The sequence below is a fragment of the Mesoplodon mirus genome, assembly GCF_964341445.2.
Source record: "Mesoplodon mirus genome assembly, chromosome: 6".
NCBI lineage: Eukaryota > Metazoa > Chordata > Mammalia > Artiodactyla > Ziphiidae > Mesoplodon > Mesoplodon mirus.
Genome location: NC_138982.1, coordinates 44695660 through 44839838, shown reverse-complemented (window position 1 = coordinate 44839838; position 144179 = coordinate 44695660). Strand labels below are relative to the sequence as shown.

Below are 144179 nucleotides of genomic sequence, written 5' to 3'. Positions count from 1 at the left end.
CCTGTGCTCTGCAACGGGAGAGGCCACAACAGTGAGAGGCCCGTGTACTGTAAAAAACCACCACCACCACCAACAACAAAAAAACTACAGTGAGGTATCACCTCACACCAGTTAGAACGGGCATCATCAGAAAATATACAAACAACAAATGCTGGAGAGGCTGTGGAGAAAAGGGAACACTCTTGCACTGTTGGTGGGAAAGTAGATTGATACAGCCACTATGGAGAACAGTATGGAGGTTCCTTAAAAAACTAAAAATAGAGCTATCATATGACCAAGCAATCCCACTTCTGGGCATATACACTGAGAAAACCATAATTCAAAAAGTGTCATGTACCAAAATGTTCATTGCAGCTCTATTTACAATAGCCAGGTCATGGAAGCAACATAAATGCCCATCGACAGACGAATGGATAAAGAAGAAGTGGTACATATATACAATGGAATATTACTCAGCCATTAAAAGGAACAAAGTTGGGTCATTTGTTGAGATGTGGATGGATCTAGAGACTGTCATATAGAGTGAAGTAAGTCAGAAAGAGGAAAACAAATGTCGTATATTAACGCATATATGTGGAACCTAGAAAAATGGTATAGATGAACCGGTTTGCAGGGCAGAAATTGAGACACAGATGTAGAGAACAAATGTATGGACACCAAGGGTGGAAAGCGGCGGGGGCAGGGGTGGTGGTGGTGTGATGAATTAGGTGATTGGGATTGACATGTATACACTGATGTGTATAAAATTGATGACTAATAAGAACCTGCTGTATAAAAAAGTAAATAAAATAAAATTTTAAAAAAAGAAGATGAGATATAAAAGAAAGTGCTACTACTTTCTAAATATGGTATTACACTAATATGTATAAAATGGATAACTAATAAGAACCTGCTGTATAAAAAATAAATAAAATAAAATTTAAAACAAAAAATACTAGATGCCTAATTAAATTTGACAGGGGATGTGTTAACCCTTACCTGTATGTGTGTTTGCACGTCAAACTCTTGAACAGTATCTCCAGTGCCTGCCATTCTTACCTGTAGGGGAACTGGGTCCAAGAGGACACAATCCAGAAAAAGCAAGGAGGGTCTAGGACAGTTAAGTACAACAAAAATGGATGCTTTGGGGGTTGCTTTCTCAAGCTGATAGGTTTATTGGTGTGTCCTGCTAGTTTAAAGGAACAGGGCCAAGATGGATGAATTCCTCTCCTGGTTTCGGTCTTAATGAAATATTAACGTGGGAGTGGTTAGGAGAGCCAGTCCTGGTTTTGGTATAACTCCTCTTATTTTTTCATACTGGTCCATATCATTTGGTTCTCCATCTCCATCTCCTGGCGGGTCCAGGCAGGACTATCCACCCCCAAAGCTGAGAATGGACAGCACAGAGATTTCATTTTTTCTACTTCATTCATTCATTCAATAAATAGATATTGGAAACTTGCAATGTGCCAGGCACTAGTCTCAGAACATGGTTGGTAAACAGGGATGAAGAGTTTCTCTCTTCAAGGAGAATGTTATTTAGGTTATAGTACAGTTATGAGGAAATAATTACAACAGTCAATGTTGTGGGTTGAATTGTGTCCCCTCCCAAATTCATATGTTGAAGCCCTAAGCCCCAGTACCTCTGAATTGACAGTATTTACAGACAGGGCCTTTAAAGAGTCAATTAGGGACTTCCCTGGTGGTGCAGTGGTTAAGAATCCGCCTGCCAATGCAGGGCACAAGGGTTTGAGTCCTGGTCTGGGAAGATCCCACATGCCGTGGAGCAGCTAAGCCCGTGCACCACAACTACTGAGCCTGTGAGCCACAACTACGGAGTCTGTGTGCCACAACTACTGAAGCCCACGTGCCTACAGCCCATGCTCTGCAACAAGAGAAGCCACCGCAATGAGAAGCCTGCGGGCTGCAACAAAGAGTAGCTCCAGCTCACTGCAGCTAGAGAAAACCTGCGCGCAGCAATGAAGACCCAATGCAGCCAAAAATAAATAAATAAATTAATTTTTTTAAAAAAGAGTTGATTAAGTTAAAGCAAGGCCATGAGAGTAGGCCATAATCTAATTTGACTGGTGTCCTCATAAGAAGAAGGAATTCTGACACAGAGAGAGATACGTGGAGGGGTCACTGCTCCTTTAACCCTTGGGTCCCCTTCTGATGCCTTCCTCTGGCCAGACCCAAACTGAGGGCAAGAGGGTCCACTGATAGAGTTCATACAGGTCGGCCTCTCAGGGCACTAGGTAGGACAGAGATGGTGAAGGTGGATTTCGAGGCACACACACAAAAAAATTTCAGGACGGGTATCCAAACAATTTGATGGAGGATCCCAAATGTCAGTAACCCTGCACAGTACCTGGCATACATCACAGGGCATTCAGTAAATACTTGTACAGTGGATAAATTGGGCAAGTAATGATCATATCATGAATGGCCTTGAACTCCATAAAAAGAAACTTCTGCAAGTTTTCAACCTTTTAAAAAATATATAGAATAGGAACCTGTCTTGAAAGTAAAATTGTATGAAGGACCTAAAAATGAAGTCTACAACCATATAAAAGTAGAATTGCTTAGTCTGGGGTGGGGAGTCTGGTGCCCTGCTCACTTGACATCCCTGTTGCCTCCAGCCTCCCCCATTCTCTGCACCCCCCCACCCCCGCCTCCATGGCTTCTGCTAAGCTACCACTGAGGAGGCTGTGAGAAACCTAGCTTGAAAACCACTCTTGCGAGGCCATGCGGATGCCTCCCAAAGTAGTTACAACAGCAGCTTTACTCTGAGTAACGGGACTCCCTGACCAACTTCTTTTAGTGAACATTCTTCCTGACCCTTCCTGTATTTCTTCTTCCCCAATCCTGCAGGGTGGCTCTGTGGCCAGGGCCATTTTGGAGAGCAAAAAGTATGAGGTGAGAGCACTGGCCAGGGATGTGACTCAACCAAATGCGCAGGTGCTCCGGGACTTTGGGGCCGAGGTGGTAAAAGGCGACCTGAATGACAAACATCAGTGGAGGCCTCCTTGAAAGGAGCCTTCATGGTGACCAACTTCTGGGACCATTTCAGCAAAGAGAAAGAAGTGTGTCAGGTGGGAACCACCTTTGAGGCCTCTCTTTTTCTCCTCCCTGGCTACTCTGCCCTCCTTGGAAGGCAGTAGGCCTTCGGCCTGGGCAAAAATGTAAGCCTCATCCCAGAACATCTCTCTGGCATTTATGAAATATATGTACTTCAGGTACTTGTTAGAGGTGGATTGTTACGTGATTGTAAAGTCAGTGTTATGTGACACCTGTCCAAATGTGACCTTGAGGATCTGACAGTGACCGTGTAGTGGAGCCAGCCATTAGAGCCTCTGATTCTCACCATTTGTTTGTAGATGGCACATGAGGGATGGCAGCAAGAACACCCCACAAATCAAGGTTACTCTGAGAGTGAGATGGGAAGAACAAAAATGTAATGAATATGTTCACTTCTGGCAGAGAATTAGGGATGAATTAGTAATGGGTACATAGGAAAAGAAGTAAGCAAATAAGCAAATAAGCCCACAGTGATTAACTCCAGGGAAAATGAACATTTGTAGAAAAAGTAAATGTAACCATAGAATATCACATGGCTCAGATTCAGCTGTGTAAGCACTGATGAATGATGTAGTCCCAAACTGTGATATTCTGAGGATGAAAAAAAGGGAATCATGTTTGTGTATGTGTGTGATGGTCATGGTGGGCTGTGTGTGTGTGTGTGTGTGTGTGTGTGTGAGAGAGAGAGAGAGAGAGAGAGAGAGAAACTGAGAGAGCGAGCCGAAGATGAGGACTCATCTGTCATAGTAGAAATTTGGTAGACAATATCTTAAACTGAGAAAAATCAAGGATTAGCAGTATAAACATATTATTTAGAAATAAAGAAGCAGCTGAAAGAGATGAAAATGGTTATTTCTGGAGAGTAGTTATCAGCATGAAGGTGCAGGGAACTTCTTTGTCATTATGAGATCTACTTTTTCCCCCAAAACAGTACTATTTGAAAATTATACATATGTATAAACTAGAAAAATATGAAGATCAGATTTTAAAAATTTAATGGATGGGATCAGACTCTTTCAGAAATGGTACAATTCAAAAAGTTAAGAGCAGGGTTGAACCATTTTAGGTTCATTTGGCGTTCCCATGACCAGTGTCCTTGTGGCAGCTTACTTTGAAAACTTTCTTGGCCCATGGAAGCCAGTGAAAGCCTCTGATGGAGAGTACTACACCCTGGTAAGTGGAAGGTTGCCGTGAAAGCTAACCAGACACCTGCTGTCCTCCCCTCATTCCTCTCTTCAGTGGACGCATGCCATCTGAGTGCCTACCATGTGCTCAGCTCTGTGTGAAGTGCTGAGAGGGATCCCACATTGTCCTAGACTTACCAGAGAGCTGAATCTTGGGCTGGAAACACTGAGGATTACACTTGCAGTCTTATCGTGCTGATGCCCCTCATATAAGCAGTGAGCCACGTGGCCTCAAGCCTCAGTTTCCTCATGTCTAATGGGGAAGCTGGACGAGATGATTTCTCCTACTAGCTCATCTCTCTGCCCTTCTGTGGCAACAGGGAAAACATTCTCCTCTTGACCTGGGTCCCAGGGTCAGAAATCCCTAGGGGGACCCTGACTCCCGGGGATGGGTTTCCAGCCCTGCCTGCAGAGTCTGATTCCATAAGTCTGGGCTGGGGCCTGGAAGACTGTAGTTTTGACAAGGACTCCTGGTAATTCCAATGCTGCCAAGTCTCCTGGCTGGCACTCCCCTGCCCTTTGGGGACATTTTCTTTGCCCATAGTCCAAGGGTGGCTCTGTGGAGTGGAAGGAATATGGGAGAATCAGTTTCAGCAAGTCAGTCTTTCTTCCTTGGCACATAATTAAGACTCGTCAGGGGCATAACTAGTGGCAAAGTAGACCTGAGCTAGAACAAGGAGCACATGCCACACATCACAGACGACTTGGGTAACAGTTCAACAAGTGACGAGATAAATGTATAAAGGTGACATATCTCTTCACCTGCCCTTCTTCCTATGCCCTTACCAGGTTTCAGAAGCCAGCTCACCTGACGTTTCCCAGGTCCTGAACTAGGACATTGTAATCTATGGATTAGATTGGCCCTAGGTGAAGAGGTGATGCCTTAAACTTCTGGTGGTACCCAGTCCCATGTGGGGTCTTCACATCTGTAAAACCCAGCCTCAGGTATCCCGGAGCCTCATCCCCTCCACCCGCGCCCCCGCCCCCAGAGGAATAGCTAACATTTACTAAGCACTTACTGGGTGTTTGGTGTCTGTTTTACAGATGGGGAAACTGAGGCACAGATAGATTAACTTTGCCAAGGTCACTAATAAGGCAGAAACAGAACTTGAACTCAGGCAGTGTGGCTCCAGAACCATATTCTTTTTATTTTTTATTTTAATTTTCTTGGCTGCGCTGCAAGGCATGCAGGATCTTAGTTCCCCGACCAGGGATGGAATCTGTGCCCCCCCTGCAGTGGAAGCACAGAGTCCTAACTACTGAACTGCAAGGGAATTCCAGAACCACATTCTTTACCGCTGTCCCTTAGCTGCTTTTAAACTCAGCCCAAGAATCTCAACCTTCAAGTAAAAACAAACCTCAAAGTCAGAATAGACTTGACTCTGAGTGCCTCAAAAAACTCAGACTGCTTTTTTATAAATATAAGTTACAATTATAATTTAAGCAGAGGAATGAGCAGACATTTTGCCTACCAAGAAATTCAGGCAGGAAATTAATTTTGCTACAAAAGACAAGCTATGATATTTAGTCCCTGGTTGCTAAGCCTGAAGTCACTTTTATACTGGACTGAAATTCAGAGACCTTGATTCTTGTCCTAGGTTGCTGTTTTCTAACTGGGAGGCACTGGGTGAGTCAATAGACTTAGATTCTTCCATTCAAAAAATAAGAGTGCTGGGGCTAGATTACATCCACATTGGGTTCCAGCCTCAGGAGTCTGGGAATCTATGAGAGGCTATATCACACTGCAGGAAGGACACAGGCTTTGGAGTGACGGATGAGGGTTTGAACCCCCTTCTGCTGCTTACTGGCTGAGTAACCTCAGGCAAGTAACTGATATTCCTATATTTCAAGGTTGTTTTGAGGATTAAACAAGCCAATATGTTTGCTCATTCATTCATTCAATAAATATTTGAGGGCCTACTATGTGCCAGTCACTTACTGGGGAATCACTAATAAACAGCTCAAAACGGACAAAGCTGAGCCCTCATTAAGCTCATATTCTGGTGGAGGAGTTAGATAATAAACATAATAGATAAGTAAAGTATATTATATGTTAGAAGGTGATAAGCACAGTAAAAAAAATAAGGCAGAGTAAGGTATTTGTGGAGTGCTAGCAGTAAGGGAGTTGTGTGTGAAATTTAAATAAGGTGATTGGTGGGCTTCTTTGAGAAGGTGACATCTGAGCAATGTCTGATGGAGGTAAGTAATGGGCTTTGTGAATATTCAGGGGAAGAGCTTTTCAGGCAGAGAGAACAGCCAGTGTGGCTGGAACAGAGCAAGTTTCGGGGTTGGGGAGAGGGTAGTAGGAGGTGAGGCCAGAGGTAATAGAAGGTCTGGTCCTGTAAGCCATTGGTTTTTCCTCTGAGAGACACGGAGAGCCATTGGAGGGTTCTGGGCAGACATGACATGAGCCGACTTTAGTTTTTACAGAATCACTCTGACTTTTGTGTTGAAAAGAGACTGTGGAAGGGCAAGAGTGGAAACAAGGAGCCCAAATTTGCAATAATCCAAGTCAGAGTTGATGGTGGCTTAGACCAGGGTGATAGCAGTGAGGATGGCGAGAAGTGGTCAGATTCTGGACATACTATAAATAGGACTTCAAAAAAAAAAATAGAAAGAATATGGGGTAGGAGAGACACCTCAAGGTTGACTTGAAGATTTTTGACTTGAGAAACTGGAATGATAGAGTTGCCATTAACTGAGATGGGGAAGTCCGTAGGGGGAGCAGGTTGTGCAGGAACTCACTTTGGAGCACCTTGAGTTTCAAATGTCTCTTAAACAGTCAAGTAAGGCTGTTGAGTAGGAAGTTGGACATATGAGCCTGGAGTTGAGCAGAGATGCCTGGGTTAGAGATAGCAATCATACTTCGCACACAGGATATGCTTAGTAAATGGTCACTCTCTTTTTTTCTTTAAATCAACACCCAGGCAGTACGGTGTTTTTCTCCAGCAAACCTTATAACTGTGCATAGATTGTGGCTACTCAGTGTTCCCATACCTCCTGTTTAAGTGGTGGGACCTACCAAGAATGTGAAGTAATTAGCTATTTTTACCTTTTTTTTTTTTCCTTTTTAAAACTAGCACTGCCCGTGGGGGATGTACCAATGGATGGCATCCCTGTTGCTGATGTTGGAGAGGTCATCTGCAGCATTTTTTAATTTGCCAGAGAAGTCTGTAGGCAAGGCCGTGGGTCTCAGTGCAGAAGCACTAACAGTACAGCAATATGCTGATGTTTTGTCCAAGGGTTTGGGGAAAGAAGTCCGAGATGCAGAGGTGAGTTCTTAAGAGATATAAACGTGATCGCAAATGGTCACAGCCCACTAACTTACAAATTCTGGGAGACTTTCGACAGATTTGGGCAGGGTTGAGCTTAGGCTGTTGGAAAAAATTGAAGAGGATTCCTGTTCCACGAATCTGTCTTCAGCTGTTGGTGTATCTGAATTCTACCCTTAGGACTTTATCGCTTTGGCTTCAGGTTAATCAGTTTATTAAAGTAAAATTCCTTTTGGGTGGAAAGAACTTAGACTCTGAAGACTGAGGTACAATGTTTCCGTATATGCTGTACCAACCCTCTCCTCCCAGGAGCTCATCACTGATCAGGCCAGTCTGCCAGAGCTGGTCTGCGTGGGGCATGGCACTTAGCCTCTCTGAGCTGCTGCTTCCTCATTCATAAAGTGGAACGAAAGCATCTACCTTGGGACGTTTTTGGAAAATTAGAGAGGATATATTTAAGGGGGTTAGCTTAGTGTTTGGCACGTAGTAAGTATACCTCAAGGACCTATTATGTACCTGGTGCTATCTTTAAAGCGTTTACAACAGAGTTGGGGTGAAAATGGTAATGCACATGAAGTCACAGTGATCAGTCCAAAGCAGAACACTGTGGGTGCTTAATTGTGTTACCCACACTCTCTGCGCTATAGGTGGTCAGAGAGGGTAGGAGAAGGCTTCATGGAAGAAGTAGCCTTGAGGTGGTCCTTGAGGGTGGGCAAGACTGTGTATGGGTGGAGGGAGCGATAGAGCTGGCCTGGCTAAATTCTAGAAACAACAGGAATGAACCAGAGGCAGTCTGAGGAAGTAAGCAAATCCTGGCTCTGCCCTTATCTATGTGGGGAATCTTGGCATTTACATAACCTCTCCAGCCTCCCTTTATTCAGATGTTAAAAAGGTTATTATGGGCCTTCCCTGGCAGTCCAGTGATTAGGGGTCCTCGCTTCCACTGCAGGGGGCACAGGTTCGATCCCTGGTCAGGGAACTAAGAGCCCACAAGCCACGCTGTGTGGCCAAAATTTTTAATAAATAAATAAAAGGCTATTACACCTGCCATAGGTTTGTTGTGAGGGTGCAGTGAGACCCACATGGGAGGGACCTGGCCCTGGGTCTGGCACTTAGTAAGCCTGCAATAACCGATCAGGCTGGAATGGCTACAAGAGACCTTTTATAGAGAAGTGAGGGAAATGGATGATCCTGAGCACTCCCAGCCATTTCTCCAAGCAGGTGTTGATAAGAGGAAGGAGAGAGAACAGGGTTTCTAAGAAGGAAGTATGTGTTTGTGTCTGCCAGGCAGAGACACCGTAGCAGCTGAAAGGAAGACCCATACCTTCCCTCAAGCTAGCAGGCATTAACTAACACGGCTCTTTGCCTCTCTCGGCTGCTGTTGTCCCATCTGTGGAAGGGGAGGGTGGTTTGGATGACTACTAAGGCTCTACCCAGCACTAACATCTCTCCAGAGTAGAGAGAGTCCCTTTTTCCTTACAGGGTTCCAGCCTGCTTTTGTAAATTAAGATTTATTGGATCACAGCCATACCTTTGTTTATGTATGTCTCTGGCTGGTTTCAGGATACTGTGGTAGATCTGAGTAGTTGTGACAGAGACCATATGGCCGGAAGGCCTAAAATATTTATATCTAGCTCTTCAAGAAAAAGGTTGTTGACCCTTGCTCTAGAATGTTTCCTAGGGTTAGGGATAGAGGGTTGGTTTTTGTTTTCTTCTGCAACTCTTGGGCCCTGAGTCTTGAGGGGGTATCTATATTCTCAGTTCACCTCAGGGACGGGAGCTGTGAGGAGGCTGAGAGATCTTTTGGGGGGAAAACTATTGTAGGTGTTAATCCAGCCATAAAAACACATCTGGGTAGCTCCTAAGAAGGCACCACCCACTCAAAAGATGGACTTGATGAGAAGGTCTGCAAAGTCTCTTATACCCGGGTGCAAATTTACTTTTCAGTGATTGACCCTTCCCCCAGTGCCTTTGAATTCGGGTCTTCTATTCATTTTTGTCTGTGGAGTCTGAACTCTGTAAAGAAGAAGGGGAGGAAGGTGAAGAGTGTGGGCATATGGTGTGTATGCGTTCATTCTCAGAGGACCCGGTAGACTGTTTGGGAAGGCTCAGGACTGTCCAAGCATCTCTCAGTCACATACCTGGTTTCTGACTGATTTTGGTACATCAAGCTATTTCACAATGCAGCAGAAACTTCTCTGGCACCTAAAGTTTTAGGGGATTAGAGGCTGGAAGTTCTACAGAATGGTTAATGCTGTTCTTAGTAACTAGTTTGACTTGAAGCCGCTGCCCACTGGTCTGGAGTAGGAAAATGCTTACAGGCTATGCTACTCTGGCGGAGGATGCATGTGGCCACAAGGTGGCGCCCCAGCCTTGGCAGTCTGACTTTTCCCCAGTCCGATCAGAAGGCTGTTTGCCTAATTATTTCAGTGACTACTCCCCTCTCCCCCAGAACAAACTCCCACCAGAAACTCTGATCTGGCTGAAACTGCCTGTCTAGCCCCAAAAGGAACACGGTTCTCTCAGAAAGTGAGACACAACAGAACACATCTGTTTCCTTCAAAAATCTGCAGAAAAGAAGCCCTTATTTTACTGAGGGATATTAGTTACCAAAGTTACAGGATGAGAGAGTAACTCAAGGAGACAGACATTTTAGAGGTCATCTTCCATGCTTTGCTTATAGCCTTCTATTTCCAAACTCACTAAAACTTAAGTTTTTTTTTCTGATTTCAAAAATTACAAATGCTTATTGAAGAAAATACATAAAATTATAAAAAAGAATATAAAAATCATATTGTTTAATCTATCAGAGATAGTAACTGTTAAGATTTACACATTTTCTTCTAGTCTTTTTCCAGTATATATGTAATAAAATTAAAACAACATGATATGTACAATTTTGTAACCAGCTTTTTCACTTGACATTATATTATGAGCACTTTTCTATTTTGTTCAACTTCTTCAAAAATATTAATTTTAGTAACTGTATAATATTTTTAGAGTAGATGTACCATAACTTATTTTACCATTCCTCTGTTTTTGGACCTGCAGTTTGGTCTTGGTTTTTCATTATTATAAATGGCATATGACGATCATTGTTTTATATGAGTTTGCCTCTGTCACATTTTTCTAAGGCCAGGTGGAATAACGAGATTAGAGTTTATCTCTGGGGGCTAAAGACAGGTTATACTGGATCCAATAGTTAGAAAAGGTCTTAGCAGGAATTCCCTGGCTGTCCAGTGGTTAGGGCTCTGCACTTCCACTGCAGGGGGCATGGGTTCGATCCCTTTGGGGAACTAAAATCCTGCATGCCACATGGTACAGCCAAAAAAAAAAAAAAAAGGAATGGTCTTAGCTGATTGATTCAGGCAGCAGAACTATTGATCTATTGATCTATTTAGTGTCAGAAGGGACTCAAGGGGTGGGTTTTGTGGAGAGTGATAGAAGGTGGGTGTGTGATGGGCAGCGTTTGTTGTGTCCGGCCCTGGCCGAGGCTGGGATGGCTGAAGTCGAGATGCTCATTTCCAATCTAGGCCGGGAGTGGTGATGGAAGGGACGTGGGTCAGGAGGGAAGGATGGAGAGCCCGGTGCTTTGATGCTGCATGCAGGGCTGGATGGGTAGAAGATCTCAGAGGGCTGCTGAGGGAATCCCAGGAGAAAATGTATATGAAAGCTGGTCAGATGAAGAGGCTACAGATCCACAATACCTTATCCCAAGTGCTTGGGGTCAGAAACAATTCCACTTTCAGAATCTTTCAGCTTTTAGATAGGTTATATCTATGTATATTATGTAACATCAACATCAGGGGCTGGGGCAGGACCCTATAATCAAACACATCACTACCTCTGCAGACAAAGACATGACTATTTCCACTAAATGGGATCATTAAAGACCATAAATAACTTCCCATAAGTTCAGATCAGGTTTTGCCACCAAATCAGTTCAGAAAAGTCAGTATGTTGCCAAATTGCTTATGAAGAAACTTCCGTGTTTCTTGGGTTTTGGAGTTAGGCTAAAGAATTGTGGACCTGTATCATCATGAAAGTGAATACTTTCTTCTCAAACTATTTTAAATGAGGGCAATGACATTTCCTGGGTTTTTTTCTTCTTTTTTTTTACTTGTTCTTAAAAGATCACCCTGGAAGCTTACGAGAAGCTAGAATTTCCTGCAGCGAAGGAAATGGCCAATATGTGTCATTTCTATCAAATGAAGCCAGATCGTGATATCAAGCTCACCCACCGACTGAACCCCAAAGTCAAAAGCTTCAGCCAGTTCATCTCAAAGAACCAGTCAGCCTTGAAGGGCATTTAAGCTGTTCACACAGGCCCCTGAACAAACAATGTCCTTCCTCCCAGATCCTGGTCCTCTTTATAGCACAACATCTATGTTTACAGAACAGATAGGTTAGAATACAATGGTTTACACCCCCAAAGGCTTCCCTGGCAGGGAACACTACAGAGCTGATCTGACACAGTAATTTGACCCACATATAGCTTTCCAGCTACTGATAAGCATGGTACACCTGTTAGGTTAAATGAGAAGCCCGCAGCCTGTCACCTTTTGTAGCTCTCTCCCCAACAGCCCATTGCCTCAGAAGGCTCTGGCCTGAGGAAGTTGGAGCTTCTTCCCTAACATGAATCAGTGGGGATGGGGGCACTCAGCTTTCTCCTGCATAAGTGATCCTGAGGCCTGTCTCTGGAACTCTCCTAAGCAACTCCTAGGACTTTTTCAAATGCATTGTCACATTCTCAGTGAAGTTTTAAGTGATCTTAATTTCTTAAAATAAAAATCTTTGTAGAGTTTTCTGGGGAACATGGTGTTCAATGAACTGCACGAGTGTTGGAAACTGAAATTCAGTTTTGCTTCAAAGTTAGAAGCTCATTTCTGATTCATTCATTAAATCACCATTCAATTGCTCATCTTTTCATTCACTTACCCCTCATTTATCCAGTCCACAAACTTTCTTTTTAGCACCTCTGCTTCCGTGTGTTTTCTTATTGGAGTGGCCCACTCTCCAAAGGCCGCCATGGCTCCTTTTCAGTTTGTGGTCGGCTTTGTGTCATGCCAGGGCAAGAGGGGCTAATGTGCTACTTAGCTACAAGTGAAGCCCAGAGGCTCTGCAGTGGGTAAAGGCCAGGAGCTTGAGGCAGTGTTTGGGGAAAGGTAGGGAAGTGGAAAGAGAAGGTGATGGAAGGGCTCCCATAGTATCTTTGTATATCTCTGGCTTAGCATTTTCTACCCCATATTGTAATTGCCTTGTTTACTTATTTTCCTCTTGGCTGTGAGAGACTTGCCCCCCTCTTTATCCCAGTGCCTGGCATATGATAGGCGATCAATAAATGTTGATTGACTAAATGAGTGAATAAAGTTATTGATCATACCGTTTCAAGAAAAGGGAAATAAACAGGTTCATGGGTTGGAGAGTGGTGAGAACCACCAACTGATACTGAAAGGGCAAGAGGCTGTCCACTTCCGGGAGAGGGGGTGAATCCCTACTACTCTGGGGCAGGCAGCGGATGGGGCTGGCTGTGGCTGAGCAAGGACAGGGTGGCAGAGCCTGTATGAGAGGACACAGTGGCCTGGGACCTGGCTCAGAGGGGAGGCTCAGCAATGCCAAACATCAGCCTTTTTGTCTCTTAAGGCATCAAGTGGTATTTGTTGAATGAATGATGTTGAGGTTATTGCAGACAAGGTCCTTGAGGGGAAATTACTGTCAATTTGAGGACCACACTCCTTTCCAAAAGGCACTCTCCTTATCCCCCGACTAATCAACTCTATCTGGCTCAAGCTCTCAACCCTGGGAAACGGGTCTGGATAAATTTCTAAAACGGGAAAAGAAAAACAAAACCCTAAACTAAAAATAGGTGGTTTATTACTCTTCTGGGTGGGCCAGGCAGGAAGAATGGCTGCTGTTTCCTAAATAAACCTCAGCATCCCCTAAATGGGACTGCCTGTAGGCCTGCGCATCCCCTGGCCCCCTTGTATGTTCACTGGGTGGCAGGTTGGTTCTTTCAGCCTTTGGGACAAGGCTGGGGTAGCCCTGGGACAGCCCCACTATTGTTCCTGGAAAGCACAAGAAACCCTTCCTGGGTTTAGAAGCAAACTTTACAGCAGCCGATCTGAAATGAGAGTGCATTTTAGGGGCCTAGTTTGCATCTCCAACTCACACAACCAATAAGGGGAAAAGAGCTGTTAAAGTTGGTCTAAAACATTTTAACATTTTAAAATAAAAGACGAGGGACTCCACCACTGCCCTCTCTTTTCTTTCCCTACAATCTCCAGGCCTAGGGAGAGAAAAGCTTCCCTTCCGAGTTGCTCAGAGTAGAGACTTGGGGACCCACAAGAAGCACAGCAGGTGGAAATGGGCTGTGTGCCACAGGGAATGCAATCACCCTCTGTGGTCCAGGAAATGGGTTGGGTGGCGGTGAGGGTGGAGGTGATGGAACAGAAGGGATGCAGAAGGAGGTATCTCTCTCTGATTCTAGAAATGTTCCTAGAAATATTAGCTATGAAGTCAGAGGATGCTGAATTTGATTCTTGTCTGTGCCACTGACTAGTTGTGTGAATTTGGGCAAGTGTCTTGACTTCTCTGGATTTTAGTTTCCCCATCCTCACGAGGTGTGCTGGGAGGGCTACAAGAGTAAAAGTGTAAAAAGCACTTTGGACAGTCTTTAGCAGATAGAAAGTGCTCAATAAACAGTAGCTATAATTATTATTGAGAATAACTCCTGCCTTCGCCTCCTTCGTATAGCACCCTGAGTTCTGAGGTGCTCACAAGATGCTCTGGGTCTCCCCCTGACCTGCCACCCACCCGTGGCTTCCTGGACCGCAGGTTCATCTCGCCCTCTGCCGGGGGTCTGGTCCCTGCCATCTCCCTTTACCTACCACTAGATGGCAGGACGAGCCTAGCATCTAGCATGAGAAAGGGTCGCTGCAACCTCATCCACCGGGATTTCTCCAGAGGTCTTCTTTTTTTTTTTTTGAGGCAAGGAATAACAACTTTATTCAGAAAGCCGGCAGACCGAGAAGATGGCAGACTAAAGTCTCAAAAAAACCATCTTTCCAGGGGCCTTCTTTGAGAACAAGTCTCCAGGAGACAGTTATATGGTGCATCTTACAGCCCTTCAGCCTTTCTCAGGCTCTCTCAGTCAACCTCCATGGTCATTTCTACAAACAAGTGCTGGGCACCTTTCCTGAGCCTGGCATTGTGGGATTAAGGGCCTTCTCTGTGCCTGATGTGGGATTAACAAAAGGAAAGGAAGAGCCAACATATTATCCAAAGGCTCCAGCACTGGGACCACAAAGAGTCCCCTCAGGCCGAGGGTGAGTCTTCTATGGAAAGGGGGCCCCAGGCCCCCAGCCCAGGAGCACAGAGCTCCGCTTCGGACTGGTAGCGAGGGGGCGGAGCCTGGGGACGGCGCTCCTGCCGCCGGCTTCTCCACCCGCCCGGGGGACCCTTCCGACTCTGATGTCCCACCAAACTGCACAAAGAGCAGAGACAATTCCCCAAAAGGAATTCAGGGCCTGCTGGGCCAAACACTGTGCACTCTCCAAAGTAGCTGTTCCCCGGCAACCGAGCCAACTCCTGGGCTCGTCGCAGAAGTGAACAGGAAGGCAAGAGCATAAACTTTAAAACACCCCAGAGTATAAGCTGTCAGAGTATTTCTGAAGGGCTACTCAGCTAACTGTTGCAAGAGGACTAAAAACGTGCACACCCTTTAACTTGGCAGTACTTCTAGGAAGCTATTTTAAGTAAATAAACACAAATATTGATAAAAATAAAATTTCCAGGATTTTATATGGAAGTGTTGCTACTCATGAGAGTAAAAAAAATGGAAATAACCTAAATGTTCAGCATTAAAGGAATGGATAACTAAATTACTGAATCGTTTTAAAGTTCCCTTAAATTTTAAATTCTTTAAAACTAGAATTTGTAAGTAATTTTACTGAAAAAAAGCTTATTATGTTTCAAGTGAAAAATGTTGGACGTAAAATAACGTCGTATCTAGGTTAATTAAAATTATGTAAAGTACACAAGTACATAGGAAAATATTGAGAAGAAAACCACCAAGATGTTAAAAGTGGTTTTCATTGAATGGTGAGATTTTGTTTGGTTTCTACTTTCTCCTTTTATGTTTCCCCTTTCCTCCAGGTTTCCATAATAAAAATATGTTAATTCGATATTGAAATTTTATGTAAAGGAGTTACTTTTAAAGTTTAACAAATACCATAGATGACCTTAACTCTTCCTCATGTTTTGGCAACTATAATAATTGTTATTTACTATGTTCCAGCTACTATGATAGCTGTATGCACATACTTTCACTAAATCTTTGTACCAACACTCTAAACAAGATTATCTTCTTATTTGACAGATAAAGGAACATACTTCAGAGGGTTTAGGTAATTTGCCCAAAGTCACACTATTACTAGGTGGCATAGTCAGGATTTAAATTCAAGTCTGTGTGTCTGCAAAGTCTGTGAGCTTTCCACTATATCAGAACTTGGATCAATGCAATTCTCAACTTATGAAAGGACTGGGTCATCAAATTCATTCAGAGTTCAGTTGTTTGGAATTTGGGACATATTTTTCTCTTAGAAACACTGTAGAAATGCTAACCTGCAACACTGTGTAAAGATCAACCCTCCAACACTGGTGAAACTACATCTACTCTTATGCTGTGAAGCCACAACTTTCAATAAGGTGTTTCTTGCTAACCCTTTCTCCCAGATGTACACCCGAGAGAATATCGAAACTAATATCGGAGTGAGGACAAGGCAGTACTTGGGGAAGTCATGGAAAGGGTATCTCAAAAGTGGGCTTCCGCCTGCCGATGCAGGGGACATGGGTTCGTGCCCCGGTCTGGGAAGATCCCACATGCTGCGGGGCGGTGAGGCCCATGAGCCATGGCTGCTGAGCCTGCGCGTCCGGAGCCTGTGCTCTGCAACGGGAGAGGCCACAACAGTGAGAGGCCCGCGTACCCTAAAAAAAAAAAAAAAAAAAAAGTGTATGTGTGCAGGGGATTCCCTGGCAGTCCAGTGGTTAGGACTCTGTGCTTCCACTGCAGGGGCACAGATTTGATCCCCGGTCAGGGAACTATATGATCCTGCATGGCACACGGCATGGCCAAAAAAAAAAAAAAAAAAAAGTGTGTGTGTGCAGAAAGAGAAAGCAGAGTCAAGGTATTACCTGGGGTACAGGCAAAAGCCATGAGGTCTGAATGGCTGACTGTGTGAAGGCATCCAGGATAGGTTTGGTGGGTTTGAGTATGGAAGCCCAGCATGGAAACCTAGGGCGCCCCCAGGAGGTCTTGTGGGCATTAAATCCAAATGTTTCCAAGAGCCAGGCAGGTAAATTTATGAAACAGCCGATGTACCACAATACAGGATGGTGGAAACCATGGCAGTGAGAGCCTGCATGACTCAAGTACAGGCACTAAGAATAGAATTTAGCAGAAACACAGTGTCACCGAACATCAGTTGCCTCAGCTGTTCCTAACATGATGGTTTTCTGACTTTAGGGTTTAACAGTTGAATCTTCCCATTTTGTGGAAGGAGAGGTACCTGGTGAGGCTGTAAGGACAGCGGGTAGAGGGCTTGATCATGAGAGGAAGGGGCAAGAACAAGACTCCGGGGTCCCCTGCTTTGGCAATGGGGAAAATGTCAGGCGAGGGCTGCGGGGGTCAGGGAGCTTCTTGGCAGCAGCTGGTCCTATTTGTGTGTCATTACAAATGAATCATTCCCTTATTGCTTCCAGCAAAAGTTTGGCCGTGGGGGGAAGAGAAAGAAGAAAGGAATCAACGTTTGTTGAGAGCCACACTGTTTCATAATCATCATCTCATTTAAGCCTTATTATCTCCCTGAAAAGTTGGTGTACTTGGCAAAGACTTGCTAGATGTTTATCAAACCTGTCTCCTCATCTTCCTGGGCACATAGATGGACCTCATTTCTAAGTGTTCTTTGTAATTCATTGCAGCCATGTGATATAGACTGTGATATAGACTATGATATAGACACTAGCCTGGGAGTGGAAGTGATGTGGGACATTTCTAGGCCCAGCAGAAAACTCTTCCACTTGCCACTGTCCTACATCATCTCCCTCCTACCTTTGGATTGACATCTACAAGTCTGGTGACCTTAAAAGCCATGTTTAGAAAATGGTGAAGTCGGACAAAGAAAGGACCCAGTCACCTGTCTCCCCTCTTGGAGGAGAGCAGCCCACAGATCAGGAACATCTGTTCTAGACTTTATGCACATCAGAAATAAACTTCCATAACGTTAGAGCCAATTAACTCTGTGTGTGTGTTTATCACAGCTGCTAGCATTGCCTTAACCAATATGGCATTTTTAATGCCCGTTTTATAGAGAAGCAAACCTAAGCTCAGAGGAGTAATTAGCCCAAGGTCACACAACTGAAAATGAAAGGAATTGAACCCAGGTTTATCCAGTTCCCAAGCTCAGGCTCTTTTTATAACAACATATTGCTTCCAAGGGAACCAATAAACAGTGTAGTCCTAATTTGTGATTTCATATCTTATTTTAACCAGGCCGCCCACCCCCAAATCTGATGGGTGCCTCCAAAATGAAAGCAAGTGGGATGAAAGAGAGTAATGAATGACTCACCAAGATCTTGTTCTAACATCAAGTTGCAGGCAGGGGAAAGGCACAGGCAGCTCCCAGGTCTTTCTCCCGAGAGCCAGGTGGGGCTGCTGGCAGAGCAGCGCGGGGCCTGACAATCCTGGGGAAGTTTTTCCATTCCCAGTAGCACTCTTGCTTGGTCCCCTTGTTCATTAACATCTGTGTCCCTCCAATTTGGGCTCTGGCTTGAACTCTGTGAACTGCTCAAAGAGGCTCTTGCTACCTCTTTGTTCAAACAGACAATGGTTTCAGTGACAAAGAGGAAAATCAGATGCAGGTGAAAGTTTATTTTTAACATTTCCAAGGCCAAATGGGGATTTAACATGAAAATCAGAGCCCTCACTTCCGCCAGCTCTCTCTCAAAGTGGCTTGGGTGCTTTTGGCTGGCCGGGACTCCAACATGCTTGGATATTTTCCAAGCAAGTGCACCATTGATGAGTTAGACAGTTCAGTCTTTTCTGGGGCCTTCGTTTGGCCAGAAATGGACATTTGTTTGGAGATGGTGTTCAACTTGGGCTGACAGAATGTGATAAGCCTAGGAAGGAAGGCATGCTGCTCTGGCCACCCAAATATGTGAGGTTTCTTTACATTTTAGTCAAGTCAGGCTGAAGCCTGAAAAAATGTGTAATAAAGTGCAAATTCTTGGAAATCACTAGGTGAAAAGCTCCCTTGGGGACTTCCCTGGTGGTGCAGTGGTTAAGAATCCACCTGCCAATGCAGAGGACATAGGTTCGAGCCCTGGTCTGGGAAGATCCCACATGCTGCGGAGCAACTAAGCCCGTGCGCCACAACTACTGAGCCTGTGCTCTAGAGCCCATGAGCCACAACTACTGAAGCCCGGGAGCCACAACTACTGAGCCCTCAAGCCACAACTACTGAAGCCTGTACTTCTAGAGCCTGTGCTCCGCAACAAGAGAAGCCACCGCAATGAGAAGCCCGCACACCACAATGAAGTGTAGCCCCCGCTCGCCGCAACTAGAGAAAGCCCATGTGCAGCAACAAAGACCCAACGCAGCCATAAATAAATAAATAAATAAATAAATAAATAAATTTATTGAAAAAAAAGTCAGACCTTTGCCCTTCAGAGCCCCTCAAGAATGAGGAGCAGTAAAAAGGAAAGGGGGTCTTTGCTCAAAAAAAAAAAAAAAGAAAAGCTCCCTTGGGAGTGGGCCCCTAGTTCATCCCTCCTCTGTGGATCCCCTAGAGGCTGGGAGGTTCCTGTGAGAAACATCGAGGACCACCAGGGGTAGGTCTTCAGGGAGCACCTACATGGAGCAAAGTACTTGACTATGTTACCTCCTCATCATATCATCTTGGGAGGTTAGAGTCATTGTCAGCTGTGTTTGATCAATGAGGGGACCAGCTCTGTGAGGTAATGAGTCGGCCAGTAGTTACAGAGCACACCTAAGATTATTTGACTCCAGACTCACTCACCTTTGGTCAATTAAGGAAGGAGGCAAGAACATACAATGACTGAAAAGACAGCCTCTTCAGCAAGTGGTGTTGGGAAAGCTAGACAGCTATGTGTAAATCAATGAAATTAGAACACACCCTCATATGATATACAAAAATAAACTCAAGATGGTTTAAAGACCAAAATACAAGACATGACGCCATAAAACTCCTAGGAGAGAATATAGGTAAAACATTCTCTGACATAAATCTTAGCAATATTATCTTAGATGGGTCTCCCAAGGCAAAAGAAATAAAAGTAAAAATAAACAAATGGGACCCACTCAAACTTAAAAGCTTTTGCATGGCAAAGGAAATCATTAACAAAACAAAAAGACAATGTACAGAATGGGAGAAAATATTTGTAAATGATGCAACCAACAAGAGGTTAATATCTAAAATACACAAATAGGGCTTCCCTGGTGGCACAGTGGTTGGGAGTCCGCCTGCCGATGCAGGGGACACGGGTTCGTGCCCCGGTCTGGGAAGATCCCACATGCCGCGGAGCGGCTGGGCCCGTGAGCCAAGGCCGCTGAGCCTGTGTGTCCGGAGCCTGTGCTCCGCAACGGGAGAGGCCACAGCAGTGGAAGGCCCAAGTAATGCCAAAAAAATAAATAAATAAAATAAAATAAAATAAAATAAAATACACAAATAGCTCATACACCTCAATATCAAAAAACAAACAAACAACCCAATCAAAAAATGGGCAGAAGATTTAAATAGACATTTCTCCAAAGAAGACATACAGATGACCAACAGGCACATGAAAAGCTACTCAACATTGCTAATTATTAGAGAAATGCAAATCAAAACTACAATGAGCTATCACCTCACACCAATCAGAATGGCTATCATCAAAAAGTGTACAAATAATAAATGCTGGAGAGGGTGTGGAGGAAAGGGAACCCTCCTACATTACTGGTGGGAATGTAAATTGGTGCAGCCACTGTGGAGAACAGTGTGGAGGTTCCTTAAAAAAATAAAAAAAGAATTACCATATGATCCAGCAATCCCACTCCTGGGTATATAGCCAGAAAAAATGAAAACACTAATTCAAAAAGATACATGCATCCCCATGTTTATAACAGCACTATTTACAATAGCCAAGACATGAAAACAACCCAAGTGCATATCAACAGCTGATTGGCTTAAGAAGATATGGCATATGTATACAATGGAATATTACTCAGCCATTAAAAAAAGAATGAAATATTTCCATTTGCAGCAACATGGATAGACTTAGAGGATATCACACTAAGTGAAGTAAGTCAGACAGAGAAAGACAAATATTATTTGATATCACTCATGTGGAATCTAAAAAATAATACAAATGAATCTATACACAAAACAGAAACAGACTCACAGCCATAGGAAAAAAAGTTATGGTTACCAAAGGGGAAACGGAGGGAGTGGAGGGATAAGTTAGGAGTATGGGATTAACATGTACAAACTACTATGCATAAAATAGGTAAGCAATGAGAATTTATTGTATAGCACAGGGAACTATAATCAATATATTATAATAACCTATAATGGAAAGTAATCTGAAAAAAAAATTATAACTGAATCTCTTTGCTGTATACCTGAAACTAACACAATATTGTAAATCAACTACACTTCAATAAAAAATGATTATTTGACTCCAAAGTAGATTTTCCCCATTGTCCCATAGTGAGACGAGCATTAGTTTTCTTTTCCCTGATTTTCTACCTACCGGGGGGAGGCAGAAACATGCAGAAATGGCTCTGTGCTTTCGCTCTCTTGAGCCCCAGCAGCTGCAGTTTTCCTGCAAAAGTGAAGAAATGAGAAGTTGTGGGTTCACAGTAGCCATGACTGTAATAAAATGTTTCAAGAAAACAAAACAAAAATGAAATAGTTGTTCTTTTTGTGCTTCACTTTAAGCTAAGATGGCTTTCTGATATGAAATGGCCTTCCTTTCTGATGTAATTCTTCCATTGGCAGGTCTTGGGCGAAGTACGGATTGAGGAAGAAAGGGAGAGGGGACTAAGTGCTCCCCAAGAGCTAAGAGCTGCCTTTCTGTTCTTAGGACACTTGGTGAATGTGCCTTCTTCTTGCTTGTATTTTGTTTATGTTTTCCTTTGTGAAGCAGGGAAAAGGTGGAGTGACCACCCAAGGGAAGGGAAGAGCAAGGATGGGCAGTGTGAGGAGGCAGGGTGGAGGTCAGTGTTGGAGCAGGGCCACCCGTTGGCTGGAAAGCCAGCTCCATCAGGTGGATGGGGCTGCCTGAGGCAAAACTGATAGGCTGGGAATGACGTTACATCCAAGCGCCTTATTGCCATCTACCTGTTTCCTCTCTGCTCTAAGCCTCCTCTGACTGTCCATCCTGCCTGCCTCCTGGTGCTCACTCCTTTCCCAGGGAATAGGCACTCATTGAGGGTTACCAAACGGGTTCTTCCCAAATTCCCATCTCTAGCCAGTCCCTCTCACAATAGTACTGTGTTACTCCATTTTCCTCACCAGCAACTTTTTTTTTTTTTTTGGCTGCGTTGGGTCTTCGTTGCTGCTTGTGGGCTTTCTCTAGTTGCGGTGAGCGGGGGCTACTCTTCATTGTGGTGCGTGGGCTTCTCACTGCGGTGGCTTCTCCTGTTGCAGAGCACAGGCTCTAGGCACGCGGGCTTCAATAGTTGTGGTGCACGGGCTCAGTAGTTGTGACTTGAGGGCTCTAGAGCGCAGGCTCAGTAGTTGTGATGCAGGGGCTTAGCTGCTCCGCAGCATGTGGAATCTTCCCGGACCAGGGCTCGAACCAGCGTCTCCTGCATTGGCAGGTGGATTCTTAACCACTGCACCATCAGAGAAGTCCTCACCAGCAACTTTTATGAAGTTCAGCAAGGGCAAAGTCACTGCCAAATCTTCTCTTACAAGCCAGTTTCTCCTTCTTTCTTCCCATTTCTAAAGGGCCATTGCCAGGAGTCCAGGATTGGGGTCAACATTGACCCTTCTTTTCCCATAAACTCCCATAGTCTGTCATTCACAAAGTCCTATCTGTCCTTTTTCCCGCTTGCCTCTTGCATTTCTTACTCCCTTTGCCTCCATCCTAAGACAGCATCTTGCATCTGATTCTTGCATCTGCCATTGGCTGGTCTCACCTAGACTCTTTCCTCTTCAAACTATCATCCCATATTCATTTATTATTCACTCACCAGAAAAGTATTTATTGAGCACCCACTAAGTGCCAGACAATGTATTGGACACAAGATCTACCAGTGAGTAAGACAGATGTGGTCCCTTTGGGGAGGTAAGTAATTGTCAGGCAATTACAGTGCCTTGGGGTGAGTGTGGTGATGGACAAGGCACAGGTTGCTAGAGAAGTCCTCAGAGGGGCTCCTAGTCCAGATGTGGAAAGGTGTCAGGGAGGCCTGCGCACTCCTGCCAGACTCATCCTCCTAAAACAATGCTTTTTACCCTGTTTTAACTACAATTGGCCTCCTATTACTTTTGCTCCTTCAGGAGCATTTTACATTGGGCTGAATATGTCCCCCCAAAGTTCATATGTGGAAACTCTAACCCTCAATGTGATATTATTAGGAGGTGGGGCCTTTGGGAGGTGATTAGGTCATGAGGGTGGAGCCCTCAGGAATGGGATTAGTGCCTTTGTAAAAGAGACCCCAGAAAGCTCTCTTGCCCTATTTCTGTTATGTGAGGACACAACGAGAAGAGAGCAGTCTGCAACCCAGAAGAGGGCTCTCACCAAAGCCTGACCCTGCTGGCACCCTGATCTCAGACGTCTAGCCTCCGGAACTGTGAGAAATAAATTTCTGTTGTTTATAAGCCATCCAGGCTACAGTACTTTGTTGTAGCAGCCTGAAAAAACAAGGTTCAAACTCTGCACCTTGAGATCCTAAGCCCTCCTTCTTCAGCCCAGCCTTATCCCCAGGACTCTCTGATGGCAGAAGTAGTAACGGCAGTATTCATAACAATAGCACAATAGCAAAACTTCATTATGATTATATATGCCTCAGGCCCTCTTCTGAGTGCTTCTCCCATGTCCACTTTCACAGCGTTTTCCATGAGGGAGGCACTATTACTATCACCTCTTACAGATAAGAGGCAAGGGTGGCCTAAATGGCAGAATCTGGGTTCAGATCCCAGGGGTGTGGCTCCAGGCCTGACACATGACCACAACACCACTGCATGTCAGTGTAACTCTGTGGATCTTGGACTTTCTGCCTCACGCCCTAAATTCTCCCTTGGGGCTTTCCCCCTGGTCCTCTCTCTCCTGGGAATGCCCTTCCCTTTCTTATCAAACCCCTTATCTTTTAGAGAGCCTCCCTCTACGGAAAAAGAGCTGAGTCTCTACTCAGTTCTGTGTTCAAGTCCCAGCTCCCAGCTGTGAACCCCCTTCTCCCTGACACTTGGTTCCCTCTTCTCTACAATGGGAATATTACCCAGACCCAGCTGGTCTGCCCTTTGGACCAATTCTGTTCCCAGGGGCATGATATAGTCTGATATGATATAGTCTGGGCCTTTCTGAGTATGACGTGAGAATACTGTATATGAGTGTGCTTTTCAAACTCTAGAATCCTATGCAAATGTAAGGGAACTGACATCATTTTTTCCTCGTGTTTCCCAAAGTAAGAATATTTCTATACAGCCTGTACTTCATTATAACAACATTTGCTTTTATATTCCCTTGGGCACATGACTTCATCTTTCTAAACCTCAGCTCTCTCATCTGTGAATGGGCATAATACCATCAGCCTTATTGGACGACTGTGGGGATTAAATGCAATAGTGCTTTAAAAGGATTAGACACACAAGAATGTGCATTGCCTGTCTCCCAAACCTTGACTTTTCTCCAGCTGCTGGGGCTAAATGGTTTTTGTCTCTCACTAGAGGAAGGCCGTCCAAAATCGTGCCTTCTCTCTCCCTCTACTTTTTAATAAATGAAAGGCAGCTGTCTTCTTGGAGCTTCGGATTTAATCAGCATCAACAGTGGAATATTTATTTACCAAAGAAAAATACTTTTCATGCTCCTTTTGACCATGTCGCCCCCATGCACCGCCACCAGCTGCCCAAAGCCCGTTCTGAAGCAGCAGAGCGTTTTGCGAGCACAGCAGCACTCTGTGACCCTCCGAGTGCTTGTTCAGCTGAAATTACTTGTGCCTGGCACAGACCTTCTCTTTTGATTTTGGCAGAACTTCAGGGAGTGAAAAAGCTGGGTTAGTGTTAGGGCTGGGTTTAGAATATGAGACTCAACAGATCATACTGTTAACACTTCTCCTCTTTGCTAACTTTACGAAGTTCGAGAAAAGCTTTCTGGGGAACGACACCAGTTTATTTGCCAAAAGCTGAGGTGGGCCAAGGAAGATGTAGTCAGCATTTGGAATCTCCTTGCCTTAGAATCTCACAGCCAAGGAGGGAAGAAGGATGCCGGGGAGCTGGGGGTGGGGGGCTGAGGGGGTAGGTGTGTAGAAAGGATTTGGAAGGATTCAGGATGCTGAACGGGCTTGGCTCCCTGTGATTCCACCCCCATGACATCTCTTAAACCATCCCTTCCTCTCCTTCTCTAGCACAGGCCCTGTCCTCGTCCTCATCATCCTTACCAACAACAGCGATACTTTCTGATACGCCTCCTTGTCCCTCTTGTTCACTCTAAACACGGCTGCCAGTTTCTATTCCTCTGCTTAAAAACAGTCAAGCCCCCCCCCCAGTGCTTATCAAACAAAAGCCTCACCTTTAGGTGAGTGCTCAAGGCCCCCCTCCTTCCCCCAAGCAGGCCCCAAACTACCCCCTGTCCTCATCTCATCCCTCATCCTCCACGGAGCCTCTACCTACACCAGCCAGGTAGATATGTGCTACCCCACCAACTTGCCAGTACCGTACCTTCCAGCTTTCCAGCCTTTGCCTGGGCTGGCACCTCTGCCTGGATGGCTCTACCCTAGTTCCCACCTTTGCCTGGATTCCCCCCTCAGCCTCCAGGACCCAGTTCAAAGACGCCTCCTTCTGCAAAGCCTTTCTCAGCTCCTCCAGGCAGAGCTGACACCACCTCATCTCTGCTCCGTGGACCTGTGTACTGCACTTGTTCGTGTGTGCCACTAGGTGACCTTGGGACTGGACTAAGCCTTGTTTATGTCTCCCGCACCCCCACCTAGTGCCTTGTTCAGCGTATGCTACTTTATTTGAATTTTTGAAAGCTGATGGGACAAACTCCCATGATGCCAGGGAGGAGCCAGAGCAGTAGACTGAGTTTTTGGCTGTGTCAGGCTCACAGATTCTGCCTGCCCTAATCTCCAGAGCAGTGCCATTTACTGGGTAAATGCCTTCTCGTTTACCCTGGATTACTGCTCACTGAGAATGTGTCTGTCTCCAAGACAGTGTCCCAGCTGGCAGATACTCCAGCCCAGTTAATCTCCTGGAAGTGATCCCCATTATGTTGCAAACCCTGTACTGGACTCTGGGCACACGCACATGACGGTGACTCTGTCCCTGCCATGGGGGTCCTTGCGGATAGTGGGGGAGAGACACACACATAATTTCAAGACCAGGCAGAAGCTTGATGGGGCTCTCAGTCAAGCCTTGGAGCATCAGGGTAGGCTTCTTAAAGGAGGTGATACCTGGACTGAACATTAAAGAATGTATAGGAGTTAGGCAAAGACAATGAGTCTAAATAACACAACCTCAAGCTACCATGAGCATTCAGGACTGCAGATTACTGGTAGGGTGGGGAAAGGGGTCAGATGAAGAAAGAGAGAGATATTGACAGAGAAGATGAAGGCATTTGAGCTGGACTCTGAAAGATGAGAGTTTTGGATGCATAGAGGTCTGAATAGGATAGAGGTTGGAGGACAATCTGGGCAGAGGAACAGCATGAGGAAAGGCATGGAACAGTGATGCAACTTGCTTTAAGTGGTCAACTCCAAGAAGGTTATCACTGGAAAAGATGAAAGCTCTAATTCGAAAAGATACATGCACCCCAATGTTCATAGCAGCACTATTTACAATAGCCAAAACATGGAAGCAACCTGTGTCCATCGACAGATGAGTGGATAAAGAAGATGTGGTATATATATATATATATATATATATATATACACAATGGAATATTACTCAGCCATAAAAAGAATGAAATAATGCCAACATGGATGGACCTAGATATTATCACACTAAGTGAAGTAAGTCAGACAAAGACAAATATTACATGATATCACTTATATGTGGAATCTAAAAAATAGTACAAATGAACTGATTTACAAAACAGAAACAGTCTCACAGACATAGAGAACAAATTTATGCTTACCAAAGCAGGGGGAGGGATAAATTAGGAGTATGAGATTAACAGATGCACACTACCATATATAAAATAAACAACAAGGATTTACTGTTACAGCACAGGGAACTATATTCAATATCTTACAATAAACTAATTATAAGAAAAGAATTGAAAAAAAAGAATATATGTGTATAAACAAATCACTTTGCTGTGTACCTGAAACTAACACAATACTGTAAATCAATTATACTTTAATGAAAAAAAGAAAATTATCACTAGAGTATGGACCATGGGGTCATAGGGAGAGATGGGGTTGAAGAGAGAAAAGGGTCCAGGTCACAGAGGGTCTAAATGGTGAGACTTGTATATTCTGATCATCTCCTGCTAACAGTGGGATCTGCAGAAGCGGGACACAGGGGGCCTGGGGTTCAATCAGCTCTAATACCAACCAGCAAAACTGCAGCAGGTTCATCACTTCTGTTCTCATCTTCTCAATTACCATATTGGTATGATCAAGCTGACCCATCTCCTAGCAGCAAAGGCAGGAATTAAAGCAACCCAGGGCCCCACAGTGCTAAGATGCTGAGGACAAAGCTTGCTGTTCTGCTCTCTCAAGAATAGTCACCTAAATGTCCCTCCCCGAAAGAAGAGGCTGAGCTCTTCCTTCCAGGCTAGTGTGTTTTTAGAAAGTTAAGTTCTTCGGGTGTTGTGCATTTCAGATGGGTCAGGGACATGTTGGAAATTGAGAGGCCCTTAGCCTCTTGCAAACAGTCTGGGAGAGTCTTAGGTCAGAGCCCAAAGGAGAAGGCTGTGAGATTGTTCATTGACATCCAAGAGAGATCAAGCTTGTTCCAATAATTCTCTCTGCTCTTAGCTCCAGGCTCTGCCAGAATGCAGGTCTGTTGGAAAGTGGGAACCCTGACAGGTTCTGGGAAACAACAGGAGTCTGGCTTAAATGGAAGAAACTACCTTTTTTTTAGGTGCATGGCAGTCCTGGGGTCCTTGACCCTCAGGACCCTCATGCAAAATATATAAGCAGCGCCTCTTGCTTAGCTGCAAAATAAACAGCTTTTGTGTAAAGCTCTGTATTTCAGGGTCTACTTTGGGTGGGAATGGAGCAGTGAGATGGGTGAAACTGGCCTCTATTGTTCCAACTGGAGCCTCCAAGTTGACCACGCAGTCATAACCCACACTGTAGCTTCCCTTGTGACTAAAACCTGTGCATCTCTGCTGATGACTCAGGAAGGGTCCTAGCCTTGCATTAGTACCTGCCAAGGGAAGGGGAAAAGGCTCTTCTAGTTACTCTGAGCCCTGGGATTCTATTAGAAATGTCTTGTGAAGGCAGCCTCAAGCCCACCCAAGAAACTCTCCTTCAGTACTTGCTGTGTGCCTCGCACTAATACAGCTGCCAGGAACACAACTGCAGATAAGATCCAGTCTCTGCTCTCACACGATCTACTTGCAGCAGGAGGAGTGGGGAAGAGGATTTATCAGTTAGGACACTTTTGTTTGTAAGTGATGAGAATGCTGCTTCCATCTGACTTAAGCAAAGAGAAAGAGTAGGCACAACAGGGGTGAGGGGCTCAGGGTCCAGTTTTTCTCTTTCTGGGTTGACTCCCTTCTCAGACAAGCTTTACCCTTATGGTTGCAAGATGGTTCCTAGCAGCTACTGGGGCTACCTATCTGGCTCATGTCTAATGGGAAATAGAGGAAAATTTCCTTACTAGGACTCCTAGCAAAAGCCTCATAATGCATCACTGGCTATAAACAGGAAACATGCCCATTTCTGTACCCATTGAAGGTCAGGGAGAAGAGATGGCGTGCTGATGAGCTTCTGTCTAGGTTACATGCTCCATCTTTGAGCCAAAGGTAGGACCTCAGCTGAAGCCATAGGCTTGCAAATTGGAGAGGGGAATAGGGCTATGGTTACCTAGAGGGTGAATGGAAACTGGTGACAAAAAATGAGATACTCCAAGGTAGACTTAGATAATAGTTAGTGATCTGATTGGAATGAACAGCAACCCAAGGCAAATAAAGCAAAAAACAAAACCAAAAACAAACCTAATAATAAGTGGAAGTGTACTGGGGTAGGGGTCACAGGATCAAAGGAAGAGTTGAACAATAAATTTTCTAGAAGGAGAGCTCCTGGGTTCTGTGGAGATCTTTGTGAATGACTCCATGACATGGCTTGAGGCTGTGCTGGCTGTACTCACTGCTTTTGCCTGTCTAACTTTACATTACATTCTTTAATCTTCTACCCCCATGATTAGTCTATGCCAATCATAATATCCAAGTAGTAAGAGCAGAGTGATGGAAAAAACCCAGGTTTTGGTGAAATTGTTCTGTGACTGGATCAGCCAGTCCTAGAGCCCACCTTATATTAGGTTATATGAGACAATTAATTTTTTTAATTTTGATTTTGATTTTGTTCATGGTTTGAGTTCAATGTCTACTACTTTCAGCTAAAAGTGTCCAAATTAGTATAGGCTCAGACAAACACCTTTGGGACTCTGTATTTCATCTGGGTTTCTTTCCAATGCTGGCTATACTCCATTGTAGGAAGGCTCCACACATACATCTTAATGGTTCTATGTTCGAAAAATCATGGTGGAGGGTTCTGATTGGTCTGGCATGAGCAGCTGGTCTGCCCTTTGGACCAATTCTGTTCCCAGGGGCATGATATAGTCTGAAGGGCACAGCTTGTGTGAATTGTCTCTATCTAGTCTTGGATTAATCAGTCTGGGGTAGTGGTTGAGTTAGGAATAGAATAGGCAATGCTCCTGGGGGTGGGGATGCTATTACATCTGTATCTACTCCTACAAGGTTTCTCAAAGTGTGGTCCCCAGACTAGCAGTATGCACATCCCAGGGAAATTGTCAGAAATGCAAAGTCTTAGACTTCACACAGATCTCCTGAATCAAAAACTCTGGGGGTGAGGCCCAGCAATGACCACCAGCTGTTTTGATGCACATACAAGTTTGAGAACTATTGGGCCACAATCACACAACGACTAAAACTAAACACCATGGTGGTTCAAAGAAGAAACAATAATGTTTGATCAGAAGATGAGGAAAGCCTTAAGAAAAGAGGAGGTCTTTGAGATGAATCTTGAAGATTGGTTAGATTGGTTGAAATGAATATAAGTTCACAAATAATACTGTAATTACAATAAAGAAATTAAAAAATCCTTCACCCAAACAAATCAACTGTTTGCTTTTACCTATGGTCTTTTTCATTCTTGGTTCATGAGAAAGCATACACATTCTTCTTTTTGTACTAACACAAAAAATTTCTATTTTGCTTTTCTCACTTAACAGTTTTATTCCTAGTACACTATGGTTTCTATTATGTAAACATTTTGACCATTTACAATAGCTTTGAGGAAATGCATTTAAAAAAACTTTAGAAGTTATCCATGGATTCACCACCCTAACCCAATCATTATGATCATTTCCTTCTAGTACTTTTTCCTACGGAAATTATTTACCTAACTGGGATAATAGCAGATATATTTTATACATATATACTTTACATTATAGCACAAGCATTCATCTTCATTATGGAACAGTTTCATTATGTACAAGAGGTCAACAAAGAAATTTATCATAACCTAGTTAACCAATTTCCTGTTATTAGACATTTTGGTTCTTTCCAGTTTCTGCTGTGGTAAACATCTCTGTGTATGAAGCGCTTTCTCCCACATTTTGAGTTATTTCGTTGGAATAGATTTCCAGAAGTGGAATTACAGGATCACAGGATACAAACTCTTTTATGGTTTTTGATGCATTTTGCCAAATTTCTTTTAAAAGGTTTGTACCAATTTATACTGCCATCAGTAATGTGTAAGAGTGCCAGTTTTCCCACATCCTTGGCAGCTTTGGGCATTTTAATTAAAAAAAATTTTTTTGCCAGTTTAATAGGGGAAGAACTTTACGTTGTCTTAATTTGCATTTTTTAAAACTTTACCTAACATTACTTAATAAATGTTTCCCATGTTGCTTCAACGTTCTTAATAAGCTCTTTTATGGTCGCAAAGCCTTTTTATGGTTGAGATTTGATTACTGAATATAAGTGTAGGGCATTTCAGTTTAGGGACCACCAGGAGCCATAGCAGAGGGTCAGGAAATCTCCCACACAGGCTGTCAGGAGCTGAACTCATTGTTTTCAACACCCTCCTCCTTTTGGGCTTCCCATCTTAGTGAATAGCACCACCAACCATCAGGTCATTCAAGCCAAAGCCTGAGTGTCATTTTTGACTTCTCTCTGTGTTACGGAACCGAACTTGGGTCTGCTTGCCCGTGTACAGTAAAGCCAATCTACTGACCCTGGGTTGTGGTAAAGGAAAGTGCAGCGTTTATTGCAGGTCACCAAGCAAGGAGTCCAGGGCAGCTAGTGCTCAAAACGCTCAAACTCTCTGATGGGTTTTAGCAAAGCATTTTTAAAGGCAAGATGAAGGAGGGGAGTCCCAGGGTATGTGATCAGCTTGTGCACAATTCTCTGACTGGTAACAGGGCGGTGTCACAGGGGTTAACATTATCAATCCTCAGGTTCCCATAGGCCTGGGAGCTAAGTGTTCATGGTCATCAAGTAGTTTACGTCTTCCTTTTGGTGGGAGTTTTTGCAGCTGTAAAACAGCTCAGGAAATGTGTATCAGATACTATTATTTAGGTACTTCAGAGAAGAGCTAAAGAAGACAATATGGGGAGGGGTCTGCCCTGGGAAGGCCCCATGGGGTCCTGCTCAGTTACACCTGCCCTTCATCACCTACATTCAATCAATAACCAAGTCCCTAAATTGCTCTTGAAACCCTACTGCTATTACCTGAGTTCAGGCCATATCAACTCTTCCCAAAACGACTGCAGAAGCCTTCTAATTGGTCTCGTTTCCCTCTAAAACATGCTCCACATTGCAGGCAAAACTATCTTTCTTATACCCAAATATGACTCAAGTGTGTTAGCTTCCCATTACTTTTGGGATGAAATCCCCAGATTCCTTAGTCCATTTTGGAAGCCTGCCATGACCTGAACCCTGCCCTACTCTTTCCCAGGTGGTGCAATCAGAAGGTTGTGTACTTGTCTTTCCCCCTGAGGTGTACAGAGATCATGACCCAGACCTTTGAGGACCATAACCACATTCTCAAAGTGGCTGACTGGGGCTGGGATTAAAAGATAGGAAGCAGTACCTGGTTCACATGAGCAGCCTTACTGACATGCCCTGTATCCGGCAACACTTGGATGGTGATTTACTCTGGAGCTCCTCAAAGTAGCTCCAAGACATGTCCATGAAATATATGTTACTGATTCATGATGCGGTGAATACAGGAATAGAAAGTAGGCCTTTAGAAACTGTTATAGAAATTTGATAGACTAATTTTATGTTTAGCATCTAATCATAAAAAGTTTGTATTTTGTGAGTCAAAAATTTCTCTTGTCTATTAATTGAATTTTATTGTATTTTAAAATTACTGGTCTACAATGTGCTGAATTGGAAATTTAAAAATAAAAGCCCTTTGACCACAGATAGTGTGACTTGAATTCTCTTGGAAAAGTTCAGTCTGAAACAATCTTCCCATGAGTTTGTAAATGCATTTTCTGGAGTAAAGAGATATTTGAATACCCAGCTGGGAAGAGTGTGTTTCAAAGATTGAAGAAAATTACAAAGAGAAAGAAATCACAACTTTATATCTTAACTTCATTATTTTCATAGAGAAACTGGTTAAAATAGAAAGTTCGAGCTTCTACCATCAAGTCAAGATATAACAGTCCTGGATATATTGAACAGGATGGTAACTTGGAACACTTAAGAGGGGGAATTGGTTTCAAGCAATTCCTCATTTTCCTGGTCTGTAAGATGAGGGGGTGGGATGAAAAAAAACTTCCAATATTTCTTTCAGCTCTAAGACCATGTGCTTTCACAATTCTATGCTTGACTATTTAGTTTAAAACTTTGCTAATAAAGGTAACTGTTGGTATGTGACATGGAGTAACAAGACGGCTTGAAAAAAGAAGCAGATGGATAATCATTATTCAATCATCATTGTACTTTGTTCAAATTCAACAACTTTTTAATGGAAGAAACTGCCAAACCATGAATCATTTAACAGAGACCTGGGTTCTCTACCACTAACTAGCTGTGTGACTGAGGACAGGTGGCTTCACTTATTTGTGCCCTCTGCTTTGTAACGAGGAGACTGGACTGTTGCCAGCACCCCTAAAGTGTCAAGTGGCCCCCCAAGGGTACAGGGGAGAAGGGTAGGGAATAGAAGTAGCCAAGCAGGTTGGCTCCTTCTTGGGGTTTTCCCCACCCTCAGCCAGAACAGCTCCTGTTTTAGAGATCAGGTCTTTGTGTAAAATTTTGTTAGAAGAAGTACTTCACTACTATAAAAAGTTTGGAAAAACAATCAGGCTATATGATTGTTAGTGTCCCTTTTAGCTTTATGTCTACCTAAAAGCATTGTACCATTTTGTGGCCGATGCCTGACTTGCAGTCATAATATCTAAATGGAGGGATTGAAAAATGAAATGCACAGGAGACAGGTAAGCTATGTAAATGAAAGAAGGAGGCTGGGTGTCAGCCCAATAGGGAGCTGTGGGGATTATGGTGAACTAGAAAGTGCATGCCTTGTCTGAAGGGAACCTCGGAAATTCAGCTCCTTCCCATTGTTGCCTGTGAGGATGTGGGCACCTCTCTAGGGCCTATGCATCCAATATATATTCTGGGACCTGCATGTGACTCATCTGCCTCCAAACTGTGGCTCACCTGAATTTCCTAGAATTTTTTTTACGCTAAAGAGTGGCACACATGAACTATCAGTCTGGTAGGCCTAATCATCTTCCCAATTGTTTTGGCACCGTATTTGGCACATGGTAACCAGACTACAGATGTTAGCTATCATTATTATCAACATCATCATTATTACTTAATAATGATGTGGCAGACTTGGATCTGTTAGTAATTGCAATTGAATTCTAACATAATTATACAATTTTGTGCTATTCAAGTTTAATTCCTTTAAAAGCCATATCATAAAACTGGAGCATTTTGGAGAATTACTGACAAGAGGAAAAAGGAAATAAATGATGCCTCTCTATGAACTTGAGTCATGTCCAAGGTCTGTCCTACAGTACTCTGCCAAGCTTTGCCCTTCAGCCTCATCAAGGCTCACAGTGAAGTGTGTTGGCGTCCAGCACTACTACACACTTAGATGTACGTGCTCTGTGTGTGTCTTAAAGTCAGGCCTATTCCAGTGATGATAGAACCACAGTCACACTCAGATAGGTGCCCAGATCGCTGACGTCTTTCTCAGTCACATGATCACTGTAGCTTTAAAGAAGTTATCATCTCTACAGAAATAGGCCCCTTCCTTACTTTTTATCAGAAATGTCTTGGCTTGTTTATCAACTTATTTTTCCAGACAAGCTTGCTTGCTCATATGGGACATAAATGTCTAGAGCCTGATTTCAGATAGCACAGTGAAACCCCGCCCAGGAAACTGGGGTTCTATCATTTAAAAAAAAAGTTGTAAAACAAAATATAAAAGAAAAAAATTTTAAATGCTCAGTTCCACCAGCCTAACAAAATGATTGTCGTTCCTCTGCCTTCTCTCTCATACACGTCTGTACATTGTTAAGTAAATTAGGCAATCATGACTTTATTGAATTTGTTGGTGGCTGGTGAAGGGGTAGGCGGTTACAAAAACGACTAGGACATAGTTTTTACCCTCAAAGGGAGGGAGACAGAGAGGTAAAAAAGAATCTTAAAATGGAACAAAGCAAGCAGGGGATGACAAGAGTGGGAGGTGGCTAAGGAAGAAAGAAGCGTAAAAGAGAAGGGCTCATTAACTCTGACTATGGGGTAATCTATCTGAAAGTTTCCTAAACCATTTTGAAACCTGTTTTAGCTGAGGGTTTTTGATGCTGGAGTCTAGCTGGATCTGGAGGCTGGAGTTATATTTATTATTATATACAGTGTTGTGTTTTCCTTTTATTAAGTTTTATATCAAGAAGTAAACCATTTCTCATGTTACTACAGAGCCTTTATAATTATTTTGTGTACTCTACTAAAACAGTCCCCTTACATTAGGTATGTATGTTACAACCAGTTTATCCCTAAGGTAAATAACAGTGACAATAATATGTAATAACGATACAAGTAACAGTGACAAACATCTATATGCATATAGTTTCTTCCTTCATTATAATTATTTCCTTAGGATAAATTCTGTGGAATTGAGAGCCTTGGTTTTAAAAATATAGTTATTATTTTGACTTGTGTCATATTGCCCAACTGTCTTCCAAGAGGTTTGTATACATTTGCATTGCTACTGGATTAAATGAAGTTTCAGTGTTTCTGTAGACTTCTGAGAACTGGATTTTATAGATTTTTGTTTTAGTTTTTGTGTCTCTGAAGAGTAATAAAATAGAGGATCTTTTCAAACTGCTTGTTCATTACTTTTGTTGTGTTAATTGCCTATTTTTGTCTGTTCCCATTTGTCTAATGCGGTTGAGGTGATGTTCTTATATATATTTTACCCACTTTTATGTAGTATAAAAAATAGCCCTTTGATAATCACTTTTACAAACAGTTATACTGGCCAGGTGTTTTCCTTTTTAAATCTTAGTTTAACTGAGTGTGTGCCAAATTCACCCTGAGCTTCTGTGTACTTTCTTTCTATCTCATTCTGGTATCTACCAGGTTGTGCTGCAATTACTGGTTTACATGTCTCTCTCTCCTATTAAACTGCGAGCTCCTTTCTATATGCCCAATACCTTAGATAGAATCTGTTACATAATATTTGCTCAAAATTGCTTGTTGAGGTTTGGAAGAAAGAGAATGTTTGAGTGAAAGAATTGAGGGAATGCTCCATAGCCCTTTTGAATTTGATACTGCCCTTTTGAATTTCTAGAACCAGAGGGAGTCCCGAGTTTTCCTCCTTCAGTCAGGAAGGCAGAAGGCAAACCTCTGGCTGACCCTTGGGGAGGCCTATCTGTGGGAGTGCGGGTTTCCCTCTCTCCCCTGGGGCCTCACCCAAGACTCAGGTCTTATGTGGAGAGTCCCTGGGGGTCTGGTTGGGGAGATGATTTCCTTTGGCGCCACTTTCTGGGCAAAAGATTCCAGTGTTTGGATTTTATTAGCCAATAAAATTAAGGGAAAAATGCTGGGAAAAAAAAAATCACAGCGCACTGTTGTTACTCTTGTGAATGAATCACATAACTTGCAGCTACACTATTAATGTCTAAATGGATTTTCTGTGCTCCAAGCCAAAACATGTTTCATAAAGTTACCCAGAGGTGGATGGTATCCCAGTTAATAAAAACAGTTGTGAGTGAAGGGTGCATGGTCTGACGGAAGGGGAGGTGACTGATGCTAGGTTGCTGGGACTGTTACATTTAACTGTGATTTTATTTATTTTTAAAGAAAAATAAAACAATTTATTAAATAGTTGAACTTCAGTGTTATTACCAAACCCTAACTCAAAACAGGGAATTTATTGAGTGTTTGGAGATACAAATATGCAGATGGAATTTTATGAGGTGTCTTGAATAATTTTCCACATTGTATTATCAGCCAGTTTAATCCAATCCTAGTTTGTGTCTAGTCAGGGTTGGGATGTTTCTTTTTAATTTACATTTATTTGTCGGAGTAATATCCCTCCCAGAATTGATGCACAGTCCTAGAAGTTTAGTCAATACTTGAAAACAAAAATAAACAGCTCTACAGATTCTGACAGCTGTGGATACCTTAGCTCAAAGAATTATTTCTATGATCCTCTCCCCCCACAATATTTTGTGATGATATATTTCAGAGTTTAATTTCTTTAGAGCCTCCATCATAGTCAGCCAGAGAACAAAAGAAAGAATGCAAGTCACTGTACTGAAAGCTTAAAAAACCCAGGACTTTGATCTGAAAAAGGTAACTTTTCATTCCAAAAAATCTTCCCCATCCCAACAGATCTCATTAGCGGTGATCAGTGGCTGGTGGCTGGTGGCTGGATATCACCTGAAATTGCAACCACCTCTTCCAACAAGGCTATTTGTAACAACGGCTAGGAAATATGTGGCATGGGTCACAGACTGCTTGGCCAAAGTAGTTAGATCCTATATGTAACAAATATCGTTTTTCTTTTCTCACAAGTGTAGCACAGATACAATGTAGAAAAGTCATAAAATATGAAAAATAAGTTCGATGTATATGTGGAAACATACCAAATGTGAACATTGGGTTACTTCTGGGTCATGGAATTAGGAGTGATTTATTTATTGTTTGCTTGCTTGTATTTTTTTTTTTTGCTGCAATAAGCCTGCACTTTTTAATAGCAGGAAAAAAGGAGCTACTTTTCCCTTTATTTTTTTTTTTTAATTTTTGAAAATTAAAAAAAAAATAGCAAGACTAGATTAGTATACCTAGGCCATCACCTAGACTTGTGCACTGGGTTTCAGGCTTGCTTGGGACCCGTGAGCCCCTTTTTCCCTTCCTCTTTCTCCTTTTGGACTGGGAATATCCATCCCATGCCTGACCTACCGTTGTATTTTGGAAGGACATAACTTGTTTTCTGGTTTCACACGTCCACAGATAGAGAGGAATTTTGCTCCAGGAGGTACCATATCCCAAGTCTCAGCCATAAGTGATTTAGATGATGAAATTTTTGACTTTTTGAATTGATGATATTTACATGAGATATTGGACTTAGATGCTGGAATGACTTATAACTTTGGGGGATGTTGGGATCAGGTGAATATATTTTGTACATGGGACAGATGTGAATTTGGGGAGGCCAGAGGGCAGACTATATTGGGTTGGCTAGAGTCTGCCGAAATTCATGTCTTTCCTGGAACCTCAGAATTTGACCTTATTTGGAAATAGGGTTGTTGCAGATGTAGTTAGGATATAAGTTAAGGGACTTCCCTGGTGGCGCAGTGGTTAAGAATCCTCCTGCCAAGGAACACTCTTGCACTGTTGGTGGGAATGTAAATTGATACAGCCACTATGGAGAACAGTATGGAGGTTCCTTAAAAAACTACAAATAGAACTACCATACGACCCAGCAATCCCACTACTGGGCATATACCCTGAGAAAAACATAATTCAAAAAGAGTCATGTACCAGAATGTTCATTGCAGCTCTATTTACAATAGCCAGGACATGGAAGCAACCTAAGTGTCCATAAACAGATGAATGGATAAAGAAGATGTGGCACATATATACAATGGAATATTACTCAGCCATAAAAAGAAACGAAGTTGAGTTATTTGTAGTGAGGTGGATAGACCTAGACTCTGTCATACAGAGTGAAGTAAGTCAGAAGGAGAAAAACAAATACTGTATGCTAGCACATATATATGGAATCTAATCTTACCTAGGGGTAAGACAGGAATAAAGACACAGACCTACTAGAGAATGGACTTGAGGATATGGGGAGGGGGAAGGGTAAGCTGTGACAAAGTGAGAAAGTGGCATGGACATATATACACTACCAAACGTAAAATAGATAGCTAGTGGGAAGCAGCCGCATAGCACAGGGAGATCAGCTAGGTGGTTTGTGACCACTTAGAGGGGTGGGATAGGGAGGGTGGGAGGGAGATGAAAGAGAGAGGGGATATGGGGATATATGTATACATATAGCTGATTCACTTTGTTATAAAGCAGAAACTAACACACCATTGTAAAGCAATTATACTCCAATAAAGATGTTAAAAAAAAAAAAAAGAATCCTCCTGCCAATGCAGGAGACACGGGTTTGAGCCCTGGTCCGGAAAGATCCCACATGCCACCGAGCAACTAAGCCCGTGCGCCACAACTACTGAGCCTGAGCTCTAGAGCCCGAGTGCCGCAACTACTGAAGCCTAGAGTTCGTACTCCACAACAAATAGAAGCCACTGCAATAAGCCCACGCTCCACAACAAAGAGTAGCCCCCGCTCACTGCAACTAGAGAAAGCCTGCGTGCAGCAACGAAAGACCCAACGCAGCCAAATAAATAAATAAATAAATTTATTTTTTAAAAAAAAGATGTAAGTTAAGCTAAGCTCATGTAGGAGTAGGGTGGGCCCATAATCCAATATGACTGGTGTCCTTATAAAAAGAGAAGATACACAGAGAGACACACAGGGAAAAGGCCATGTGACAAAGGAGGCAGAGATTGGAGGTATGCGTCTAGAAGCCGAAGACCACCGAAGACGAGACACCAGAAACAAAGAGAAAAGGCATGGAATGGGTTCTCCCCTCCAGCCTTTAAAGACAGCATGGCCCTGCCCATGCCTTGACTTCACACTTCCAGCATTCAGAACTGTGAGACAATAAATTTCTGTTGTTTTAAGCTATGCAATTTGTGGTACTTTGTTACAGCAGCTCCAATAAACAAATACAACTTGGATATGTGCTACTGTATTGGTATCTTATGCACATTATAAAACATATATAGAAATAGATATTGAAAATGGGTAAACATCAAAAAAACTAATATTTGAAAACAATTTTATCTTGTTTCCTGCATGCAAAAAGTTTGAGAGCAGTAAGACCGAATATTTGCTGTTTTAAAATTAACTTGTTTTGGAATATGTTTACATTTTCAGAAAAATTGCAACGATAGTACAGCAAGCTCTCCAGAGCCCCTCCTGGTGTGGACCGGTCGGGTGGGAGAGCACAGTGCCTCCCAGATCAACAGGCAGCTTGACAGCCCCGAGCACTGACCTTGGAGTAGGAGACCAACGTGAATGTCTAACGCAGCTGCTCACCATCTTCCTACCTCTGTTTCCTCATCTGAAAACAGGGATGATAATACCTCCTTCATAGAGTCGTTGTGCAGATGAGGTAAATCCTAGCTTATCCGGTGCTAAACGACCCTGGAGAAGACATCTGACTCTTTAAGGCTCAGTTTCCTCCTCTGTGAAGTGGGGAGAGTCACACCTTCCCTATAAGTTTATAAGAGCGTGCGGAGTTGTTTAACTCTAGGCCACCGGGTCTTGGTTTTTCCCGTTCTTTATCCCTCAGACATGTTTTCTAGGCTTTTTCTTAGAGGACTTTGTTGCGGTGGCAAAAATGCCAAAAGGCAGATCAAGTATCTACATGGTATGTTAGAATGCACAGGAAAACTTGCTGTGAGACACACAGCTTGCTTGCGGCACTAACAGTGTTGACATGTGTGCATGTCGGGGCGGGGGTGGGAGAGGGAGAATGGCGCCCCCTTAAGGACCTTCCAGTCTTGAGATTCTTTGTACCTACCAAGATAAGCCAAATCCAGGCTTGATGCTTTTATGCTGGGAGTAGTCCTCAGCTCTGCCTGGAAAATTCCAGGAGGAGGCTTCTTCAGTATATATGTCTGAGAAGAGCTGATTTGTTCTAAAACGAGCAAATGCGTGGGCTGCTACGCACCACTGCTCCTCGGCACCGCACCGCCCCCACTTCTGCCAGCGCCAGTCTTGCTTTCAGCTGAGGAACCTCTGCCACCCCCGCTCCTTTTCCCCCGGACTCCCTCAGCGGGAGGGGACACTCCCAGGGTCTGGACTTCAGCCCTTTTCTCCTCCTTTTTCCATGATGACTAAGATCACAGAACACTCATTTTAGAGCAGGTTGTTCTTAGATCGTTTAGTCAACGTTTCTCAATCCTGGTTATACTTTGGAGTCTCTTGGTGGAGCTTTTAAAGCATACACACTCCTGGGTCCCACCATCGGAGATGCTGGGGAGAAGCCAAGGCATTGGCATTAAAAAAAAAAAAAAAAAAACTCCCCAGGTGATTCTAAAGTCCAGCCAGGATTGAGGACCAGCCCAGGGTTTCAGGCCACCTCTTGCTGAAGGCAGAGGTCTTGTCTCTCTTGTTTACCACTGTATCCCCTAGCAACACAAATATTTGTTGAACGAATGATCAAACTTACTCCTTGGAGCCCTGGGCAGTCCCTTGGATGCTGTGGCCGGTTGGGGAGATGAGGGCCAATTTACTGGGCTCCAGGCCCTCATTTTTATCTGTTAATTTTTAAATATATACTTCCAGGTAGGATATGGAAACTTGTCATTTACTATCAAGTCTGCTTGTTGTAGACAAAAAAAAATGGAAAATTTCTCCTGATGTGGCAAGATGGCCTAAGAACACGCATTCTTATGATAAAACTCCAACACATGTTCATTAATAAGACTAATTTAAGTTTAAGAATAATTTAATTACACATTAATGGAGTTCAATACAACACTATAGGCATTTTTCCTACTAGACTTTATTTTTTAGAACAGTTTTAGATTTACAGAAAAGTTGTTAAGACAGTACAGAGTTCCCACATCCCCTGTACCCAGTTTTCCCCTACTATTAATTTTTTACATGAGTAAGGTATATTTATTATAATTAATGAACCAGTATTGATACATTATCATTAACTAAAATTCATACTTTATTCAGATTTCCTTAGTTTTTACCTAATGTCCTTTTTCTGTTTCAGGATCCCATCCAGGACACATTACATTTGTTGTCATGTAGCCTTAACACTCTTCATGGTTGTGACAGTTTCTCAAATTTTCCTTCTTTTGAAGGCTTTGGCCAGTTTTGAGGAGTACGAGTCAGATTTTTATAGGATTCCCCTCTATTGGAATTTGTCTGTTTTTCTCATGGTTAGGTTGGGGTTATGAGTTTGGGGGAGGAAAGCCACAGACGTAAAGTGCCATTCTCATCACATCATATCAAGGGTATGTACTATCAACATGACTTATCACTGTTGATGTTGACCGAGGTCATCTGGCTGAAGTAGTGTTTGTTACGTTCCTCCACTGTATGGTTACTCTTTCCACCCCTGCCCTTTTCCTACTGTATTCTTTGGAAAGGAATTGCTATATGCAGCCCACCCTTGAGGGATGGGTAGTTAGGTAACCTTGTTTGAGGGAGTGTTATCTACATAAATTATTTGGAATTCTTCTGCTTGGAAGATTTCTCTCTCTTTTCTTTGTTCTTTCTTTCCTTCCTCCCTTCTTCCCTCCCTCCCTCCCTTCCTTCCTTTCTACTGATTCAATCATTTATTTATATCCATATGGACTCTGGATATATATTTTACACTTTAGGTTATAATCCAACACTTCTTTATTTATTTTTACTCAAGTTGTTCCAGCTTTGGCCATTGGGAGATTTTCCTGTCGGCTCTGAGAGATGACCATCCTTTTTTTTTAGTACTTCTTTACTCTCTGGCATAACAACATGCTACAGGCTCATCGTGCATATTTCTTGCCAGATTGTAGCCATTTAAAGTGTATTTGAATCGTTCTTGTGTACCCCTTAAGTTCAGGTTAATGTATATTTTTCTCAGAATAATTAAAAATTTTAAAAAGTATTACAGGGAGATTGGTTCAAGACGGCGGAGTAGAAGGATGTGTGTTCACTCCCTGTTGTGAGAGCACTGGAATCACAAGTAAGTGCCAAACAATCATTGACAGGAAGACACCTGGAACTCACCAAAAAAGATAACGCACATCTAAAGACAAAGGAGAAGCTGCAAAGAGACAGTAGGAGGGGCACAATCACAATAAAATCAAATCTCATAACAGCTGGGTGGGTGACTCACAAACTAGAGAAAACTTATACCACAGAAGCCCACCCACTGGAGGGAAGGTTCTGAGCCCCATGTCAGATTCCCCAACCTGGGGGTATGGCAATGGGAGGAAGAATTCCTAGAGAATCAGACTTTGAAGTCTAGTGGGATTTGATTGCAGGACTTCGACAGGACTGAGGGAAACAGAGACTCCACTCTTGGAGGACACACACAAAGTAGTGTGCACATCGGGACCCAGGGGAAGGAGCAGTGACCCCATAGGAGACTGAACCAGACCTACCTGCTAGTGTTGGAGGATCTCCTGCAGAGGTGGGGGGTGGCTTTGGCTCACCATGGGGACAAGGACACTGGCAGCAGAGATTCTGGGAAGTACTCCTTGGCGTGCGCGCTCCCAGAGTCTGCCATTAACCCCACCAAAGAGCCCGGGTAGGCTCCAGTGTTGGGTTGCCTCAGGCCAAACAACCAACAGGGAGGGAACCCAGCACCACCCATCAGAAGACAAGCGGATTAAAGTTTTACTGAGCTCTGCCCACCAGAGCAACACCCAGCTCTACCCACCACCAGTCCCTTCCATCAGGAAGCTTGCACAAGCCTCTTAGATAGCCTCATCCACCAGAGGGCAGACAGCAGAAGCAAGAAGAACTACAATTCTGCAGCCTGTGGAAGGAAAACCACATTCACAGAACGATAGACAAAATGAAAAGGCAGAGGACTTTGTACCAAATGAAGGAAAAAGATAAAACCCCAGAAAAACAACTAAAGTCAGTGGAGATAGGCGGCCTTCCAGAAAAATAATTCAGAATAATAATAGTGAAGATGATTCAGGACCTCAGAAAAAGAATGGAGGCAAAGATGGAGAAGACGCAAGAAATGTTTAACAAAGGTCTAGAAGAATTAAGGAACAAACACCTAGAAGAATTAAAGAACAAACAAACAGAGATGAACAATACAATAACTGAAATGAAAAATACACTAGAAGGAATCAATAGCAGAATAACTGAGGCAGAAGAACAGATAAGTGACCTGGAAGACAGAATGGTGGAATTCACTGCCGAGGAACAGAATAAAGAAAAAAGAATGAAAAGAAATGAAGACAGCCTAAGAGACCTCTGGGACAACATTAAATGCAACAATATTCGCATTATAGGGGTCCCAGAAGGAAAAGAGAGAAAGGACCCGAGAAAATATTTGAAGAGATTATAGTCGAAAACTTCCCTAACATGGGAAAGGAAATAGCCACCCAAGTCCAGGAAGCACAGAGAGTCCCAGGCAGGATAAATCCAAGGAGAAACATGCCGAGACACATAGTAATCAAATTGACAAAAATTAAAGACAAAGAAAAATTATTGAAAGCAGCAAGGGAAAAATGACAAAAAACATACAAGGGAACTCCCATAAGGTTAAGAGCTGATTTCTCAGCAGAAACTCTACAAGCCAGAAGGGAGTGCCATGATATACTTAAAGTGATGAAAGGGAAGAACCTCCAACCAAGATGACTCTACCCGGCAAGGATCTCATTCAGATTCGATGGAGAAATCAAAAGCTTTACAGACAAGCAAAAGTTAAGAGAATTCAGCACTACCAAACCAGCTCTACAACAAATGCTAAAGGAACTTCTTTAAGTGGGAGACAAGAGAAGAAAAGGACCTACAAAAAACAAATCCATAACAATTAAGTAAATGGTAATAGGAACATACATATCAATAATTACCTTAAACGTGAATGGATTAAATGCTCCACCCAAAAGACACAGACTCACTGAATGGATACAAAAACAAGACCCATATATATGCTGTCTACAAGAGACCCACTTCAGACGTAGGGACACATACAGACTGAAAGTGAAGGGATGGAAAAAGATATTCCATGCAAATGGAAATCAAAATAAAGCTGGAGTAGTAATACTCATATCAGATAAAATAGACTTTAAAATAAAGAATGTTAAAAGAGACAAGGAAGGAAACTACATAATGATCAAGGGATCAATCCAAGAAGAAGATATAACAATTATAAATATATATGCACCCAACATAGGAGGACGTCAATACATAAGGCAACTGCTAACAGCTATAAAAGAGGAAATTGATGGTAACACAATAATAGTGGGGGAATTTAACACCTCACTTACACCAATGGACAGATCATCCAGACAGAAAATTAATAAGGAAATACAAGCTTTAAATGACACAGTAGACCAGATAGATTTTATTGATATTTATAGGACATTCCATCCAAAAACCGCAGATTACACTTTCTTCTCAAGTGCACTTGGAACATTCTCCAGAATAGATCACATCTTGGGTCACAAATGAAGCCTCAGTAAATTTAAGAAAATTGAAATCATATCAATCATCTTTTCTGACCACAATACTATGAGACTGGAAATTAATTACAGGGAAAAAAACATAAAAAACACAAACACATGGAGGCTAAACAACATGCTACTAAATAACCAAGAGATCACTGAATAAATCAAAGAGGAAATCAAAACATACCTAGAGACAAATGACAATGAAAACACGACGACCCAAAATCTATGGGAGGCAGCAAAAACAGTTCTAAGAGGGAAGTTTATAGCAATACAATCCTACCGCAAGAAACAAGAAAAATCTCAAATAAACAATATAACCTTACACCTAAAGGAACTAGAGAAAGAAGAACAAACAAAACCCAAAGTTAGTAGAAGGAAAGAAATCATAAAATCAGAGCAGAAATAAATGAAATAGAAATGAAACAATAGCAAAGATGATAAAGCTAAAAGCTGGTTCTCTGAGAAGGTAAACAAAATTGAAAAACCTTTAGCCAGACTCATCAAGAAAAAGAGGGACAGGACTCAAATCAATAAAATTAGAAATGAAAAAGGAGAAGTTACAGCGGACACCACAGAAATACAAAACATCCTAAGAGACTACTATAAGCAACTCTATACCAATAAAATGGACAACCTGGAAGAAATGGACAAATTCCTAGAAAGGTATAACCTTCCAAGACTGAACCAGGAAGAAATAGAAAATATGAACAGACCAATCACAAGTAATGAAATTGAAACTGTAATTAAAAATCTTCCAACAATCAAAAGTCCAGGACCAGATGGCTTCACAGGTGAATTCCATCAAACATTTAGAGAAGACCTAACACTCATCCTTCTCAAACTCTTCCAAAAAATCTCAGAAGAAGGAATACTCCCAAACTCATTCTATGAGGCCACCATCACCCTGATACCAAAACCAGACAAAGGTACTACAAACAAAGAAAATTACAGACCAATATCATTGATGAATATAGATGCAAAAATCCCTAAAAAAATACTAGCAAACAGAATCCAACAACACATTAAAAGGATCATACACCATGATCAAATGGGATTTATCCCAGTGATGCAATGATTCTTCAATATACGAAAATCAATCAATGTGATACACCATAGTAACACATTGAAGAATAAAAACCATATGATCATCTTAATAGATGCAGAAAAAGCTTTTGACAAAATTCAATACCCATTTATGGTAAAAACTCTCCAGAAAGTGGGCATAGAGGGAACCTACCTCAACAAAATAAAGGCCATATACAACAAACCCACAGGAAACATCATTCTCAATGGTGAAAAACTGAAAGCATTTTCTCTAAGATCAGGAACAAGATAAGGATGTCCACACTCACCACTATTATTCAACACAGTTTTGGAAGTCCTAGCCACAGCAATCAGAGAAGAAAAAGAAATAAAAGGAATACAGATAGGAAAAGAAGAAGTAAAGCTGTCACTCTTTGCAGATGACATGATACTATACATAGAGAATCCTAAAGATGCCACCAGAAAACTACTAGAGCTAATCAATGAATCTGGTAATGTGCAGGATACAAAATTAATGCACAGAAATCTCTTGCATTCCTATACACTAACAACGAAAGATCAGAAAGAGAAATTAAGGAAACAGTCCCATTTACCATTGCAACAGAAAGAATAAAATACCTAGGAATAAACCTACCTAAGGAGGTAAAAGACCAGTACTCAGAAAACTATAAAACACTGATGAAAGAAATCAAAGATGACACAAACAGATGGAGAGATATACCATGTTCTTGGATTGGAAGACTCAATATTGTGAAAATGACTATATAACCCAAGGCCAGCTACAGATTCAATGCAATCCCTATCAAATTACCAGTGGCTTTTTTTCACAGAACTAGAGCAAAAAATCATAAAATTTGTATGGAGACACAAAAGACCCCGAATAGCCAAAACAGTCTTGAGGGAAAAAAACGGAGCTGGAGGAATCAGACTCCCTGACTTCAGACTATACTACAAAGCTACAGTAATCAAGACAATATGGTACTGGCACAAAAACAGAAATATATATCAATGGAACAGGATAGAAGGCCCAGAGATAAACCCACACACCTATGGTCAACTAATCTATGACAAAGGAGGCAAGGATATACAATGGAGAAAAGGCAGTCTCTTCAATAAGTGGTGCTGGGAAAACTGGACAGCTACATGGAAAAGAATGAAATTAGAACACTCCCTAACACCATACACAGAAATAAACTCAAAATGGATTAAAGACCTAAATGTAAGACCGGACACTATAAAACTCTTAGAGGAAAACATAGGAAGAACACTCTTTGACATAAATCACAGCAAGATCTTTTTTGGTCCACCTCTTACAGTAATGGAAATAAAAACAAAAATAAACAAATGGGACCTAATGAAACTTAAAAGCTTTTGCACAGCAAAGGAAACTACAAACAAGCCAAAAAGACAACCCTCGGAATGGGAGAAAATATTTGCAAACGAATCAATGGACAAAGGATGAATCTCCAAAATATATAAACTGCTCATGCAGCTCAATATCAAAAAAACAAACAACCCAATCCAAAAATGGGCAGAAGACCTAAATAGACATTTCTCCAAAGAAGACATACAGATGGCCAAGAAGCACATGAAAAGCTGCTCAACGTCACTAATTATAAGAGAATTACAAATCAAAACTACAGTGAGGTATCACCTCACACCAGTTAGAATGGGCATCATCAGAAAATATACAAACAACAAATGCTGGAGAGGATGTGGAGAAAAGGGGACCCTCTTGCACCGTTGGTGGGAATGTAAATTGATACAGTCACTATGGAGAATAGTATGGAGGTTCCGTAAAAAACTAAAAATAGAGTTACCATATGACCCAGCAATCCCACTACTGGACATATACCCAGAGAAAACCATAATTCAAAAAGACACATGCACCCCAATGTTCATTGCAGCACTATTTACAATAGCCAGGTCATGGAGGCAACCTAAATGCCCATCAACAGAATGGATAAAGAAGATGTGGTACATATATACAATGGAATATTGCTCAGCCATAAGAAGGAATGAAATTGGGTCATTTGTAGAGACGTGGATGGATTTAGCAACTGTCATATAGAGTGAAGTAAGTCAGAAAGAGGAAAACAAATATCGTATATTAACGCATATATGTGGAACCTAGAAAAATGGTACAAATAAACTGCTTTGCAGGGCAGAAATAGAGACACAGATGTAGAGAACAAACGTATGGCCAGCAAGGGGGGAAAGCGGCAGGGGTGGTGGTGGGAGGAATTGGGAGATTGGGATTGACATATATACACTAATATGTATAAAATAGATAAATAATAAGAACCTGCTGGATAAAAAATAAATAATATTCAAAGATTTTTAAAAAAGTATTACAGAGGTGTGTCAGGCAGTTACAGATTTTGTGATGTTGGTCAGCTTTTAAAATTCGTAACTTGTGATTTCTTTCCTTGGTTGAAATAAATATAATTTTTATACCTAATTTGATATTCATAATTTTGCATATTTTTCTTTTTAAACATTCCCCTAATTATAGAAATTTTAGACCCTGGTGAGCCCATGATGCCCCTTGGCTGCATAAGCAAGCCAAGACACTTAGGAATGAAGTCTAGGTCTTCAACAGTCAGGGTCAAGAAAAAGAATGCCGAAATATGGACATAGGAAAAGCTGGCTGTCCCACGGGTGAGGACAGCTGAGCCTTCCCTTAAACAGGTTGCTGACCATGGGCCTTTGTTAAGATAAGATCCCTGCTTTGCCAATAATGTAACTTCAGTTGTTGTATTTGTTATTTTACTAAGCACATGGTACTAGTGATTCATTCAATAAACATTCAGTGACAACACTGTCTATGTGTTAGGCATCTTGCTGGGCATAGCTGGAAATAGTAAGATAAAGTCTTCAACTCCAAGGAACCTACACTGCAGAGAAAGTGATAAGATAGGGAGGTACATGGATGATTACCAATGGAATGCGACAGGAGCTCTGGGGCCATAAAATTCTTCAGGAGAGACTTATTCTTTCTTGAGGGGTCAGGGAAGGCTTCATAGAGAAAGGGATATTTGGATTGGGTCTTGACATATGAGTAGAAGTATGCCAGGCAGAGAAAGGGTCATTTCTGGTAAGGGAGTAGAGTGGCTGTATTAGTAAGACAGGGTTGTGAAAGGGCCTGCCAGGGACATCAGGACATCTAGGAGATTCAACGAGGCCAAAAATGTAATTGTGATTCTTTTAGTATCCTTTCCTAGATTAACAGTTCCTGTGCCAGATTCATCTTTGTAACTCTAGCATCTTGACAGTTTACAGTGAATAGTAGGTGCTCAAGAACAGTTGTTCAGTGAATAAAAGAAAACATGCAACACTTGTTCTAAATTGACTTCTTCAATGAATGTATTTGGCTATAAAAATGTCCAGTATACATCATATATAATAATAAAAATTTCAAAAGAATCTAAATTTCCAGGCAAAGTGGATTGGTTAGACAAAGTGTGGTATATTCATTAATACAATAGAATTCAAAGTAGCTAATAATAACAATAAAGTTATATTTGGTAATATGAAACAGTAGTTATAGTATATTATTGAGTGGGAAGAGGAGATTACAAAACAAAATAAACAATATGAGCCCAGTTTTGTAAATTATGTGTGTGTGTGTCTGTGTGTTTGTACATATGCATTCATGCATGTCTATATATGAAAAAATTTGGAAGGATTTTTATAAATAAATTATAGATTTCAATTTTCTCCTTTTCCCCCCTAATTTCTCTATAATGCATATACAGTAAATATGTAAAAAGAAAAATGTTTTTCGAAGACTCACATTTTGGCAAAACATGTTTATTGAAAAAACATAAAATAGTAACTGAAAGAGTTCCCTATTAAAATGCTGATACTGGGCTTCCCTGGTGGCGCAGTGGTTGAGAGTCCGCCTGCCGATGCAGGGGACATGGGCTCGTGCCCCGGTCCGGGAAGATCTCACATGCCGCAGAGCGGCTGGGCCCCTGAGCCATGGCTGCTGGGCCTGCGCGTCCGGAGCCAGTGCTCCGCAGCGGGAGAGGCCACAACAGTGAGAGGCCCACGTACCGAAAAAAAAAAAATGCTGATACTTGTGCAGGCACGGGTGTATGCATGTGTATACGGTGTAGCTATATTAATATTTTAAAACCTTGTTGCCTCACATTGAATGGTCTTTTCCTACGCATCGTCTTATTTAATCTTCACTACATGCCTGGGTTAGAGGCCAGGATGGCATTATTGTGGGTGAGAAGGAGTAACTGTTGGTAACTGATGCTCACAGCCTCAATCTTACCTGTGTGCACACAGCTGGTAACTGGTTGAGCTGGAACACATCCATAAGCCTCTTGACTCCAGGGGCCAGAGCATTTTTCTTTATTATTCTAGAGATTATCCTGGGAGAGGCAAAAAATAGCCATATTAGTAAGCCAGGACTTCTTCTTGACGTCATAGCCCTTAAAAATCATGCTGTAGAATATTTGATGATATGCAAACATTTCCATAAAAATTCCTAAGTGAAAAAAGCAAATTACAAAAGTATGATCCCATTTTAGTAAAAAACTAAAATGTTTTCATAAACACATGAATAAACTTGAACTAGGATATATTGTCAAGTGCAAAATGCTAGATGCATTATATGTAATATGCTGCCTTTTACAGTAAGAAAGGTGTAAAATAAGAATTTATGTTTGTATTTGTATCTTCATTAAGGAACAACAGAAGGATACACAAACGACCAAAAGTGTTCACCTAAGAGGGTGGGAGTGAGAGAGAAACATGATAGAGGGAGGAGGGGTGGAGACAACACTTCTTAAGGAATATCTTTTTAATACCACTTTGATTTTGAACTATTCAAAAACCTAAAATTTAAAAAATCTAGTAAACATACCAAAATGCATATTTTTGGGTGGTGCAGAAACATGTAATGTTTATTTTCTTCTCTTGGTACATTTGTATTTTCTCAGTGTTTTACATGTGTAAGAAAAGGAGTTATTTTAAAACCATTTCTTCTAAACTTATTAAAGTCTTTGTACCCTTGGTTGAAAAGAGGACTTGAACGAGATTTCTAAAGGATTTTGGGAAAAGGGCATTCTATAGTATACTGTAAATGTGAATTCTTTTTTCACCTGAAACTGTTTATTACTTTGGTCAGCCAAGATACATTCTGGACCTGGTTTCCATTGTAAGAAAAACAGTAGTCCCCAGAACTCCTCCTAGAATTGCATTCAAAACATGGCTCCAGCTGAAAGATGAAATGCAGATTTCCCACTGAAGGCCAGTCCACCCCACCCTCCACCCCTGCATGTTGATTCAGGTAATGCTTTACAAAAAATCCCTTACCACTTATTCTCAGGGAAATGGAAGAAGTCTAATCCAAAGATATTCCCTGAGCTGTTAGCATTTTTGATTGATTGTGAATTTAATATATTTTTAACTCAATTCAAGTGCTTTTCTCTCAAGAGACTGCTCCTCTGTTTCTGGTCTGTGTTGCCTGAGTTGTAGGCAGTGATGTCTGGCTGGGTGTTTGTGGACACATTTTCTGGGCAAGACTATTTGAGAAATACTGACATTTCCCCTAGCTTTCTCCTTAGGCATCAACCCAGTTTGTCTCCCCATCCCTGTTGGGGCTCCAGGCTCTTTTTTGGAAGATAAGAATCTGCTTTCATCTTCACAGTCTCTCTCAGATTTTTTTCTTTCTCTCCTTCTCCAGACTTGTCTCTATTCCACAGCCTGGGTCTTTGCCCAGCCAGCTTCCGAACCATGCTGTCTTCCTAAGCACAGAGGCCGCAGCTTCAAATTTGGAGGGACCTCAGAGACCTTTTTAGTTTGCAAATCAGGAATTTCCTCTACCACATCTTTGCCGGAGAGTCCTCCAACGTCTCCTTAAACACCCCTAGTGACAGAGATGACTACTTTTTAAATCAGTTGTCCATCCCATCGTTGGTGTCAGAAAGCTGTTTTGTAAGGAAGCTGAGAGCAAGCCTATGGTCCTCTTGTTTGTTCTTTAGTTGATTTCTGAGCTGGTCTGAGAGGAGGAGGATGGAGAAGAGAGGTTGTTGCCCAGCCTGACCAAAGGGAGCGGGTCCAAGACTGGCACTTGTCCACAAGGCAATGGGGGGCAGTGGGGAGGGGACCTGAAAAGAGCTCTGAATTTGGCCTCAGGAGACAAGGCTTTGTCCCAGCTCTATCTTTCAACTACTGACCTAGTTATCTCGGACAAGTCATTTGTATTCTGAATCTAGTTTCTCTCATTTATAAAAGTGGAGTTGTAGAAATAATGATGTCAAGAGGTTAATGGGAGGATTGAATGAAATCATGCAGGTGAAAATGCTTTGTACCTAAAAAGAGTTTTACAAACAAGAGCACAGTTACCATCTAAGATGCTAGATGCCTAGCTTAGTGAATCTGTGAACCAGCCCAGCCCAAGGAGGTTACAAAGTGGAGGGTTTTGGGATTTACTCTGCCTATACCTGTGTGTCATTGGCAGAATCAGCTCATGGCCACTGTTGGCCTTCTCTGAGGGGCCAAGCACATGTGATGACAGAATTTGGGCAAGTCAAAGACTGAAGGATGTGAATTTCCATCAGGTATAAAGTGCTTATTTTCAAGATGAATGAGAAGGATTGGTGACTTGCCCAGTCACATAGCTCAATAATGGTGGGCTGGACCTTGATCCCAGAAGTCAGATTTCTAGGCACAGCTCCTGGAAGTTTTCCTGACAGAAGGGCATTTGGTGTTTTGGACAGTGATCTTTTCATCGTTCAGGTCTTCCTGGCCACTGTAGCAAGTTTAACATCTGTTCCCCATCCATTAAATGGCAATAGCATCCCCTTGTCTTATGACAATCAAAAAGGCTCCTACACATCTGCTATGGCTTCGAGGGGACAGTACCTCCCCTGGTTGACAACTTCAGTGATAGGTTCTATAAGACATTGAATTGGGGGTTAGAAAATGATGTTTGCCATTAACTAACTCTGTAATCTAAAGAACTTCATGTCTCCAAGCCTTAGTTTCCTCATCTAAGAAAAGAGGGAGTAGGCCTAGAGGCCCTCTGGAGTCTCCTGCATGCCTCTGTGCTTCCGGCCTCCGCTTAGCCTGCCTGCACCTGAAATGCCTGCACCTGAAATGCCTCCATCAGTGAGCCTTGGTGGTTAGGTCTTAACAGCATGAGTGATTTGTGTTTGTATTTATATAAACCGTTCTGCATTCTACGTGTATTCTACACGTATGGAATGTGTATTATTTTCACAGTCACAGTCATTTCCTCATTCTTTCTATTCTCTTTCATTTTTGCTCTTTCTCACCCTCTTGCTCTCCCTCCCCCATTCTTCATGCTGTCCCCTCCACTGACATCTTCCCATTGGTATTTAAGTATGCTCAAGTTTCTGTCATTCAAAAAACCAAAAAAAACAGCCCCCCAAAAAACCCCAACCTTTGACCAACTTCTCTCTCTTTCCTCATCACAATCAAAGCTGTTTAAGAATTACAAAAATAGTACAAAGAATTCCCACATACTCTTCACCCAGATTTCCCAAATGGTTGCATTTTATATTTGCTTCCTCTCTCTAATTTAAAATAAATGCATAAACATGTTTATATTTATAAATGTTTTCTTTTTCCCTTTCTTTCATTACGTCTTTGATTTCTTCTTATTTCCACTATTTTGCCAATGTGTTTTCTAACACATGGATTTATTCTTATATATATTTTCTTGAACTGTTGCACATAGGATGCTCCTTTACCCTTAAACACTTAATTTTCTATAAACATAAGTATAATTATCAAAATAAGAAAATTAATATTAACATATTATTTAATCTGTAGACCTTATTCAGATTTACCCACTGTCCCAATAATGTCCTTTATAGCAAAGGAAAATTCTGGATCATGCTTTGCATTCATCTGTCATGCTTCTTTAGAAGTTTGTTTGTTTGTTTGTTTGTTTGTTTAAATCGAACAGTTACTCAGTTTTTTCTTTGTGTTTCATGACACTGACATTTTAAAAACTATAGTGGCCAGGGGTTTTTGTTTGTTTGTTTGTTTTTGGTTTGGTTGTTTTTGTAGAAAATCCCTCAATTTAAGTTTGTCTGACGTTTCCTTATGATTTGAATAAGGTTATAATTCTTTGGGAGAAATACCACAAAAGTGATGCTGTGTTTTCTCAGTGCATCATACCAAGAGGCACAGGATGTTGATTTGTCCTATTATTGGTGACATTAATGTTCATCACTTGGTGGCGTTAACAGGTTTTTCCACTATAAAGTTTCTACTTTTTCCATTGTAATTAGTAAGAATCTTTGGGGAGATACCCTGAGACTTTGCAAATATCCTGTTAGCCCTCAAACTTTTCACATACTAATTTTAGTACCCACTGATGATTCTTAGCTTGAATTAATTACATTACCATAATGGTTGCCAAATGATGATTTTCTAATTCCTTCATTCCTTCTACATTAGTGATTTAAATGCATGCTCTTTCACTTTTGTCAAATACCTTTTCAGTGTCTATCATATTATTTTTCCTCTTAGGTCTATTAATATAAATTATACTGATAAATTTGCTAGTATTGAACCATCCATGCATTCACAGAGTAAAACTCACATAGGCTGTATTATTATTTTTTTAATTAATTAATTAATTAATTAAATTTTGGCTGCATTGGGTCTTCGTTGCTGCACGTGGGCTCTCTCTAGCTGTGGCGAACGGGAGCTACTCTTTGTTGTGGTGCGCAGGCTTCTCATTGCGGTGGCTTCTCTTGTTGTGGAGCACGGGCTCTAGACACATGGGCTTCAGTAGTTGCGGTATGTGGGCTCAGCACTTGTGGCACACAGGCTCTAGAGCACAGGCTCAGTAGTTGTGGTGCATGGGCTTAGCTGCTCTGTGGCGGCATGTGGGATCATCCTGGACCAGGGCTTGAACCCGTGTCCCCTGCATTGGCAGGCGGATTCTTAACCACTGTGCCACCAGGGAAGTCCCAGGCTTTATTATTATTTTTTTAAACTGCTGCTGGGGGCTTCCCTGGTGGCGCAGTGGTTGAGAATCTGCCTGCCAATGCAGGGGACACGGGTTCAAGCCCTGGTCTGGGAAGATCCCACATGCCACAGAGCAACTGGACCCGTGAGCCACAACTACTGAGCCTACACGTCTGGAGCCTGTGTGTCTGGAGCCTGTGCTCCGCAACACGAGAGGCTGCGACAGTGAGAGACCTGCGCACCGCGATGAAGAGTGGCCCCCACTCGCCGCAACTAGAGAAAGCCCTCGCACAGAAACGAAGACCCAATACAGCCAAAAATAACAAATAAATAATTAAAAAAAAACTGCTGCTGGGTCTCTTTGTTAATATTTTATTTATGATTTTTGCACCCATATTTATAAATTAGATTTATTTATATCTTTTGTGTATTCAGTTTGTTATTTATGTGTATCGATATTATATTCTTATTACGAAAAACATTTACAAGGTTTCTTTTTTTTTTTTCCTAAGCTGTGGAACAGTTTAAATAACATTGGCATTATCAACTAGAACGGCTGGTAAAAATTCCCTGTGAAATTCTCTGAGTGTGCTGCTTTTTGAGGGAGTAGCTCTCTGATAAATTTCTCACCTCCTTTTCTGGAAATTGGTCTATTTTTATCTTATATCTGTTCTGGGGTTGATTTTAGAGAATTGTATTCTCCTAGAAATGTATTCATTTCATTCAGGTTTCCAAAGTTATCTGCATAGAATTAACAAATTAGTTTCATGATTTTTAAATTTTCTCTAATGCTTGATTTCTCCCTTGTCATTTCTTATGTTGTGAAGTTTCACTTCCTCATTGTATCAGTTTTGTTGTTGTTGTTGTTTTTCTGCTGTAACAAATTACCACAAACATAGTGGCTTATTATATTTCAGTAGGTCAGAAGTCCAATTTGGGCATCACCAGGCTAAAAATCAGGATGTCCACAGGGCTATGTTCCTTTCTGGAGGCTCTAGGAGAGAAGCAGATTCTTTGCCTTTTCTACTTTCTAGCGGCCGCCTGCATTTCTTGGCTTATGGTCTCCTCTTTCCATCTTCAAGCCAGTAATGGCAGGGCAAAGTCTCACAAGTCTCTCTGATCCATCACCCATTGTTACCTCTCTCTCTCTGTCCTCAACCAGGAAAGGTTCTCTGATTTTAAGGACTCATGGGTTAGGTTGAATCCACCTGGATAATGCAGGAAACTCCCCCCATCCTCATGTCCTTCACCCCAATCACATCTGCAAAGTTCCTTTTGCCATGGAAAGTAACATATTCACAGGTTCTAGGGATTAGAGTGTGGACATCTTTGGGAGGTCATTCTATGTGCCATACACTTTTTTTTCTTAATAAGATCGGTTAAATTTTAAGCTACTTTATTACTTTTTTCTTTTATTCATTTCATCTTGATTTATTCTTATTTCTACTATTTTCAGTTTCCTAACACATTGGTTTATTCTTTTTCTTTCTACTTTTCTATTCTTTATTTTGTTGTTCTTTTTATAATTTTGGAGTCATATGCTTAAATTAATTTCTCTTCTATCTTCTCTATCAGTACAAATAAAGATATGGAATCTCCTCTGCACATTGCTTTAACTCTAGGTTCTGATATGTTGGTTTCATTATTATTGTTTCTAGATAGATTACACATTTAGTTGTTATTCTCCCTTAAGCCTAAGAAATGTTTAAGACAGAATTTTAACATTCTTTTTATTTTCTGAAGGTGGAAGTGTTTTTTTATTTTCTGATTTTCTTATTGTTACTGGTTTTATTGTACATTGATCTGAGAATGCTTTCTTACAGCCTAACACTTAGTTGAGTTTTGTGAATGTTTCATGGGCCCTTGAGGGGGCTGGAGAAAGTATTCTTTTTTTTTCAGGGTACAGAGTTGAAATTTTATCTATCAGACTTCCTTACTAATAATTATGTATATATATGATCTTATCTATCATTGTTTATCCACTTGACCTGTCATCACTGAGAGGTAAATTTTCCTACTAATGTGTTGGTGTCTATTTCTTCTTGTATCTTTTATAATTTATGGTATGTAATGGTTGTTGTTATATTACTTGGTGTATAGATTTTCATAACTATTATATCTTCATTGTGGACCTTTCTTATCTCATTCAGTATGATTTTTTTTTTTTTTTTTTTTTTTTGCGGTACGCTGGCCTCTCACTGTTGTGGCCTCTCCCCTTGCGGAGCACAGGCTCCGGATGCACAGGCTCAGCGGCCATGGCTCACGGGCCCAGCCGCTCCGCAGCACGTGGGATCCTCCCAGACCGGGGCACGAACCCGTGTCCCCTGCATCGGCAGGCGGACTCTCAACCACTGTGCCACCAGGGAAGCCCCAGTATGATATTTTTGATGTACAAAAGCTATTATGGTTTTACGTGGTCAAATTTTATCAATATTATCCACTATGGTTTCTGTGTTTTGAGTCATGCTTAAATAGGCTATCTTTACTCTCAGCTTTTAAAATTATTTAGTCATGCTTTCTTCCAGTAGTTTTGTGGTTTTGTTTTTTACATTAAAGTTTTTTTAAATCATCTGGAATTTATTTTGATGTAAAGAGTAAGTAGGTGCCTCCCTTCACTCCCCAACCTTAGTCTTTTCAGATGGCTTATCAGATGTCTAAGCATCTTTACTGAATAATCAGTTTATAGGAAACATCTGTTGTTTCTGCCTCCTGCCCAGAGTCCTTTGACTCTTCCTTTAATAACAGGCCCTCGATTTTCCTCGGGGAACCAGCTTTCAGTCCATACGATTTGTTTGGAACTCACACTAGCTCCTGCTCCAGGGTTGGGTATATAAATCAACCTTGGTATCATTTCCCTGGCCATGGTTATTGGTTCAGGGCTGGGGCATGACCCAAGCTAAGATGATCAGTCAAGATGACTCAGCATTAAGACTTTTATTGGTATTATTTCAGAAGAGATAGTCTTTTACTGTTGGACTTGAACCTGTAAAAGTGTAAGTCTGGGCTTTCAGGGACTACCACCATGTGTAGCCCAAGAATGAAACTAACCCAATGAAAAGCAGAGTCTGTGTGATGGAGACTAGGTACTGATGAAATTATCTGAGCCTGTGGATCCAACTGTGTCTTACCCCTGTACTTGTCAGTGATCTGAGCCAATGTATACATATACACTTGCTAACAGAAGACCCTCTAAATGAAAAAAAAAACCGCTAACTTGAAATAATGTTTTTTATCATATATAAAATTCTGATATGAGCATATCCCTCTAATCTGTTCCATTGACCTATTTATCTGTTCTAAGGTTCATAAATTAGAGGAAATTTGTTTTCAGATAACTTTTGTTTAGTTAGCTCAATGTTTAAAAACATTTTGAATTTGAATGTTGCTGTGAGTGTTGGCTGGTAACTGTTTTTGGCTGCCCCCTTCTTCAGAGAATCATTCTTGACCAAATAGGAGCGCTCCCACCATGGAGGCTATGCTCCCTGACCACCCCAGATGCTGCTAATGACTGACTGGTGGGCGTGGCATAAAAAAAGGCCAATTCTCTTTTCTCAAAGTGAGACTGTGTTCTAGAGCATTCTTGCTTAGCTTTCTCCCTTGCCCTTTCCTACTGCCTTTACTCCTCCTCTCCTGAGAATACTTCCCAATAAGTCACTTGTGCAGAATCCCAATCTCAGACTCTACTTCTGGGGGACCTGACCTAAGAAAGAGGGAATTCTTTTCATGGTCAACACTCATTTCTATTCTCAACACTCACTAACTGGGAGGAGTAGCCTCTCTAACAACTGAAGCAATGCAGATTAAGGATGTTAATTTTTAAAAATGTATCTGCAAAGTTTTCTGGATCTACTCATCTTTCAAGGCATACCAGAAAATCAACATTGGACAACGGACAATGGGTATATTTATTTATTCAGGCAAGATTTTCAGAGGATGATAAAACAATTAGGAGAAATTTAGTTGAGGAATGGGCTGCTTATTAATTATGAGTAGGGAAAAAGTACTTTTTGGCATCTCTGAGTTAACCAAGTGACCGAACTCAGCATCAGTTACATCAGGGCAAATTGACATCATGTGCCTCTTGAGGTGATGTGATAGGAAGCACACAATAACACATTAAATAGCAGTCCTGCCAAAAATGTTCAACCTGAATTCAATCATGAGAAATCATCAAATTCAGCTTGTGAGACTTTCTACTAGACAATAGACTCAGAGAATGTCCTTTCACTCAAGAGCTTGCACTTTTCACTTTTCATTGAAAAGTACATACATAGGTAGGAGAATAGATGAATTTAAATATTCACATGTGTTCATTATATTATTCTTACAGCTTTTCATAGACTTGAAATAAAAAAACAAATTTGCAAAGGAAATAAAGTATCTTTCATATAAGCACACAAAAATGTATTCTATATAAAAATCTCAGGTGCTTGCAAATTTGGTGCATCATTCGATTAAATAGTTAAAACCTATTTTGTCAAATCATATTGTGAAATGTGCATTATGATTATAGTCAATCCTCATCTTATTTCACCTTATAAGATTTTCCAGCTCCTATTAACAAAAAGTAAAATTATATGTTAGCTGCCAGACCAGTTAGTTTTGCAACATATATATCTTTCTTTTTAATTAAATACATGGGAAATTTAATCATAATGTCTAATGAAATAAATGGAGCTATTTTGGCTTTTTAATGCATTATTTTATTGCATTATCCCCAAAAGCTTTCCACTAGAGTTCAATATTCACACGAACACACATTTACTGAAGTGTGAAGTACGCATTACTTGCCTTCAGTAATAGTCATCCCGTTAATAATAATTGATAACTTTAGCCACATATCACACTGGGTAATTAGAAGATAATGAATACTACCATTATCATCCTGTCTTGATAACTCCAATATGATTAATTATATTCGCTCTGCATCAGTTTGATCTTGACCTGACTGCTTTTAGTCATCTTTCTTACATTATGTGCTACAAAATATATTATTCCAAGCTTTTATATTGTTTCTTAAAATTTTTCCTAACACATTTATTTGATTTGAAACATGATATCAGACTCTGACAAAAAGTAGTACATAGTCAGGTTTGGCTGATAGGTTTGAACATGAGGCCCAGCTTTGCCAGAGGTGTTCTAGTAAACATTTTTCAGAATGTTTAGTACTGAATGATCTAAATGGAACCTCTGAAGTTTTGATCAAATAGAGGTAAAGCATGCGATAAAACAAAAGCATTTAAACAAAAAATATTGAGCAATGTGGCAGAGTATGAAGTGGCACCCATGATCCCTGTTTCCTAGGATTCATGCCTGTGTGTCATCCTGCCCCCCACCCCTCCCTCGAGGGGGTGTGGGACCTTGGGATTGCTTCTGACCAAGAGAATACAGCAAAGATGTTGGGATTGAGTGATTGTGTTAATGTGATTATGTTAGATGAGGTTGTAGCACCAGTTTTTTGTTTGTTTGTTTGTTTGCGGTACACGGGCCTCTCACTGTTGTGGCCTCTCCCGCTGCGGAGCACAGGCTCCGGACGCGCAGGCTCAGCGGCCATGGCTCACGGGCCCAGCCGCTCCGCGGCATGTGGGATCTTCCCGGACCGGGGCACGAACCCGTTTCTCCTGCATCGGCAGGCAGACTCTCAACCACTGCGCCACCAGGGAAACCCTAATTTTGTTAGGAGAAACTCTTTCCCTTGTGTTGAAGAAGCAAGTGGCCATGCTGGGAAGACCCGTGTGGCAAGGAGCTGAGGGTGGTCCCTAGCTGGCAGACAGCAAAGAACTAAATGCTGCCAACAACCACGTGAATTTAGAAGTGTATCCTGTCCCCGTTGTGCCTCAGATGAGACTGCTGTCCCAGCTGACACCTTGATTGCACCGTGGGAGACCCTGAAGTAGAAGACCCAGTTAAGTCATGCCTGGACTCCGGACCCGCAGAAATTGGGAGAAAATAAATGTGTGCTGTTTTAAGCCACTGTGTTTGTGGTAATAGTGTTGTGCACTAACAGATACCTAAAACAAATGGCAAAGATATGTTGAAATCCATATTTCAATATTTAAACTTTAGGAAACTATCAGATTAAGTACAAGTCCAGGTGAAAGAATTACAGACATAATGGGCAGCAGTGATTCTCAAACTTGAGCATGCATCAGAAACACCTGGAGGGCTTGCTGGTAAAACACAGACCACTTGTCCCACCCCCAGAGTTTCTGATTCAGCAGGCCTGGGGTGGGGCCTGAAACTTTGCATTTCTAACAAGTTGCCAGACGATGCTAATGCAGCTTGTCTGAAATCCACACTTTGAAAACCACTGATGTAGAGGCATTTGGTAGCTAAGTCCTGGTAAAACTTTTTTGGTATACTCATCAGAAATTGAGAAAATGATTAGATTCTAGTAACTGGTGACTTTTACTTTTGTACGTTAAATTGTTTTCAATAGACCTAACGAGCTGTTAGTTGATAGATCATTTAAAATAATTTCTGATGAAACATCAGTATGTGATCAGTATGTGAATTTTGGCATATAACTTGGAAAGACTTCCAAGAATGGAATGGCATTTCTATTAAAAAACACATACACACAACTCCTTCCAATTCCTTCCATTCTTAAGTTTAAGTGAACAAGGTATATTGGTTGGGGTAGGTTAAAGTGCTGTTACAAATGGACTCAAACATGGTTCAAACATCGCCAATGTTATTTCTTAATTGGCAGGTGTTCTGCATGTGGTGAATCAGAGACCTTGGCTTCTCCAACTGGAGGAGAGCATGGAGGAAGTACACATGCTTTCTTAATAGCCCTAGCCCAGAAATAGCACACGTTATTGTCCCTCAGTGAGAACTAAGTGACATGACCACTGTAACTATCTGGGTCCAGTCAAGAGACAAACCATGAAGTAATCTGAATAGGAAGAATTTATTAACTGTAACAGGAGATTGGAATAACAAGAGATTGGCAGTTCAGGGCTTCCCTGGTGGCACAGTGGTTGAGAGTCCGCCTGCCGATTCAGGCGACACGGGTTCGTGCCCCGGTCCTGGAGGATCCCACATGCCGTGGAGTGGCTGGGCCCGTGAGCCACGGCCGCTGAGCCTGTGCGTCCGGAGCCTGTGCTCCGCAACGGGAGAGGCCACAACAGTGAGAGGCCTGCGTACCGCAAAAAAAAAAAAAAAGAGAGAGAGAGAGATTGGCAGTTCAGAAGTAAAGAAATAGCAGATAAAGAACAGATACTACTCACAGAGCTGAGATCGGGTGCCTATGGAAGGGTCCTTCCTTCTCCTCCACCCTCAGGGCTGAGTCACCCTTGTTGGAGAGGTGTATTTGAGGGCTCTCAAAATCACACTCAGGTGCAATGATTTGTGAGAAGGACTCAAAGAACTCAGAAAAGCTGTTGTACTCAGGGTTATGGTTTATGAGAGTGAAAGTATATAGATTAAAATCAGCAAGGAAAAAGGCACTAGGGTAGAGTCCAGGGGAGACCAGATACAAGCTTCCACTTGTCCTCTCCCAATGGAGTCATATGGACAGCATTTAATTCTCCCAGCAGCGATGTGTGAAAACATTTATAAAGTACTGCCAATGAGGGAACCTCACCTGAGCCTTGCTGTCCAAGGCTTACTGCCCACATGTGTGACCTTACTTACTCAGTCTCCAGCCCTTCCAGAGGTCAGTTGATACTGTGAGGTCCAAGGCCTCCCCTCACTCTCCACATAAATCACATTGTTAGCATAGACTGCCAGCATGGCCCAAGGTCCTAGTTAAATGAAGTTACCCTTCTCAAGCAGAATATTCCAAGGACTTAGAGGTTAATTCCCAGGAGCCAGGCAAAGGCCAAGCATTTTTTGGAATGTGCAGGGTTTGGACAATGTAAAACTGCAGTAGAGGTCATGGCTATAGCTCATTGAAAGGCAGAGGAATGTCTGGCTGGTGGAACTTGATGGAAACCCACCCTTTTGGATGCCAGAGAAAGCTGCTCAAGGCACTTTGCTACAAAACTGCCTGGGAGGGTATGATGCCAGGGGAGCTGCTCGTTTCTGGGTGCTGTTGGCTACTGTGCATTGCAGGAGCCCTCACAGGCACTGGAGAAGCTATGAGCATGGCAGGGGGCAGAGGCACTCTGCTACAAAATCACCCAAGATAAGTGGTGCCAGAGAAAACTGCTGGAAGCTGACTGCTGTGCACTGCAGTAGCTGGACACTGGAGAAGCTGTGGTCACATCAGCAGTCTGCACACAGGGTCTAGGAAGTAAACCCTCTTCTCCTTTAGTGTCACACCAGTGCCCTCTACTGACAAAGCTTCAGTGCCAACTAGCAAAGGAAAGATGTTTAAAGGGCCCAGATCCATTTCACAGAGCAAACAAAAAGGACGAATTTGAGCTGAGAGGCAATAAATTGACAACCGGCACAGCCAACTACAAGGGATGCTGGGGAATGTAGTCCAGCCAGATTACTGGCTGCAATTTTATTACCAAGAGAGAAGAAGAAAATTGACTTTGGTGGACAGCTAGCACTCTGTCACATGATATTTCTTAGCACTTACTTGAAATTGAAAGTCCGGAATAGAATTGATGCTAAACCCTATCTCATTCTTGCAATGAACAAATGGAAGAAACAATAACACTCCCATTCTGATGAGACCATTGAGAGATTTATTTCTTTTTTTTTTTTTTTTTTTTTTTTTTTCTTTTTGCGGTATGCGGGCCTCTCACTGTTGTGGCCTCCCCCGTTGCGGAGCACAGGCTCCGGATGCGCAGGCCCAGCGGCCATGGCTCACGGGCCCAGCCGCTCCGCGGCATATGGGATCCTCCCAGACCGGGGCACGAACCCGTATCCCCCGCATCGGCAGGCGGATTCTCAACCACTTGCGCCACCAGGGAGGCCCGAGAGATTTATTTCTGATAAATTTTTACTTTTTCTGTTTCATAATTATACATCAGATTTGGCTATATATTTATGTTGTCTTGATCAATTATGAACTAATAGTTACAATAATCACTCAATACAGAATAATATTTAACTTGTAAAGCCTTATCATCAAAGGAAATTATTTAAAATAATTTGTTGTGTACAAGTATGATAAGTAAGATATAAAAGCAGGATAAAGACTTCCAAGCATAAAAATATATTGGGGGGGCTTCCCTGGTGGCGCAGTGGTTGAGAGTCCGCCTGCCGATGCAGGGGACATGGGTTTGTGCCCCGGTCCAGAAAGATCCCACATGCCGCGGAGCGGCTGGGCCCGTGAGCCATGGCTGCTGAGCCTGCACGTCCGGAGCCTGTGCTCCGCAACGGGAGAGGCCACAACAGTGAGAGGCCCGCATACCGCAAAAACAAAAACAAAAAAACAAATAAATATATTGGGATAAAATTTGGGGGGTGGGCACACATGGAAATATGGATTCAAGAATAAAAAGGAATGACAAAATTCTGTTAAGGAAGAGATTGTGTATTTTGGTGATAGTTAATGGTGATAATTTAGTGATGATGGTAATTACATTGCTGGTGTATATAGAATCCATTGTGAAATTGGAATAATTATAGTTTAAAATGTCATAATTTGCAATATATTGGAAATTATATACTTTTCAACTTTTAACAATGTGATGGAAAATATTAAATGTCAACTTAAAATAGTGCTAAAGGGTGCCTTGCTTTTCAAAATTCTTTTGGAGGGTATGTAAGCAAAAAATGTGAAAACTACTGATCTAATTCATTCACCTTGGTACATGGTATATAACAGGTGCTCAATAAATAACATTTGAATAAAGAAAGATGAGACGGGAATGGTAAATAGGTGTGTAAATGTAAATAATGCCCAGTGTAGACAGAGGTTGTAAGAACCAGGTAGTCCCCTACTGATACAGGTACAAATTAATACAATCTTTTTGGTGGGCCTTTTGCAGTTCACATAAATAACCTTAAAATGTGCCTCCCCTTTGCCCAAACAATCTGTCTTCTAGGAATGTATCCTGAAAGTCATATATGAATAAGGAAGCATATTACTGTATTTACTTGTTCAGTAGATATTTTACAATCATCTACTCTGTGTTGGAGAGAAAGCAGTAGCAAAATAGATATGGTCCTGCCTTCATGGAATTTATAGTCTATTGGGGAAGACAATCAACTAATCTTTCAAATAAGTGAATAATTCAGAACTGTGAGACGTGCTATGAAAAAAGATAGTGAGTGCTGAAAAAGTATACAATAGTAGAAAATTATACAATAGTAGAAAAGAACATATCTAGGAAGATCAGGCAATTAAAATTATTCACTTAGGACTTCCCTGGTGGCACAGTGGTTAAGAATCTGCCTGCCAATGCAGGGGACATGGGTTCGAGCCCTGGTCCAGGAGGATCCCACCTGCCGTGGAGCAACTAAGCCCGTGCACCACAACTACTGAGCCTGCGCTCTAGAGCCCACAAACCACAACTACCGAGCCCATGTGCCACAACTACTGAAGCCCATGCACCGCAAGGAAGAGTGTGCAGGCTCGCCACAACTAGAGAAAGCCCGCACGCAGCAAGGAAGACCAAATGCAACCAAAAATAAAAAATAATAAATTAATTTTAAAAAATTATTCACTTACTTGCTGGATTAGTAGATTGTCTTCACCTGTGGAGACCTTGGAATTGGGATTAAAGTATGTGTGGAGGTTGAGCTGGTTGGAGGTCAGGGATGGACTTGGAGACAGTGTAACATTTCAGGTCCAGGGAACAGTCTGTCTCAGGGTGGGAGCAACGTACAGTTGAGACACCAGAAGAAGGCCAGGGGCACTGGAACAAATAAGGGAGAGAATTGTGCAGGGTGAAGCTGAAGAGATAGGCAAGGAATTGCCTTGTAAGGCCAAGTTAAGGATTTTGGTTTTATCCCAAGAAATGACTATACGTATTTTTTGGAGGAATAATTAATGTAAAATAAAATGTCTACCCAACCCTTGCTACCACTTTCTGATCTCTATCACCATAGTTCATTCTTTTTTTTTATTGCTGAGTAGTATTCTGTTCTATGGTTACCACACCTTGTTTATCTGATCTCCTGTTGATGGACATTTGGGTTGTTTTGGTGGCTAGTGTGAATAAAGCTTGTATAAATGTTCTTGCAGAAGTCTTTTTGTGAACACATGTTTACCTCTCTCATGCATAAATACTTAAAATTGAAATAGCTGGATCATAGAGTATATGTATTTACTTTGATAAGAAATTGCCAAACACTGGAGCACTGCCACACTGTGTCACACCATGTGGCTTTTGAGGAGCCACTAAAACTTTCTGTGCCTAGACCTCCCCATCTTTAGAACGGAGTCAATACCACCTACCTCACAGGGTTGCTGTGAAGACTTAGAAGAACAATGTCAAATGGTTTTAATACTTTGGCAAGAGAGATGGCATAAATGAAACCAGTACTTTATGAGTTACACAAAAATGGACATTTGGTTCACTGTACCAGATACCGGAAATGTGTGTTCAGAAAAGCATTTTACCAACTCAAAATATTACTTATTTCTAGAAAAAAGAGAAATTGTCAAACAGTTTTCCAGAGTGGTTGTACTGTTTTATAGTCCCACAAGCATTGTATTCTTGCCAACATTTGGTATTGTTAGTCTTTTTAAATTTTAGGTGTTCCGGTGGGTATCATTAAAGTCTCAAGAAGGGGAATGACTTGGGCTTAAAAAAGAATCACTCTGGGCTTCCCTGGTGGCGCAGTGGTTGAGAGTCCGCCTGCCGATGCAGGGGACACGAGTTCGTGCCCTGGTCCGGGAAGATCCCACATGCCGCGGAGCAGCTGGGCCCGTGAGCCATGGCCGCTGAGCCTGCGCGTCCGGAGCCTGTGCTCCGCAAAGGGAGAGGCCACAACAGTGAGAGGCCCGTGTACCGCAAAAAAAAAAAAATAAAGAAAGAAAGAAAGAATCACTCTGACTACAATATGGAGAAGGGGTGGGAGTGGGATAAGAGTGGACGTGGTGAGACCTGTTAGGTGGTGATTGCAACAGTCCAGGTGAGAGATGATGGCGAATTGGTTATGGCAGTGATGACGGAGATGGGTCTGAGAAATATTTAGAAGGTAAAATTAATAGGAGTTGGCTGCTAATTGGGAACACTAGGAAAAGCGCAAATTGTTATTTTTTGTTTATTTGATTTTGGGGGATGAAGATCACTTGGCTTGGTTTTGGATATATATTTGTGGTGCCTTAATCTCCAGTAAAGGGGACTGCTTAAATATGTCATATTACATACGTACTTTGGGATAGCATGCAGGCAGGTATTGTAGGAGAATATTTCATGATATGGAAAGATGTTCAAAATATAGTTAAAAAATGAATTTCAAAACTACGTACAATATATAGTATAACCACATTTTCCATTTGAATAACAGTACAGAGAAAAGACATCTGAAACGAAGTAAAGTGTTAACTGTGATCTCCATGTTGAGTTCTCAGAGTAGTTTTAAATTTGGGCTATGTCTTTTTCTGTTTTTCTACAAAGAACATATGCTAATTGTGTAATATGAAAAAAAGTTATTTAAAAAACACTTAACATTTCAAAAAAAGAAATTTAAGAGCACAAAACAAGAATAGAATCTCATAGGGATGGGAAAGGTGTTGGTAACAGCATCCTCACCTCTTCTCCTTTATCCTCAAATGGCTCACCCTATACCTTCTGGGCAGGATACCTGGCTGGCATTCCTAAGCCTCTCTCAGATTTTGAGAATCTGAGAATGGAAGAGCTTAGTGAGAGAGACTGGGCTGAACTCAAACTCAGGATTTTGGAATCCATGGAGCTTTCTCTGATCCCTCTCCCCAGCTGAGAGTAAACACAAACCTCCTTTGGATTCTAATAGTATCAATCAGTTCTATCTATTATCTCTCTCACTCCATGGAAATGGCTTGTACCCGTGACCTCCATTGTTGCCAACTCTGTCCCCATCCTCACCCTACTAGACACATCAGAAGCACCTCTTGATCTGTCTCCTGGAAATATCCTCCTGGTTATCCCTACTTCACCAGACACTCTTTTGCAGTCTCCTCTGTTCTTCATCTCCCCAACGTCTTAATCTTGGAGCATCTCAGGGCTTTCTTTTTTCTCCCTAGATCTATTCCCTTAGTGATCTCATCCAGTCTCAGCTTTAAATACTCTCTTACATACTGATGACTCCTAATTTCTCTCTCCAGTCTGGATCTCTCCCCTAAACTCCAGACTTGTATATCCAAGTCGACATTCCCATTTGGATTTCTAATAGGCATCTCAAAGTTATTTTGTCTAAAACACAGTGCCTCTTCTTCCCCTACTCCCACCCTCCATTTGTCTTCCTCAGGCTTTTCATCTCAGTAAATGGCAACCTCACACTTCCCTGTACTCGGGCCAAAAACCTTGGAGTCGTAACTGACTCCTTTCTTCCTCTCACTCTACAATTCAAAACCTATTGGCTCTACCTAAAAATATATCCAGAATATGACCTCCCTGTGCCCTGGTCCAGACCACCATCTCGCCCCATCTGGATTACTGCAATAGCCTACTCCTTGGTCTTGCTTCCTTCCTTACTCCCCTGCAATCGATTTCAACTCAGCAGCCAGTGATCCTTTAAAATATAAATCAGATTATGTCACTTCTCTGCTCAAGACCTCTAACAGCTAAACACTGACAGAGTAAATGCCAGAGTCCTTAAAAAACCTACAGGGCCCTAGATGACATGTCTCCAGTTACTTTTCTGACTTTATCTCTTACTGTGCCCTGTCTCACTCCCTCTGACCCATTGTCACAGGCCTTGCTATTCCATAAATAGTCCAAGCATGTTCAAAGTCTCACAGCCTTGCTCTTCCCTCTGGCTACACGCTTTTCCTTCAGATAACCATCTGGCTACTTCTGTATTTACTGTCAAGTCTTTGCTCAACTGTGAGGTCTTCCCTGACCTTCCTATTTAAAATTGCAACCCCCATCCCCATCACTCATCATATCCCTTCCCTGCTTAATTTTTCTCCGTGGTACTTAACATCATCTAATGAATACTATCATTTATTTGTTTCATTTGTTTTTTTGCTCCCTTCCCCAGATGTAAGATCCTCAGCAAAGATTTATATCTATTTTTTCCCCTGCACTAATCCTAGAGCAGTACCTGGCATAGAACAGGCACTATTTATTGGGTGAGTAATACTCAGTATGCTATCACTTGTATTCTAGTTTCATGCAGACAAATGTTTCCCCCACTAGCCTGTGAGCTGTCTAAGGGGAGGGTGGGTTTCACCGCGAGGTCCCTCTCCCCACCCCCTGCGGAAACGTCTATCATGGTGTCTCACAAACAATAGATGTTTGATATACGTTTGTTAATGGAATGATGGAAGCAAAGAATCACCCACCTTAAGTATGGAGACAAAGAAGCCAGGTCATGCAGGAGAGCCCTGCTAGTGTTAAAGGTGGGCATTGCGAACACCATGATGTCTACTCCAGGTCTCCTTGGCCCCCCTGAGTTACTGTATCTGCCAGCAGTGCCCAGCACACTGATACCTGCTCTTCTTTTCTTCCTGGTAGGAAGTACATTGGAGTGTTAGCCTCCCTGGGGTTGACCCTCAACCAGTAGGGGCAAGAATTGGTAGGTAAATGCCCCAGCCTCCTCGGCCTCTGGTTAATGTGGTCAGAATAAGACAATGCCAGTAGTGTTGAAGTAGGAGCTGGAGAGCAGAGCCTTTAAACACTTACAAGGTCAAGAACAGGGATTTATTCGAAAATGCCATCCTAAACCTTTATTTTCAGTATCCAGCAGTGTCTGGCATCTAGTAGGTGCTCTGTGGATGCTTAGGGAATGAACAAACATATGCCTTTAATGGTGGGACTGAGCAATCTTCAGAGCTTGCTCAAAGGTGAGAATGATGTTAACTGTTAAATCTGCCTACACACACACACACACACGCACGCACGCGTGCGCGCGCGCGCGCACACACACACACACACACACACACCCTTTGAATTTCCAAGGAACTCCTTTCCCCTTTACCTCCTAAGAGATTTGGGAAGTAACAGTTCATCAGTGCCCTCACTGATGTAGGAGGTTAGGCCAGGATGGCCCTCTGAGATCATCTAGTCAAATCCAATCAATCCCTGAACTGGGGCCAGAGCCCCAATGTTCCACCTCCCAGTGTCCAGTCCTCTTTCCACAGTAGCCACTGAGAACATTCCAAAAAAGTAATTTTGGAGGCTAACAGCCGTGAATATTTTCAGATTCAATTTCAGCAAAGTGTTACCATTTAAGGAAGTCTGCCAAAAAGATAATGCAGATGAAAATGTACTGTGTAAACTGTAAAGTGCTATCCAAACGTTAGCTATCTGAGGTCCACTGCCAAGGTCAACAACGCCTGGGTGTAGAGCCAGATCTTAAATTGGAGGAGATAAGTAAAGGCTGCTCATTCAAGGGGCCCCTTCCGAATGGGACACTGGTGTCTTTGCTGGGATCAGGACACAGTGGCTTGTCTGTGTGCCTCTTTCACCCCCATCCCGCTAAGTACAATACACTTGTGCTGAATTAGATCAATGCTTACATTGTATATGTGATAAAACTGATGATTTTCCAGCTTCTTTTCCTTTTGCTTGTGTTTTAGAAGCCATACACTAAGCTCCAGCCACCTGTACCACCGGGCAACGGACTGTCTCTCCAAGGTTTCCAACTGTCTGGGTACGTGAGTGTTTTTCTCCCACATTAGTTTACATTTGTCCCAGCTGCACTACAATTTAGATTCTGCACATAGTCTGGCTCTCAAAACCGCATTCTTTTGCCCTCACACTACTTCTTTGTCATCTAACAACTGAAAAAGCATTGTTTCCTTGACTTGGCTCGAGAAAGGGGACCTCGATGAAGAGTAAACTTCACATTTTCTGGACTTTCTTATCCTAGTGCCCAACAGGAGAAGGGAGGCCCAGTGTTTGGTGACCTCCTGCATTAGGTTAACTATCTGGATATGGGCCCAGGGGGATAATGAGCCCATGAATAATAGGGAGCTGATTGTCACAGTCTTATCATGGTGAAGCTGAGCGGCAGAGCTTGCTTTGTCCTGGCTCCCTTGCCTTCTCCCCAAGCATCTCTTAATCTGTCGAAGCCAATGGGTTTATGTGGCAGACATTCATTCCTCACAAGCTTCGATTCAAGCGGCTGTGCACCGATTCAGGCTCAGATGTTTCTACACTTAGGGCTTGTAAAACAGTGAAAGAAATATAGCAGATAAATTCACAGAAAGCCTTCTGTTATAGGCTTGAAAAAAGGATCTACTTATTTCTCTACTGTAACAAGAGTCTTGAAAAGCCCAAATTAAGGTGCAGAAAAAGGGTGAAATGAGAACACTAAAAGGCCGAATACTGCAGAGAGCCCTGCAAACTTTTCCCAAGTGATATATATATTCCCGAAATCATGAGTTAAATTCATTTCACCTGCATTCACTAATCAACGTTGTTTTAAGACTTGCCATGTCCTCCAAGGAGCATGTGGCCTAAACAATGTTTGCCTGAGATATTTTCGGGAACTTGGAGTCAGCTGTGTGTATCTAGTTGGAGCTGGGCTGGTTAAGACTGGAGCACGGACCCTCCAACTGGGCATGCGTGGTGTCCGCTGGGTGACCTTCCGACACAGAGGGCTGAAAACTCCACCCTCAGGATGTGCAGAGGCTTATAGCCTAGTGCAGAACCTCTATTCCCGCACCTTTTTCCAGTCACCTTTCCCCGTGCTCCCCATGCACGCCTCAGTCGGCCCTGACGCTTTATTCCTAAACCTATAAATCACCCTTACCTTGTAGGAGGCAGTTTTCAGACTTGTTTTCCCGTCTCCTCTCTTCGCTGCTTTCCCATTAAGCCCTCTTTCTGCTGCAAACCTCGGTGTCTCAGCATTTTGGCTTGCTGAGCGTTAGAATGAACCTGGTTCGGTAACATGGTTCAAACTCGGAAGAAAGGTTTTTACTGCTCTATGGCTGGAAAAAACAAACAGCCAAAACCTTCCTAAGTTGTTGTTTTTGAGGGAACAACTATTAGTAAAATTTCTACTCCTTAAGGTCAAACCTTTTGGGGGGAAAACTAGGGAATGTGTGGTCTTCTTAACTTCTGTCTGGTTTTTCCAAGAATCCATCTAAGGGGCTGAGCTGGATGTATCTTGGAACTCAAAGTCCTAGCCTAGTTAGTGATCTTTTCACGCAACCCAGGGCCCAAGCGGTGAGCTATGCTTTAAAAAAAAGTTGACTAAAAGTTGGCAAGTAGGTGGGTTCAAGGAGAGGGGGTGGTGCCTGCTCACCATTGGCTGGGAAACCCTCTTGGCTTTCTACTCTCCTACTCTCTTGGGTCAAATGTTTAGCCAGAACTTAAGAGATGAGGCGATGGAGCAGTTGTACATAATCTATCAACTTCCACAGTTGTAAGGCTAAATAGCTGAGAGGGGGAGAGAAAGATGCCAGGTGGCTTCTGCTTGCTTCAAGATTAGACCACTGAGGGCAAGAAAGAGGCGGGTTTCAGGCACTTGGTAAACTGAAAGCAAACTTCTTTATTGTACACAGTACAGAATATAACGCAGCTTGGCAGGATGCAAACGGCCCTGCGCAGGGGAAAGTATTTCAAATCAACTGGCAGGTTAAAGCCTTTCTGCACTGTAGACTTTCCACACTCTGGAAAGAAGCAAAAACAAGAACAAAGAAACAAAACCATCAGGGAGGTGCATGAGTCCGATGGGAATGCAACGGTGATGGTGCCATCCTGTGTCCCGTGACAGCACAGGCCACGTGGCTACAGCAGGGGAGGGGAGCTCAGGCTACAGAGGATTCTTTTCAGTACTTGCTAAGACAGCATAAATCCGTCAAAAAAAAAAAAAAAAAAAAAAAAACCCAACAAAACCCAAACCCAGATAAGTAAAGAAAGGAAAAAACAAATCCTATACAGCATTTACAACAAATTAACCTCTAGCCAGCTGGGGGTAAAATATGCATCTATGTATAGACTATGTGTAGGTTAGAAAGCTATAAATACCAGTTTGGAAAGTCCTTTGATTAGAATACAATGCTAATTAAGGCCCAAGCTACAGGTTCAATACCTTTGTGGGCTAATTAGCTTCCAGGAGAGGAAAATCTTGTATTTCCATAGCTATAAAATGCACCCCTTATCTCTGTGACCCTCTTCACAAATGTGCTCCTGGTCACCAGGGGGACTGTTTGAGACTGCAGAGCAGTTCCATCAATAAACAACTCAAAGCACTGTCCTTCGCATATGAAGAGTAGCATAATCATTCTTTGTGTGCTAGGTGTCAGGGGAGGCACAGAACCCAATCGGCAGGCAGCAAGGTGCTACCACTTTCTAATTCTTTTTCCACTACTTTGAGCTTAACTTTCACATAGCTTTAGCTGGGTTCTTTAAAACTTTCCCAATGTAATACAGCAATCAGAGGAAACCTTTGTAGAAGTGGCAGGAAACTAAGATGCTACCACTGCTTTACCTGTCAGTGTCGCACGTAAGTCTCAAACCCTACGGAATCATATGCAGGGTTTAAAGTCCAAAATTCAAAGAAAAAGGAAAACAAAACAAACTGAAATGGAAATTGTCATCAGTCATGCCCAGGGAAGAATCCCTACCTAGGGTTTCCACCAGGTGACCAGGTTTCAAATGGACATGACATGTATTATGTACATATGCTTTCCAGAGAGGGCATGTGAGGGAACACGGGGGACTATACACATAGAATCTAAACGGTGTGTCCAGGCTGCCCTGCACACCTCAAAAATGTACAACTCAGGTGCAAATGTTCCATCAGGCTGTCTGGTGCAGAAAGCACAAAGCAGGCAATAAAAGAGGGCTTGTACTCGGCTAAGGGGACGCCCCCAGCAAAGCCCCTTTCAAGCTGCAGCGTCTTCGTAAGTTGGCACTGCCCTGTTTAAAGGGCGCAGTGCACAGTTACCAAAAGGTTTGTTTTTTTTGCTTTAAATACCAAAACTACAAAAATCAGTTTATAAACTTTTTCCAAAACAACCACCAAAACAAAACAATCCCCCGAATCAAAGCAAAACAAAATACTGTCAAAAGTGTTAATCACCCTTCTCCTAAAATTAAAGCCATCCACACACACAGCCATGTGACTGGGAAGAGAAAGGGGGCTTGCTCTACTTGGTGACCACATGGCCAGACGGTTCCCAAGGGTAGCAATGGTTTATTATTTGAGAACCATGGAGTGGGTAACAGCCGTTCATCCTTTCCCCCTTCTTTCCAGACCAAGAGGAAACATTTCAGATTAAGCTGGAAGAGTTCTCTGAGTTTTAAGATATATTTGTAACCCTTCATGGTTTGAGCCTCCCCAACTTTGCCTACCTCCTCTTCTATGGGTTTGTGACATGTTTTTCAATAAATTGTGCAAATCAGAGCCCTTCTACGTAAAGGCATTTAGTAGTCCATGATCAATGCAGATTGTCACACACTCTGTCCTGGTTTGTGGGTACTAACCTGAACAAGGTATTGCTTTGCATATATTGTCCATGGGAAGGAGGCTCCATTTCAACTGCTTTCCCAGAAACCTTGTCAGGTTCAGAGCTGAGGCACCAGCCTTTTGGTGGTTTTCTGCCCCTCCCTGTTCCCACTCCCCCGCCAAGGTATCTGTCTTTAAGGGTGCCGATCCAGAGACAGCTTGGGTTCTCCAGATAATACTCAAAGGGCAAGCTTTGGGAACAGCCAGAAACACAAACAAAACCACTGCCCTCGTTTGCCTGAATGGGAACTGCTAGCTCTAGGGTTTGGCCGCTCAGCCGCTCGGAAACTTAGTAAGCAAAGCCTTCGGCATAGGGGAGGCTGCTGCAGCGGTCCACATCCAGGAGGTAAGCAGGGTTGTCTTCAAAGTGGGTCAGTGGCAGGGTGTCCTCCTCGCTGAGGTGGCACTCAGACTCCGCTTTCAGGAACGGACGTTGGTTGTCGGGGAAGGCCATGGAGAAAAGGGCATCGGGGTCGCAGACAAACTTGTAGACGTATCGTTCCCCGGCCACCTGAGAGAGAAAACACACCTTATGAGGCCCAGCTGGAACAGGGCGTGGGCTGGGGCCAGGGCACCAAGGGAAGAATGAGATATTTGTAAGTCACCAAGCTCTTAGGGAGCCAGGGACCAAGAGGCTCATTGGTAGCTGATTATCCAAATCATTCAGATTTATTTTGATAAACTGTGGGAACCTGTTACCTGCCAAGTGTTTTGTTGACACCACAGCTTAGCAGTTGAAAAGAATATCTGAATTTCAAACTCATATTAGGTTCTTTTAAAAGAAAATCCTCACTATGTTATACTCACAGCCTAGAAACAATGGTTATGCTGAGGTTGGTGCCTGATATTACAAGAAGATATAAGGATTGAAAGATGCAGGAGTCAGACCATGTGTTCAGTTCCCTCCAAAGTTTACAGTCTTCCCAGGACAGCTTTGCTCTGAAGGGCTAGGAATTCAGAGAGCTGTGTGGGAATTTTAAGTTTGTTCCAAAACCAAACAGAACTGTGTTTTGGCTTACCTGCAGTTTTACATTACTCATTCCGTGGTTCTGCTACACTGAAGGAACTGATAACTACCTTTATATGAATTTTATGCATTATAATATTACGAGAACCAAATGGTCTTGATTAAGGGTGGCAGATGTATACAATCAATCATCCCTATTTGGGTTGTTAAATCTCTCGTTCCCTGGCCCAAAAGTCAGCTCACGTATGTGGAAGAGGGAAGTAGGAGGACATAGTGGCAATGACACCAGCTCATAAGCCAGGAGTGGATGGCTCCCAGCCTTGGCTCAGTCGCTAACAAGTCTCAACCTCTGAACCTCAATCTTCCCTTTCAAAAACCGAGGGTATGGACTACTGCTGTTCTAAGTCCCTCCCCAGACGGGCATGCTACCACTCCTCTTTTATTTAGTTCTCATTTACTCATGGGTCATGTAATAAATATAACAATGATCTCTTACACTGGATAGCACATTACTATTTCTAGAATGTTTTCACATATATTACCCTTTGAGATTAGATTAGGGACTTTTATCTACATTTTTATTGGAAACAGGCTTTGGAAGGTTGACTTTCCTTAAAGCATAAATGGAGTACTGGATCTGAGCCCCCCAAGTCTCATTCCTGTGCCTTGCTGTACTTTTTGCCTTTTTTTATTCTCAGAAAATTCTCTTCTACTTCCTTAGAAAACCTAGGAACAAGTTCATAGGGACAACTCGTTGCCATTAGTTCAAGTTAACTGTCTTGATTACATTCCCTCAGATTGGATCTGGAGTTGGGAACAGCAAAGGAGTAATGGCCCTCCTTCCTGAGTTTAGGATTCTACCTGATAATGTTAAAACTAAAAGGGGAGAGAGTGTGTGTGAAGTTTGAGGGGAAAAAGGCAGTGACTGATAATGGGTTCAGGGTTTCTTTTTAAGGTGATAAAATGTTCTAAAATTGATTGTGGTGACGGCTGCACTACTCTGTGCACATATTAAAACCCCACTGAATTTAACCCTTTAAAAAAGGGGGGGGCTTCCCTGGTGGCGCAGTGGTTGAGAGTCCGCCTGCCGATGCAGGGGACACGGGTTCGTGCCCCGGTCCGGGAGGATCCCACATGCCGCGGAGCGGCTGGGCCGCTGAGCCTGCGCGTCCGGAGCCTGTGCTCCGCAACGGGAGAGGCCACAGCGGTGAGAGGCCCGCGTACTGCAAAAAAAAAAAAAGGCGGGGGGGAAGTTGGGTGGGGTGACCACCCATCCTAGAGTATCTACTCACTCTGTGCCAAGCACTGAAGTCAAACCCTCATTCCTGCCCCAAAGGAGCTGATACTCCTGTGGCAGATACTGACAAGCCAGGGAGTAACTTACAATACAGACAGTAGGGGAAGTGATGGAGATGAGCCCGGGTGCTCTCAGAAGCAGAAGAGGGACCATGTAACTCAGCCTGAGAACTTCAGATTCTTGGAGTAAAGAGGTGATTTACTGAGAAAACAAGTAGGGGCTGGCCAGGCAATGAAGGCGTTAGTATTCTTAAGTAGGACGGTAGTTTAATAGGTATTTTTTTCATTTTATAGTATGCTTGATAACTTACATGAATGTGATATGTATTGTTTGGTAAACAAATATATTAAGAGAAAGATGGCTATGCTAGTGAAAGCAGCCAAGTACAAGTGAGGAAATGAGGGTTTAATGGTGCTTTGAGCCTGTATGAAGCATTAAAGTCTGGATCTTATCCAGAAGACCATCCATGAAAAGCCGTTTTAATATTTTTTAAGGAGATGAGAGGAATATGGGGTCATATTACCACCTGCCTCTGAGAAAGATAAACCTGGCTTCAGTGTAGACAAGTTCTCAGCAGCAATGACAATATACTTCTGAGTGCATCTTGGCATCTACCATGTAGACTGCTTAAATGTGTAAATGCTAGAATCTGGGCAACAGTACAGTATAAAATCTGATGGCTAAGAAAAACCAATCAAAGATTTTCCATTCTCATCTTCTGCCTATCCACAGGATTTTAAGACTGTGGATCTTCACCACCTATAGCAATAAGGATTTTGTACTGGCTTCCTCAAAATTACACTTCATCCTTTTTTCTGCTACCTGCTACCAGGTGATTCTGCCATTTTGCAAACCTTGGGTTTTTAACTTGAGTTCCAGTTTCTAAGGTTCTAAAAGAGAAATAAGATTTTTTTTACTGCCCTAACACTTTTGGGAGTATTAAACCAACATATTTGGAGGTCTCGGTGTTTCAACTAAAGACTTCGCCTAAGCTCTCATAGGAGGGGAGACCTTCCAGTCGATTCCCTCACTTGCTCCTTTATGGATATAATAGTTAGCCTAAATGTCTGGACGTTTTTGTAAGTAGAGACAGTCTAAAGCAGAGGAGCCTAATTTTCCTACAGTGTCTTCCATACACAACCTTTGGCTTTCATGTACCCAACAGCATTAAAGGTGCTCTTTATTATCTCATTTAACTCAACTTTTTCCAAGATGTTTTTCCTATCACAGAATTACTTACGAGGCTAACATTTCCTCCCAGTCATCACATACAGTTTTATTTCAGAAGCCCTTGACATTTTCTTTGAGAGTGGTCATAGTGGTCTAAGCGTCTCTAGTAATCGCTCACCTTCTGCATGATGCCCTTTTCATAGTAATAGCGTAGAGATCGGCTGAGCTTGTCGTAGTTCATGGCTGGCCGGTTCTTCTGAATGCCCCAACGCCGAGCGACCTGAAGAGACAGGAAAGCAATGGAAACTCATTCCCTGGGCTTAGTGGTTTTCTCCCAGTCCCAGGAGAGCCAGTTCTAGAACCTGACTGCTTTGGTCAGTGACGCATTTCTCTGACCTGGAAGGAAAAGCGCTGAATTCCCTCAAGACCAAACATTCAGCAAAGGTGATGATTCAGTCAATGCTAAGAGGTGAGACCTAGAGGTGGAAAAATCCTAGCACTTTAAGATTGCAGAGGGCTTGGCTAGCGTCCCAGAGGAAGCAGGCTCTCTACTGTTTCTCCACATATGAATTATCGACCAATACCCATAGACCATTAGTATGTTGCCATTAAGTGCTATGGTTTCTGTAGCAGTCAATAAGGAATAATTAGAATGGTCATTCCTGAAACATTAGAAACACACTGGTGAGTTGCTAATGGGCCAGCAGAGCAAAAGTTCAATTCTAATAAGATTGGAGAGGGGCTGGTAGATGTTTACTTATAGCAGCTCATGGAGTAAAGGGGAATCGGATCATTTCAGCCTGCTGCCATCCAATCCCCTGCTCCCAGCAGACTTGCAGAATGGACATTAAAACATGTAGCACCATTATCCACTTAATGAAAAATTAACAGGGCTTCCCAAACAGTCCTGAAGTGCATTATATCCAACTTGGTCCACCTCTGAGGTGCAGTGATGGGGGGGTGTAATTGGAGCTTTGGGCAAAGAGGCCTTATAGCAAGAAAACTTCCTAGTGGAGGTCAGCAGGACAGGCAAGCAATCTCTGTTCTCAAGTATCTCAACATCCCAAATCCTACTTATAAGGATGACTGTCGAGGTAAGAGAAGAATAACCTTGGAAATATGAGGTCTTTAAATGTATGCAAACCAGGGATCACGTTTTGAACATTTTGGGTCAGTTTTAGAAACTTAAAAAACCAAAATAACTACATTCCTTTTTATTAAAAAAAAAGATGACAAACATGGAATGAGAAGTAGGGAGACTGCAAGTGGAAAAGGTGGATCATAAAACCACATTTCACTTGAAGTATTCTTTAAAAGTATTTGGGGCAGAATGAAAGCAACGTCTTCTGAATTTAGTCTTCTAAGATGACCTTTAATAAATACCAAAAATAATCTGGTAAGTAAGGAAGAATGCATCTGTCCTAATTATATTACAGTAATTCAATAGCCAGGTTCCACTCTGCCTTGCAAGAAACTGTGTGAAAGTTAAATTTCCATTCGTTTGTTTTGTGCCCCACGGCGCGCACGATTATCCCTGGCTCTCCCCCTTTCTCCACATTGTACCCGTTCAACTCTTTGAAATGGCCCAAAAGGCAAAATGAACCAAAAATACATCCCCTGGTTAAAGAAGACACACATTTTATGTTACTATTATTATTTTTGGCTGCACTAAGCAGCATGCAGGATCTTAGTTCCCCGACCAGGGATCAAATGCGTGTCCCCTGCAGTGGAAGCGTGGAGTCTTAACTACTGGACCGCCAGGGAAGTCCCGAGAAGATAAAACCAATTTTTAATCAATTTCTATTTTTAACCAGTTTTTAACCAATTTCAATTTTTAACCAACTTCTATTTTTAACCAATTTCTATTTTTAAGCCAATAGAAATAGGGGTAAGAAAGAACCTGTTAAATCAATACATGTTCTTTTACCTGTTCAGAAGAAATGACACCATGAAACTGTACTTGAACTGCTGTCAGACACAAGTGATGCAGGGACCCTTAAAAGAAGCCCAGCCTCATCATTTTACTACAGTCAGTGGTGGAAAACAATTCGTGAATATTTTTCAACTTCAGCCGTGACCTCTCTTTGCTGTCACGTGCATATGCAGTAGCTTGCTGGAGAGAGGTTTTATATATGCACAGACTTCAAAGCAGCTCTGGTAGCCATAGTTACTGACTCATCCTCTTGGGCCAGGGCCCTCTGATTCAGTAGCCCTCACCAGGGCTGCTCCTTCTGCAGTAATCATGATGCAGCACAACTGCAGAGCAGCTGGGAATTAGGGCTGTCCCATTTCTGGGGGGAGGGGAGCAGGCAATAGCTTGCTACCAGCTCCTCCTTTCTTTCATCTTTCACATTCGTTACTTTGATAGCATGCATCTTGAGGATGGAGGCCGAAGGAGTTTTAAAAACAAACAAACAAACAAAAAAACCTCACGTCTCTTCCTCCCTTTTTAAGAGACAGCAGCCGCAGCGCAGGGAGCGGCTCTTTCTAGCAGCCCGTCCTTTTAAACCTCCCCATGGCATCAGTTATCTGCCACATGTTCAACAAACAACCCTACCCCCCAAAATATTCATTAATGCAGATTCACAGTTAAAATGGCTCCAGATTAAAGCCGAGTCAGTCATAATTGAGAGGGTGCTAAGCTGGATGACAATCAAAAGACATTTGATTAGGAGGCCTGCCAAAAGCAGTTCCAAAACCACAATTTCCATGCACAGTGTAATGGATATTATGGATAATTACCCAGAGTGCACTACTCAGCCACACAGCTGCCTACAATTACGGCCCAAACAGCTTCCTCCTCCGCTTCACCCTTCAAGCTTCCCCCATGACAACTTCTTACAGCTTTTTCGAGGAGTTGGTATCTTCCTGACAGTAACAAGAGTAGGGCCCTCCAAGTTATACAAGGATTAGAGAGCGAAAAAATTCAAATGCCGCATGTCCCGAGGCCAAAGTGCACATGTGGAACAGAGCTGATCCTGGGTTAAGAGAACGGAATATTCGGAGTTCATGGAATGCTCGGGGATTTCAAGGTGCAGCGGAAAGAAGTACTTCCTGAAGGAACAAAGCTGTCCAACCAGCTGAGGGAGGCTCAAGGCCACCACAGGCCTCCCCTGTGACTTGGCTGCTTGGCATTTATGTGAGCATTCTGGCTTAGTATTAGCTTCGTTATTAAGAAAGCCGGGGCCCTTTGCCATCTGTTCATCATTTTCTTTACCGCTGGTAGGAGAGCAGCAGATTCAATAACAGCTTTACAAAGGGTCATAACCAGGTTTACCTGCAGCTATACAGCCTGTGCTTAGGCCAGAGGCAGTGGCAATAAAGTAATAAGAGCTCCTGTTTGAAATGAGATAAATCAATAAGGGCTGCTCACATGACAGACTGACTTTCAAAAAGCCTTAGTGAGTCTGGGCGAAATGCTTTCCTCAAGCCTCACATAAACCAGGCCACGTTATGAGGAAAAGAATGCAGGGCGGATGCTCTCCAGTGTGGCTGGAAGCCGCAAACGCAGCTCCACTTCTAAACACGACTTAGCCAAAAAGACACCCTTAGAAAAACACAGCAGTACCAAACCCTGGCTTTGAAGGTAGACTGACTCTTAACAGAAACCGTTTACAATATGAGGTGTTGACATATTTCTATTTTTTGGTGAATGATGCAAGATCGGGAACACCATACATATATCTTCTCTAACTGCCTTTAATGAAGCCTGCCTTCCTCTCCTATCAGTCAGGATTCTCCTTAAGTCTCCAATCCACACATTCTCCTTTGCTCATCTTAACTTTCAGGCCACTTTCTTCTTCCAAATCTCCTGCTGTTAACCCCCATACCCACCTGTCCCCTTGGTGTGCTAAAGTGGGCCCTGGAATTGATGGAACAACATCTACAACTGCAGTCCCTGTTCAAACTCCTTCCGAGAGCATTGGTCCCATTCCAATCACACCCAACCCAAAGATACATTTTGCTCTGCTGGTTTAATATGTAACACCTAAGTACATGCTACCAAAAGAAGCATATGTCGGATTTTCAGGGAAGTTATTTCTTTTCTATTTATAGTCTCTCTAGATTCTAAATCAAATAGAAATCAAATCAACCCCTTTGGGAATTCCCTGGCAGTCCAAGGGTTAGGATTTCGAGCTCTCACTGCTGAGGGCCCCGGTTTAATCCCCGGTCGGGGAACTAAGATCCCATAAGTTGTGTGGCGTGGCCATAAAACCAAAACAAACAAACAAAAAACAACACCTTTTGAAATATGCCAAACTCAGAGCCTGATTTAATTTACTTTGTAATATTCAGGAAAGGAAGAGTTCTATGATGTCCTCCCCTTTTGAAGAAATGGTAGTGGTTCTGTCCATTGGCCTTTCTGTCAATAGTCTGGGCAAACAGTAACAATGTTTCTTCTTTCTATTAACAAAATAATGAAGGTTTGTGTCCTCAACCACTGTGATACTACGTTAAAAAAAAAAAATCTAACTTCCTAAGATTGACCCATCTCTGATAATTTTATTTCTCTAGGTTAGAGCCGTTTGAAATACACAGTGGGGTAGTTGCAACCTATAATATTACCTAAATGTCTTACAACCTGTTCATGTAACCTCTGGTATAGGCTATGACATATGAGGGCTGACACCAAAACAAGTTGGTATCACTGAAAGAACACTTGAAAAAGACTTTCCAACAGAGAGAGCAGACCCTATTAGAATGTAAGTCTTCATGGCCTCCCTCCCCAGAGTTTGCAGAAGTGTTACTAATACTTTTTATATATTCTGCAGTGGAGAACTCTGCCTGTCTGTGAATTGTAAGTTGTGCTATTAATAGAAAAGGCACTGCCAAGCCCATTGGCCGGGCTAGAATCTGAATGAGAAGGAAGAGCATATTTAACACCGTAAAAAGGCTCAATGGAGAACAGGAACAAACATCAACAAATCAAATCACCCGATCCCAGCTTCCAGTGCTTACCTCCTCTGGTTCTATCAGCTTGAACTCCATGCCTCGGCCTGTCCAGGCAATGAAGTGGGCATTGGCTGGGTCGTCAAGAAGGGTAACCAGGAACTGCCATAGCTGAAGGGAACCTCGCCTCTGGTAAGGGGGCCCCTCCCGATACATGGTGGGCTCTTGTTTGACTTTGCCTGTTTGGGACAAAGACACATATGTGGTACTTTAGTCTCAAGTTTCTCAGCTGATTTGGGCAAATGCTAATTTGGCATCAAGACCGATGAACGTACTCTGACATCTTGAACCTTCCAGCTTCCCAACAAACTGGATGTGGCTACTTACCTTCCAGTCTCTCAGGAACAACACAGGTGTCGTCAAAGTACAACCGGGGATCCTTCTCATATGAAAAACCTGAAGGAGAATTTAGAAAGAACGTGTTGCTTAACAAATTGTGTTCTCTGAAAACTCTGGATTTAAGGACTAAAACAGGATTCTACCATTTCAGGTCCTCAGCCTGATGAACTGCTCTATCTATGCCAGACTGAATTTTGGGGGGAACTTCAACTTCACCAGGACTTAGGTGTTCTGTTCTGATGCAATCACCTGCACTTCAGTCAGAGCAGCATTAGTTCCTGCTATTAGAGCTGAGACTGTAGGGAGGCACTGAGTTGCCAGCACGTTCCTTCACATCTTGCTTACGAGTTCTGCATGGAGCAGTGTGCCTGTGACTAAGCCTTTGTATCTGAAAAGACATCTCATCTATTTCAGTTGGCCTTACCGGGTGGATTTGGTTGATCTATATGTGGTCTAGCCGTTTTCCTTTTAGCAAATATTAATTTCAACCTTTCTTACTGCTTGTCTAGGCTGCCCACACACCTCATTCAGTTATGAAAAAGCTTGGAGGGTAGAGAACAATGCCAAATGAGTAAAGACTTGGGCCTGTGGAGGATTGTGACAAGCAATAATTTTTAAAAGTTGGAGATATTATCACCTCCAGACACTGTGGAAGGAATCTGAAGAGACCTTCTGTCAATAAAACTTATTCACTGTATAGACAAGAAAACAAAGGGGAACTGACTGGTCCAACAACACATGTAAGTGGAAATGAAAGGAAGGCAGGGCAAAAAGTGGAAGGTGTCAAGGAGAAGGATGGCCTGGCATCCCAAACCCACCAACCCTTAGTATGCATTCAACGCTGACCACCAGGTCACCAGGCACCCTGACAAGGCCAGCGGCTCTAGCCAAAGCCAGTTAGTAGACAGGCATGATGGGACCACACCCTTGCCTGTGGTCCAGCCTGTTTCAGGGGGCGAGTGCTCCAGCGTACTCTCCTCTACCCGCACACGTCTCAAGAGGAAGCACCAGGAGCTCCTGTCTGCTCAGTGGTGCTCCCTGTGCTCGGTTCTCTGATCAGTTCGTCTGGCGTGGGGTCCAGGCGTATGAGCGTCAGGTACGTGGTGGGGGAGGGCAGAGGAGGCTGCTCTGCAGTGAAGGGCTAGCATTAGATTTTGAGAGGGATTTGCTCTGACTTAAAATCCCTGGGTAAAGGTGCCAAGAAAGAATCTGTTCTTTTTCTTCGCAATCAGCCCGGGTCAAGTTCTCCTTGGCAGGATCAGCACAATTTTAAAGAGGCCTGGGGTTGGGAAAACACTGCCCAACCTGGAGGAAACAGACTGTCTTAAGGTTCTGTATTATTCATTTTTGTTTCCTCAGCCCCAAGCATTATTTCTCTGCTTAACTACAAAGGAAGTATATTTTATTTAGTATTTAATCCAATAAATATTTATGCCAGGCACTGTGCTAGAAGGGGGTAGATAGAAGAATACAGACTCGGTGCTTGCTCTCGTGGAGCTTGCATCCCAACTGGTGGAGACAGACAACAAAGTAGGGAAAAAAGAGACATGGTGTAGTGTGGAGAGTGTGGGCCCCGGAGCCAGGCTGATAGACCTAGGTTAACTGTGTGACCTTGAACAAGTTAATTCATTTCTCTCAAGTTAATTTCCTCATCTGAAGACTGGGGAAGATAATAATTCCCACCTTATAGGCTTGTGAGAATTTAATGAGTTGATACATATTCTGTTCTATTGACCGAGTTATCTTTACAATAGAGAGCTAAGAATAGCTCCTGGTACATAAGTGTGCAATACATGATAATTATAAGAAATTAAGACAGTAAGTACTTGTACATTGTGATAAGTGCTATTAAGAGATTAACTGGATAATGTGAGAGCTTTATCTTATATTCTGTCATGGATTCTAAATTCCTTTAGGAAAAGAACATATCCTGAATATCTTAGCCTCCTTATAGCACCTGGTACATAAGTGCTCAATAAATATTTGAATAAATATGAGGGAATCTATAGTTTCCATTAAAAGATTTAAGAATGCAATACTAACTTTTAAGTTAGGGACTCAGGGACTCCTATAATTTATTTTCCAATTTGGTACTAGGAAACTGACTTATGACAAACTATTATACTTTATATTAACAAGAATTACATAATCCATCATGCTTCATGCTTTTTGCCTTGGCTACCAGGAAGCTATGTATTTCCTGACTTTCCACATGGATTTTGCTATTCCAGTGATGTTTTAACAGCCTTATTATAAAGTCATTATAAATAAACTACAAAGTTTACACACCTGTCAAAATTGCCATGTTATTTTTAGAGCTTTTCTTCCTCTAAGGTAAAGAAAATACATTCACAGTTCACAGTATATAGGGAAAAAATGTAGATCTAGATTAAATTCTAGGTTTGGTTTTTCAAACTAATCAGATGAAGCCCTGCCCCTGAGTATCGTTTTGGTGTACTTTGTGGTTTCTAGTCATTGCCACGTGTGGTTCTCTAAAACATCTGGAAGATGCTGTTGGTTTAAGTGAAATTTAAGTCAGTTGAATTTGCACAGCAGTTACATCAGTTGTGGCCACAACCATCTAATCACTCAAATAAAGGTGGCAGGAAGGAAGAACCTGTTTGAGGGACAAAGTGGAAATGAAAGATTCAAAACAGTATGCAAAGATTCCAGGTGAACACTAAGGCAGGATGGCTGTCTTAGTAATCACAGATGCCAATCAGAAACACTTGTCTCACTATTTCACAGGCATCTGTGGTCAAGCCCGTATAAGGAGGAGAGAAAAACCATGTCAGGGTAATTGAGAGCAATTAAGAATGCAGATCTCTTTGAAACTAATTTCTTCAATGTGTATGGGGTCAGGGAAGAAGTGGGGGGAAAACACAAGCTCGCAGATATTCTGTGTGTAGTAAGCAGCCCGATGCCTTACTAAAAATATTTCCTTTAAGAGCATGCTCCTTTCTAAACGTTGTAATCATGCAAAGTGTTTTCCTCCTTCTCTTCCCTCACTCTCTTCTAGTTCGCCTGCTGCTGTAGAAACATTCGGGAACCTGGAAGAGAGCCCCACACAGCTGTGCCGATCATGGCCAGAGGTCCAGTAGACAGCCCTTCCTTCGCAGGGCTGGACACTCACTCGGAATATCCCCGGGTGCCCGTGGCAGCCACACTGGGTCTCCCCTCTAACCAAGTCAGTGGGAGGCAGCCACCCATAGAGACCACTCTTGTGAACCAATCACTCACAATAACCAGCCAATGCTTCACAGTGCTATCTTACCGGCTCTTTCAACCTTTCTCTAAAACTCTAGAACAGTGGTTGTCACCCTGGGACACATGAGAATCACCCAGGAAGCTTTACAATCTACTAACGCCTGAGTCCTACCTGAGAATTTCTGATTTAATTGCTCTGGGTGAAGCCTGGACACCAGAAGTTTTAACAGTTCCCCAGGGGATTCTAATGTGCAGCCAAAGCTGAGCCTCAGGACTCTGCAGTAGTAGTTCTCATGTTAGTGTGCATCACGATTGCCTGGAGGGCTTGTTGGAACACAGTGCTGGGCCCCTCCCCTGGAGACTTTGATTCAGCAGGTCTGGGGTGGGCCCTGAGAATCTGCTTTTCTAACAAGTCCCAGGTGAAGCTGACTGATGCTGTAGGTTTGGGGAATCACACTGCTCTAGGTATTTATGGAGAGATGTATAGGACAGAAAACAGGACATACTTCTGGGGAACGTGTTCTAAGAGAGAAATCCTTCCCTGTTTCAGCGTTCAGAAGAGAACTCTTGAAGGTACCATCTTAAGTCGTGACATAGTTCCTAAGTGCCAGTTTAGGTGATAGTGTTATCTACAGCTATATATACATAACCCCCTTGTATGGAAGGGTGGAAACCAGACGGTTCGTGTTTTCCTTTTAAAAGTTGGGGTCATTACTATGGAAAAGGATGGCAGCCCTCACAGGTCAAGAGCGTGACTCAAATCCTGTGTGCAAGATAACTGGGGATCATGATAAATGAACTCTTGTGTTCACAAGCTAAGGAAGGTTTAAACTACGATCTCACATCTTAGCCTGGAAACTGTGCAACTTTAAGCTCCTTGAATATTATTATTTTTTAAACAGCTACTTACCTTCATGGCTACTGGAGAAGTAGCCCCCTCTCATGTAGGACGACTGGCAGTTAGGCACTTCTGAAAGAGAAACAGACACACACACTCCTGTCAATAGTCTCTGCAGCTGAATCAGCACATCAGTCCAACTGCAGCACTGCAGGAAAGCCCCTAAACCTTCTCCTGCTCCAAGGTCATGTATTTTTGGCCTTGTCTTGGAAAAGGGGTACCACTCTAGTAAGCAGCGTGGGAAACACCATGACCCACCATCTGAACGGAGGACTCGACTTGCAATCAAGAGAACTGGGAGGAAAAAATACTCACTCTTGTAACTTGCTCATTTTAGAAACTAGTTAGCGTCGAACCTTGTGAGAGAGTTAATGGCAGAAAAAGAAACTGGCTTTCAAAAGGCCAACTTGGCCTTCTGCCTGTAGTGACTCAGGGGCTTTGGGGTTTGGAGGGGCAGGAAGGTCACTTTAGATCTTTCCCAGTTTGCTCTCCTTTACTGCTGATGGTCATATCCATTTCTGCTCCAAGAAGTGAGGGTATTTTTAGGTCAAAGAGATAAAGGGATTGGAAGTGATGAAGCTAGGACAAGAATGGGCAGGAGTGAGGAACTGCAGCTTGGCAAGCACATTTCGACCACGTTATTACTGTTAGAATGGAACCCATGCTGAAGCGATCTCTTCTTCAGACACCATGTTATCAAGGTGTCCATTGAGACAAAAGACAGTGAGCTGAGCCGTGCCCATGTGGGATGAGGCTTCACCCTGGGAACACCTCTCAGATCAAAGCATTGTAGATACGGTAATATCTGCTGGGTGTCTTGCTTTAAGGGAGTGGGATGGGGTGAAAGACTCACAGGACCGATTAAAATGTCAGTCCCAAAGGAAAAATGCTGCTGGTCATGCTTGTTCCTGAGAAAAATACATCAGAGCCTTCCGGAGGAATGCCAGTGGACATTTTATAAGCTATCGATACCTATACTTGGTAATTTTTCCATCATAAAGCAACAGATGTCTCCCTTCTGCCTACCTCCCCAGCCTTTCCCATAATCAATTTCTGCCTGAATTGAGCAATCTATGTATTATCTCAGAAGGCCAAGAGAAAATTCTATATCCTATTCCATTTGCAAAAGCCATTGAGTACATACTGCCCCACCCCCTCCCCAGGATCTTCAAGGAAAGCACGCACAGGAAAGGTCGATAACTGACCCACCACCCTCACATTCCTTTAGCACCAAGTGCAAAAAAAAAGGAGCAAAAAAGTGTCATTTTTAAAATAAGGGTAAATGAAGAAGAGGAAAGAGTTCCTAAATGTGCAAGCTGCAAAATTCCCACTCTCCTTTCCTTATTAAATGATCTCATTTAATAAGCCTGGCCTATAAGATATGTAGTCAGTGAATGAGTGTTTGGGTGAGGGTGGAGAGGACTCCCAAGGCCAGCTTAAACTTCTTTACGTTCAAGTTTCTAGATAAGAGGTAACCCAAAAGCAAATCATACGTGTTCTAACATGTTATACCTCTCCCTGTGTACACTGGCAACAGCTGAAGGACACAGGAATTTTCCCAGATGAAAGTACTGCAACAGAGCAGCGACTCCTATGAAGCAACTAACAGGACAAACTTTTCCATGGCGTACCCAGCACCCTATACAGCCATGACAGACCAGGCAATTTCTCAGAACACCACTCATTTCAATAGAAAGAATCCCATCCTACATGTGGACTCTCTTATATTTGTATTGGGAGTTTAATGGGTCACTGTATTCAAAAAGAAAGCCACAAGACTAGAGGCAGGGCTAAAATGCAGAAATAATATCCCCTGTGCAGTGACTCTAAAGATAACCGGTCTTAAGAAAGGACATCACCAAGACTGGATGGCGGCAATCTTCAGGCTTGGACTCAGATGTACTGTGCACCACTTCTGAATGCCTACTGCTCTTCCTACCATTTGCATGGCTTTCCTGTTTTGTTTTGTATTCAGTTATGCATAGACATGTTTGCTTTACTAGCTCCTAAGTTCTTTGAGGGCAAATTTTATAAAACTACTCCCCAAAGCCCCACACATAGAAGATAGTCAGTAACAACCTGATAGATGAACGAGAGACTGAAGAAAGGAACGGCATGATTTTATGCTTACCTGAATCAACGCAGTAATCCCGGGGCTCCTGCTTGATTCCCATTGGTGACTGGAATCCATGTGCTGGGGGGCCCGGCATGCCTGGGACCCCATGTTCATAGAGTGGGTCATGGTATTCTTGTTTGAATCCCTGAGGGGGTGGGGGAGGTGCAGGGACGATAGGTTCTGACATTTGCCGGTGGTAATTGGGGCGATTATCTCCAGGAACTCCTGACTGAGGAGGGAAGGGGTGGCAGGGTTCAGACAGTTGTCTCTGAAATCTGCAAGAAGAAAGTAGTAGTTGCATTGTTAAGTAAGAACAAGATGAATACCTACTGTGATACAGCACTGAGAATTAGAAGTCCAGATTAATGGAATTATTTGCAAAGTACTTATTCATGCTTATTTCTGGACATCTTACCCTCTTCTCAAAATTATATTGCACATCTCAAACCTCCTGAGTCAGGGACTGGCCAAAAAAATAAATAAATAAAACAATGAATGACATGGTAGCATCTTATTTTCCATGCATTTTTATTTCATGCACAGTCTATGTGTATAGTTGGGCCAGATTACGTATCTGAATATATAAAACCAACTATTTGCAAATATCACTACTAACATGTTATGTTTGTTCACTGGTTCACTCATTCTATAACCTGTAGACAGAATTAATTTTTAAAGACAGAGGAGTATTTAACCAGAAGTTAACCAGTTAGAAAACGTAGTTAAAAAAAAAAAAGCCTATATGTAATAGCAATCAAAGCCATAAAATCCCTAGAAAAAATCAGGAAATGTGTAGGCTATACAAGAATAAAATCTTAAAACTATTTTCTAAGCAACCAATCTAATGAAAGAAAATATTTAGGACTTGGAAGGTGTTCACTCACTGAAAATTATTCTGTAAAAGCAATTCCTTCCCAACCAACTTGACAAAATGATTCTAAACTTTAAAAGATTAAGAAAGAATGATCTATTAGACTGACAAACATTATAAAGCCACAATAATAGGAATACAAAGAATGAAAGATAGGCATGTCAAAGGAATCCAACGAGAAGTCACAAACTGTCAAGCATAGTCCAGAATACGCTACTTGTTAAGGTTAGCATTTCAAGTAAGAGGGGAAAAAGATCCCTGTTTTATACACCATGCCAAAATTTTTATATAAAGATTTCAACGTGAAACCGCGATAGTAAATGTATGTGAAAACATATCTTGGAGTGAGGAAAAACATTTCAATACATCATACCAACAGCAGAAATCATGAAGATAAATGTGGATATATCTCCTTGTATAAATTTCTGTAAGTCAATAAACACCAGAAACCTAAAGAAAAACAATAAACTGGGGAAAAAAATCTATAATAGTCAGAAAATACCAGAAACAAGACCCCAAATTAAACAAACTGAGGAAAAATCTCTAACAGATACAGTAATGTTAATACTGCTGATATAAAGAGCTTTTAAAAAATCAATAAAAGATGGACACGCCAACAGAAAAAATGGGTAAAGAACATAAATGGGGAAATCACTAAAGAAGGGATGTAAATGGTCATAGACAAAAAGTTTAACTTCATTAGTAATCAAAAAAGTAAGTTTTAAAAGTCAACAATGTAACCCTATAATACTAAGGTCTTACTCTACTTTTAGTTTGATCCTATTAATAGTTTCAATCAAATAATTTGAATTTGATCTGAATCAATCTGTGACAACAGGTGGCCAATAGATTTCTAGAACATCAAGACGTAAAATCTTAAACTGAAGAGATTTGTGTGCAGATAAAACACTGTTTAGATCAGGGTATAGCGTGGCTCTCACTCTGTGAGTCTTTACTATCTTACTAAAAGCAGCACAAGACCATTGTATAACATGAGGATCACCAAACTATTTTATATATATTTATCCTTTTATCCCAGACACCAAAAGCATCAGAATCTGCCTGGCCAATTATTTAAACAAGTTTTATGAACTCTGTAAGGTTCAGTGGGCACTGAATGCATTACAGTGCATTGTCACCAGGAGCGCAATTTTCAAGGTTGCTGTTATTTAAGGAAACCCTTCTGTGGTCTTTGAAGTGTAAATTTGAAACTTGGGTTTAGGCTTGACATTTAGAATACAGGCACCAGAAGCATGCTGCACCTGATTTTTTTTTAACGCAAATTCTGAACAAGTGGGCAGAAAAGAAAGTGAAGATACTCTTTAGGTCTTTTTAAAATAAAGTACCCAAAGTTTATGCTAGCAGGAACAGTAACGAGGGCACCACTTTCCATGTTCTCTCCCTTCCCCGCTCTGCAACTTTCCTAGCACCTTCCAAAGTAACCTCCACAAATCACTTCCTTGATGGCTCTGAGCAGCACCGAACCGCTCAGTTCTGTAACCAGAGCCTGTGCAGCTGGCAGGTCCAATCACGGCACTTCCGCTCAGCGCTCATCTTCTCACTTTCCAGAATGAAACTCTAGAGTTGGCCTGCTGTGGCCCCCTCAGGACAAGGTACTTCCAGGTGGGCACCAGCCAGCAACCCTCATCCCCTCCCCCCCAGCATAACTTTAAGGATGCATGAAGCTTACAGGCCTGGGATCTGCAGAACAGATTCTATAACTGGGATTGTTTTGTCCTAGTTTGTTTTGAGGGAGTGGGAGTGGCAAAGGGGAGCTTAAGGGTAGGTCACAAAACCAACATATTTGGAAGAAAGATTCTCTCAGAGCTTGCTGCCGATAATGGCTTTTATTTGCAGAGATTAGTAAAGTAATTCCGTTCTTGTCCTCAAATGCATTCTGTGAACTTTACTCACTGACCTTCATTTGAACCTCCTTCCCCTTTCTGCAATCCTTCTGAAGTATCTAAGAATGTGTTGTATACATAGCACAGCTATGACAGAGATGCCTCTTGTTTACTGAGGCAGGCAATCATTTTCAATGGAGGGGTGGCTTGGTTCCTAACAGACCTCTTTCTTCCTCCTGATAACCACTCCCCCCTTCCACCACCCCCTCACCCCGTGATCCCAACAGATTTCAGGCCATAGTGAGCTCACAGTTGGTGAGCAAAAGGAGACTTCTGGCTACTGAGCAAGCCTAAATTCAATAGGTTACAGATTAAGGCTTTTTTCAGTGCCAGTTTATTTAAAGAATCAGTTATTTATTTATTTGTCAGATTTATATAGCGCCTTTCCTCCCAAGAGCTCACCCACGCTACCAACATTTGGTTTACATTATGAAAACCGTTAGATGCTTTTTCTGCATTTCCTTTTCGGCTTCTGCTGCCAACACATAGAGTAAACACAATCCTTAGAGAAAAAAGGAGAAAAGTGTGGATTCAACGAAGGCTACACAGTGGCTGGCTATGGGTGCCAGGTGAAGTAGAGTGACAGTTCAGAGGCTAGCCGAGAGATGATACAGAAAATTGGCTAAGAAACCACCACCACGTGCTTAATATTTCCGTTAAAGCTAAGAGAAGATAGAAAATAGAGAAGCAGCATAGCTGGGTAAGAGGCTCTGGCTGCGAAGTCAGAACACATTGGGCTGAAATCCAATCTCTACCCCTTACTAGCTGTTTGACCTTGGGTTAGTTATGTAAATGCTCTGAGCCTCAGTTTCCTCATCAGGAAAATAAGGACAGTCGGGTTACTTGTCCCAAAGATCTGTCGTAAAGATTACATAACATACTGTGTGAGACAGGGCCCAGCACGCTCGCTGCTGAGTTTTTGATTTTATGTTACCTTCAAATGTCACCATCAACTCCCCATGCCACCCTGACCCCCACAGTAAGCTAAATTCAGCAGGTATGCAAATGTAAGGGAAGATCTTAAGGAACTGGGAGAAGACTTTCCTCCACACAAAATAAGAGTCTCCTAGCTGCCTACTCAGTCTCCTGTCTCAGAAAGAGAATACTGACTTTTATTCCAGGTGGTAACGTACCACCTAACTTCACATAATATTGATTTTCCTGACATATACCCAGAGCCAGGCACTGCTGCAAAACAAAACCCACACATTGTCCCTAAAAAGCCCACCAAAGAACCCTGAAACAGCTCTCAGGACTCTGTGAGGCTTGTTGGCATTGGTTAAACTCAAATTGGCCTAAACTCAAATTGGCCTATCTAAACTATGGTAAAACATAAAGAGATGACGAACAAAATATGTCCTTTAAAGGCCTAGGTATTTATCTGATTTCTCAAGATCTAACATGGAAGAAAAAAGGTGATGTAAATACAAGATGTTACCAGGAGATTAGATGGTGAAAGTATTAGTTTTACATGTACAACATTAGTAAGTCTAATGATGAAAAGATTTAGGGATACAGGGAGCTTTACATTTTTAAAACTTAACATTAAACAGTGAACCAACTAAAGTTTCTGTTGTAGTATCTACATCATTTAAGAAAGATTCCTTTAGGATAGTTTTCTTTATGGAACATAAAAGTGATTTTTTTTTTTTTTTTTGCAGTATGCGGGCCTCTCACTGCTGTGGCCTCTCCCGTTGTGGAGCACAGGCTCCGGACGCGCAGGCTCAGCGGCCATGGCTCACAGGCCCAGCCGCTCCGCGGCATGTGGGATCTTCCCAGACTGGGGCACGAACCCGTGGTCCCCTGCACCGGCAGGCAGACTCTCAACCACTGCACCACCAGGGAAGCCCCATAGAAGTGATTTTTGAAATAAAATTGTCATGGAAACATTTATTGAGTACTTTCCCTGTGTCAATGTGACTTCATCTAATTCACCCAGTGATCTAGTATTCCTCCATTTTCAGATGAAGAAACCAAAGCTTAGAAAAGTTAAATGCCTGCCTGAGGTCACATAGATAGGAGAGATGTAAGTGAGAGAGCAGTGTATTCCAAAATTCTTAGATAGGAAGTAGCAGCTGGGCTTCAATCTTAGGCTGTTAGTCTGTCCAACTCCAGAGCCATTGGCCTATACTATTTGTACAATTGTTTCTATAATTGTTTTTAAATACCCTCTTGATGACATTTAAATAACAGTCATATAGTCCAGGAAGCTAGAAAACTCCCGTATGTTTGGAAATCAAGAAATATATATTTTAAGAACTCCAGGATTGAAGAAATAATAGAAAACACTTGGAACTGAATTTTTTAAATACCACAAATCAGAACCTGTGGGATACAGCTAAAGCAGGACTTGGGAAGGGAGACCAAATAATTGATTGTCCCAACCATGATATTTGGAGGAGTGAAAAGGAAAGCTGTTAGCAATTACTTTCATAAACCATAAGTGACCCAGGAAAAACTGAATGTATGGTCACCCCAGCCTTAGGAGAACCTTTATTTGGTTATATGGTTATAGTATAAAGAAAGAAAGCTAAAAAAATTAATGAGCAAATCATCCAACCAAAGAAGTTAGAAAAAACAGAATAAGCAAAGAAAATAGAGTAAAACATTTTAGTAGGAGCAGAAATCAATGAAATAGAAAACATCCAATAGAAAGAACGAGCAAAGCCAGAGTTGATTTGTTGAAAAGATGAGTGATATAATCTGCTAAGACTAAGAAGGTCTAGATAAATAGTATCAAAAATGAAAAATGGATAAACAGATGCTATAGAGGTTGTTAAAAGGACATTACGAACAGCTTTATGACAATTAATTTTACAACCTGTAAAACAGAAAAATTCCTAGAAAAATAATTTATTAAATTCACTCAATTAAATAGGAATCCCCAGAGCAAGACCATAAAAGGTGAAGACACTGAAGCAACCAGTAATTTAAAAATCTTCCCACAAAGAAAACATCAGGCCCAAATGGTTTTACTGGTAAATTCTTCCAAAAATTCAAGGAATGAAAAACCCCAAATTCACACGAGCTATTCTGGAATATGTAGAAAGGAGAATACCTCTACTCATTTGGTGAGTGTAACCTCAATGCTAAAACCCAACAAAGACAATATAAGAAAGAGAAAGTATACATTATTCTCAATCATAAATACAAATGCAGAAGTCCTAAATATATACTGGAAAACCTAGCCCAGCAATGTATAAATGATAATACATAACAAATAATTTTGCCTTATCACAAGTATATGAGGTTGGCTTCATAAAACTCAATGTAATTCATAACACTGAAAAATTAAAGGAGAAAATTTGTTTGATCCTCTCAATAGAGGCAGACGTGTTTGATAAGACTCAGTATGTAGTCATATTAAAAAATGTCAGTACACTAGGGAAAGAAGGAAATTTCCTTTAGCTTGATAAAAGGTAAAAAAGAAAAAACAAAACCAAAAACAACCCCCCACCCCCCAAAAAAACCTATAGTAAACATGGGGAAATGCAGAAAACAAGCCCTTTTAAGATTCAGAAGCAAAAAACAAACCCCATACTCGAACCATTTAGAAGTACATTATTCAGTCCGTCCAAGAAGGTTCCATTAAGCATCTATGAAACTCAGTTTTGGATCCTAAAGTGAATTTGTGCTGCCACACATAACACGCTGTTAATAGGAGTGCATGGAGAGGCATGCGTCAGACAGGCTACAAGTGTGACTGTCAAGTTCTTCCCTCTCTAAAAACTACAAAATACGAAGGACAAAAATGAACAGCAATTTATTAGGGATGGACTTTAAGAGAGGAAGTAGAAGCAAGAGAAAAACTTGCATATATTACACCTCTTAATCTAGCATCTTTAGGGAATAAATAGTTTTCTATTAAATCACAATTCTAGAAAACGTAGGCTCATCCTTTAAGCTCTGAAGTTTCGATCATAACCACTGAGGGAACCTTCTCAACCAGGCCATTCACTCCTTTAGACTGTGTGGCACACAACAGACCCTTTCTTGATGACTCTGGGGACTCGGTTCTGACTATCGATTTCAGTGTGATAGCCTATTGTGATACTGATGCCCTTAGGAAGCATCAAGAAGCAGAGGATTTTTCCACCATCAGGGGTATCTCCTTAAATTTTGTCTTTTCTTGAGTTTTTGCTTCTTGATGCCACGTTAGTGCGACAGCGGTGTATTCCAAAATTCTTAGATGATGCTTTTCTTAGTGGAGCCTCTTCAGTTGAATTGTGGGGACTCGAGATGGAATGACAAATGGAATAGTAAAGATGAAAACATATCTGGCCAGGACTATGGGCATAACATAGGAATATTTTCTAAGTTCCTCCACCCAGCACATGTAAACATCGTAAACAGCACAGTGAAAACTCCTGTGAGAGTGGAAAAGCTGCATGAGAAGCACTTCTCCTTTTCAAGGAGCAGCTGCTCTTTAAGGATAAATGGAACATGTCTGAACATGCCAAATTACATGTTTTTTTTTTTTTCCTCCTCCTTGAGGGGAGGAAATAACGAACATAAATCACGGCTTTCAAACACAGTATTTATCTTCCAAAAACGAATTTTGAGTTGTAAAGAATTATATACTGAGATTATACAAAACATTAAGAATGTACTCTTGACTGGATTATATTTTACTTGTTTAAAGTATAATCTTAGCAAACAATCGCTATCAATAAACATTGAAGACAAGATACTGAGCTAAATGTGGTCTAAAGAAAGGGGTCTAAGTCATGATTTCTAAACCTGAAAGAGTTTGCTCTATTCAACTGAAGAAATAAGGCACTCTGTGAGCAAAACAGAAAATATAGGTGTTACAATGTGGACTTAGATAAGTGATGTGGGAATTAACTAGGATTTTGTAGTTTAAGAGATGGATAAAGTTCTGGTAGTTTAGGAGATAAAGAGATGGATAAAATTCAAGGTCGAAATGGATTTCTCAAGGTCCCTTACTCAGCTTTCAGTAGATTGTTAGCAGCCTCCCTCCTGCAAGCATAACCAAAATGGTGTACTTATATGTTAATGTTTTGGCTTCTAAATGTAGGACCCTGTATTTGGCTATGTGACCTTTAGGAAGTCCTTTAGATGCTCTGAGGTCTGATTTTTTTTCCTTATCTGTAAAATGGGTTTTTTTTTTTTTTACTCTGCCTTGGTTACAGAGCTGTTAAAAAAAAGAAAAGCTCAAATAAGACTATATTTCCTTCTATCCTGCAAAATATCACATTTTTGTTATGGGGTTAGTTTTGAAGCAATATTCCCTCTAATTTAAATTAAAAGTCTGCAAAGAACAAGCTACAGTTACAAACTAAAGTAATCTGCCCCACTTTCAGGCAGGCATAAGTTATTGAATATGTAATTATTAAGCCTGTAATCATACATGACTACAATTCCTATTACTTTTACAAAATCAGACTAGGGATTTTAGTTTGTCTCATTTTCTGTGTGCTATCCAGTATCTACATTCAAAATCAATTGTCATGTTTTTGATGTATTCTGCATCACACAGATATCAAATCTCATTAATAACAGACAAGGGCAATAAGAACAAAATTCAGAGTATTGGGTACTTGCTGCTTAAAAAGATGGGTTGGAGTAGGCGTGGGGGTAGAAGAGAGGGTGGCACCATGATGTCCCAAAATGTGACAGTAATATTTCCAGGTCCTGCCCCAGAACCACAACTCCATCTCTGGGGTACAGCAAGAAATCTGCATTATTAATAGCTCCCCATGGGGACTCCTGTACTCTCAGCTTGGAGACTATAGTGGTCTGGGGTAGAAGCCTAAGCACCCAGTCTTGCTTGTATTTTACCTCTCCAGGCGCCTGCCCTCAGCCTCAATTCTCTCAAGGATCTCTATCACTCCCGTGTGTGTGAGGTCTTTTTATTTCAGACCCACCATTCCTAAAGGCAGAGGGTAAGGTGAAGTGAGTGCAAGGTGGACAAGCAGATTTCAGGGAGGAATCACCCCCCAAAAGAAATACCTACTTTCTGGCTCCTGCCTTTGGACACCTGAGGACAGACACTCAAATCTCAGGGATCAAATGTCCTCCTTTTGGGAGGAGGCAAACCTACTTCATCACTGAGACTAAGGCTCCCTGTCTGCCAGGGCTGCAAGGGGATGAATAACCACAGCAGAACTAGGGGATTTTTCCCCCAGTTTAGTTAGCCATTGACACTATCTATTTACACAGTCCCCTGGATAAGAAACAGAGATTAGGAGGAAATAGAAATAAAACAGACTGAACACGAAGTAATTTTCCTTTCTATATGGTGTAATAAATATAAAGTTTGCTAATTATTTCAAATACCAAACATATACCCCACCCCAACCCTCCTCTTCAATTAATAATCCCTGCAGAAAATCAGAAAGATACTGTTTAAAAACATAAAACCAGAAAAATTATTGAAATAAAAATGGCATCCAGGCTCAAGTTCACAAGCTTGCAGGCCTGAGGGTGATTCTGCCCACAGAAAGGTTTTGTTTAGTCTGCAAAGTGTTACTGCTGTTTTAAATTTGAATTAGTTGCCAGCTTAAAACAAAACAAAACAAAACAAAAAAACCTCAAACAAACCTGGAATTTCTACATAAAAATCCAAATTTCCAAATTTTGAAAAACTATTAGACTATTAATACAAGGCAAGAACTAGCAAAAGCTTCGTGGTATCTGTCTCCTTCAGATGAGCTCCCTGTGGAAACCAAGGCCCACCACTGAGCCAGCCCCCAGTCAACACTCTCCCCTCAGGCCCCCTATATCATTGGCCTTTATGGGCCCCTGGCTTCAGCAGGCGAACAAACACTAACCAAACAAGTTATATAGTTCTTTAAAGTGACTTTCACAGCAAAGGGGGAAGGGAATTGGAACCAGACAAGAGTGCTTACTTTTCTGCATTTCATCTAGAAATAAAGTGACCTCCAATTAAATACCAGCAGGCATCTGGGTTGGACCAGGCCAGGGGAAGAAACACTCATACATCCTTCCTCTCCTGTCCTCCTCCCCCACACCCACCTATGCAGAGCAAGAAAGACAGAAAGGGCAAACAACGGTCACCACCTGGCAGCCCTTGGTAACCACAGACAACTACCCGCTATGTTATCTCCTCATCCCAGAGGGACTTGAAATAAAAAAAAGACAGGTCTGCAGAATATCCTGTATAAAGGAAGGTGACAAGCATCCAAAGTTCTAGAATACTGCAGATAATGGACTTTGAAGGCTGGGACCTAAGAGGTTAAGTTTGGTGTTTGCAGAGTAGATTCCTTTTACATCTTAGTTTTTCTGAGAATGAATGTCTTCGGACAAGTTATTCCTGATGCCTCAATTTCCTTATTAAGAATATAGAACTACCTGGAGTGAAGTCAAGATCTCTATCTCAAAAGTGAAAAATTATAAATAAGGTCCTTGGGTAATCCCCTACTGTAAAAATGTGTTAAAAATCAAATGAGTAATAATATCTCCTATAACTCAGCAATCTTCCCTAATATATAAGTAAAATGGTAATAAAGTATTTATGGGTAGCATAAACCAAAGTGCAATTCTAGCAGGCAGCATCCAATGAGGAGCCATGGTCAACGGACTGTGCATCCTGAGCAGGCCCCTCTTCCTCTGCCTCTGCAATGGGGAGAGTACCAGCTACCTCTCCCCTACCTACTTCACAAGGATGTTGTAATGTCTATAACCCATCTGCAGTACCTCAGGTACAGGGTGATATATAAACAGGTCCTATTCATATTATTAGTAGTCTTACCTCACAAGATGCCTCAGTGGAATGAGAACTTTATAGGTACCTGGTAAATATGACTAACTGCTTCCCCTCTCCCTGGGAGGTAAAGGAGAGGGGGAAGGAGGCAGTAAAGGAAGCTCAGATATGCACCCACCTCTGTTCTGATGGATACTGGTTTTCAGGCATCATCTTTGGCATCTGCAGGGGCTGATGTGGCGGCCGGGGGACCGCAAAGGTTTGCTGCTGTGGTCCAGGTTCTGGAAGTGAATGAGGGCTGGGGGTGGGGCCCACACCTGGTACTGGGCCAGCTGCAGGGGCATGTGCCGAGGTGGGCAGAGTTGCCTGAGGCGGGGGAAATAGGGAATTCTGATGGGTAGGCGACAGGGGGGTGGTAGGAGGGGTTAATGGCTTGAACCCAGAGGGAGGCTTCCTATCATAGGCACTGTAAACAGAAAAAGAGAAGGAACCATTTAGCTGCAATGAAGCCATTAGCATGGTCACCAGGTCCAGCCTGCAGCCCGTGGTTGCCAGGAAATGACAGCATTAACATAGTTAAATTGCTGGCAGCCCGAGGGAATATTTGTACCTCTGAAAAGTGACAAACACACTGCGTCACAGGGACTTTAACACTTCTAGTGATTCTTCTCAAGGATAATTTTAGCCTCTGCTTCCGGTTTCCTTTTTCCCCTTTTCTAAAAGAATTCTCCACGTATGCGTGGGCAGGGATGGATAGATGAGGGGAGAAAGTATGCCTTGGGAGGAGTTTTCCGGCCCCCTCCAAGAATTCCAGGGTTCCCAGGAATTAGAACCTTTATTGAGGATAAATTTCTGCTGTAACATCACTTAACAACTCTTCTCCTCCCCCCTTCAGGCAGGTCTGTGTTTATCTTCCAGAGCAAAGAATGATTTAAAATTAAAGCTTCATTCCTGGGGCCTGGATAGTCTTAAGTAAAGGGCACAAGCATGGGGACTTTTTCATATATTCTGATTTGAAGATTACTTCTTTGGTGCTTAAAGTTCACATTAACATATGATAGACATGAAGAAGCATATATTCCCTCCCTTGAAGCCACAGATCAAATATCCCAGCATTCAAGGTTCTTTCCCTTAGGAGGGCTCAGTACCCCATGAACTCAGTCCCTCCGGAGAGCCGATTTAACAGTTTTGCATTTTACGTGCAGACAAAGCCGCATTTGGACTACACCTAGAGGATCATTACACTGCCACGAAAGATGGGGTGTGCTACACTGAGCATCTGCTGAATAATACTGTAAGCAATCAGCATGCCGGCCACTTCCTGGCCAGCCTTCCTCTGGCTCCACTTACCAATAGTTGTAGAGGCACTTTTCTCCATAATTAGCACCGAGAGCCTGTTCATGGCTACAGGACGACAGCTCAGAGGAAGGGCTGTGCAGCTCCCGTTTGATCTTGGTTGGAGGTGGGGCATGAAGCACCACTAAAATCAGAAGAGGGATGAGGGAGGAACAGAGGACAGCTGATTAACAGGGAGCACAATGCTTCCTTATGCAAACCCTATACTAGCTGATTGTTCTTGGAACTCGTGTCAAATCACATGCCAGAGAAAGCCCAACCCTTAACACAGAGCCTACCATCTAAAACCAATGAAATGTTCTTTAAAGTCAGAAATCATCATCTGACACTTTACATTAGCCAAGTCTGTTTTCACCAAACTTCTTTGGTGTTGGGTCTGCTTCCTAGCAGCTCTGAGGCCCTTAAAGATCCTGTAGGTGATGGTTCTTCAAGAAAAATGCAGGTGTGATAGAATAGCAAGGACTGCAGATAAGAACAATTTTGTTTCTGAAAAGGACAAAACACCACCAAAAATATACTGGTAGACATTACACATTAGCTTATCAAAGTCTTAAAATTCCTGTGGCAAAATACAGAGGCATATATACGAATTAAATATATGACTTTAAAGAAAATACATGATTTTTCAAAGTCCTTCCTCAAGCAACTCAATATTAGCTCTGAGTAAGAAATACTCAATTTTAGGGGCATTTCAAAATTTTTAAAAGCAAAGGAATACAATGATGGACCAAACCACAACCGAGGAGAGGTTAACTGCATACAGGAAGGAGGCCTGGAAACCTCTGTGCTTGTGTCGGCTTCATGCCTCTCCTAGTACCCGGCCACAAAGGGCAGGCTCTCATAACCAATCCTTTCACAGATGGTGCCAATTACTTTTCCTAAATTGATAGCATACAGAGCTGTTGCTTTATGTTTAGAAGTCGACTGCACATTCCATACGTGATTCTGAGAGGGCAGAGGAGTGAGTTTTTCAAACCAAGGTGATTCACATGCAGTGGCAAAACCCAACCAGTTTTGTCTTTTCTGCCGTATCTAGGAGCTAACTCATTTCAGAGAGGGCGTTTTACCCAAAGTAGAAGGGCAAACTCTAAAGATGCTGCATCGTAAGGGTTGTCTTCTAGCTAGGGGCTAGAATTGCTACTCTCTGTCCAGCATCTGGGAAGGAGAGGGAGGGGAATGAGTTAAGCTTTCCTGCCAGCTGTTCTCCACTGGATCCAAATTCTCATTAAATAGCTAACAGAGCTTAGTGCTCTGGTGACCCACTAAAGTTTTCTGTTCCACTCAATCTTTACTTCTAAGCCATCTTCCAGGAGCTTGGTTTTCTTAGTGATTCTATTAGGGAGAATTAGCTAAAGGATCATCCCTTTCCTGTCTGGTAAGACTGAACAATCTTCCCACCAACTGGTTTCTCAGGTGCCTCCTCCAACCCCTGAATTCTGGACTCAGAAGTGAACAAATGAGACTGAGGACTAGATCACAGATGACAAGTTTATAAAGCAAAGTCCTGCCAGGGACTGACTGGCAAGGGCAGGTTTTCATTATTCCTTTCCTACATAATGCCAACTGCTTTTCCCGAACACGCAAAATAAGTTCAGAACTGGCAGATTATATTTAGAAGTCATTAGAGTCTCTCTTGTGATTTTTTGATGGTGACATCATGGCAGCCAACCCTCAATTGCTATCAAATGTTTTCAGACATTCAGACACAGAAAATGGCTAAGCTTGTTGTTGTTAGAATGTTGTTAGTAAACGAGAAGGGAGAATCGACGACTCGACACAGAAAACCATTTCTCCAACGCAGTGGATGCTCTGGTGGTTCTCGGCACTGCCCCCGTGTCATTGCTTCTTCTCTTACCAGTCTTCTGCCATAAAAGTTTTGGCAAGGTAATGAGGGAAGGTGATGATGCCCCAGCGTAAACAGAAGTTACATGTCCTGGAAAGTACTTATCTAAAGAAAATCATTTATAATCACTGTTTTACCGAAGTTTGGAGAGTAAACAAGTTATGGCATTATTCAATTTTCTCACTTCAGGTTTTAGAAATGTTTTGACGTTTTCACAATATTGTTATAAAAGTTACCAGCTCTGCTGACAGGACTAACACCAGAGGGTAAACCAAAGTTTTCCAGAAAACAAACTTTCGTAATGTCTTCAGGAATAGTATATACCCATTTTGAAAGAGAATCTAAGCTTTTGGCTAACTGGATGTCCTGATTCCCTCAAATCTACACAGTATTCTTAGTGTGTACTATACCATTTTGGCTCTTGATTGTACAGTATCTTCCACCACACCAAACTGTCCTATACCTGGAATCTTATGTTCTCTAACCAAAGGAGGAGTTCAAGAAATAGCTGATGAGTGCTACGGTCTGAATGTTTGTGACCCCCAAAATTCATATGTTGAAATCCTAATGCCCTATGTGATATTAGGGGGAGGGCCTTTTGGAGGTGATTAGGTCACAAGGGCGCAGCTATCTGACGACCCAAGTCTGTGACCTGGAGGGGAGCCCTCACCCAACCATGCTGGCATCATGATCTCAAACTTCCAGCCTCCAGAACAGTGAGAAATAAATTTCTGTTGTTTGTTAGCTCCCCAGTCTGTGGTACCATAGCAGCCTGAATCAACTACAATAATAAGTGATTGAATGGGTTATATTTCCAATGAATTCTTAACCTTGAAGGCAGGGACCACATTTACCCTTCAAGGCTAGACACGATGTTAGTCATAAATATTCTTTCCCTCAGGAATCAACCATTCGAAGGAGGGAGAGGAGAGTGGTACAGAGCAGGAGCGAGAATTGGAATTTTCACAGATCACTGACAGGAAAGCCAGTAGGGGCCCTGTGAGGGGTTACGACGAAGGCTTGGTCTCCAAAGGGACTGCTGGGCCAGAGGATGTATGAAGGAGCCTGACGGTGGTATGCACTACTCAGAGCTAGTCGTGTATCTATTTATTTATTTATTTATTTTATTATTATTTTTTTTTGCGGTTACGTGGGCCTCTCACTGCTGTGGCCTCTCCCGTTGCAGAGCACAGGCTCCGGACGCGCAGGCTCAGCGGCCATGGCTCACGGCCCAGCTGCTCCGCGGCATGTGGGATCTTCCCGGACCGGGGCACGAACCCGTGTCCCCCGCATCAGCAGGCGGACTCTCAACCACTGCGCCACCAGGGAAGCCCTAGTCGTGTATTTTAAGCAGGAACTTAGAAGTCCAAGGAATGCTCCTTGCTTTCAGCCCGTTCCCTCTTTGTAAAACGAGATATGTGATGCTGCCTTCAGAAATAAATAAAATGGCACAGCACCTTGCAGATGGTGCTATGATTTTGTGTAATTATACACTGTGCTTTCAAAAACAGAGTATTCACCTTCGCATGGGCAACTTACTAAGCGCTGACAGAGACTGAGGACTATAAAGCACGGCAATGAATTGCAATTAAAAGAGGAGCATGAACTCCTTAGGAAGTTTGAAAAGAGATGCTACTTGACTATTTGAGTTGATAAACATTTTCTACAATTAGAAAATTTGAGTTTAAGCTCAGTTATAGAAGATGGGCCCATGAAGCCAACAGTACCCTGAGAACAATTCCTGGCAAACGTGGGCCACCTTCCTTGTTGTAAAAATTTCTTTCATTCATTCATCCAATCATTCATTCATTGAACGTCTTCCATGGGTCAGGCATCCTGAAGGTGTTGGGGATATGACGGTAAACAAAACAGACATGGCAGTCGTTTCTTCAGGGCATGCATAATTTAGTGAGAGGTCTGACTTTCAGCATCTTCCCACAGATGTAATTAGAGTTGGACTGGGGCCTCATGATCCACTTAATTCAGGCCCTTACATTTATAGATAAGGACCCTGAGGCCCAGAGGAGTTAAAGGAATTGCTCAAGGTCTTGGAGCTTCTGATATTGGAGGGGAAAGAAGGCAAGAGCCCCCCACTGTCATTTCAGTGATCTACCACATTGACAGGAATGGGAGATACTGCACTCACCCACTTTGTACATCAAAAATAGAGGACATAGACTTTGTTTTCAATAAAAACAACAAAAATACCACATTACATCTGGTTGAGAGAAAGTGCTGTAGAACAAAGGAACAATGGATAAGAACTAACACCTCTGGAAAAGAACCAGGTAGACCAAGAGAGAGGCAGCCAGACAGACCCCTTATCACTGGCTTTGGCCAGTTTGTTTATATACATTATATTATTCAATCTTCCCAACCCAGTGAGAAAGCTACTTTCACTGTCTCCATTTTAGAGATGAGAAGATCAAGGCTCAAAAGGTAAGTAATCTGCCACTGTCTCATAGCTGTAAGTGATCAGGATACTGTCCTAAACAGTTGTTAGTCATTCCATCATATTGTTTCCTAGAGGGAATCTGAGAGAAAAAGACTACATCAAAAAGGGATTAAAAGAAATACAGAAAGAGGTCGAGAAAGAAGACAACACCAGAGAAGAAGATGAAGGAATACTATTTGCCAATTATCAGGGTCCATGTCCTCATGTTTACTCTGCACTCGCCAGCTGGAGGCACACCTGATACACCTGAATCCACTCAAGGGCTTACACCTTCCCCATCTCTAGGCCACCAAAATACCCAGGATCCCTGCCTCACTCCTACTGGCAACTAACATCTCTTGACTCCAGTGGCCTCTACTTCTTACAGTCCTTGCCTCCCAACCTAGTATTCCATCTAGAAGATCTCATTCTCCCTTCTATATCCTGCTGATCAAAATCTTCTCATTCAGGGCTTCCCTGGTGGTGCAGTGGTTGAGAGTCCGCCTGCCGATGCAGGGGACATGGGTTCGTGCCCCGGTCCGGGAAGATCCCACATGCCGCGGAGCGGCTGGGCCCGTGAGCCATGGCCGCTGAGCCTGCGCATCCGGAGCCTGTGCTCTGCAATGGAAGAGGCCACAATGGTGAGAGGCCCGCGTAACGCAAAAAAAAAAAAAAAAAAAAAAAAAAATCTTCTCATTCAGATAGCTGCAGGCACTTTGGAAGGCCTGGCATCTTGACAGCCAGTCACTGACCAGCCAGATGCCACACTGTTGCCATGGATACCATCTCGCACCCCAAATGCCCCACCACTCCTGAAACTGCTTCTTGACATTCCCTCTTAATGCCACCTCTGAGGCAAGAACACTTTGAGTGAGCTGTCTGGACCCCTATTTGACTATAAGAACTCTGTTAAAGATCCATGCACAAATATATGAGAGTCTCTGCTTGTCAGGGGTAGGAAAGACAAGGGTGGCTGGCTGACAAGATATAAATCCATATCTGTGGGCATGCATTACAAAGTACAAAGTGCTGCTTTGTAGACGACCATAATACCATCTAAAATTTAGATACGATGTTCACAGATCAACCAAGTTAATAACTTCACAGTTGCTTTTCTTACTAGGGAACTCCTTGGAATATTTTTCTATCTGACACAGTGATCAAAAATCAAGCCTGATCCTAGCCAATGCAGTAAGTTAAGAAAAATGAATAAAAGGCAAAAAGATCAGAAAGAAAAATATAACTCTCATTATCCACAGATGGCCTGGTTGGGTACACAGAAAATATTAAAGAATCCACAAAGTATAATAATCAATAAGCTAATTTACCAAGATCATTGGCTACAAGGCCAATACATAAAAAGAATAATTTATATACACAGTAACTAAAACAATGTGACATTCAAAAAATACATTTACAATAGCAACAGATAACATCAAATACCTAGGAACACACCTAATAAAAGATATGCAAGATACCTAAACTGAAAACTATAAAACCCTGAGGAAAATCAAAGAACTCTCAATAAATGGAAGAATATATTATGTTCATAGGTTGGAAGGTTGATACTGTAAAGATATCAGTTCTTCCCAAATTTATGTATAGGCTCAATGTAATCCCAAACAAAATTTCAATACTACACAGAAATAAGAATGAAGAAATTACAATCACACTTAACAACACGGGCTCATAAATAAAAGCCAGACACTACATGAGCCCATTTACAATAACATTCAAAAGGAAACAAAAATATTCTACGGTGTTTAAAGTCAGGATGGAGGTTACTTCTGAGTCTGGGGGTGGTGCCTGTTCAGGGGGCACATGGAGTCTCCTTGTAGTTTGATAAGTTCTAGGTCTTGATCTAAAGGCTTATATAGTTTGAAAATTTATCAAGCTGTACTCTTATGATTGCTATGTGTTATTTCAATTGTTCCCTTTTTTTTTTTTTTTTTTTTTTTTGCGGTACGTGGGCCTCTCACTGCCGTGGCCCCTCCCGTTGCAGTGCACAGGCTCCGGACGCAGAGGCCCAGCAGCCATAGCTCACGGGACCAGCCGCTCCGTGGCATGTGGCATCTTCCCGAACCGGGGCATGAACCTGTGTTCCCTGCATCGGCAGGCGGACTCTCAACCACTGCGCCACCAGTGAAGCCCCAATTGTTCCTATTAAAAAAAAAAAAAAAACAGCCCTGTCCTGGTCAAATAGCATCACCGAGTTAATACTAAGATTTCTCAAACTTTAGAAAATCTTCCTTCTGTGATGGTGTAGAAGCAGTCTTTCAAAGATATAACCCAACTGTTTCAAAATAGAAAAAAAAAATAGACAAACTAGTCTATTCAAGAGAAATAATAATTCCCTCTGCTGACAAAATCTGTTTCCTGCCCACAAGTACAGGCCTGTGGATTCTGTCCAAGGCAGCTACCCCATGCCAGTGCTGGCAGTGAACTTCACTATTACAGCACAGAGGATCAAAACAAAGGAAAACACTTTTGTTGAATGTTATGATGCACGACAGTTTGAGTCAAAAGGAATTTTTTTCAGAAAGACAAAAACCACCTTGTCAATAAGCCTTTCCTTTGGTGTTTCGTGATCATCAAAATTTCAATTCACCACAGCCTTTGTTGTGAATACATACAGCATTTATGTAGTCGCTGAGTGTTAAAGAAATTGCCAGTCAGTTATACTGCGGTCTGCGCGGGAGAGAGACTAAGACCATCCTACTTCTCCTGCATCACACACAGGCTCTGCTTGCTTTCTGTTGGGTGCCGCCGTTCTGATTTTGTTTTGGGGTTTTCCTCTCCACCTTCTTCAGTTTCATTACTTGCATCTGGAACAGACTCATCTTTCCCAAATCAGCTGTGCAGGCATGACCTCAGGATAGGACCTTATTTGGTCACGATTGACAGGCACGATCTTCTTACCGTACATGGAAGGTTGACCAGAACACCAACACCTGCCTCCAAATGGCACGTCCATGAGACTATGTCCCAGGTGGCCAGCCCATGTCTCCAGAGCCTCTCACAGCACTCATGAACAAACGTGGTGTGGATGTACAGTCATGGCTGAGAGACTTCTCAGGATTCCAGAGCCATAATCCTAAAGGGAAGGTCCATTCCTAAGCTTACTACTCCCTGGGCCACCAGCTTTGGGTCATTGCTCCTCTCTCAGGCCACTCATCCTGCTTCATTTCCCTCCATAGTATGGAATACATACTGTTTAGTTCAAGAATGATGGTGGGGGGTGCTTCCCTGGTGGCACAGTGGTTGAGAGTCCGCCTGCCGATGCAGGGGACACGGGTTCGTGCCGCGGTCCGGGAAGATCCCACATGCTATGGAGCGGCTGGGCCCGTGAGCCATGGCCGTTGAGCCTGCGCGTCCGGAGCCTGTGCTCCGCGATGGGAGAGGCCACAACAGTGAGAGGCCCGCGTACCGCAAAAAAAAAAAAAAGAATGATGGTGGGGGGAGCCCGAGACACCTGCCTGTACTGCTCTTTGGCTGTGGCTGTCAGTAGAACTCAAGTAAAGAGGGCAGAGGGACATATGAACTTAAAAATGACACTGGCAAAACAGAAATGCAGAAGCCGTCTGGAAGGAGCAGGTGTGGCCTCTTCTCCCCTGATTACTCTTAACTTGTCAGGGTACCCAGTTGGCAAAGACCAGAGGGCAGCAGGTGCAGTGTCCCTTGAGTTCTGTGCACAACAAAACCAAAAGGCTTACTTTCCAACATACTGCTGCCTTTCCTTAGTGCTGGCCTGTTTTGGACAAATTCTGAGACAAAGCATAGATAGCCAGTGAGTAAGAAAAAAGGGGTAGACAGGCTGAGGCTTACTTTAAGTTCTACCATACTACTAGAAGGGGTCAGAAATATGTCTTTATTTTAGGCCTGAGTAGATTAGAAATTCATTTCAAGCATAAAATATATTCCTAATCTCAATATTCTTTGCAATTGCTATAACAAATGACAAGGACAGGAGATAATACCCTGTTCTGGGAACCAAAGAGGTTTAAGGGAGATGAGATAAGTGGACAGGTTCTGGCACTTAAAAAAAGTGTCTGGAAAAGGAGATGCCTTTTAGATTTCTAAACCAAATAAGAGACATGCTCAAACCCGTTTGAATGGATGGTTAACATTGATTCTGCCTGGCGACAGTTTCCAAAAATAAAAACTTGAAATGTTATCAAATTTAGTTAAGGGGCACAAGTACTAAAGGCAGAACTGGTGGAGATATGGGGGACTGTGCCATTTTCTTTAATATCTGATACAGCTAACCTTTGTAAACATAAATTCAAAAATTGAATACAGCAAAAAATCATCCATAAATAGTAAAATCAACTATTTAGTAAGCTTTGCTAAAAAATTGTAATGAATCCCTCAAAAGCCCTCTCCTTTTGAGGGATTCATTTACTTAGTTATATGCATGTTTAGTTCTCTCCAGGAACTAAACATGCATGTAACTAAGTAAACATGCACAAACTCTCTCCATCTGACTCACTCTGTTCTTCTACCAGTGTTTAGAGGTCAACATAATACATGGATATGAGAGGTGAGAAAACCCAAAACATAGGGAATTTCCAGGCCTAAGGCCAGCATTTCTGTATGTTGTTTGCATTTCTACATATCCTTTAAAAATATACCCTAAAAAAGTCAACAACTACAAAACAACTGTCCAGGACCCTTCAAAAAAAGTCAGTTTTTTTTTTTTTAATCTGTATTGGAGTATAATTGCTTCACAATACTGTGTTAGTTTCTGTTGCACAACAAAGCGAATCAGGCATAGGCATACACGTCCCCATATCCCCTCCCTCTTGAGCCTCCCCTCTCATCCTCCCTGCCTCTAGGTCATCGCAAAGCACCGAGCAGATCTCCCTGTGCTATGCTGCTGCTTCCCACCAGCGAACTATTTTACATTCAGTAGTGTATATATGTCGACGCTACTCTCACTTCGCCCCAGCTTTGCCCTCTCACCCCATGTCCTCAAGTCCATTTTCTAGGTCTACCTCTTTATTCCTGCCTTGCAACTAGGTTCATCAGTACCGTTTTTTTTTTTTTTTTTGGGTACACGGGCCTCTCACTGTTGTGGCCTCTTCCATTGCGGAGCACAGGCTCCGGACACGCAGGCTCAGCGGCCATGGCTCACGGGCCCAGCCGCTCCGCGGCATGTGAGATCTTCCCGGACCGGGGCACGAACCCATGTCCCCTGCATCGGCAGGCGGACTCTCAACCACTGCGCCACCAGGGAAGCCCAGTACCGTTTTTTTTGTTTTGTTTGTTTGTTTTTATGTTCCATATATATGCGTTAGCATACGGTATTTGTTTTTCTCTTTCTGACTTACTTCACTCTGTATAACAGCCTCTGGGTCCATCCACCTCACTAGAAATAACTCAATTTCATTTCTTAAAAAAGGTCAATGTTATTGGGGGGAGGGGGCAAGGTAGGCAGATTGTTATAGATTGAAGATAAAAGAGGCATAACAATAAACATAATGTGTGACTCTTAATCAAATACTATATCAATAACAATGTCAATATCAGTTATAAAAGACAGCTGGGGAATATTACTGAATAAAAGTTAATTTTCTTGACTATGTAGAAGAATGTCCTTCGGAGATGCACACTAAAGTATCTGGGGGTGAAATGTCATAATGCCTGCAACTTACTTTCCAATAACTTGGAAAAAAATATCTATACATAGAGAAATGAAGTAAATGTAGCAATATGTTTTAAAAATAAATCGATAAAACAGCTATTATATCTCATCTCCTCCAAGATACTTGGAGAAAAATATTATCTTATGGTTGACTAACAGGTCAGTAGACGTGCTAAGAACTTCAAAACCATGCATTTACACACGACGGAAGTCACCCCTGGCCTATTACCAAACTGGAAGGAGACAGCCCTGTTTATACTGTACCTTTACCATGTTTGGATAACACAGCCCTGGGAATCTAAAGTTACACAAGGACAAATGTTGTCATACTCTAACATCTAAGCCAGTGATTCTCAAATATTTTTTTGGCCCTGGCCCACTTAGAAAGGAGAAGGGAACACCCAAGAGAGGGCAAAATGAAAACTGCCACTGCTATCACCATGACTACTGCCCAGTGCCACCTCTACTATGGCCTGGGTAAAAAGACAGCAATTACACAAGTACAAAATATTAACAAAAGTAAAATTGATCAGTAGTTCCATATACATATTAATACACATATAACAGGAACTAAAATATAAGCTCAACTCAAGATCACAAAGCATTTTTGGAAAAAAAAAATGGAGAATGTCCACTCCTTGTGAATGTATATGCACAACAGATTTAGAACACTACCAGAACAGATGAACAACTCATTAGATTTCATCCCGAGTCCTCAGAAGGGCACAATGCAGCCATCATCAAGCTGTGAAAGCTGGCAGAATTAAAAGGAATGAAAGTTCTCTTCCTCGAGGTTCTCCTTCATTCTTCTCTCCAAGTAGCTGGTTTGGCTCCTTCTGCCCATAAAGCCTGAGCAGGGCCAAGGCCAGGAGAGGAAGCTTGAAATGGGTGGCCTGGACTTTTGGTGCCCTGAGCCTTGGGAGAAAAAGGCACAAGAGTTTCTGGGAGCTACAACTGGTCCAACCTAGCTTATTAGGCTAAGAGATCAGAAAGGAGTGTGGAGCTGGAGACCTAAATTGTGTTCAAGTCCGTTGGCTTGGAGAATCCCCTGTGCATTTATGTTTTGGGAATCAAGAATGGCAGCAGGACTCTGGTATGGAAACAGGCTCTCCACATAACTCATGGGAAATATGACAAACATCTGGTACAGCCAACATCTGGGTGAGCATACCACATACAGGGGCTGAGATTTCAGGGTAGGTTCATTCTGAATCTCAAATGGCAAGAATAGCTGCATTTGACCTGGGCAAAGTCCTACATGGAGAAAGCAAGGCTTCTGTTCTGGGACAGAATCTGGTATCGGTAGGTATAGGGAAAGATCTCTTCACAATGGTCACAGTGGCAGTATTCAAGATATTATTTATTTAAAGTAACTTTTGTTTTCATCACACTAATAAATTCACATAGTTTAAGAAATCAAATAGAACTACAAGGTTTATGATGATGAGTAACAGTGGTAGTACTCAGGGTTTTAGATTGGAGATTAATCATGGTGGTGGGGGGATATGTTGATTTTTCCAGCTTATTCTTTCCTTACTTGTCCTGTTTCTCAGTAAGGACCAAAGGACTGACTATCACCCTGGTGATATATTTCAGGGCCCCAGGACGTAAGATCAACCACGAAGTAGCAGAATTCATCAATTAACAATTAAAGAAGTCTTCCCTATATGGATGGCCAATATCATCTTCTGTACAATAAATAACACAAGAGCCAAATTAGGAACTGATAAAACTAGTTCCTGGAACATCTGGCTCCAGGAATCAGATTTCTCCCAAGCAGTGGGAAAAACCTACAGTCAGCAGAAGAGAGGCTTCAGGAATTGGTATGTGGACAAAAAAACCCACTCTGTTTTTCATGATTTAGAGTTAGAAACTTGGGGTAACATAATCAGCTCAAGAAAAAAGCCTTTGAACTTATCATGACATGGACTATGGGAAAAGACCGTCAGATCCAACAAATAGGGTTATAATTACATTGGTATTGGAACAGGACCAGCCCAAGAGCGAGATTCAAATCTTGATGACCCTGCATGAAGATGGCTGGGTAATACCAGAGTGAAATAATAACCTACAAAACTAGAGCCAGGTCTTGCTACAGTGGGAAAAGAGGTGAGGGAAGAAAACACCTTTCTTACTCATAAGAGTAAATGAGGTTATATCAAGTATTTGGAATTCTACAGCTGGAAACTTTGGGGGATGCAAGCCCAGGAATATTTTGTTGGTGAGTTCCTGTAAAAAATGATAGGCACTTACTTTAAAGATGGTGTGGATTGGGAGTTTGGGATTGACATGTACACACTGCCATATTTAAAATGGATAACCAAGAAGGACCTACTACATAGCACAGGGAACTCTGCTCAATACTCTGTAACAGCCTAAATGGGAAAAGAATCTGAAAAAGAATAGATGCATGTATATGTATAACTGAATCACTCTGCTGTATACCTGAAACTAATACAACACTGTTAATCAACTATGCTCCAATATAAAATAAAAATTTTTTTAAAAGGTGGTATGGAGACTGTCTCCAGAGAGACCCCTCTCAATTCACAAATGGGGTGGCAGAAAAACAGGGTGAGCAGGGACATGAGACGATCACTTCAGAATTCTGAAAATGGAAACCAAGAGGTCTTGAATACAAGAGTTAGAAATTAAAGGGAGGAAAAGGAGCTTAAAAAAAACTGGCCCAACTTTGAAAAGGTATAAATAGCATTAGTAGAGAGTGGTATCTGAAACTTCTGAGAGGTCACCTGCAAAGGCAGTGGAATTTCTCCCAGGAGACAGGAATTAGAGTTATTGATAGAATGTCTCCCACCTGGGTTTTAAATTAGACAATAGAATTGATACCATGAAGAAGTTAAAACGATGAGGCCACGCTCTGTAGGCCTCTCTTCCATTTTGTTTACCTTGGATGACCCTAAATCTCTGTTATGGACTCGAGCTGACAAGAGCAACATGGGTCTAGGTTGTGTCCCAGATCAAGTATTGGGCTTGTAGAATGCTGCTTTCTCAGGGGGAAAGGCTGGCTGTATGTGAGATTGGTGCTTCGATGACAAGAAGCTGCAGTGTTCACACTGGCTCTGGAAAGTGAAATGTTGCTACATTTTGTTTGGATGGGCCTGGTGTTATGGTATTTTATGCTCTTACTGCTCCCTGGAATGTGGAATATATGACACAAGATAGATTCAACAATGGAGAAATCCAGCTCTGAAGAAGCCAGAGCTCCAGCTTAAGGGGCCCTGAGGTTGTAGCTTCCTTGAGACCCCCAAACAAAGCCCTTCTGTCTAGGGTAAAAGCAGGAAGAGATGAAAATGGTGGTTTTACACTTATAAAGGGATTTAAATTTCTCTGTGGAAAAGAGGGACTGACTGGACAAGGGGGTTATACTTTATAGGAAAGGGCTTTATTGGGGGCATTCTTACACTGCTGGGCTCTTAGATGAACTAGAATGTTTATATTATCTAGTAACTTCATAGAATGGGGAGGGGTGGTGGGTGATTTAGAGGTTTGCTTCTGCTAGGCCCAGCTCCATGATATCATCCCACAAAAAGTTTCCTCCCTCCCCTGCCCCCTCTTCCACTGCCTCTTCCACCAATGGCAGCCACTGGTGTCACAACCAGGACACGGTACCTCAAAATCAAATCACCAGCTGAAATACTATTGGGCAGAAGATGAAAAACTAAATTTTGCCCATGGAAGTCAGTTTGGCAGGTCACTGTATAATGTACACTTGCAACCCAAAAGGTAGAACAGTACCACCCAGGCTGACCACTCAAAATGTGGGGGGCACTCTAGCCTCCAGGGGGTGCTCCAGGCTTCCCCTACCTCATTACTCTGCCTCCAGAGAGACCGTGACCCAAGACAAGGGTGATGCCCAGGTCCTAAAGCGCAGACAGAGCGAGGATAGCTTTGGCTAGGAAGAGAAGTGGTCCTCGAGGCCATCTATTTGCCTCTTCTGCAACAAGGGGCTGGAAAGGCTGGGCGGGTGCTGGGAAGAGGTCAGGGGGATGGGCCTATACATAGGGAGGGCTTAGGGGTCAAAGAGTCCTCAAGGGGGACCTATGGCCCAGTGGCAAGTTTGCCAGGGTAAAGAGGTTGGCTGGCCATGTCCCTGGTCATCAACTAGGAAGAGCAGTTGCTAAATGGAATTTATAGGACATTGGCCTTATCTCTTCTTCACCTCTACCAGTACTAACAATAATGACAGGTGATTTTTTTAAGGGCTTCTATTCTAAGTCTGGCTAAAATAGAAGGAAAAAGATTCTTTGTATTAATGCTTTCTTTCTCCTCCCAAAAGAAGTGGTCATGTTAGTAAGAGGAACCCACCTTGGCTGAATGTACTAAATCAGGAATGTCCTGACTTGGAGGGGAACTGCAGGTCAGAAAGAGGGCCTATCACGGAACAGCTGCCTCTCATTGAAACTGCATCTTTCAAACAGTCATTTCTAAATAGGAAACTGGTTTCTCAAATAAGGAAGATAATTTAATGCCAATGGTAGTAGAGAGGTTTTTGGGGTTTTTTTTTTTTTTGACCCAGATGAACTAGTTTCAGATTTACTTCAAGTTCACACTCTCTCCACACTTTAGTATTATTCTTGAAACAGCTTGGATTTGTGCAGTTCATTTTCTTTCAGGGACTCATTCATCCTAACAATTTAGGATTGTTATTTTAGAATTCCAAAAATGGAAACCCAGAGGCCTTGAATATAAGAGTTAGAAATGAAAGGGAGAAAAAGGAGCTTAGAAAAGATCTGGCCCAACTCTGACTGAGGTAGGGCTTGTGTATTATAATACAGGGCTCTGCCATGAAAATATTTTGTACAGAACCAATATTTCTAATTGCATCAGTGTCACATCCCAAAACTCTAGGCCACAGAGAAACTAATATGATAGACAACTTATTTGCTTAACTTTTACCATTGAGAAAGAGGCCTAAATAGAGCCCTGTTCTCCCAACTCGGGTTCGGTTAGAGGTGAAAGGCTGGCTCCCCCCCACTGTGGGCTTTCCGTCAGCCACAGCAAATTCTACCATGAAGGGCTGCTCACAGCGGAACACACCAGCAGGAAAGGGGGAAACAGCGCATTCCTCCTGAATGGAAAAAAATGCAAGACCAAACCTTACACCCCTTCTATAATTTATTCCCAGTTTATTTGATTTTCATCTAAACTGGCATTAAAGCATCAACAATATTTGAAGTGGGATTTAATCACTGTGGAAAATTTTACCTTCAAGTTTAAAGTTCATCTTAAAAGTCTTACGGGAGAAAACTCAAACCCTAGAGAAATAGGCTTCTCATACGAGAGAACCATTCCCTTCTATTTATAACCCCAACGCTCCTAAGAGCAGAAACGCACCAAGTGTGTCAAGGGTACCTAAACTATGACTTGTCCCCTCACACATACAGTCTTACTGGGGAACAGCATTAGCCACACAAAGTCTAGATGCAGCCCGGGAAGACCTGGCTAGTGTATGTGTTTGAAAGAGGAATCAGAAAATGAGAAATAGCCCTAGCTAGTTTTTTTCTATCTATCACTAAGGTCATCACAGGGGCTTTCAGAACTCATGTTACAAACTTACTTCCCTGCAGGCTGGAGGCTGGTGTTGGGGCCTGCTGAACAGGGCGGGGAAGGAACAGAACAGAGCGGTGGTGTGCAAAACACCCCCCCCCCAAGTGTCAGCTGCGCACAGAGCACCATGCTACTGCTCAGGCAGACGTGAAGAAACACATGACAGGGGTTCTCTGCTTTTGGACACACTTAGAGCCTAAGAGAAACAGTTTGCTTCTTGTTTCGACAGGAATGGAAATTGGGAAGCAGGAACCTTGTTTAATATGTCAAAATACAGAATACATTAAAGCCCTACGCTGTTTTCTCTTTATTCCCCAAGAAATAAGATCCCAGGCTGGTGGGGAAGGAAAGGAAAGAGAATGAAGCTGAGGGGGAGAAGAAATGTTCTGACTCTGCTGAGGTACCCTCAGCACAGTGATATTATCTCTACTGAATTATTCTGTTAAAATTCAGATTAGGAAACTTGGGGTAGGTCTTCCAGGATCTGGGGCAGCCAAGTAGAAGAGACATCCCCCCTCTTCTATTCTACCTTTTCTATGGGAAAAGTATAAAAGACCCTCGTTAAGTGCCCTTTCAGGCAATTACAAAGCATTTCCAGGCACTCAGCTGAGAAGTGTTTATGTAAGCTAAGTCCTCCTCAGCCCCTCTGGAGAAGCACAAGTATCAGCATCCTCTTACACAGCCCATATCTAGGGTTACCTCCTGAGAGGTTTCAAACTCTCTCACAAAAGGACAATCTGCCCAGGCCTGTTCTTTTTTTAATAGGGAAGGGAAGACATTCTTGCAAGACCAATTTACAGCAAGGGAAACATTTCAGGAAAAAAAAAATCCTTACAGCAAAAGCACAAATGCAAACAGCCTTGTTAGGTGGTGAGGATGACGAGCAGGAACGAAGAACTCTTAATTTAAAACCCTGAGGAAATGGCACCGGATCATTACTATTAAGTTTTTTTTTTAACGGATTGTCCTTTTTATGCTTATCATACAGCCCTGGTCTAGCCCACACAGCCCTTTGAGGTGGGGGAGGAGGGGGGGTATGTCTGCGAGCAGTTAGCCAAGAGGCTGGAAGATGTTTAGGGTGGGCAATACTGAGGCAAGTGTACCCCTAGAACCTGGCCTAGTTTGGGGGTGAGGAGGCCACTCTGGTGTTGGGGTTCCTCAGAGGCTGGGTTCTTTCTGGTACTTCCTGGGATGTTGAGGAGAAAAGGCATTTGATGAGTACCCCGTGGGAGGCTTGCTGCCATAGTGAGGCTCCCCCATAGCTAAGGACCAGTCTGGGAAGGGTCACTTTACAATGACAGGTATCTGACCACAGTGGGAAATTAAACGGGAGAGAGAAGGCCAAGGAGTCGAGAAATTACAGCTAGGTCCCTCCCATGTTAAAATGTTAAGTAGAAGTGCTATAGCAGAAAAACACCCGTTCTTCAGGCCTGGAGTAAAGACTGGTGTAGAAGAGAGGCAGGACTCTTCAGTGGGGAGATAAAGCCACAGCCCCAAGGGAACCAAGAGATAAAAGGGTAATATCCTCAGATCAAGTCTCAACACCTCTCTCTCCAGGGAAGCTAAACCACCCTCTCCTATTATCACTCCCTTTAGACAGCTACAGTCTAAAATGGGAGACAAAGCCGGGGGCGGGCCCATGGGTCAGTAGCAGCCCTTTGCCTAAGCCCAGGCCCCCAGCCTGGCAGTTGGAGGGTTAAAGTCAGCACTTAAAAGAAAACTCAAACCCCATTAAGCCCAGGCTTGGAGAACAGGGAGCAACAGGGAAGCCAAAGGAAACTAATTTTGGAGGTTCTCCAAACTGCCAATCACCAGCATATTTCTAACAGTCCCAGTGTTGTTTGAGTTGGTTGTTTTTCCACAGCCTGCACAATGGGGTCTGGTTATTCATTGAAAAAGTCTGCAAGGGAGCCCGGCCCTCCATTCACAACCAATTTGGAATGCTCCATTCAGGCCGGGGTGGGGGGTGGGGGGACTCAGCCGCTCAGCTCGCTGGGGCCGACGAGCAGAGCCCAGCTGTCGCCGCAGGGACGCTTGCTCGCCCAGCGCGCTGTGTTTATGTAAGAAATTCAGACCCTGCAGGCGTGCTCTGCACTCCCTAAGCTTCAGATGGCCAAGACGCTGGCTGAAATCCGCAAGGGTGTGCAAGTCAGCTCCAAGTGAGGTCGGCAAGTGCCCTCTGGCAAAAGAAATCTGTCTTGTGCGGCCCACTTCAGACTCTGACTGTAGCTACCAGCTGAGAGAAACAGACTTCAGCGGTATTTCTCCTGCCCTCAGGGACGAACTGGTTTGCATTAGAGGACAGCTCCCTATGGAAGCCAGCCTTTCCAGACTCCTTGCTTTTCCATTCATTGCCAATGGCTGTAACGGGAGCCACCTGGCTTCCTCCCCCAAGGGAGTGGGTCTCTGGAGACACCCACTACTAGATGCTGGCTGCAGAGGGGGAGGGGTCGAGCTACCTATTATGAACAGTTTCACAGTTCCTTTTCCTGGCTTTGCATCCGGCCTGAAAAGTTTATAATACCCACCGGGCATGCTCAGGAGACATCAAAAGAGAAGGGCAGGAGACCTGGGGGCGGGGGTGGGAGTGAAATCTACTCTAAGGACAACGCAAAGGCTAAAAACTGGTTGGGTTTCTATTCTTCTCAGACCTTCAATAGTCACCCTAAGGGAGATCTTATGAAGCCAGTGTGACAACTAGACTTTATTTCAAGGAAGAATATACTACTTTAGGAAAGATAAATTTTAGCACATGGGTTTTTCTTCTTTTTCGAAACATATTGGACTATTTTAAAATGTCTTATGTGGACCTCTTCTCACTGCCTGCCCCCATTCCCACAGCCAGTGAACTCAGATAGTGACACCGGAAGCATTTCTCGGCATCTTTCTAACTACAGACTCTCCATTCAGTGCCTGGAGTACTCTGCAGATCAGACTCAAACTCCTGGCCTTTTAATAGCTAGATCTTATCGTGCTCCCTGGAATCTTCACCCTTGGCCGCAACTTTCCTCTAGATGTTTCTTTCTGTTAGGCAAGGGAGCCTCCTTCATGAGGGGGCTCTTCTCAACTTTAACATCTGAGTTGCTAACATCTGTCATTTACCTGCCAAGCCCAAAGGTGTACTTACCTTGTGATTACACACACACACACACACACACACACACACACACACCCCTGTGCGGGGATCCACCCACAGACACACTCGGGGCTTAGTGTCTTGCCTCTCCTTTATTTTAAGCTGAGCCTCTTAGAGGGATGGGACAATGATAGAAACTGACGACCAAAGCCTCTGTTAAATGAGCTTGATGAGTTCACAAAATGAATTTTTAAAAAAGAAACCTAATCCTATACTGGCATCAACATGCCTGGCACTTGTCCAAGAGCTGGGAGCTGCAACATGACAAGACTCTGAGCTCCTTGGATTCCAAGTGGAGAAGCACTGTGTGCCAGGGCACAGATGGGGCCCAAGCTGCCTCAAGGGCAGCCATGTGCCCGAGAGGGGGCTGTCAGCCTCTGGGCCTGGATGTGCTTTACCACCATGAAAACTGCAGAAACACGTGGAGGGAACAGTCTCTGGGGAGAGAATTACACACCCCACCCTACCCCACCAGCATTAATATTTTTTTCTAGGATTGAAATTAAAACAATGATACTACTAGATGGTTGAAATGGCAGATAGTACAAATCCTCAGCTTTATCAGTCTACCCATGTCTTAATCTTATAAAGCCGAAGAATGCTGAAAAACAGGGGATAGACTGTAATTTCTTGATTGATGCCAGGATTTTGTTACCTCTGGAATCTACAAAAGTGATCTGCCCAGCAGACACAGATGTAATTCCCCATTCCAAGTCTTTTGCGCCAAACACAAATGATTGGAAAGGATACTGGGTTTTATTAGAAGACTGAGAGCAAAGAGACATAGAAGAGGAAGAGAAAAAAAATCTATTGTTTTTAATAAGCCTAACTGAGTTAAAGTCAGATGAAAAGAGATTTCGTGTAAACATATGGCTCTGTTTGATAAATGGGAACACTAGGTCTTGGGTCCTTAGGAGTCCAGCATCTTAGGGATCTTGGAGGCTATCAAAACAGGAAGGATTTCAAATCATTTAGTCCCTTCTCAGTGGTAAGGTGGTGAGTGGGATAGCTAACAAAGACTTTGAAAGGTTTGTAAAACTTGGAGTCAAATAACCTCCAGTTTTCATCCTCTTGCTTTAGCACACTTGTTTCTTCTCCCTACCTTCAGAGCTACCGGCTCCGGATAAGGATAAAATGATAGGCTTGACTCCCTCGAGCCTCTTATTTTTAAAGTGCCTACTGTTTTCTCTCTTACCTTTTGTAACAAAAAGACTTTAGGATGCTCCTTTCATACAGAAATGGCCCAAGGACACAGAGCAAGTAAATGTACAGTTTTGCTACATCATGTCTGGGGCCAAAATCATGTGCCCTCTCCCAAAGGAAGGCACTCCCTCTACCATATCAACCTCCTATGCAGTAAACAAACAAACAAAAAAAACAGATGAATAATATCATATAGAAACAGGATTAAGATCAATGTATTTTAGGCTCAAGGGCTGCCTTAACAGTTAATCCTATTTCCCCAGTCATCTATTGCAATGTATTTATGAAATGTCGATTTTTATCAGTTAATTAGCCAGTCCTTAGGAAATTACCCTTACTTCCTCCAGTCGGTCCATTCTTTTTGAAGCACAGATCTAAAAAGAACACTTCCAGGGGAAAATAAGGTCATTTGGATTTTAAAACAATTCTTCAAATTATATTTGGTACAGAGACCATCTTTTAAAATAAGATTTTACCACACCTTCTCCCCAGCATAAAATATTTTAGTTATTCAACATGCCGACAGGTAAAACAGTCACAATTCAAACAAATGAGATTTTTAAAAATCAGAACGGAAATCTGCATTTAAAAAAAACCATTTATATATGCTAAAATCTAGTAATTACCCTAAGGTGCCCAAACAGTCAGCTCAGAAAAATGAATGTTGACTACCCATACCTACCCCAAATCTAAGCACTTTGAGTTCCATTCTTATCCATGGTTTTGATTTGCAGCTAATTCTGTGAAAATGTGTAGTAAAAATGTGTAGTACACATCTATCTACTGACCCAGATTCCGTGGTTTGGTAGCTCTGTGTGTTAAGGCACATGTAGCTACACACACATTTATAATATACAAGATATATATTCATAGTTTTATCTGTATACACACTAATGTCTTCTAGGAAACATGTCTGTTTCATAATTTTTCTGTTTTATAATTTCTCTTCCTTCCAAATCCTACATGAAAAAACTCAAAACACCAAGATATTGAACTGGTTTCTTGTAGAATGTAGATTGAAGAGAACTGTGGGTCAGACTGGGCAGCCAGCACTCTCCCAGGCCTTCCTGAGGGCCAGCTCCAGGTATCTGAAATAATGAGGGAGAGCCCTGAGCAGCCCTGAGCATGACAGTGCTCCCTGGCTCTGCAGCTTTGTGAGAGCTTCTTCAAGGATATGATTTTATACATTTCCCCCCCCTCATTTCACTTAACCCCTCCCATTTGCCCCCAATCACTAGTCAGTCTCCCCAGCTATCCGGACCTTGTCATAAGTAAAATGAAAGGGTTAGGCAAGACCACCTCTACAAGGGACCTCTAGCTCAAACAATTTGGGATCTTCAGGATTATTCATCAGGATCAAGGGATGATGCATGGCATTGGCAGAACCCCTATGTCTATAGGTTAAACTTTCTATTCCCTTGAATGTGACCTTTAGGAGTTTCCAGGTGGGGGATACTTTACTAATGTCTGACTTTGTGACGTAAGGGGAAATCTATACAACTAGAAGTAGGCTAGGCATTTCTAAAAGACTTATAAGAATAGTGGTTTCATTTATTTAAATCACACTTACAGATGGATGCCTATGGGTAGAAACCCAAATCTAGAAAATTTACAAAATATAATCTCTTTAGAAGTTGAGCTTACAGTGTTTATCAAAAAAAGGTAAGCCATAATCTTCAAACCTGACGTTCTAAAATAAAACGTTGCCTACATTACTTGGTATTTCTTTTCCTCTCTCTCACACACACACAAAAACTCACACATACAAGATGGAAAATTAATCAAATCATCAGCAACAGGAAAGGCAGACTACTACTCGTGGCAGGCCACAGAAGAATATTTGCAGAAACAAACGTTTCTGCTAACCTAGGGAAGAGGTTTGCTTTACCTAGCAAGTGTGAGTTTGGTTTATAGTTCATTGATCAGGTGATTCAAACCAATTCATAAGATTTCATTAAATTTAAATGAGCTTCCCCCCCTCCCCTGGAACAATCATGGGCTCTTCCAGAAGGTGACTGGAGTGGAAGCTGATCCTCAGCAGGAGGTTGTGAGATGCACTCACAGAGAGTCTGCCCAGCCCTGGGCTCTGCCAGCTCCCATGAGTCTACACTGCCTGTCTCAACTGCAGTCAAAGCAGTTACACATGTAACAGCAAGGATAAATGGCTCAAGGATACACCTCCCCACATTTGGGTTCCTGCCTAACTTCTATTTGAATCTATCCTTCTTGAAGCTCCATCTCCAGAAATAAGAGTCAGAGAGGGGGAAAGAATTATTAAGAGACTTTTTGAGGCTACTCAACCATCTGCTTTATCCTTAAAAGACAGAAAAGCTCAACCTTAAGAAGTTAAAGCAAAAAGCAAACAAAGTAAGAAACACATCACACTTGGTAAGCAGAAACATCTCCCAAAGCAGCTCCATTTTAGGTATGGCACTTTAATTAAAGAAGTTAGCACATTCTATTTGCTGAGCAGGAATTATTTCTAAGGAGCCAAAACACATTTATTGATTCCTTCACTTTAGCTTCTTCCTGCAGATAAATATCTCTCCAAGTATAAATCCTGTTTGCTGACATCTTTCTCTAAAGAACATACCTTTGATTCAGCACATGAAATCAACCTGTATGCAGTCATCTCACCTTCCTTTTAACTCTTTTGGGTTACAGAGAAACAAGTGTCATAAAAGCATTACCTCTGCCAAGAAAGCCACCTCCCAGACTGCAGTTTATGCTGCTCTGAGCAAGAACCGAAAGGCTGGGCCAAATTATCAACACGGAACAAAGTAGGATTACAAATCCTGTCTTTTATCTTGCAAACACACACACACACACACACACACACACACACACACACAAATTTAGGTTATCTTTATTTAGTCTTTTAGTGGCAAGCTTCCCAATCACTTGAAAGCAGTCAGAGGGCAATAATTAACACGCATTTACTCTCCTATAGAAAACATTCACAGCAAGCTGTGACAAAGCTAAGGTAACCATGCATCTGTGGGTTACAGTTTGTTCCCTTTCAAAGTTTCCCAGCACTGCACCTTGAATACGAGGCCAATCATTAAAGAATGTTTAGCAGGTACCTCTGGTCTTTCATTTATTGATTTAGAACACCCCACTTTTACTTAGACCAAAAGATATGCTCTCTCCCAGTGGCATTTTTACACATACACCACACACACACACACACACACGAGATAAAACAAAGCTGGGAAGAATGTGTTGGTGCAAAATGAGAAATCGAATCCTTGCCTGGCTCAGGTGCTTGCTATTATAAACTATGACTAAGACACGAATTTCTCTATGATGCAACTCTCAAGAGAGGCAGCATTTTTCTCCAGGCCTCTCTTAAACCTGCTCATTCGCCAGTAACTAATGCTCTCTAGAGCTGCCCTGTGCTGCTCAAATTTCATCAGCCAGCTTTGTCCTTGATAGCTCTTCCTGGACCAAAAATCTCCCAGACCTGTTGAGGACAGCCCCAAAAGATCAGTGTAATGCGAACCGCGCCTGTGCCAGCGCCGAGGGCCGTCTTTTGAGCTCCCACTGCATTTGTTATCTCAGTGATATGAGCACTTAAAGACCGTTTTAAGAAAGTTTTTACTCTCCTCTGAATGATAAGGTCCTGACAACTACATGAAAAATAAGTGTAAATCAGGTCACTCTGTGACCACCTTTTGTCAACTTTGAACTAGAAACAAAATTGACAACATGTTTGGTGAAGCGACAATTAACTGGAATCTTCCATTAACTATTTTCTGCACCTTTAAAAGAAAAAAAAAGTCAGGCTCATGATTTGCATCAAGGATTTAATTTATAAAACAAACCCCAAAAAACCACTGTAAAAGGATGACTGATCTATGGATGCTTGGTCCAACAACTTATATATTTCAATTAATTTATCATTTGGATCTTGAAGCCTTGCAAAATTCTTAGGCAAAAAGACATTTTAAGATAAAATCAGGGCCTCCCTGGTGGCGCAGTGGTTGAGAGTCCGCCTGCCCGATGCAGGGGATACGGGTTCGTGCCCCGGTCTGGGAGGATCCCATATGCCGCGGAGCGGCTGGGCCCGTGAGCCATGGCCGCTGGGCCTGCGCATCCGGAGCCTGTGCTCCGCAACGGGAGAGGCCACAACAGTGAGAGGCCCGCATACCGCAAAAAAAAAAAAAAAAAAAAAAAAAAAAGATAAAATCATGTTCAGTAAATCTCACCTGCAATACAATAAATGCACTTTAGAAATAATTTCAATAAGGAATGAAACAAATTCGGAGGGGGGTTAACTTTGAATTATTAAAAGAAACCAAACACATTCCACTGTCCAAATATGCTGGCTACAACTGGAAAGAGTATTCTAGACTTGGATGATCCAAGACCAAACAATTTCAGAACACATGTGCCACCACCAGAAAGGTACTTACAGTTATCAGACTGAAAATCTGGGACAAACTGTTCGTCATCAGGAACTTGTGCTGGAAAAGAGATTTTTATTTTAGACCTTTAAGTTTTATTAAAAAGCACAGTAAAATGTTTTATGTGGAAAATAGGACAGCCAAGAAACTTGCCTTCAGCTAACCAAGCCTCTTGAAGTTGACTGAGATCCTGAAACAACTCTGGAATTGAAAACAGAAGACACCAGAATGAGGAGAATTCTTCTGCTAGGGAGAAGAGGGAAGAGCTGGCTGCATGCAGCTTTTGCGGGGAGCCATGTGAACAAGCCACAACAGAGGGGAAAGCTTCACTACCTTCAGAATCATGAGCCAGATCTGTGTCCAAAAACTTCCTCTTTCTGTCAATCACAGGCCGCCCTCTACTCTCCTCTGACCGAGATTTCTGAAAGAGGCCAACAGACAGTGAAGACTCAAGTGTAATAAAGGGGTCCAAAGCGGGTTGTGCCATAAACCAATAAGGAGAAGACTCATGTTCGAAGAGGGAAGACAAAACAAACCAAAAGCCACATAAACTTACCCCTGGGACCATAAAAGGGACTTGTTGATCATAAAAACCATCCATGGTGCTTCCAATGTCTCTAATGTCACTTTGGAAGGTCTCAGCATTGAGTAATTTCTGGGGGGAAAGGGATCCTCCTGTAATACGAATTTGGGAGATTTTAACCGAGAGGGGGGAAGAAAGAGAAATGAAGTAATTTTATATTGCTTGTCCTTTTAGGGCCTGTGCAAAATCACTACCTTTCTCTGAGGTAATTAAAGCCCACTTCAAGGTGTAAGCTTTACAGACTAACGCTGGGCTTGATTAAGGGCATCAAAGATTCATGGTGTACTTAGTGCCAAATCCATTCACCTAGTCAGTCTTTTAATCTTTTTCTCTCTCTCTTTTTATTTAATCATTACTACCTGTCCCCTACCAAAAAAAAAAAAAAAAAAAAAAAGACCTTATTTTCATTAAAAAGGGCGATTTCAAGATTCTCTCCATAAGAATATTCCCCAGGGCGTTTGTAGTGTTAGGTTTTTTTTTTTTTTTAGACATAATTTAATTTTTGACAGTACAGTGACAGGAAGGAGAAAAACTGGGTTTAAGCATTCCAAATTATTTGCAATTAAGAATCTGACATACATACTGTTTCTAAAAGTATTTTGTAGGTCAGTGGTAAAACACTAAAAATAGTTCCAGGAATACAACGATCAGTGTTATACTTATCTTCATACACAACTTTTTATTAAAACTTAAACCTTCTGTCCAAACAGCTGTAGTGTCTGTAATGTCACAGATATCTCCGTGGCAACTTACAGAGATGTCTGTGATATCTCCAACTTCTTAAAGAATAAAGTAGCTATGAAAAGTAACGCATAAAGTTAACTAAATTCCACTGCACATATTTTAAATGCATCTCTACCACAGATCTTTAAAAAGCATTAAAAGCAAAAGATCCATGGAAAGAAAAATGAGTTTATTATAATGAAATCATTTTTTCTCAAACATGACCAAAAAATAAAATTAAACTTGTTTCAGCACTGTCAAGTGTTGGGAAGGGAGGTTGGGGGTCAGAATGGAGAGGAGGAACTTTTTCTAATTTGAGAGGTATAAACTAACAATTTTAGGAAAGTGCCATTTTCCCGAACACTGTTTTATTCTTCAAACAAAAACGCAGTTAATTCAACAAAATGGGGGAACATTAATTTCACTCATCCCAGCTCTAAGCAATGCGAAACACTTCAGGATAAATCTTTTCTTTAACTTGTATACAAATTTTAGATAGGGAACTTTTCCTCAGTGGGCAATTCCATCCAATTTGTTTTTCACACTGTGTGAAACATATCCAATTTTTCTAAGTTAGCAGGATACGAGGAAACCCTTCACGGCCAGCCTCCTCTCAGCACTTTGGTCCAAGTAATAAGATATTTTCCAAGTCAAAGAGAAAGAGGGAGAGGAACAAAACTGCACACTTCATAACTTCCTAGAAAAACACTTCGGCTAGCCTGCCCGCGTGCCTTCCAAACAGCGCTAAAACGTTCAGAATAAAGCTTCTTTCCCAAATGTCACCAACTCGTAAACAAAATCTGAGGGGCATCAACAGTGAGTTGAGGGGCAAGAAAATGAGTTCTCTGCAGCCTTCAAAAATCTGTCAGATTAAATAAATCGTGGCCTTAGAAATTCTGTAAATATCTATTGGGAGAAGGGGACAACGGGTAGGAGATCGGAGAGGGAGATATTTTCAGAGTCTCACGATGAAATACGTTGCAAAAATACTTCACCATGAAGAGCAAAAATACCTTTAAAAAAATTAAATGAAAGAAAGAAGCGAACCCAAAAGAGGGATCAAGGATCTTTAACGCAGCTCTCAAAGTTCAAGGGCTAGAAAAATAGTGTTCAAAGTGTAATTTTTTTTAAAGCCTGAAGGGAAGGCTCGAGTTCATCCAGGAGTTTAAACCACTTCCTTTGTGCCCCCCCCCTTCCCGGGGCCCCCAGGAAAAACTTTAACACAGCGCAGCGGCGCGATCGAGGCCCCTCCCCCGCGGCGCGCAGCGGGCCCGGTTTTATGAATGAGAGAGAGCCGCGGCCGCCACATCAGGTAAAGACTGTAACTGGATCCCTCTCACTGGGCCCCATTCACAAAACAAGACACACTTCCACCCAATTCCCAGCCTTCTCCATTCAAGAAAACTCCTTCAGATGCGCCCCCGCCCCCACTCCCAAAGCTCGCCCAGCCTCCGACGCAGGCCCCTCACCCCAGCGTCCTAGGAAGAAAGCTCAATGCTTCATTCACAAAAAGGGAAAGAAAAAAAAGCCGCAGGGAGCGGCGAGCCAACGAAAGAAACCCGCTTCATTCATAAAGTCACCCACATTCATAAAAACGAGCTGCGGCGCCAGGCGCTACCAACCGCCTCCAATCGCCCCCCCCCAAAAAAACACCCTTCCAAACATCTCTCTTTGGCACCCCTCCTCAATCAGGACTTCGGCTCCCCCAGAGGTCCCCTCCCCTCTGAAAACGCGGTCAGATCCCAAATCCAGCGCGAGGCTCCAGCATCTCTCCATCCCCCGCCCTCCGCACCCATTTTTTTTCTTTTCCACCATCCCCAGGCCGCGGTTCTGATGCTCTCCTATTTCTCGAGAATCGCCATGCAGCCTGACGCCCTCAGTCTGCTGGGGTTGGGAGTGGGGGATTGGGTGTCCGCTTTCCACAACCTGAAACTTGCAAGGCCTTCATAAGTTCCTGGCCGACCCCCAACCCCGGAGGCTGCACATGCCTATGTCACTTAACCCCTCCAGGTGCTGGGGTGGGGGTGCATCACTCTCAAACATTCCCCCTAAGCTGCTTCAGCCCCCTCCTCCCCCCTGCAAAGATCTGCCGAGTGCCTCTTCTCGCGAGCCTCCAAGTCCCCTCGGGGCTCTCACGTCTCCAGAGACTGTAAAGCCCGCAACTCCCCGCCCCTCCATCTCCACCCGGGAGCCTCCGCACCTCGCGCTCCCGCTCGCCTCCCCCGCGACGTGCGGAAAGCCGCTCTCCGCTAGCTCCGGAACCGTTAGCCGCCCCCGCCCGACGCCTCCCAGGAACCGAACCGGACCCGGCCACGGGAGGAGGGGGTGGTCAGTCTCGGGAGGGAAGGGGACCCAACCCCAATGGAAAGTGCACCCCGACTCTGAGGATTCTCAATCAGCCAGTGAACTCTCGCCGGCTGGGCCCTTCCTGGACACCCCCTCCTAAGCCCCCTTGTCTCCTCGACGCCCCCTCACCTGAGGCAGCGGCTCTCCTCCCCTTGCAGCGGCCCCGGGGCGCAGGCGCGCTCACGCACGCGCGCACCGGGCCTGAGCGCCTAGGCTAATGGCTGGGCCGAACCGCTCCGGGGACGCTGAACCGCTCCGCGCACCAGCCGCTGGACTCTGCGCCGCAGCTGCCAACCAGGCTGGAGCGCTGGCCCGGCCCCCAGCGGCCTGCCGCTCCGCCCTCTGCTATTGGCCCGCGGCTATAGCCCAGTAGCGTTCCCATTGGCCCGAGGCCGCTCCAGCGGCTGTCCATCACCTCTTGTTTACCCTGTCTGCGGGCAAATCCAGCCAAGCCGCCCCATCAACTCCGGCCCCCATTGGTCAACAGCGCGTCCTTCCCCACCTCTCAGGGGTCTGTTTTACATAATTTATGCACCGGGGGCCATTGGCCAATCAGCACAGGCTTGTTTATATAATGAATGTAAGGACGTTTTTCATTCATAAAAAACGCGACCTGAGGGGGAAGCTTAGCTGAGTCAGTGAAGAACTTAAAGGGGCCGAGGGCCTCGAAGAGCCGCAGTTCCTTCCTTCCCTGCAGCTCTCCCAACTTTTTACCGAGGCTTGGCTCTTTTCCCTTCCCCATTTACCCCTACTTCTCTCCCCCCAACGCCCCCCAGCAACACCACTGCCAGGACTGGGCCGCTGGGCGCCAGTCGTTTGCAGCTGCAGCACCAAGCGAATTTATCATTTTAGAATTCGGGCGACAGGAATCCGTCATTCCACCCGGAGAGAAACTCGCTGACCGACCTGGGCGTTCGGCCCATAGAAACACAGAAAACGGAAACCGAGCGCTCTAATCTTAGTTACCTTTAAGAGAGGCCTTAATTTCCTTTAACTAGGTTTCCAGTGGGGGAAGAATTAGTAGCATCTCCGTTTAAAATCTGAGCTCTCAAACAGATTTTAGTTACTATTTTATACTGGCCGGCCAAGACCCAACCAAATCCCGTTTTCTCCCCACGTCTAATTGCGGTTTATAACCGCCAGAGTGGGTTTTGGATCCGAAATGAGGGAGGGTCGGCGCTCAAAGAAATCCTCTCCGAGGACTGCACCAACCAGTCCGCAGACCTAGAAATAGAAACATAAAGCCCTCCGAAACGGGCTTGCAGAGTTCGATCGCCTGCCTCCCTCCCGGGGCTGCTGTTTTCCATTTAAGTGTTGAATGCAAGATGGTGTGTTTGCGAATTAGATCCCGTGCAGCTGGGAACGACGAGAAGCTACTCCGCTTGCCAAACGACCGGGCACTAACTGCAATTGCTGAGATTCTTAACAGGGTGTTCCAGGAAACAAATAAGCAGTCCTCTCCCCTCTCCGCCCCCTCTGCCCCCTCCTGCAAGGCCGTGGGGCGGCTCTGTGCTCTCCCCCAGGATTCTGGGGCTTGTGAGGGAGCTCTTCTGTTCTCGTTCTGTTCGTGTGCCCTGCCGTTCACCCCCGCGTGCCGGCGGTGGGGAAGAAAGACGCCAAGTATCAGGGGAGTGCGCCTAGAAAAGGGAGCCCCAGGCAACTCTGGGGCTGCCTTATACCACCACCATGGGGAATGCAGTGTGGCTTTCTGGGAAAAAAATTTTAAGTAAAAATTTGCCCACTTTCTTTTCTGCTTCCACTTATGGGTTCTTGGTCTGTCGTTTATAGCCAAGAAATGTTGGAATTCACCAAAGGAAACCAGGAGTTGGGGGGCCCAGTGCTGACTAGGCATGAGACTTTGCAAGAGAGTGGGTGGGCGTGAGCGGGTGGGTGGGAAAGCGCTCTGAACTTTTAACAAGCAGTTCCATGATATTTAATTTCCTAGGAGAGCAATTTGCTACCTACCCCAGCTCCAGTGGAGTTTTCCCTTAGTGCCTCTCCAGGTAGTGCCATTTCTGTTTGGCAGCTAAAGTACAGCCCTAGCCCAGTTGTGCTCCCAGTGTGTTGCTGAGGGCTGTCTCCCTGGCTAGACTCAGGGCCCAGATTAGCTCCCTAGTGCTCCTCCTCCCCAGCTCCTCCCCAGTCTGCCCCCATCCTGCCACACCTCATCCCATCTCATCCTGCTCTCTGATCTAGTTTCTCCAGAAGAGGTTTTGAATTCCTCTTCACTTCAATCTGTCTTCAGGCCTCAGCCTGGTAGGCCTGCAGCCCATGGGGCCACATAAACCTTGGTGCATCATCACACTGGCTATAGGGAAACAGTGCAGGATGCTTCACAGCGACTTCCTCCATGGGGTTGAACTTGAGGCCTGGAGTGTGACTTGGATGATCTTTGCCTCGAGCCAAGGCTCTCCATCCCACCTTGGGAAGAAAAGCTGATATTTCTGGATTAAGTAGTAATAAATAGCAGTTTAGTTGGGGGGAGGGGAGGAGTTGAGGGAGGGGTTTTTATGAGAAGATTGTCACAGACACGAGATCATGGAGGGATTTACATCAGAGTAAAGCTCTTGCCAATTAATTATTTAGTCATTCGGTAAACATTTATTTTGTACTCAATACTCGGCCAAACCCTGTGCTCAGCAAAAAAGTTACAGAGATGAGTAAGATCCAGTCTTTGTCTTGGAGGAGTCCACCATCTATTGAACCATTTCAACGGCTGAAGTTTACTTAATGTATAACCTGTTCATGCCAGGTACAATTCTCTACAGATTATCTACAGATTATCTCATCTAGTCCTCATAAGAATAGAACTGAAGTGGTCTCTACTGTTAATATCTGCACTTTATAGACAAGAAACGGAGGCACAGAGAGATTAAGTAACTTGCCAATAGTTGCACAGCTTGTAGGTTTCTGAACCTGGGTAAGCACTAAGGCAGGCAGGCTCCAGAGCCCATAGTGGCCAACTTAGCATGTGCCTTTGTTGCTCAGGAAACCACCAGGAAATATCATTTGAACCCCAAATGGTAGAGGGCAGAACTGGTTGAAGTCACAGGGAGGCAGATTTTGAGCTCAGTATCGGGTTCAGAAGAACTTTGGAATGTTTGGAGTGGCCCCAAAAGGAATACTGCTGCTGGTAATGAGTCTCCTGTGACAAGAGGCATTTATGCAGAAAGATTTAGTGCAGAGATACTACTGCACTGGGTGGCGTAGATGAACTCAGAGGATTGCTCCAGCTCTGAGAATATGACTCGTGTTTGACAGGGGTTCAGGCCCTGGGCCCAGGCACCTTGCCTCTGCTGTGACATGTGAGGGTGTAACTCATGATGAACTACCTTGCCAGACTGATGCCTGGGCCCAGAGTTTGTTCCTTACTGTTAAGTGTTTATGATGTTTTTTTTCCTACACTTCTTCCTTCTTTTCTTCTGCTTCTCCTTCTTAGTGACTTACCTCCCCCGCTCCCGTCCCCATCCCACTCCCCGTCTTCTTGAATTATCTTTGCCTTTAAAAAGAGTTAAGGGTCGGTATTTAGAAGTTCTTTGTTTAGTACACCGAGTCTTTCCTCCTAAGAACATTATTTACATTGGAGGATTTGTCCAGCCTGTGTTCTGATGTATCATTCCCTCTCCTTCAGGAGAGAAACGGGACTGGAAAAGACAAGAAAAAGAGAGACCAGCCCTCTGGAACATTCATCTAGTGTCAATCTATCCTTTGTTCTCTGGCAACAGCAAAACTCAATCACAGTAGGATAACTAGCCCCTTGTTCTTCGATTTGCAATGTGTTTTCAGAGGAATAACACAGAAGGATAGAAAAACAAGTCCCTTGCCCCCATCCTGAAAGCTTCTGTTTCCCTTTAGAGGACTGCTTTTAAAGTCTTCCCCTAAAACCCCAAAAGCGAGTTAAAGTATAATGCAGGTAACCCTGCCTTGAGCTGATCAGCAAGATGGCAGTGGGAAATGTGGCAGCATGGTGATCTCAGTCTCTCTCACAGTGGGACAGTGCCTCCCCTTCCTCTGATCGAAATGCTGCAGGAAGTGTGGCCCTGTCTGGAGGTGAGGGTGTGGGCTACATGACCCTGGTGGGGGTGGTCCTTTCTCATTCTTGTATAATACAGGGGAAGGGACTCGAGGACTGCGTCAAAAAGGCGCAGCAACGTTTTTCTTGTCTTCAAGGGATAAAGGATTCTATCTGGTTGGCACACCTTCCTTTGTAAAATTCAGATATAAATACCCTAAAAACTGAGGCAAGAAAAGAAAATCTTTTAGATTCAAAGTCTGTTTAAACGAATAGGTGCCATATTGTCTTCAGGGTTCTTTGTAGTCAGGGAATAATAATAGCTGACATTTACTGAGTGCTTAATATGAGCCAGACACTTTTCCAAACACTTCACATGTATTAGCACGTTTAGTCCCAACAACAGCCCTCTGAGGGAGGTACTATTATTATCACCTACACTTTTCACAGATGAGGAAGGTTAGGTGCAGGGAGGTTACATAAATCGCTACATGGCTAGCACACAGTCAGAGGGAGACTGTACCCACGGGACCCCCTCCAGAGCCCGGCCAGTAACCACTCTGCTGGGCTGTCTCAGCTCCAGAGAAGGTGTGTGTGCTTAGTGACAGTATCTGACACCAAAAAATCATGTTACTGCACCAGGCCATTTAGGGGCTTTGCCTATACTAACCCCCTTGATTTTCCTAACAACCCTGTGATGTAGATATCATTATTATCCCTATTTCATGCATGAAGAAACTGAGGCACAGAGAAGTTAAGTAACTTGCTGAAGATCGCATAGCCAGTAAGAGTTGGAGTCAGGAGCCCATCGCAGATCTTGGACAGAGTCCTTGCTCCGGAACACTTTACCATGAAGTCTTAGCTCCAGCCATCTTCTAACTCTGTCGGTTTCCCTCATCTTGCCTTTGGGGCTCTGGCTGCTTCCTTGCCATTCTCCTGAGAGTCACTGTGCTTCCTTGGGAATGTGCTCCAGCAAATCCAGGCAGACTTCTGAATTATTATCTTGGGCCAGCTCAAATCTGTCTTCATTAGAGCCATGTCAGAAAGAGACTAGAAATTACCTGCACTGAGCATCCCCTAGATGCCAGGCTCTGTGCTAAGACACTTCACATACATTTTCATTTAGTGCTTCCATTCCTTCTTGGAGGTGGTGATAATACCCAGTTTGCAGATGTGAAAACAGAGGGTCAAAGTGAGATTTTAAAAACCATGTCTGAGCCTTCACAGTCAGGAAGGAACAAGCCAGGCCTCTGATCCAATAGGCTGACCCTGTGGCCCACTGGCCTAGTGGGGCCTCATTCCTTTCCCGGCTCACTTCCTGAGCTTGAGGACACCCTCTCTCCTACCTCTTTCTCCTAATTCTCAATTCTTAGATTTTATAAAACATCCACTATCAAGAAAACTTGGGGGCACATGTTATATTTAGATTCCTGACTGCTGAGGAATTTCTTCCTTAAGCCCCAACCCTTACCAGAACTGTAGGGTGAAAATCTTTGGAAACTTCCCATGGCTTCTTATTGCCTTCAGAAAGGAGTCCAGCTCCAGAACAGGATCTTTACTGCTCCCTGGTGACTCTGCAGCCTCTCCCGAGCCTCCTAGACCTTGGGTCCGGCCATGCAGGACAGAGCTGCCTGTTCCTTGAGCACGTCACTCATCAGCATCCTGTTCTACCTCTGAGGCCCGTGAAGGGTCCCTGCATGAAAGAGCCTCAGGTTGCTGGGCTTCTGGGGGATCCCATGTCTGATCTTTAGAGTTTTCCTGCTCCTTTTCCATAGTAGGTTGTCAAGCGGAGCTTCTCAATACATTAAGAACACGCTTTTCCAGCAACCCCTCATGTTCGCTGGGATTTTCTGCCTCCCATGTACCATGTGCTTGGAAATCAACAAACCAAGGGAGTTTGAAATGGGCGTCCACGGGTTCTGAGTGAGAGCTAAAGGGCCTCCTCCAATGAGGAAGTGGATGAACTTGAATGTGTAGACTTGACAAAATCTATTTTGACCTTTCGGAGTCCTCTTTTTGCTTCCTTCCGTGCCTTTAGTGGAGAGTTTCCTATGGCCAGGGGTTAACCCTTGCTTGGATGTGCTCAGATTTGAGCCCCTGAAATCTGAGTAGCAGGGTAACCTAGAACTTGCCCTCCTCCAGCTGTGAAAGGCTTGTGGCGTTGCCCCACCATCCTACTGGGCCAGCAGGCTGAGGGGATGGTGGGGCTGGGAGGTGCATTATCTCATGGGCCTGCTTCACCGTGGCAGCTGGAGAGCGGGTGGTGGCTCTTTCAGCTCTTGGCTTGGTTTGTGAGTGCCCACCCCAGCTCGGGCTCTGTCAGGCCTGTGAAGGGGGCTGTATTTATTTGGAGTTGGACAAAGGGAAGATCAACTCTGCCCAACTGGTAATAGAGCCCTCAGGTGAAATGCTCCACCAGTGTGGATTCTATCACAAGGCTTCAGATGGTGCGTCCAGCCTGCCCATTCACCCTGCAGCAGTCTTCCCGCCTATTGCCACCTGAAGCCAAACAATCAGCGTGTTTAAAACAAGTAGGTGGCTTCTGCTGACCCTTCCCCACCTAGATTCTTGCTAATAGTCTGTCTCTGGCCCCCAACCTCTGGGACGTAGGGCAGCTTCCATTTAAACCAGAGCCCACCTGAAAACCTCTCCGCACCCCTGTTCCTCTCCCTTTTTTGCCTTCTCGCTCATTAAAAAGCCAAACTACTTGGCTGGAAAGGTAGAGTTTGAGCACCGCATCTCATCCCAGGAAAGCTCTGGCTGCTCAGCAGCACTGAGGCGCCGGGTGCTCTGCAGTCAGGCTCTGCCTCTGGCAGGACGCAGGTGCTCGTAAAACCATTAGGGACCATGGTTTAGATGCCATCTCCTGCTGCTGTGCCATCGCTGGATATCTAGGAGGCTAGAAGTTCGGCATCTGACTCTTAAAAGGGATTATCAGCTTGATGTAAGCGAATGCTCAGGCATCTCATTTGTGGCTTATTTCGTGTGTTTGTTTACTTTTTACTGAAGTATAACATACATACAGGAAAGTACACAAATCATAAGTGTGGAGCTTGAAGAATTTTCACAAAGCAAGCACCTCTGTGCATCTAGCATCCAGATTACAGAACATTTTCAGCTCACCCCCCTGAAGGACCCCTCATCCCCTCCTCTAGTCTAGTGACTGCTCCTCCCCGTGCTCTACAAGGGTAGCCACCTTCCGGGCTTCCAGCATCACAGATCAATTTTGCCTGGTTTTGTACATTATACAGATGGAATCATACAGTACATACTCTTTTTTTTTTTTTTTTTTTTTTTTAGTTTCTGCATTATAACAAAGTGAATCAGTCATACATATACATCTGTTCCCGCATCCCTTCCCTCTTGTGTCTCCTTCCCTCCCACCCTCCCTATCCCACCCCTCCAGGCGGTCACAAAGCACCGAGCTGATCTCCCTGTGCTATGCGGCTGCTTCCCACTATCTATCTACCTTACGTTTGGTAGTGTATATATGTCCATGCCTCTCTTTCGCTTTGTCACAGCTTACCCTTCCCCCTCCCCATATCCTCAAGTCCATTCTCAAGTAGGTCTGTGTCTTTATTCCTGTTTTACCCCTAGGTTCTTCATGACATTTTTTTTTCTTAAATTCCATATATATGTGTTAGCATACGGTATTTGTCTTTCTCTTTCTGAGTTACCTCACTCTGTATGTCAGACTCTAGGTCTATCCACCTCATTACAAATAGCTCAGTTTCGTTTCTTTTTATGGCTGAGTAATATTCCATTGTATACATGTGCCACATCTTCTTTATCCATTCATCCGATGATGGACACTTAGGTTGTTTCCATCTCCGGGCTATTGTGAATGGAGCTGCAATGAACATTTTGGTACATGTCTCTTTTTGAATTATGGTTTTCTCAGGGTATATGGCTAGTAGTGGGATTGCTGGGTCATATGGTAGTTCTATTTGTAGTTTTTTAAGGAACCTCCATACTGTTCTCCATAGTGGCTGTACCAATTCACATTCCCACCAGCTACATACTCTTTTGTATCTGGCTTCTTCAACATTATGTTTGGAAGACATCCATTTTGTAGTGTGTACTTGTGTTTTGTTTATTCTCGTCGCTGTACAGTGTCCCACTGTATGAATATATTACAACTGATTTTTCCATTTAATTGTTAATGGACATTTGGGCAGTTTCCAGTTTTTTGCTATTATTAATGACGTTGCTTTGAACACTCTAGTAAGACTCTAGTATATGTCCTTTGGTAAACTGCAACCTGATTGTCATTGTTCATTTAAGATATAGTCACAGAATTCATTTTCTTGTCTCACTTTTCTTTGAAAAGTGGCAGAGACTCATGACAAAAATCTCAAGATCACAGAAAGGTACAGAGTGGAAAATAAACACCCCACATCACCTCCTAGCCCTACCCATTCTTCAGAATCATGCACTATTAACAGTTTCTCAATATGTTCTACTGCCTAGACAATCATATCTAAGTATATGCATTATAGCCTTTAAAAAAACACAAATTGGACTTTACCACACTGTTTTTCTGCCCCCCGCCCTTGCTCCCGCCATCCATAGCACTGTAGAGGCCAGGTAATAAGTGGATGAGAGTGTTTGGCCATGAAAGGCAAACGGCCCTTCCCACCTGTTAGACTAGGCTGGGCTATCACTTTTAATAGGCCCTTACCTTATTAAGGTAAGACGCACGGGAGTTTACACAGCCGTAAATTTCATTTCCACGTCCAAAAACATTGGTTGAGTGGCCGGTGTCCTTGGCGTGGGGCTTGTCCGAGAAGAGCTCCCAGTCTGGTGGGAGGTGGGTGAAAGGCACAGGAACAAATAGCTATTATACAATGTTTACAGGTGTCGTAACCGAGGCCTGTAAATGGGTTCTGGGAGTACAAACGAAGGAGCAGTGAGTACATCCTGTTCGGGTCAAGGAAGGCACCAGAGAGGCTTGACATTTGGGCCAACCCTTGAGTGATTAATTACTAGGGCTTTGCTGGGCAGAGTGAGGAGGGAAGGGCCTTCCAGGCAGAGAGAACAGTGTTCACACACACCGAGGCCTCGCGGTCCGTGGAGGGTCCAGGGACTGGCAGCTGTTCATGTGTGGCTAAACTGTAGATGTTCAGGCCGGGAGGAGATGTGACTGAGAGGGGGCTAGAATGGATACTTGGGGACAGGGTGTCAGGCGTCTTATATAGTCATTCGAGGGGCGATCATTCACACTTTGGAATCATGGGATACACCTCGTAGATGCTTACAGATATCAACCAAAAGGCACACGAAGACTGCTTCCAACATCATACCTCTGTATTGCCCTCCATTACAGTATATATCACATTGTTCATGTGTCCGAGTCACCCATGGGACAAATTCCTCTAATAGGGACCCTTTGGATGCCTGTCTGAATTACCCAGCCCCAAACATAGCACCTGGCACTTAGCAAGAGGTCACCAAAGGATGAATGAACATGTGAGTATGCAAGCGATTTCTACTGAACAGCAAACCCTCTGCTCAAGAAAGGGGGTGGCTGGCTTACCCTCTCTTGGTGGATTTCTTTTTATGCATGGCCTGCTTCGGCCTGCCCACCTGGTAGGTGAGGACTGAGAAGCCAGTGACCTGGGTTCTGCCATAGCTCAGGTTGTGGGCTGAGAGAGGTGCTGCATTTTCTTAGCAGCAACACCTAGGCCCTGGGACACTGCCTTTCATTTCAGCCAGATCTGGGGGGGCATGGAAATTGGTGGGACCCTACAGCCTCGTCACGGCCCTTAGCAACCCAGAGCAATTCATACTGCACCAGAACGCCCCAATCTCCCATTTGCATTTTGGAAATCCAGGCCTTGTTCAGAAGGAGGGGATCAGCCTCCTCATCGACTTGTTCAACCCACATCCTCCCCGACAGGTGCCCCCTTGCCCATTGGGCTGGCAATCTTGAACAGCTTTCCATTTCTCCTTGGGCCTGCCTGCTCCTCCTAAGTGTGGCCAGCTTTCTGGGATAGACTCCAGGGCACCTAGACCATCTCCTTTAGGCAGGCAAGAAAGATCAACATTTCAGTCTGACCACTGAGGAATTTTCTTCATCAGGTAACATCCTGGTTGGGAGGATTTCATGTGCCTTTTGACTTGAACTACCTTTGAAATCTTTCCTCACTCTTGTTGCTCCTTTCTCCATAACCTAATTGCTTCAGATATTTATCTGGGTTTTAGCTGGACCTTCCCACCTAGGAATGTTCATTTTTTTTTTTTTTTTTTTTTTACAACTTTATTGGAGTATAATTGCTTCACAAGGAATGTTCATCTTGAACCAGGAAACTGATCTCAGGGTTTGTCCTGACAAGGTTGTCTCAGCCACAATAGAATATAAAAGCTAAATATGGTCTTCCTCTTCCTCCCTATATGTTAAACTGCCTTCAATGACAAGATGTACTTTCTCATTACGGGATCCATGTTTTATCCTTTCCAGCCCACGCATCCTGACTGGAATGCAGGCAGCATTCATTTACAACTATGTGTACACCTTGCAAATGTAAATGGTAACGAGGTAATCCATATGGTAATATGGTAATAGCTCTTATAGACTCCCTTCTGGAACCAGTTCTTGATTTATTCAAAGATCTTCAGTGGGTTAAACTACCTCCCCCTGCTTCCCGGATTCACAGCCTTCTCTTGCAGTTACTAAGTTACATCTGCACTCCTTGTGTGGTGAATGGAGGGTGGACATGAAGCCAAACGCCCACTTCTTAGCTCACCTCCATCACTACTAACTGACACAGGCTGGGATCTGGGACCCTCTGCTGCAGTGCTTGCACCTGGACAAATGTCTCCTCAAGCAACAAAATACAAAGAAACCATAAGGGACTAAAGATAACAGCGTGCATGCGCAGTTGGGGCAAATTCTTGATACAAGATACAAAAAGACCAAAAAAACCCCAGCTGCCGCTTCTGTAGATCTGGAAGCAAAAACAGGGTGTCAGGAGCAAAAGCAGCATACTGTGCATGCCCCCTGCACTCAACACCACCAAAGGGGTGGGCAGACCACCTAAGCCCCCCCTCTGGCCCGGCCCCTGGACTCACCCCTACCCTTGCCCCATATAAGGGACCAGCTCGCCAACCCCCTTGGGGAGTGGGCAAGGGAACCCGTTACTTGTTTTGCTCCCCCTCTGCTGCAGCAGGGACCCCAATAGAGACTTGCCGGAATTTCTTGTCCGGCCTCCAGTCAATTTCTCTTGATTGCGGAAGGCCAAGAACCCTGGCTGGTATCATAACTACGTGACTGTTGGCAGGCCATTTCACTTCTCTGCACATCAGTCTCCTACTCGAAAAACGGGAATCACAACTCCTGCCTCACAGAGCTGTTGGATTGTTCAGTGACAGCCTGAGTGACTATATCCAGTGCCTAGTAGGTGTGGGCAGTGAACCTGGATTTCCCTCATGGCTCTGCCACTTGCTCAGTGGGTGAATTTGGGCAAATTCAATCTCTCTGAGACTCAGTCTTATCATTTGTAGAATAGAGATGATAATGCAAACCTTAAGATTTCCGAGGAGGAATAAATACAATATTCAAAAAGCACATAACGGAATGTCTGGCATAGAGTAAAAACATAATACATCTTCTCCCTCCCCTCTTCTCTGTATGACTGCAGCCACTAGGTGCTAACCTTTCATGACCACTACTGACTCTTTCAGTTTCTGCCCCCACCAACCCTGGTAAATTAAAGAGTTCCCAACATTTTACTTCTCAATGTATTATTTCCTCCTTTGTAGATTTCACTTAGTGTTTTCTTCTTAACTACTTTTCTCTGATGTCTAGTGTTTCTTCTTCATTGATTTCTGGAGGAACTAAAGGAGTTGGGTTGTATCTTGGGACAGAGGGCAGAAAGCCTGCATGAGGGCTGTGCTGTTTGAGTGGGACCTTGTGGAATGCAGAGGGGTTTAGAGATCATAGGTGGAACAGTGTGATAAAGGCACAAATGTGCCTGAGTGTGTGATATGTTGGCGGAAAACGGGTGTCATGTGTCTGAAGCAATGGTTTATAAAGTCACCCAGGTGTCCTGGCTCATAGCAATCATAATTTTCTTAGCGGACCACGAAGATTTTTTTTTTTTTTTAAAGACTACCACACCTAGAAAGATGGTACAGATGAACCGGTTTGCAGGGCAGAAATTGAGACACAGATGTAGAGAACAAACGTACGGACACCAAGGGGGGAAAACGGCGGGGGCAGGGGTGGTGGTGGTGTGATGAACTGGGCGATTGGGATTGACATGTATACACTGATGTGTATAAAATGGATAACTAATAAGAACCTGCTGTATAAAAAAATAAAATAAAATTCAAAAATTCAAAAAAAAATCATTAAAAAGACTACCACAAAAGCATGTGGTATATAATTCTATCACATGAACCAATAACAATTTTATTAGTAGAAAATGGGAATTTACTTTACATGTACATATAAAACCACAAGCATGAGCACATGTCTGTGAAATAAACAAGCTGTTGAAGACACGTGATGGGCTCTTCCTGAGGCTTTTCCATGAATTTTCACCAGGGACTTGTTTTTTTGCTTTGCCATCTGTAGGCTCTCACTAGCGCTAGGCAGAGCTGCTGGTGCCAAAGGTTTAACAAAAGTTGATGGGAGAAAACTTAACGTTGGGGAAAATTGTATCTTTGAGCACAATTTGGACAAGACTCCATTATTCCATTTTAGTAAAGGAACATTTCTTTCCATTGGATGGGGCTTCTGAGGGCCACTGAAACGCAGCCTGCCATACCAGAGGGCTGGGCTGGATGCAGGGGTGGGTGGTAGGGAGGGTGGGGGAGGTGCAGGGCAGAGGAGGGTGAGTTTGGAGGGAGTTGGGTAGGGACTGTGTGTTGGTGATTTGGTGATCTGAGGAATCTGGATCTGGTTCCTTGAGCAAGAGGGAGCCAAGGTAAATAGTTCTGGAGTAGGGGAGGGACAAGTGGAGAGGGGAAATCTGCAGAAGACAAATCAAATGGGTGAAGGGTGGCTTGAAGAGCATCAGAGCAGAGAGGTGAGAGGAAAATCATGCAGCTTTCAGATGAAGAGAGAGGGGGATCGGAAAAGTATCTGTTAGGTGCCTTCTTGTCCAGGGCCAGATCACTCCAAAGTGCAAATAAACAGGACGGAGTCCACAGGAAAGATGGGGAAGGCTGTCTATGGGCTGCTGGTGCTCTGAGTGCCTCAGAATGACTGGCGTCAACCCAGCACACCCTTCTGCTGCTGCTTTCTGTCTCTGCTGGCTGGCAGAGAGGAGGGAGAAAGGAGGTCCAAATCCCTTCAGTGAGTAAGTGACTAAGCACACGCCAGGCTGGGGAGGAGGCTCGTGTTTGCTCCTCCCCCTGCCTCCCTGCCCCCCACACACCAGGGATTTCTTCCAGGGGCCCTTCATCATGCCTGACCATGAATGGTAGAGGTCAATTCAAGCTGTTTTCCACCCAAGTCCACCTTTGACAAGTAACAGAATCCTGCACACTGTTACATTTGTTATTTTTAAAGACTTGGTACATTATTACTTGTTAAGGGAGTAGGGATCAGAAGTAGAATTTGTTCTTTTCAACAGGCAGTCATGCATATCTGTCATGATACTTAAAATTTTTTTAAATTTATGGCTTAATTCCAATCAGAGAAATTTTGGATATTTAATACTCGCTTTCTTAGTAGTTTCCCTCAAATTGTTTTTAATTTTTTAAATGAGTCTTCCTAATTCACCCAAACTGGGAATTTCATTTTTGAAAAGTTTTTAAAACATTACAGATTATAAAATCATTATATACCCATTGTGTACAATTAGGAAAATACAAAAAAAAAACAATTAAAAATAAATGAACAGGTACCCATAATTCTAGAAATGAATACTGTTGACATTTAAACATATTTTTTCCCTGTCTTTTTTCTTGGTGGGGGGGGCACTGTTTTTCATAATGGAGATTTTTTTTAAAATAACTTTGCATTTTACCTAGCATGATATCACAGACATGTCCCCCAGGGCATTAAACATTCTTCATAAATTCCATTTTTAAGTTTTGCCTAATGTACCTTCTTATGGCTATAACATCATTTACTTGTTTCCCTGCTGTTGGATATTAGGCTGTTTCCAGTTTTTTGAGGTTAGAAACAACACTACCATGAACATTGTGTGTGTGTGTGTGTGTGTGTGTGTGTGTGTGTGTGTGTGTGTGTGAGTATAGGTGTGACTGTTGGAAATCTGGCCATACTTTGTTGCCTATCTCAGATGAGGGTCAAAGGCTCTTTCCCATTGTGAATGACAGCTGTCAGGCAAAGGGAGGGCTGGGCCAGAGGCATCCATCTGGCTCCTGGGAGAGGCAATAAAACTCAGAGTACAGGGGTGTTATAAACATCAGGGAGGTCTTGCAGTTCCACTTGGTAATGGGGGAATCTAAAGGACAGTTTTCAAAGGAAACATAGAGGTTTTCAAAAAGTCATTTGAATTGATTGGGTTAGTATTGTTTGGCTTTTAAATTACATGTGTTAAAAGATAGAGGATCTAATGAGTAGAGAGTAGCAGTTGCTTTGAATAAAAACTGGTAGGAATAGGCAGACATTGTCTTCTGTGCAGGCCGGCTCCCTTGGTGAAGCGGTCCCCGGGGAAGGAGCTTTGGGGTCAGCAAATCGGAATTCTGACTCGAGCTGAGCTATCTCAGGGCAAGTTGCCTGGCCTCTCTGAGCCTCAGATTCCTCACTTACAAACTGAGGTGGATGAGGACACCATCATGGCTCACCTGCAGTTTGTTGAGAGGAACAACACCAAGTAAGGGGGAGGAAGTGGTGGCTGAGGCTGTGCCCTGAGGAGTTGCTAAGGCATGTTCTTGACCCAGAATTCTAAATAGATGTGCCTGTCCTCAGGACAGCCCAACCCAGAAGGCCCACGCTTAACAGGACATGGAAATGAGGGGGGAGTCCTGGGTTATATTTTCAGAATTCACTGCAGGGATCTTAAGCGATCTCTCTTCAGGCGTTTAATAAATGGTTTAATTTGCACACACTTGGTTTCCATAACTGATAGTTCAACGCTGTGCTTCCCACGCCCGCACCCCCCAGCCTGGTTGGGGACAGGGCTGGGCTAAGAGAACGCTGAAACATTGCATTCCTCTCTCAGACACTTTAAAACCCTGCAATCAAAGCTGAGGCCTTATTCGGAAACAACTGTATCCAATGACAGCTTATTATGGAAGGTTCTGAACTTCTAAGAATTCCTTAGTAGGAAACAAACAAAATACAAAGATCTCTTCCGAATTTTCTGCCACTAGGAATTTTTATCTTTCTGACTTCTCCAACCGTGCTGCATGTTTGCTAAAACGTAGGCACACAGATACAGGGCATGTGATGCTTAGGTGGGCAGAA

The 144179-nt window shown here is 43.0% G+C and overlaps 1 protein-coding gene and 1 pseudogene across 2 annotated transcripts in view; one reads left to right on the top strand and one right to left on the bottom strand.

The window, feature by feature from the left end:
• Positions 1–11864, top strand: part of LOC309805944 (nmrA-like family domain-containing protein 1) — a 19406-nt pseudogene extending 7542 nt beyond the window's left edge. Inside the window, exons 2-5 of the transcript in view lie at positions 2851–3066; positions 4124–4234; positions 7322–7513; positions 11647–11864. The product of the transcript in view is annotated as a nmrA-like family domain-containing protein 1 (transcript). The remainder of the gene's footprint in view (positions 1–2850; positions 3067–4123; positions 4235–7321; positions 7514–11646) is intronic.
• Positions 11865–72154: 60290 nt separating this feature from the next.
• Positions 72155–128930, bottom strand: ETV5 (ETS variant transcription factor 5). Its single transcript, XM_082626056.1, has 13 exons — positions 128914–128930; positions 125689–125807; positions 125466–125553; positions 125286–125333; positions 125142–125192; positions 100893–101022; positions 99721–100008; positions 89096–89355; positions 86977–87036; positions 82848–82916; positions 82530–82699; positions 77749–77850; positions 72155–74647 (listed from the first exon to the last, which is right to left on the bottom strand). Exons 2-13 carry the CDS (start codon positions 125731–125733, stop codon positions 74426–74428), a joined length of 1533 nt encoding a protein of 510 aa, XP_082482182.1. The 5' UTR covers positions 125734–125807; positions 128914–128930; the 3' UTR covers positions 72155–74425.
• Positions 128931–144179: the final 15249 nt, after the last annotated feature.

Excerpts from the sequence above, each read along its gene's own strand:
- ETV5 (XM_082626056.1), bottom strand. The coding sequence starts at position 125,733 with ATGGATGGTTTTTATGATCAACAAGTCCCTTTTATGGTCCCAGGG. Across the intron at positions 89,356-99,720 it reads CAGTATCCATCAGAACAGAG|ATTTCAGAGACAACTGTCTG; the intron begins GTGGGTGCATAT and ends TTCTTCTTGCAG. Across the intron at positions 87,037-89,095 it reads GGATTACTGCGTTGATTCAG|AAGTGCCTAACTGCCAGTCG; the intron begins GTAAGCATAAAA and ends TTTCTCTTTCAG.